Here is a 132,979-nt window from a genome sequence, read left to right as displayed (position 1 = left end):
TAAAATTAAAAAAAAAAAAAGAAATCTGACATGAATTGACGGTGTTAAATATTTTGTAGACATATATTTAATGAATTTTTTTGAAAAAATTGAGGAAAACCATGAATTTTAAAGAAAGACAAGTACATTTCCTACCATTTCTCTCAGTGTTCCTCTTGTTTGAGTATACTTCACAGTTAGGCCTCTAGGTGGCACCCATAGGCTGTAGGTAAATAAAGGGAAGCAAGCTCTTAGGGTTTTCAAGTAATGATGAAAGCTGTAGTTAGGCATTCTGTATCAGGGTCTTGTAAAACCAAAAGAATACAATTCATCTTTAAGAAATTGTTTAAAAATTAATCCATATAAATTGACAGCATGTTAGTATTTTCCACATTTCTGGAGGTAGTTTCCAAATTAAAGTACAATTTATAATGTGATAGGAATTTCTTTGGCAAACTTGAAGAGATTTAAATTAAGAAGAAATTTTAGAAGTCTAATTTCACAGTGGCATCATGTTTCTCAGAGAAATATTTCTCAAAAGATCTTAGAAATAGAGGTTTGGCCACAGTGAATATATAAGCAATAGTTCAAACTTAATGTGCACAGAGAAATAGATAAAAGAGTATCATATTTTTAAAAGACAATATTCTTTGAAAGTTAACTTTTACAGGATTTCAGATCTTCCCTGGTAGCTCAACTGGTAAAGGAACCGCCTGCAATGCAGGACACCAGAGTTCAATCCCTGGGTTGGGAAGATCTGCTGGAGAAGGAAACGGCAACCCACTCTAGTATTCCTGCCTGGAGAACCCCATGGACAGAGGAGCCTGGAGTACAGTCCATGGGGTGGCAAAGAGTCAGATATGACCAAGTGACTAACACAACAAAGGCTTTCAGCATTCTTGAACTTGTCTCTTTTAGCCATTTCATTGGAGAAAGTTAAGAAGTCACGACTGAAATAATAGTTATTAACTGTGCAAGAAGGCAGGCATTTCTCAGCTATATTTTCTCTCTTCGCACAGTACTTAGTAAAGTGCTCTGCATATAAGTCTTTCAACAAATGTTGTGGAACTGACCTTTTCTTTTTGTATTATACAGAACGTGTAGCTTTGTTACTATTTACACATCAATTTTAAGAAGTAATCCAGATTTTACACTGTGTGATATAAGCCAGTTATTTAAACACATTAAGCTTCAATATACTCATTTATAAAACAGGGATAATAATATTCAGAATGGGCTGGTTTCTTGTTTAATTTTAATTCTACAAAAGAACTTCTATTGAGATCATTCCAAAACATATTACCAAGTTGTTTGTTATTCTCGTTTTTTGTTTCAACTTTTAAAAATGATAAACCTTTTTAACTATAGAGCTACTGGACCATATGAAGATCTACAGTCTAGTTCATGAGGCCTTCCTCGACTCTCTCAAGTGGAGATATTCTTTTTTCTGAAATTTCTGACCACTTAAAATAATTTTTTATAATTAGATAATCATAGATTCACACAGAGCTGTAAAATATAATACATGCATGCTAAGTTGCTTCAGTCGTGTCTGACTCTGTGCGATCCCATGGATGGTATCCTGCCAGGCTCTTTTGTCCATGGGATACTCCAGGCAAGAATACTGGAGTGCGTTGCCATGCCCTTCTCCAGGGGATCTTCCTGACCCAGGGATGGAACCCACATCTTTTATATCTCCTACACTGGCAGTTGTTGGATCCTTTATCACTAGCACCACCTGGGAAGACCAGAAATATAATACAGAGAGATCCTATGTATTCTTTATCCAGTTCACCAAATGGTAACATCTTGATTAGCTGTAGTACAATATCATAACCAGGAAGTTGACCGTGAGACAATCTATCAACCTTATGAGATTTTATGTTTTTAAAACATGCAATTATTTGTATGTGTGTATTTAGTTCCATGTAATTTTATCTCACATGTGGATTTGTGTACCTGCCTCTTGAGAAACCTATATGCAGGTCAGGAAGCAACAGTTAGAACTGGACATGGAACAACAGACTGGTTCCAAATAGGAAAAGGAGTACGTCAAGGCTGTATATTGTCACCTTGCTTATTTAACTTACATGCAGAGTACATCATGAGAAATGCTGGACTGGAAGAAGCACAAGCTGGAATCAAGATGGCCAGGAGAAATATCAATAACCTCAGATATGCAGATGACACCACCCTTACGTCAGAAAGTGAAGAGGAACTAAAAAGCCTCTTGATGAGAGTGAAAGAGGAGAGTGAAAAAGTTGGCTTAAAGCTCAACATTCAGAAAACGAAGATCATGGCATCTGGTCCCATCACTTCATGGGAAATAGATGGGGAAATAGTGGAAACAGTGTCAAACTTTATCTTTTTGGGCTGGGAGGGTTTGGGGGCAGGAGGAGAAGGGGACGACAGAGGATGAGATGGCTGGATGGCATCACCGACTCAATGGATGTGAGTTTGAGTGAACTCTGGGAGATAGTGATGGACAGGGAGGCCTGGCGTGCTGAGATTCATGGGGTCGCAAAGAGTCGGACACAACTGAGCGACTGAACTGAACTGAACTGAACCAAGTCACAATGCAGAATAGTTTGGTCAAAGAATCCCTTATGCTATGCACAGCCATCCGGCATCATCCGCATCCCCATTCCCAGTCTGTAATCCCTGACAAACATTAATCTGTTCTCCATCTATATAATTTTGTCTAAGAATGGTATATATTAATAACTGGGGTCATACAATATGTCTACTTTGGGGGTTGGCCTCTTGACTTAGCATAATTGCTTTACAGTTCAATTCACAGTTCGGTCGCTCAGTCATGTCCGACTCTTCGCAACCCCATGAATTGCAGCACGCCAGGCCTCCCTGTCCATCACCATCTCCCAGAGTTCACTCAAACTCATGTCCATCGAGTCAGTGATGCCATCCAGCCATCTCATCCTCTGTCGTCCCCTTCTCCTCCTGCCCCCAATCCCTCCCAGTATCAGAGTCTTTTCCAATGAGTCAACTCTTCACATGAGGTGGCCAAAGTACTGGAGTTTCAGCTTTAGCATCATTCCCTCCAAAGAAATCCCAGGGCTCATCTCCTTCAGAATGGACTGGTTGGATCTCCTTGCAGTCCAAGGGACTCTCAAGAGTCTTCTCCAACACCACAGTTCAAAACCATCAATTCTTCGGTGCTCAGCTTTCTTCACAGTCCAACTCTCACATTCATACATGACCACCGGAAAAACCATAGCCTTGACTAGACGGACCTTTGTTGGCAAAGTAATGTCTCTGCTTTTCAATATGCTATCTAGGTTAAGATCAATCCAAATTGCAAGTGTCGTGCCCACACATGACAGTTCATTCTTACTTTATTGTTGTGTGTGTTTCACAGTATGAGTGCACTGCAATTTGTTTAACCATTCATACATTGAAGGGCATTTGAATTGTTTATAGTTTTTGGCTACTGTGAATAAAGATACTTCAATATTTGTATGTGGATGTATAGGTCTTTGCGTGAACGTAATTGTTCATTGTTTGTACCATTCCATTTTTTTCTCAATCTTAAAGTATTTTGCAGACGTGCATCCATTGTCAACCCTAACTTCCTTTGTGTACAAACTTTACATTTACCTCTGTTCCTGCTATACCATCCTACGCACTTACTGGCCACTTAGAGACTTTGCCTGGCCAATTGTATGTTCAAATACAATAAGGTTATATCTTAATAGGGTTATTATATTAATATCCTTTTATGTAAACATAGGGAATTTAATAATCAAATTTTGTAACATTCAATAAATTCACAAAGCATTTTCAAAGAAATAGATTTAGCAGAAAGCAAGTGCAGCAATGATGTTTACTAAGTCTAGAATATTTCTCTTATTAGTTCTAGCACTTCTGGTGGTGTAAATTGACAAATATTGGTGATGTTCAGATTTCTTTCTGCAAAAAGAAGCAGTCATACCATGGATTGGGTGACTTAAAAATAACAGAAATTTGTTTCTTGTGGTTTCTGGAGGCTGAAAAATCCAAGATCAAGATTGTCAGTTATAAAATAAATAAGTACTAGGTTTAATGTCAGAGAAGGCAACGGCACCCCACTCCAGTACTCTTGCCTGGAAAATCCCATGGACGGAGGAGCCTGGCAGGCTGCAGTTCATGGGGTCGCTAAGAGTCGGACATGACTGAGCGACTTCACTCTCACTTTTCACTTTCATGTATTGGAGAGGGAAATGGCAACCCACTCCAGTGTTCTTGCCTGGAGAATCCCAGGGACAGGGAAGCCTGGTGGGCTGCCGTCTATGGGGTCGCAAAGAGTCAGACATGACTGAAGCGACTTAACAGCAGCAGCAGCAGGTTTAATGTACAACATTATTAATACAATTAACACTAAAAAGTAATTCTACATTTGAAAATAAATGTGAAGATGTTATTAAATAAATTGCATACAATGTGCCATTACTAATGGACTTTTTGAACTGAAATAGACATTTCTTCAAAGAAGACATACAGAGAGCCAAGAGGCATGTGAAAAGATGCTCAACATAGCTAATTATTAGAGAAATGCAAATTAAAACTACAATGAGGCACCTTACACCAGTCAAAATGGCTATCATCAAAATGTCAACAAACAATAAATGCTGGAGAGTGTGTGGAGAAAAGGGAAACTCCTAAGTTATTGAAAGTACTGTTGGTGGAATGCAAATTGGTACAGCCACTATGGAGAATGTTATGAAGCTTTCTTAAAAAACTAAAAATAGAACCACAATACGATCCAGCATATAGTCAGAGAAAAACTATGGTTTGAAAGGATGTATGCATCACACTGTTCATTGCAGCACTGTTTACAATAGCCAAGACATGGAAGCAACTAAATGTCCACTGACAAATGAATGGTAAAGAAGATGTACATATATACAATGAAATAATACCCAGCCATTAAAAAGAATGAAATAATGACATTTGCAGCAACATGAATGGACCTGGAAGTTATTATACTAAGTGAAGTAAGTCAGATAGAAAAAGACAAATATCATATGATATTGCTTACATGGAGAATCTAAAAAAAAAAAAAAAAAGATACAAATGAACTTATTTACAAAACAGACTCACAGACTAAGAAAATAAACTTATGATTACCAAAGGGGAAAGGTGGGGAGGAGGGATAAACTGGGATTTCAGAATTGACATATATACTCTGCTGCTGCTGTTGCTAAGTCTCTTCAGTCGTGTCCGATTCTGTGCGACCCCATAGACGGCAGCCCACCAGGCTCCCCTGTCCCTGGGATTCTCCAGGCAAGAACACTGGAGTGGGTTGCCATTTCCTTCTCCAATGCATGAAGTGAAAAGTGAAAGTGAAGTCGCTTAGTCGTGTCCGACTCTTCGGGACCCCATGGACTGCAGCCTACCAGACTCCTCCATTCATGGGATTTTCTAGGCAAGAGTACTGGAATGGGTTGCCATTGCCTTCTCCGGACATATATACTCTACTATACTGAAAATAGATAACCAAAAAGGACCTACTATATAGCACAGGAAACTCTGTATTCTGTAATAATCTAAATGGGAAAGGAATAGAAATATGTGTATGTATAACTGAATCACTTTTCTGTACACCTGAAACTAACACAACATTGTAAATCAACTATAGTACAATATAAAATAGAAATATTTTTTTTAATGGAGTTTTCTTCCCACAGAAATGTATGTCGGTAGAACTCCAGATGGTGTTACTAATCTGCAAATCAGAATTTCAGTCAAGGGAGAAAATCTGCTGGTCCACGTGGAGGACTTCCGCAAGGACAATTAAGATATTTGTATTTTAGAAACATGATAAAAGAAGAGAATTCCATTCTATTTGTGATTGCACTTCCCCCAAAAAAATCTCATGTGAAGTGGTAAAAATATTAGTATCTTCAGGAAGCTGAAAATATTTTGCAAAGTATAATAAAATATGTAATATCTATGAGTTTAGTAGTTCTTGCCCCAGAATTTAGGAAGTATTTGCTAATGCTAAATTTGAAATGCTTAATTGCATGAACAAAATCTCATTTATCAAATAAATATATTTATATTTATGGCTATAAAGATTTGAGAGTAGAAGTTTGACAACCAGCTATGTATTTAAAATTTTACATGTTTATGCATGCATGTTCAGTTGTGTCCAGCTCTTTGCAACCCCATGGACTATGGCCCACCAGGCTCGCTCATATGTCCATGGAATTTTCCAGGCAAGAATACTGGAGCAGGTTGCCATTTGCTATCCCAAGGGATTACACATTTAGCTATATAAATAATGAATATTCTCTTTCTATGAAAATAGAATGCACTGAAATGTGTATCTCTTGGACACATCAGCTTTCTTGGAAAAAGTCATGTAGTTATTATAACAATATTCTGGTATTGGTTCACATATATTTAATTTATCTTATCATGTGTAATCCCTATAGATCACAGATGCATTCTTTTCTGTATCTTTTGTATCTACTTGCATAGCACCTTGCAGTAACTTTTCAGTACATGTTGGCAGGCTCTTTATTTTGCTTTCATACAGAAATAATTCCCTCTCTAATAGCTTATATATTAGTTTTTCAGAAGTTTTGTGGGGATGTATAATACAGAAAAGAACACAGAAGACAAATGTACAGATCAATAAATTGTCATGAGATAAACAGCTATGTAATTACCACCTAGACTAGAAATAGTACACTGCTAGCATCACAGAGAACAGTATCCTGGACTTATAACTCAACACCCTACATCTAACAGTGTTTGAATATTACAGAAATGAAATTGTATAGTATATATTGTGACTCTCATTTGTGAAAATCATTTATGTTGATGCATGCATCTGAAGTTCTTTTACTTAAAGTGCTGTAGAATGTTTTATTACATGAGAATATCACAAAGTATGGTTTCTGTGGTAATACCTTTTTATTGTGTGAAGATGTTGCTATCTTCACAATCATGAAGATTATTTCCTAAATTATTTTCTAAAAGATTTATTATTTTGCATTAAGATCTATGATCCTCCAATAATAGAATGCCATGTAGGGATCCAGTATCATTGGTTTTCTTTCACAGAGATATCCAATCCAGATATTGGGCATATAGTCACACTTAGCAAATTGCCTTTCAGGAGCCCAACTCAAAGTGTGGTGGGTTTAACAACCACCCTTACTCAGTGCGGACCCTGGATTCCAATTTTTGACGCTGTTGACGCTGTTGCCCTGATACTATTAGATGCCCTTCTCAGCTTTCGCATCCTTTTTTAGAAATAGCAGCTCCAAATGGCAGGCTAATTTACTTCTTTGAGTTTATCTTCACCAAGATCTTGGCCTTGGAATTTTTATTTTGTTAGCTTTATGTCATCAACAGAGTTCTTAACTATTTTACCCATTTTTCCTACTATAATTTTCAGGAATGTTGGTCTCATTTCCTTAGTCCATCATCTTAGGAAATACCAGTCCCATGCATTTAAAAAAAATTAATCTTGTTTTTTACTACTCACTATCTAGGTATATTTTGATAAGTTACAAACTCTTTGAAGTTCAATTTCCTCATTTGTAAAGTGGGAGTGACAATATTTACCTCATGTTTAATCACTAAATTGTGTCCGACTCTTGCAACACAATGGACTGCCCTCCAGGTTCCTCTGTCCTTGGGATTTCCCAAGCAAGAATACTGGAATGAGTTGCCATTTCCTCCAAGGGATCTTCTCAACCCAGGGATCAAACCTATGTCTCCTGCATTGGCAGGTGGATTCTTCACCACTGAGTCACCAAGGTACCCCATTTATTCTTGAAAAAATTAATATGAAATAGGTATATAGAGACATTGGAAAATAAAGAAGTAAGGCTACTAGTGTACCTTCAATGAATGATAGCTATTATTTTTGCTATATTAATAATGATAATAATTCTTAAGGTGATGATGAAGACAGTAAGAATTCTAAGTAACTCTGTCTACCACATTGCCCTAATCTCCTACTCAGAGGCCAAGAGGAGCTACCCCACGTCCGAGGTCAGGGGCAGTTCCAGAAAAACATCTATTTCTGCTTTATTGACTATGCCAAAGCCTTTGACTCTGTGGATCACAATAAACTCAGGAAAATTCTTCAAGAGATGGGAATACCAGACCACCTGACCTGCCTCTTGAGAAACCTATATGCAGGTCAGGAAGCAACAATTAGAACTGGACATGGAACAACAGACTGGTTCCAAATAGGAAAAGGAGTACGTCAAGACTGTATATTGTCACCCTGCTTATTTAACTTCTATGCAGAGTACATCATGAGAAACGCTGGGCTGGAAGAAGCACAAGTTGGAATCAAGATTGACGGGAGAAATATCAATAACCTCAGATATGCAGATGACACCACCCTTATAGCAGAAAGGGAAGAGGGACTAAAAAGCCTCCTGATGAAAGTGAAAGTGGAGAGTGAAAAAGTTGGCTTTAATCTCAACATTCAGAAAACTAAGATCATGGCAGCTGGTCCCATCACTTCATGGGAAATAGATGGGGAAACAGTGGAAACAGTGTCAGACTTTACCTTTTTGGGCTCCAAAATCACTGCAGATGGTGATTGCAGCCATGAAATTAAAAGATGCTTACTCCTTGAAAGGAAAGTTATGACCAACCTAGATAGCATATTGAAAAGCAGAGACATTACTTTGCCAACAAAGGTCCGTCTAGTCAAGGCTATGGTTTTTCCTGTGGTCATGTATGTATGTTAGAGTTGGACTGTGAAGAAGGCTGAGTGCTGAAGAATTGATGCTTTTGAACTGTGGTGTTGGAGAAGACTCTTGAGAGTCCCTTGGACTGCAAGGAGATCCAACCCATCCATTCTGAAGGAGATCAGTCCTGGGTGTTCTTGGAAGGAATGATGCTAAAGCTGAAAGTCCAGTACTTTGGCCACCTCATGTGAAGAGTTGACTCATTGGAAAAGACTCTGATTCTGGGAGGGATTGGGGGCAGGAGGAGAAGGGGAAGACAGAGGATGAGATGGCTGGATGGCATCACTGACTCGATGGACGTGAGTTTGAGTGAACTCCGGGAGTTGGTGATGGACAGGGAGGCCTGGCGTGCTGCAATTCATAGGGTCGCAAAGAGTCGGACATGACTGAGCGACTGAACTGAACCAAACTGAATCTCCTACTCTAAAAGTGGTATAAAGTTAATGACAATATTTATTTTAAGTGAATCAACATAGGCTTCAAATAATGACTGCTTCCAATTTTATATTTACCCAAGCCATACTTTTGGTAATTTATCCACTTTTTTTTAACCCAAAATTTTTTCTGATTTAGTGGCAAAGGATTTTCACTAATAACTTTTCTCAGTTAAAAAATAAACTATATTATCTCCACTCTTGGACTCCTCTCATTTTATGAGTCATCAAAATCTCATAAACATTAGCTATAACACTACACAGTTTCATTTGTAAGTACTGTTAGTACCTAGGAATGTAATTCATCTTACAAAAGACGAAAACTCATCAAACAGCAATTTGGTCTCTTATAATCTATCTTTTTATTGAGTATTAGACTTTGGTTCACTATGTTGCAAGGGTTGGCAAAGAATGTCAATCTTCCTTCAGCCTTTCTTTAGTAGGAATAAATTATATAATGAAGTTATATTTTTAGTAACAAATTACCATTGCACAAAAAATGGTGTTTTAATCTAGAGAATTTATAGGAAGTGGGCAGGCGGTCTAGTATCAGAATATTTGGATTTGATACACACACATCATTTGAGTAACAGACCTATAAACTAGGTTATCCAGATTCCTTGAGAATATGAAAGTAATATCCTAGTTATGGACGCATGCATTCTAGAGATAGAGAATCTTGCAGCTCCCATTCTAAGTTCACTACATGACATCTTGGTCAAAAACAATGTCATGAGTTTGATAAATATCAAATAATTCCCTAGAGCTTGATCATGATGAACTATTGGTAAAACTGAGCTTCTAGTTTTGCTATTTTGAGAACTAAGTCCTGTGAGAAGTATGCTTATTAAGAAACAGTGCCCTTTAAAAGGCTGCTAGTAGCTCTCCAGACAAGCTAAACCAAAATTTTGCAAATGCAAAATAAAAAAATAGTACAAATAAGAGCCAAATACCATGTAGGAATTCCCTGGTGGCTCAGCTGGTAAAGAATCCGCCTGCAATGCAGGAGACCCAGTTAAATTTCTAGGTTGGGAAGATCCCCTGGAGGAAGGCAAAGGAACCCTCTCCAGTATTCTTGCTTGTAGAATCCCCATGAACAGAGGAGCCTGGTGGGCTGCAGTCCATTGGTTCGCAAATAGAGATGACTGAGCAACTAAGCAGGACACAGCACTATGTAGGAATAAACAAGCAATAAAAAGAAAGGAGAAGAGATGCTTGCTTCCTGTTCCTGACAATGAGACTATAAGTGCCTATTGAGAAACTGGAGTGTATGAAAAATTAGTATAAGATGTAAACCCTGCACTTTAGGATCTTATTGTCTTCTTGGGGAAATAAATATGGCACAAATAGAACAATAAATAATAATTAATTGTTATGAAGTATGTGCAATATTATGACAGAAAATAATAAAATTAATGTGGGCCAGAGTAACTTCAGAAGATTCAGTAGAATAGAAAACCTTAAGGTGGGTTTGAAGGATTTTGAAAAATTTGAAATGAAATGTATTTGGATGCAAATATCATGATACCACTTGGAGAAAATATAAACCCAGGAAGAGAAAGTACTCTCATAAGATGGATAATTCCAGATGCTATGGAGCACTTGATTAATTTTTATCTGAGTTTGTTAAAACACTGAGACTTCATAATTGAATTGAAACTGGAACATGCAGTCTATGGGAATGTTTTGGAACACATGTACATTCTATAATGTACTCATTTTAGAGAATGGTGATTCAACAAAGCCATTAATATAATATGACATATTTTTCCTTTACATTGGAGAGGCCTTTTGTAGTTATGGGACCAAAGGGAGAAAAATAGCATAAGTACTGAAATTTTAGTCTTTGTTTAGGATGGAAGAAAGGTTCATACTGTTTCATAAGCAACGTTGTTTATCCAAGGAAAGTTGAAGGAACACATCTTCTGAAGTTGCTATTTTTGATATTAGAAGCAAATCAAAAGAAAAAAGAGATGCATATGAGATGATTGGGGCTTCCCAGGTGGCTCAATGGGTAAAGAATACTCCTGTAATTCAGGAGACCCAGGAGACATGGGTTTGAGCCCTGGCTTGAGAAGATCCCTTGGAGGAGAAAATGGCAAACCACTCAAGCATTCTTGCCTGGAGAATCCCATGAATAGAGGAGCCTGTCAGGTTATGGTCCACAGAGTTGCAGAAAGTCGAATACGACTGAAGTGACTGACATGCATGTCTGCACATGAGATGATTGATATCTAACATAAATATGTAATATACATTAGCTTCAAATCTTTGTCTTATTTTAAGAAGGTAACTGACAGTAAATGTCATATAACATACATATGAGTTGTGGATTATATTTCTAATAATTGCTTCAACAAATAATTTTCTGAATCTCAGTGAGTATGTAAAGAGAAAGTTTAAGTTTGTGCAAAGTCCAAAAAGTGGTTTTCCTGAAGGATAGGTAGCAATTCTTACAGTGGTGATTATGTCAGTTTTGGAGACTTGAATATTTTTTCTGGGAATTTTTCCACCTGATATAAATTTAAAATTTTATTTTCAATAAAATAATTGCTTTCCAACTTGTTTCATTAGAACAACATTACCTTGATTACAAAGCTTAACAATGACATTAAAAGACAATAAAATTATGTCATTCTCTTTCAGGAGCATGAATACAACACTCCTAAAGAAAATAAGATATCAAACCTAGTAAAATATAAAATGTATCACATTTTATTTGCAATACAGTTGGGGGTTATTGTAATAGAAATATAAGTTTGATTTTACATTTAAATATCAATTTAATTCATAATATTTATCAGACAAAAATAGAAAATGATTATCTCAATAAATGGAAAAAAGCATTTGGTCAAATTCAAAATTAATTTATTATAAAAATTAGCAAACTAAAACCAAAAAGAACTTCTTTAATCTGATAAAATGATAGTAACTATCTTATTCAATGGTGAAATACCAAAAAACATTCCCTAAAAGTAGGAACAAGAGAAGGATGCCAGCTATCATCCATTCTATTCAACAGTAACTAGAATTCTATGATGTATGGCAAAAGTAATCAAACAACCAATCAGCTAAAAGAAAATAAAAATATAAGCAATGAAAAGGAAGTAATAATATTGTACTTATTTGCTGATGTAGGTATATGCTAAAAATCCAAAATACTATACAAATAGAAAAATAAAATTAATAAATGAAGTTTCTCAATATGAAGTCAATATACTAGTCAATTGTACTTATATATGCCAACAATAAATATAACATAAAATTTAAAGAATAGTACCATTTACAAATAATATCACTTTCCTGAGGTCATGTACAGATATGAGAGCTGGACCATAAAGAGGGCTGAGTGCCAAAGAATTGATGCTTTTGAACTATTGTGCTGAAGAAGACTCTCAAGAGTCCCTTGAACAGCAAGGAAATCAAGCTAGACAATCCTAAAGGAAATCAGTCCGAATACTCATTGGAAGGATTGATGCTGGACTGAAGCCCCAATCCTTTGGCCACCTGATGTGAAGAATTGACTCGTTGGAAAAGAACCTGATGCTGGGAAAGATTGAGGGCAGAAGGAGAAGGGGATGACAGAGGATGAGATGGTTGGATGGCATCACCAAGTCAATGGATATGAGTTTGAGCAAACTCTGGGAGATAGTGAAAGACAGGGAAGTCCAGTGTGCAGCAGTCCATGGAGTCTCAAAGAGTAGGACATGACTTAGTGACTGAACAATACCACCATCAACAACGATTTACACTGGAATAGAAAAAAACAAATACATGAGACTGAACCTAGGAAAACATGTATAAACCTTCTATTCAGATACTTATAAAACACTATTGAGAGAAATTTTTAAAAAATCGAAATAAATAGAAGAAATCACCAAGTTCATGGATTGGAAGCTTCAGTTAATTCTTCCCCATTTGATCTATAGATTCAATACTATACCAACAAAAGTCTAGAGATTTCTTTTTGGAACTTGATCAATCAATGTAAAATTTATAAGGAAATATAATGGACTAAAAATATCCAAGACCATTTTGAGAAAAGAAAAATAATATGGGCTTACATACCATATATCAAGTGTGAACAGAGAAAAAGTTCTGTTCTAGAAGTATTAAATAGCAATCCATCACAGATGATAAAGAATGAGGCCCATTGTGCTTTGGACAAACAGGCCTCTTAGATACTTGGGTAAACATCTCCAGCAGAATTTGAATAACCCTGGACTCTTGAATTTTCCCATACATTGAAAAGCATTAATATCATTGACTTGAGATATTTGTTTTTTGTGACTAGCAGTAGTCTTTTACTAAGATGTATACTTGACTGTATGTATTTCCTAGCCAAAAATCATACAAACTGGTTTTCTCCACTATCTCTTTGGAGCAGTTTCCTCAGAGCTAACTCAGTGGCTGTCTCCAAGCTATAGTCCTCAGTAAGACCTTGAACACAACTTAAACCGACAACTCTTATGTTGTGTGTTTTTAAGTCGACACATGACATGATGCAACTTCAATAATTAAGGCAGTGTGATAGAGTACACTAAAAAATTAACTATAAAAAATTCAGAAAGAGACCCCCATTTGATTTATATCAATACTTGATTTATAACAGAGGTGGCAATGCAGGATAGTGGATAGAGAATTGCATGCACATGATTTCAGTAAGATGTGCAGGGTCAATTAATAGTCATATGGAAAAAAATGCATCTTTACTCCTTCTTCATAATATACACACAAAGGAATGCAATGTGAATTAATGATCTAAGTGCAGATGGTAACACCAAGGTTTTCAGAAGAAAACATGCAAGTATATCTTTATGAAAGGCAAAGAATTCTTCAACAAACTATGTACATATACTCATAAAATACTAACCTTAAAAGGAAATATTGGCAAATTTTAAACTAAAATTAAGAGATTCTGTTTTTTAAACACCACCAATGACTTGTTCCACTTCCAGCAATGGAGAAATATCTTCCATCAAGCTTTTCTAGAATTAATAATTATAAACCTTGGAAAAAATATAACAACCATATGAAGGTAATACAGAGTGACCAAACACTGGCAAAAACTGTCTCAGAGAAAAATAATGAAGAGAAGGGACTATACTGGGTGAAATTTAAAAGCTGTCTCAAAGAAAACTAATGAAGAGAAGGGGCTATACTGGGTGAGATTTACATACATATAGTTTCTTGCCAGAGACCATTGGCCAGTCCAGGTGAGGTAGAGGAGCTAAAAATTAAACAGAAAACCACGGTATAACAGGCTGTAGGAGTCAAAACACAAAGACTGGGGCTGTAGCATAGCTGAAAAGTGAAATATGTGAAAGAATGATCATAATGGCACCCCACTCCAGTACTCCTGCCTGGAAAATCCCATGGACGGAGGATCCTGGTAGGCTGCAGTCCATGGGGTCGCTGAGGGTCGGACTTGACTGAGCGACTTCACTTTCCCTTTTCACTTTCATGCATTGGAGAAGGAAATGGCAACCCACTCCAGTGTTCTTGCCTGGAGAATCCCAGGGACGGCAGAGCCTGTTGGGCTGCCATCTATGGGGTCACACAGAGTCAGACACTACTGAAGTGACTTAGCAGCAGTAGCAGCAATGATCATTTTCACTGGTAATTAGGGAAATGAAGATGTAAACAACAATGAAATAGAATTCATTATATCAAAATGGTGGTGATATTAGTTATGTTAATATCAATACCTTGTGAAAAGTCTCTTGTCAGCAACTTCTACCTAATTATAGCTGGTTCCAGTTGAGGAGGAAGAATCCAGAATGATGAAACTGGTCAAACACAGTTAGAATTATCTGGATATACCAAAAAGCTATTTCTTAGGTGTACCTTTTAAGTGACCAGACAAAGATTAGGCTATTAGTTTTTTCTAAATAGCCAAGTCAAGGAAGCTTGTCATTCCCTGGATGACTCTTATCTTGAAACCATAGAAATATGACAGTCGTTGACACTAGTCAGACAAGTTTCACTTTATTTGTTCTCTTTATTTCACCCAGCCCATAAAAATGAACCAACCAACACTGAATGTAACACATAAACCTGGGAAACTCTGATCATCTTAAAAGCTCCACCAGAAAGCCCTTATTTTTATTACCACTATTATCATCGTCATCATGGTCAACATCATCACTATCTTTGTTCCTGACTCCACCATAATAACCAGAATACTATGTACAGGTAAATGGAATTTTATTTGGGAGAGTAAGTCTATAAAAGCTAACAGGTTGCTACAGAGTAGCTTCTAGTTTTTTGTTCATTAGTTGCTTTTTATAATTTAGATTTTTATTTCTGGATCCATGTTACTGTTTCTGATATCTAAAGGCCCTGTAAAGTCTCTGGGAAATTTTCAGAAATTTGGAAAATATTAATCAAATTTTAGCAAAATTTTATTTGCTATTTTAAAAATAATCATTCATAAGAATACCACTGGGACTTCCCTGGTGGTTCAGTGGTTAAGATTCCACATTTCTAGTGCAGGGGCATAGGTTTGATTGCTGGTCAAGGAACTAGGATATCACATGTTGCAAGGTGCAGCCAAAAAAAAAAAAAGGAATACTACCATTTTTGTTCTCTAATAGTGTAACGAAAACCATGTATTCTAATATGAATTTTTAAAGAAATATTTTAAAAACCTGAATGCCATTATAGATTTTTGGAATAATATACTTTACAACACAGACTCTAAATTAGCACCTGGCAAACTGCAGGGGGCCCTCAAAACGTAATACATTTCCAAATAAGTTCCTGTCCAGACTCTAGGCTTTCCTAGAGTTCTGGAAGAAAGTTGGTGGTGGAGGCTCTTTGACTTATTTGATCATTAATTATTCATACTTTCTTCCTTATTAATAAGCCTCTCCCTATGTGGCTCAGATGGTATAGAATCCTCTTGCAATCTGGGAGACCTGGGTTTGATCGCTAAGTTGGGAAGATCCCCTTGAGATGGGAAAGGCTACCCACTCCAGTATTCTGGCCTAGAGAATTCCATGGACTGTATAGTCCATGGGGTCGCAAAGAGTTGGAAAAGACTGAACAACTTTAATGATGGGGAAAAAAAAGTATCTTTATAAGATTTGGGGAATTTTGCATTGGAATTATGTTTTACACTCTTCACTATATAACAGAACTCAGGTTCATCCAATTCAAGTGGTTGGAAATGAAGTTTTAGTAAATGAGAACTACAGTTTGTAAGGCTTTGTAATTTAACTGCTAATTCAGTGTCAGAATTTGTTATAACGAAGTCTGATTTAGGATATGATACTGGGTATGGGCTGTGGGAAATAAATTATTGTGAGATAAATGTTTTAAAATTGTGGATAGTGTAGTTACCGTAATTTTTAACATTATTATAATATGATAAAGGTAATAGTTGAATTATACCAGAATAGCAATGAGTTCTTCCTTGCAGTAGGTTCTGTCCAAAAGTGAGTCAGGTATAATTTAGTTTAGCATATGGAGTTGGTTAAATTTATTGAAGATTAATTTTTACCCTATTATCTTTGTTAAATGAGAGATTCATTCAGGAACTCAGATTTCTACCTTTAAAAAATTATGGCTAAAATATATACTTGATAGATGAGAGTAAATTATTTCATGAATGGACTTTTTTGGATATTTAGAACATGATTTTAATGATTTCAGCTGTTATTAAAAATAATAATCAATTTCAGAATGCAAACATCATACTAGAGGAGAGGTTGAATAAATCATAAACTGTGATATTTTATATATAAAAAATCTCAATTATTTATGATAGGAAGAAATTCACAATTAAAGGGAAAAAGCAATACCAGTTCTATAGTCAACACTGTGTATTCTTTAGAATTTTATGTAAAGTTTAAAAATAAAATTAAATAAAATTAAAAAATAAATAAATAAAAGGGATCTTCAAAGAAAAGCATTTTATACACTGTAGTATAGTGACTATTTTATATCGAAACCATGCCAGCTACTTTCTGTACTATGTACATAATTTAGGCTATATAGTGCTTGAGTCTCTCAAACTAATATTCATGTCTCAGAGAGACTAAGCTACCAGCTTAAGTTACAATGCCTATTCCAAAACAAATTTGAGACTATCATAGTAAATTTTTCTACTTATTAGCAGACATATATTTTCAGATATTAATAAGGTTATAAATATTATTGTTCACATTAATTAAATGCTCCTTTTAAAGTGTGATTTATCTAATATAAGAAATATTTTTCTATGAAAATTAGATTATACAAATGAACTCCAGTATAAAAGCACGTATGGAATGTAGGGAATTTCTTTGAAGTGCTTTCACAATGTTGGCATAGGGTAGTGTTAATAAACAAGTCATCAAAAGAGATATAAGGAAGAGGTAGGATTAAGAATTGAGAACAGAACAGAGAGGAATTAAGACTGGGTGGAGTTGCACAGGAATTTTCCAGGCAAGAGTACTGGAGTGAGCATTAGCGTCTATCCTCCTTACACATCTGAGGCTTCTTGTTTTAAGCTAACACAAAGATATGATGCATAAACTATAACTTGTTTGTATGAGTTGGAGGAGAGACAGGTAAATTTAGAATATTTATCATCTGATTCAGCACAACACACAGCACATCATCTGATTCAAGTCACCTTCCTTCTTTTGGTAGACACACCAGCGTATCTTCTCAGAGAAGATCTTGGCCGTTATGGAGAACCATCCTTATTTTTCTTGGAGTTGTGGCAATTTGGGGATTAACTATTGGCCTCCTTGTCCATTTTCTGGCAGTTGGTCAGTATTGACTCTCATTTTCTTAAAAATTGACAAGAAACAACAAGAATATTAAATTTCTTTATGGAAACTTTCTCATCAAATTACTATTTTATTTCAACATAATTTTATGCTATTTGACATCAAAGTTTGCAATTTTTTTGAATCAGATGCCTCTTTGATCCAGTCTATAAGTTATATCAACAGCTATGGGAGTGTGGGCAAGATTGAAATGCTCAATACTGTGATGCCAGTATTCATTGTCAATAAAGGTGCTTGTAGAGTAGGTTTGTAGCTAACTTGTATCTTTGGTAAAAAATATACCTCAAACTTCAGAGATTCCCTACTCTTTTTGGTTCCTTCTGATATTGGTTATTAAGATCTACACACACAATTGTGTCTGACTCTTTGTGAACCCATGGACTGTAGCCCTCCAGGCTCCTCTGCCTATGGGATGTTCCAGGCAAGAATATTGGAGTGGGTTCCCATTCCCTTCTCCATTGGATCTTCCCAACCAAGGGATCAAACCTGGGTTTCCTATATTATAGGCAGATGCTTTACTGTCTGAGCCAATCCTTGTGCTCTGATATTGGTTGTTAAGATCCATTTGAGGTACTTCCCTGGTGGTCCAGTGATGAAGAATCTGCCTTATAATGCAGGGAATGCATTTTGGTCCCTGGTTAAGATCCCACATGCTGTGGAACAGCTAAGTCCGGGACCAAAACTAATAAGCCCACATGCTCTGGAGCTCTTGTGCCACAACTAGAGAGTCTGCACCATGATGAAAGATCCCACATGAGGTAATGAAGATCTTATGTGCTGCAACTAAGACTTGATGCAGCAAATATATAAACAAACTTTTCTGAATGACATAATTGATAAGCAGCTGTGGATAATCCACTAATGGCTTTTCTAATAGTGGACAGTCAAGAGTGGTAAAATTGCTGAATGCTCATACTAACTTGATCTTATTATTAATAACATTCATTAAGTTTACATCCAGAAAGCTTGTTTTATTTTTATCTTTCAGGAAAAGTAAACCCTGAAATTTGTATATCCATTTAATGTTTTTATTTTTTATTTTATTTTTTAACTTTAAAATATTGTAATGGTTTTGCCATATATCAACATGAATCCGCCACAGGTATAGGCATCTTTTCATGTGTTTGTTAGCCATCTGTATGTCTTCTTTGGAGAAATGTCTATTTAGTTCTTTGGCCCATTTTTTGATTGGGTCATTTATTTTTCTGGAATTGAGCTGTAGGAGTTGTTTGTATATTTTTGAGATTAGTTGTTTTTTAAAGAAACTTGTATATTTTTGAGATTAGTTGTTTTTTAAAGAAACTTGGCATGTGTTGCTCCACTTGATCCTCACACTAATTCTCTGAGCCTGGGAGGGCAGGTTTTACTACTGTCCCTACTTTCACATGCAGGAAACTGAGGCTCAGGAAAGCCAAGTGACTTCCTAGATATCACAAGCTTTTTAGTATAGTTGAGCACAAATCCACATCTTAATACTTTAAGTGTATGATTCTAACAATACTTTTTCATGATTTTCCTGTTTTATTCCTCTGAAATATATCACCCTATGCAGTAATGCAATGTGGATATATTTTGCTTGATTCAGTGAAAATTTCAGTTCTTTTTCAACCTAGCCTCTTCTCCTTTGTTTTTACCCAGCCATCTTAATATCAAATTTCAAAACTTATCCTTTGGAAGCATAGTGGAAGCTCACAGTCTCTTGCCTACCTTGTCTATCCACCACGTCTCCATAGTCTGAATCTTTCTATCTACTTCTATCTCTACTCATTAAAAAATAACTTTATTCACATAGTTTCCTTATGGATAGCTCTCTGAGTTTTCCAAAGCAGGCTCCCATGAAGAAGCCTTGTCAGTATGTTAGTGGGGACCAGTAGCTTAATTAGCTAGTCTTCCAAAATATGGTTTGCATTTTAACAAGTCCCTTTTTTAAAAGAAACAATGACTTAGTGGAAAGAAGTGATACAAAATGGAACACTACAGTCATCCTGGCTTGAGCAGGAAGTGTGTGGGATGAGAATTTACTCTTGAGTTTCTTACATGGTCAGCTATCTACCATTTCAGATTCAATGCTAGACAAGCTTATATTACCTAAATCTAAATTAGTTGAACTGGACTTCTTGAAATAAAATTAGACACTCAAACTTGGTTGTAAAAGTTTTTTGAAGCAATTTTGGAAGATGGGCTTACTCTAGGATTCTGGTTTACGAATTAATACAGTCTTTGTTAATACTGAGAGTAATTAGAGTTGGCTGAGAGCTAGGGGGATCTCTCATTCAAGTGGTGATAAGTTAATTTCCCAGTATTGATTATTAATTTTGAGATAAAGATATGGAGGGACTTGAGGTCAAGTTTATTTTTAAGTTTTTAAAGTATTTCTTTATTTCACAGAAAAGACTTACTATTACCAAGGTGATTTTGATATTTCTGGAATCACATACAATGATAATTGTGAAAAAACGGTTTCACAGGCCAGCACAGATCTGAGCAAAGATACTGAGATTAAGGTAAGTCAGAAGTTTATTTATTTTATTATAAATTTGGTTAAAACATACATGGTAGCTTTTTTGTTTTTTCTCTTGACAGATGTCTGATGCACTTCAAAATTCTAGTGTATACAAAGAATATATAAACTCAAAAGTCATCAAACTTCTGTAAGTAAAAATTCATTCAAGATCTTATGGAATGAGAAGTAGATAATATATCACATACACCTCAGCTTTAAATAACAACAACAGCAAGAAACAGGGATAGAGGAAGAGAGAGAGAAAAGGAAGGAAGGGAGGAAGGAAGGGAGGAAAGAAGGGAAGAAAGAAGGTAAAAAGAAAGGGGCTAAAGAGTTCCTCAGCCTTTGACTGTGTGGATCACAATAAACTGTGGAAAATTCTGAAAGAGATGGGAATCCCAGACCACCTGATCTGCTTCTTGAGAAATTTGTATGCAGGTCAGGAAGCAACAGTTAGAACTGGACATGGAACAACAGACTGGTTCCAAATAGGAAAAGGAGTTCATCAAGGCTATATATTGTCACCCTGTTTATTTAACTTATATGCAGAGTACATCATGAGAAACATTGGACTGGAAGAAACACAAGCTGGAATCAAGATTTCCAGGAGAAATATCAATAACCTCAGATATGCAGATGACACCACCCTTATGGCAGAAAGTGAAGAGGAACTAAAAAGCCTCTTGATGAAAGTGAAAGTGGAGAGTGAAAAAGTTGGCTTACAGCTCAACATTCAGAAAACGAAGATCATGGCATCCAGTCCCATAACTTCATAGGAAATAGATGGGGAAACAGTGGAAACAGTGTCAGACTTTATTTTTCTGGGCTCCAAAATCACTGCAGATGGTGACTGCAGCCATGAAATTAAAAGACGCTTACTCCTTAGAAGGAAAGTTATGACCAACCTAGATAGCATATTCAAAAGCAGAGACATTACTTTGCTAACAAAGGTTCGTCTAGTCAAGGCTATGGTTTTTCCTGTGGTCATGTATGGATGTGAGAGTTGGACTGTGAAGAAGGCTGAGCGCTGAAGAATTGATGCTTTTGAACTGTGGTGTTAGAGAAGACTCTTGAGAGTCCCTTGGACTGCAAGGAGATCCAACCAGTCCATTCTAAAGGAGATCAGCCCTGGGATTTCTTTAGAAGGAATGATGCTAAAGCTGAAGCTCCAGTACTTTGGCCACCTCATGCGAAGAGTTGACTCTTTGGAAAAGACTCTGATGCTGGGAGGGATTGGGGGCAGGAGGAGAAGGGGACAAGAGAGGATGAGATGGCTGGATGGCATCACTGACTCGATGGACGTGAGTCTGAGTGAACTCCGGGAGTTGGTGATGGACAGGGAGGCCTGGCGTGCTTCGATTCATGGGGTCGCAAAGAGTCAGATACGACTGAGCGACTGATCTGATCTGAAAGAGTTCCCCATATATTATAGCATCACTGTATTGAACAAATTTCTATTCAGGTAGGAAGTGTTCTGCTCAAATCTTTAATCTCTGTACTTGAAGGGGAATTATAAGGTTTTTGGTGGCAGTCAGTCCTAACTGACTTCTATGATAAAAGATAATTGTAACTCTATGCAAAACCAGAAGTTCTAGCTGATTGTTTTGCTACCGATACACTAAAATCATCTCTTTTCCCATTCATACCCATCTGGCCATATTTTTTCTAAAATAATCCTCTTTTGTTCTCTCTCACAATTGCCATCACTTTAATGACCGGAGAAAGTGAATCTTTTTAAGGTAACTTTTGTCTAAATATGTATTGTAAGTACGCTTGGTGGTGGTGGGGATGAGGGATGTAGGGAGGCAGTGTCACAAAGCATAGGGAATGAGTGACACAGGGAATACTTGTGAGTCTGAACTCCCTAAACAAAACAAAATGAAACAAAAAATCCAGCTAGCCAACCAATCAACCAACTAACCAACCAACCAATCTACTTTCTTACAGACAAGCAAAAATCTTCAAAGGGTCTTCAATTAATCATAATTATTTGAAAATAGAGTTGAAGTTTTTTTTTAATAGTGCTTAATATGGATTTTTGTTTGAAAATCTTCCAAAATGAATTTATCTTATTTCCTGATTAATAAAAATGATGTACTGAATATGTAGATAATGGAGATTGTCTTCATGCTTTAGAGTTATCTTTCTGAACTTTCTCATTGCATAGATCTATTGGGGTGGGCATGTATAAGAATCTATAGGAAGAAGTTTAGTATTGACTCCCAAATACATGCTAGAAGTTGTCTTTTGAGTATTTCCAGACCCTACATTTAAGTTCTCATTTATCTTTTTCTCTAAAATTAAGCTATTAGAAAATATCTATATAAGAACATTATTTTTTTTTTCTACATTACAATAAAATCTCAAGCCAATTATTTGTTGGCCAGTAGTCAGTTTCTTACATATGTTTGAAATATTCTGATTTCTAGTTTGTGGTTCACATCCTTTTTCATGAGCAATACCTCTTAACCAGTTAAGTTCTTAGGGACCATTACACTTTATATATACTGAGACAATATCTGTATTATTTTTTAATATATGTAAAGGCAATATAATTAAAATGTGGGAAATCTAATGTGTTCATGAAACATCTAAAAAAATCAGAAAACAGCACACTAAAATATTTCTGTTATTTCTAGTCCTGATTCCAATGGTTCAAATGTACAGTTACAGTTGACATTCAAGTTTCCTCCAGCAAAAAAGAATAGCATGAGGACTAAAATCAAGATTATTTTACATCAGAAGTTGAAGGACACCATGGCATCCTGGAATGCAGTTCCCACTTCCATTAAAGTTACAGGTATTTTACTTTTTTACACTATTTTCTACTACTTAAATACCTAGACTATTAAAAACAAAAAAGGACTGGAAAAAAAAATGAACCAAAGTTTTTAGGAATTTTCTTAGGAAAAATTAGTTTTCCCAACTGTGGCACTCCTATAATTGAGGTGGTATTGGAAAGGGAAGTGTTATAGAATCTTTGTTTGAACAGTGATAGAAATGTGTTAAGCTACAGGCATGCTTGTGAGTTTGGAAAGGTTGGCTGTAATGGATGAAAAGGGGGTGAAAAATAATAACTGAAGCCATATTCCTCCTTGTGCTGTGCTTAGTTACTCAGTCGAGTCTGACTCTTTGTGATGTCATGGACTGTTGCCTGCTGGGCTTCTCTGTCCACAGGGATTCTCCAAGCAAAAATACTGGAGTGGGCTGCCAAGCTCTCCTCCATATGTTCCTCCTTACTTTCTACTTATGTCAGGCTCTCATTATAAGAAACAGACTTGGGGTTTTCTTGATCATTCAGTGTAAAGATTGCAGGAGTAAGGGTAAAGTTAAAGATTAGGGAATTCTCATTACTTCTTGTGGAAGAATGGAAGTAATATTATTAAAGATAAAGTTTGCCTGGAATAATTCCTTAGAAAACAAGGGAAGAAAATGATAGGATTTTGTCCTAGTACAGAAAGTAATTATTCATAAATTTTTGATGATTTTTCAAAGATCTTGAAACTCTAAACTCCAATTATTAAAAAGTCTGTTAGGTGATAAGCTTATGTTTCCAGAGCCCAGTTTTGTGATTCTTCCAGACTGACAATTGATCCTAGTATCCTTGAAGGCTATAATGGTCACCAACTGCCTGTTACAGCTCCTTTGCTTCAATACAGTCCCTGTTACCAATGGGCCACTCATAAGAAGTGAGTTTGAGTTAGAGCTTCTGCAAGGAGCAAGATAATTCCTTTGTGCTTAGTCATTAGGAAAGAAGGTTGTACCAGTTATGGCCCCTCTGTCTCCTAGAAATGCAGGGTCAACACTTTCCGATGTGCCTTTTTTTTATGTTCTCTTTTCTTTCTCTCTAAGGTATCTTTCCAGTAGAAAATAGACTTAAATTTAAGTCAAATTCTCAAAATTTCACAATTCAGTCTAAGTAATGAGATGACTTCTAAAGAGCAGGGTAAGCACAATAAAATGTAATTTTAATTGCTATTCTTCTTTAAAATATAGACAACTCTATTTCAAAGTAGTGAGAATTATCATAGGGAAAAAAATCCTAAGATTATGCTCAGTGCCTCTTTTAGTAAGAGTGTCAGCTTCTTATTTCTCTAAATGTTTTATACTTCAACTGTTATAAAACTGAGAGCTTTGCTTTTTTATCTCCTTTTCCTTTTGCCTATACCACCTGGTAGAGATGTGGAGAGATAGCCAAAATTGAGCAAGTAGGAGTCAGAGGGGTTGATAAATAACACATGAACTAATCTGAATAGTCAAATGTTGGGTGTACTTGGGTTGAGAAATTTAGTCCTTTGGTTGAAAAGAATTGCTTGGTGATATTTTATTAACCTTATGTTTTTGTTTCTTAATTTCAGAAATCATCAAGAATAATGTTGAAATGCTTACCAACAAATGCTTCTAAACTGTAAGTTTAGAAATTTTATTATAAATTTAACACTTTCATAAATAGTTCCCCATCGTCTTGCTACAAAGTTTCTAGAAGTACTTCATTTTGGAAACCTGTAATAGTCTTTCAAAATTATTGGCGATGCCACATATCTATCTAGCATTTCTTTTTGAAAAACACTGACTATTTGTAATGGGTTGTCCAAAAGTGTGAAGTGAGAATTATTTTCAAAAAATGGAATCATGAAGAATATATGGCTGAATTAGTTTTTTTTTCTAAGTGAATGAAAAATGGAGGGTAATAAGAAAATGCAAAACTAGGCTATATAAAATGTGTTTATTATAAGTTAAAAAAACAGTCTGTACTTTTTAAGCCAATTCTCTTTAGAGCATCATGTGTCCCACAGTTTGATACATCCATGCATTCATTCATTCAGTGGATATTTATGGAGTATATGTTGTCCACATAGGGCTTTACAGACAGTATTGTACATGCTATGCAAGACATTAATGAAGCAAAGTCTCCACCTTTAAAATTATGCAATTTACTTGGGGAGACTAGAATTATAATACAACAAAGGTCAACAGTTGAAAGATTCTTGAAACTGGAAAAGAGGAAAAGTAAAAGTCATTGAAACAAGGATAGAGTGCTACCATAAAAAAAGTACATTCTGGAAAAAAACAGCATTGGTTAGGAGATGCAGGACAATCATTGAAGGATTTCAAGAATTGTTTTAAAATGTATTTCTTATAAAGTATAATCAAAGTTACCTGCTCTTGTATAAATAAATCCTTTTTTCAGGTTGTGGGAGAAGACTGACCAACAGTATCACAGTAGGCAACCGAATTGTGAATGGGGAAAATGCCACTGTGGCCTCCACTGATCAGCAGCAGGTGGCTCCTATCTGCAGCGCATTGCTTTGCTAGGTAAGTTTGAAAGTCTGACTAAATTTAAGATTCTGGTTGCAGATCTATTTAGGAGGTCTGTGGAGGTTAACCTAAATGTGTGACATTCACCAAGACTACATGAAATTTACAAGTACTCTCATAATTTAAGGGCAGTGAAGACATTTAAGGGCTTCCTAGGTGACACTAAAGAACTTTCCTGTCAACACAGGATACTCCGGTTCGATCCTTGCATCAGGAAGATCCCCTGGAGGATGGCATGGCAACCCACTCCAGTACTCTTGCCTGGAGAACCCCCATGGACAGAGGATCCTGGCAGGCTACAGTCTGTAGGGTCGCAAAGAGTTGTACACAGCTGAAGCAACTGAGCTCACACACATGCCAACATAGGCATTTAAATGGGAGCAACTAAGGGAAAAGCGAATGGAAGCAAGTAACATTTTCCAAATAAGGGCTTTTGCCTGATGCTAAGTGCTTTATTTACATCATTTCATGTAATCATAACAATAATTCCATATGAAATGTATCAGATCAGATCAGTCGCTCAGTCGCATCCGACTCTTTGCGACCCCATGAATCGCAGCACGCCAGGCCTCCCTGTCCATCACCAACTCCCGGAGTTCACTCAGACTCACGTCCATCAAGTCAGTGATGCCATCCAGCCATCTCATCCTCTGTCGTCCCCTTCTCCTCCTGCCCCCAATCCCTCCCAGCATCAGAGTCTTCCAATGAGTCAACTCTTCGCATGAGGTGGCCAAAGTACTGGAGTTTCAGCTTTAGCATCATTCCTTCTAAAGAAATCCCAGGGCTGATCTCCTTCAGAATGGACTGGTTGGATCTCCTTGCAGTCCAAGGGACTCTCAAGAGTCTTCTCCAACACCACAGTTCAAAAGCATCAATTCTTAGTCACTCAGCCTTCTTCACAGTTCAACTCTCACATCCATACATGACCACAGGAAAAACCATAGCCTTGACTAGACGAACCTTTGTTGGCAAAGTAATGAAATGTATACTTGAAGCTATTTAAAGATGAGAAAATCGGGTTTAGAAATGGTGATACAACTTGACCAAGATCCTACCACTCTTAAACAACAGGAACCAAGTGTGAAGTCAGGTATGTCTAAATCCAGTTACAAGGTGCTTATTTGTCTTGTGCTCTAGGGATTTACAATCTAGTTGAAGAAATTTAAATGTGATGTATTAAAGGTATTATGCAGCATAGTGGTAAGTGTCACACGTACAACACAGATGTTAGTATGCTCTATGAAGACTTGATGAAGATAGAGAACATATTCTAACTGAGATATGCAGTTGCAAGTTTTGTTCCAGACTCTAAAGAGATGAAGTTTGTTTGATTGGAGTAGATATATCAGAAAGAATAATGCATATTTTGAGTTGATAAAATAGTCATCTTCAAATGTGTTGAGATGTAGAGATACAAGTCTTATTCTATGGACAGCAAACAAAAATAACTATTTGAAATAAAGAAGATTTTTAAATGGAAACGTTAGAAAATATAGTTTTATTCATCAGGGACACCTCTAAATAACAAGATGCTTACTTACTAAAGAAACACAGCTATTGAATATGTGGAGTCACTGAAGTCTTCAGAGTGGGAGAAGGATTCAAGAAGGTCACAGTTGAACAAAGATCTTGAAATCTTAAAAAAAAAATGCACCTGACATTTTGAGGAAAGTGACAGTAATTAAATAGAATGTTAGGGCCTAAATTAAGAAAGCATCGCAAAGGAACTGGAGAATTTGGTCCAAAAATCTAAATTAGAAGCCAAGATTCATTGACTTGGTACATATAGTGGAGTGACTGGTGAGAACGAGTTGCAATTTTTTATGTATGCAGACAGAGGTCAAGAGCCCTGCCACAGGCTCATGGAGTCCAGTGTACATGGCAGTACATGTGATTCTGGACCCCATGCACTGAGGCTTCTCATGTGATTGCTCCCTAACTCAAATGCATAGAAACCAGATGTGGCTGAAGTAGCAGGAGACATCAGCGACTGTTTAGGAGGATTTGTAGTGGGCTAGGAGTCGGACACGACTGAGCGACTTCACTTTCACTTTTCACTTTCATGCATTGGAGAAGGAAATGGCAACCCACTCCAGTGTTCTTGCCTGGAGAATCCCAGGGACAGGGGAGCCTGGTGGGCTGCCGTCTCTGGGGTCGCACAGAGTCGGACACGACTGAAGCAACTTCAGTCGCAGCAGCAACAGCTCCAATATGGGCTTCCCTGGTGGCTCAGAAGGTAAAGAATCTGCCTGCAATGCAGGAGACCAGGATTTGATCCCTGGGTTGGGAAGATCCCCTGGAGAAGGAAATGACAATCCACACCAGTACTCTTGCCTGGAGAATTCCATGGATTCAAGAGCCTGCTGGGTTACAGTCCATGGGGTTGCAAAGAGTCAGACATGACTGAGCAACTAACATACACACAACATCTCCAATACAGGCTTCCCTGGTGGTTCAGATGGTGAAGAACCTGTCTGCAATGAAGGAGATATGGGTTAAATCCCTGGGTCAGAAAGATCCCCTGGAGAAGGAAATGGCAACCCACTCCAGTATTCTTGCCTGGGAAATCCCATGGAGAGAGGAGTCTGGTTGGACACGACTTGACAACTAAACAACAAACAAATCTAATAGTCCTTAGTTAGTAGTAGTTAAGTTGCTCAGTCATGTCTGACTCTTTGCGACCCCATGGACTGTAGCCCACCAGGCTCCTCTGTCCATGGGATTCTCCAAGCAAGAATACTGGAGTGGGTTGCCATTTCCTTCTCCAGGGGATCTTCCCGACCCAGGGATTGAACCCAGGTCTCCCGCATTCGAGGCAGACGCTTTAACCTCTGAGCCACCAGGGAAGCTGTTTTTATATGTCTGCAGCATTTATGACATCCCCACACCAAAGACATTTTTAAGATAATAATTTAAGTGCTTTATAGTACTGTTTCGGAAACATAGCTTAAAGTGATAAGATAACCACTGAGAATACTATTTTGACCCACAAATTCAGTGTATTTTAATTAAATTGTGCCCTCCAAGAAAAATAATCAGAAGATTGGAGGGTTAACTTTGGAACTGTAGTAAATAAACCGTATATGACACGGAAAGTTCAAAACATTATTATTCATGAAAATTTTAGTGGCCCTGGCATTCATGATGATATTGCCCTTGTACAGCTCGCTGAAGAAGTCTCTTTTACGAGGTATGTTCATAAGATTTGAAGATTTGTCTTCCTGAAGCCAAAATGAAACTCTCAGCAAATGACAGTGTTGTAGTTACAGGATGGGGAACACTTTATATGAATGGTAAGTTTATGTGAATGGTAAGTCTTTCTATAAATATGTAATAGCTTCATAGGAATAATTATTTATTCAATCACTCACTCTTTCATGCAATTAACCAATTCATTAAAAAAAAAAAAAACTGAAAAGAAAATGAAGTGATGGGACCAAAAAAGCATGGCATTGTCTTCAGTTTCTGAAATATCTCCGGGAATACGAACTGGAAAATTTGGAATTTCTGTGTGAGGCAGCCAGCTATAATAAACATTAGAAAGAAATCAGTCTAGCCTGGGACTGGTCTGCCTCTTGGAGACCAAAAGAATCTGCTTTATTCTACAAATTGTTCTTTGTTTTAACAAACAAGGTTAAGATCTCCATAATATGCAGAATTTCTTGCCCTTAGGTCTTCTTCCAGTGATACTTCAGCAGACCTTTTTGAAGATTATTGATAACAGAGTTTGCAATGCTCCATATGCATTATCTGGCTTGGTGACTGATACAATACTATGTGCTGGATTTATGTCAGGAGAAGCAGATGCCTGTCAGGTACTTTTAGATACATTGTCAAATCATTTTTCCCAAGTACTAATTCATTGGAAGTTTTTACCACTTTTTTTTTTTTTTGTCTTAATGATTTTCACAGAGTAGCTTCTTATTTCAATCCACCTAACAAATATTTATTCATCTCATTAATGTACCAGACCCCAGCTAAGAAGCTGGAAATGCAGTGGTGAACACAACTCTGCTCTCAGGAAGTTTTCAGTCTAGGAATCCATAGTTACAAGGTAATAAAATAATTTGGCCCTATTTTCTGGGCAACCTGCAGACCTAAAGAGGCTGCCTCTTCCTTATCCAGAGATGCCACTTGCACATGTCATCCATTCCACAGAGGCTTCATCATGGAGTCACTTTTGCCATTGTTAAGGTCAACTTCTAGTCTTCCCAGCCCAATCCAATCCCATTGTAGGCACTGTGTTCTGGTTTGTAATTGCCCTGGGTTTTGAAGAAACTCAGTAGTTCCACAGTTCTAAGCCCAAAGAGCATGAATTGTCTGCACTGCCTAGAGCCTATTGAAAACTCCAGAGGAGAGACAGAAATGTTTCAGGACAAGAAACATTTTTTTTTTCTTGTTTTCTTCTAGAATGATTCTGGTGGATCACTAGCTTACTCCAACTCTAGGAACATCTGGCACCTTGTTCAAACAGTAAGAGCGGGAGAAGGGTGTGGTAAAAAGAATAAACCAGGTGTCTACACTCGAGTGACTGCTTATCATGACTGGATTACCTCCAAGACAGGACTCTGAAAGAGAAGTAAATTTGGAACATAACAGAAAGACAACTATAGGATATTCTTATCCATTTTCTCAAAGTATTTTTCTTTTTATTGTTGATACAACAATTATTTTCTTACATACAAATGAATGAAGGTCTTGATTAGTGTTTTATCTAAAACACTATCCATTCATTCATTTATTTATTTAACTAATATAGAAAGCAGAAAGAAAAGAAGGAAGATCAAAATATTTTTATTAATACCCTAGTTCTGATTTACCTTGCTATTAAATTAGAAATATACTTTATTTTTCAGAATTTAAAAAAATTCACATTTTGTTAGAATGAGAACAAATATGCTAGATATACCAAATAAATTATTTTTCATTCTATAAATTACAAATTCATTTTATTAAACTGGACTGTATAAGACAAATAATGGACATTCACATTTTATTTCTATTTGAGATAGTTTTTATAATCTTGTAAAATCTTATAATCTTGGTATGGAGAAGGGATATCAGAAGTTCAGCTAGACCAAGTCTCTTAATTCACAGAGTGAGGAACGCTAAGAGGAACAATTATTTGCTTAAAGTCATTCTGCTGCAGCCTTTGATAGGCTCTCAGTTCAGTTCAGTTCAGTTCAGTCATTCAGTCATGTCTGACTTTTTGCAACCCCATGAATTGCAGCACGCCAGGCCTCCCTGTCCATCACCAACTCCCAGAGTTCACTCAAACTCACGTCCATCAAGTCGGTGATGCCATCCAGCCATCTCATCCTCTGTAGTCCCCTTTTCCTCCTGCCCCCAATCCCTCCCAGCATCAGAGTTTTTTCCAATGAATCAATTCTTCGCTGGATCATCAAAAAAGCAAGAGAGTTCCAGAAAAACATCTACTTCTGCTTTATTGACTATGCCAAAGCCTTTGACTGTGTGGATCACAATAAATTGTGGAAAATTCTTCAAGAGATGGGAATACCAGACCACCTGACCTGCCTCTTGAGAAACCTATATGCAGGTCAGGAGGCAACAGTTAGAACTGGACATGGAACAACAGACTGGTTCCAAATAGGAAAAAGAGTACATCAAGGCTGTATACTGCTGGGCTGGAAGAAGCACAAGCTGGAATCAAGATTGCCGGGAGAAATATCAATAACCTCAGATATGCAGATGACACCACCCTTATGGCAGAAAGTGAAGAGGAACTAAAAAGCCTCTTGATGAAAGTGAAAGTGGAGAGTGAAAAAGTTGGCTTACAGCTCAACATTCAGAAAATGAAGATCATGGCATCTGGTCCCATCACTTCATGGCAAATAGATGGGGAAACAGTGTCAGACTTTATTTTTTGGGGCTCCAAAATCACTGCAGATGGTGACTGCAGCCATGAAATTAAAAAACACTTGCTCCTTGGAAGAAAAGTTATGACTAACCTAGACTGCATATTAAAAAGCAGAGACATTACTTTGCCAACAAAGGTCCATCTAGTCAGGGCTGTGGTTTTTCCAGTGGTCATGTATGGATGTGAGAGTTGGACTGTGAAGAAGGCTGAACACCGAAGAATTGATGCTTTTGAACTGTGATGTTGGAGAAGACTCCTGAGAGTCCCTTGGACTGCAAGGAGATCCAACCAGTCCATTCTGAAGGAGATCAGCCCTGGGATTTCTTTGGAAGGAATGATGCTAAAGCTGAAACTCCAGTACTTTGGCCACCTCATGCGAAGAGTTAATAGGCTCTAACCCTCACATTGGAGAAGGAAATGGCAACCCACTCTAGTGTTCTTGCCTGGAGAATCCCATGGACAGCGAAGCCTGGTAGGCTGCAGTCCATGGGGTCGCACAGAGTCGGACATGACTGAAGCGACTTGGCAGCAACCCTCACATAAATTTTCCCTCGATATAATTTAAATTCAAAATGAGTCGAGAATTTTAAAATGACTTAAAGTTGTAATTATTTATATATTTTCTTCATGTCCTTCTTTTGTCATTTGTTTTCATTCTCTTACAGCAAAAATAATGTGAGGTCCTCGAGGGAAGAGGATAGTACGGCATCTATTACAGTAGCTCTCTTGACAGTACATGTGCAGCACACAGAGGCTGACTTTGTAATCTCTGTGAATAATTTACCTTTTATAATTTCCAAAAAATAAAAATGTAGCTTAAAATTTCAAAAAACAGCTAAAATAAACTAAAAAATTCTCTTCCTTCAACTGTTTTTGACATTACTTTTGCTTTTTTCTTTATTGTAAATTGTGACTCAAATGGAAAGCACAGTGATGTAAAGTCAATCCATAACCAAGTATGACAAGATGGTGCTTTTTTCTTCCTCACTCTTTACTCAGGACGATCACACGTATTTATTGAACTCCAGTGTGTTTCAGGAAATATCAGGTATGGACACAGTATCATCTTTCAAGGATGCTGCATTTAGAGGATAAAGATAGGCAGTAAAGACATAAGTAAGATAATCTCAATAAGTGTTACAAAGGAAAAAAAGTGATATGATAGAAAATAATAGGGCTGATGAGATGTACTTGAGATTGGGCGGTCTGAGCAACTTTTTCAGAATAGTATCCTCAAGATTGCAGGGAGAAATATCAAAAACCTCAGATATGCAGATGATACCACTTTAACAGCAGAAAGTGAAGAGGAAATAAGGAATCTCCTGATGAAGGTGAAAGAGTAGAGTAAAAAGCTGGCTTAAAACTCAGTATTAAAAAACCAAGATCATGGCATCCAGTCCCATCACTTCATGGCAAATAGGGAAAATGTGGAGGCAGTAACAGATTTCCTCTTCTTGGACTCTGAGATCACTGTGGATGGTGACAGCAGCCATAAAATTAGAAGATGATGGCTTCTTGGCAGGAAAGCTAGGACAAGCCTAGACAGTGTATTAAGAAGCAAAGACATCACTTTGCTGACAAAGGTCCATATAGTTGAGGCTATGTCTTTCCAGGAGTTATGTACTGATGTGAGAGCTGGACTGTAAAGAAAGCAGAGCACCAGAGAATTGATGTTTTCCAAACTGTGGTGATGGAGAAAACTATTGAGAGACACTTGGACAGCAAGATCAAACCAGTCAATCTTAAAGGAAATCAACCCTGAATACACATTGGGAGGGCTGATGCTGAAGACCCAATACTTTGGCCACCTGATGCAAAGAGATGACTCATTGGAAAAGACCCTCCTTATGATGGGAAGGATTGAGGACAAGAGGAGAAGGGGGTGACATAGGATGAGATGGTTAGATGGCATCACCAATTCAATGGACATGACCTTGGACAAACCCCAGGAGATGGTGAGGGACAGGGAAGCCTGGCTCCCTGAGTTGTTAAGTTGTTAAGTATTTACCAGGACACCACTGAATGTTACTATGTATTACTCATTTGCACTTTTAAAAGAAATCTTCACCAAATGATGGGCTTCTCTGGTGGCTCAGATGGTAAAGAATCTGCCTGTAATGTGGGAGACCCAGGTTCAGTTTCTGGGTCAGGAAGATCCCCTGGAGAAGGTAATGATGCAACTTGAGCATGATTTCTATTCTAGGACATTACAAACTAGCTTTCTGCCCATTGTGTCAGATATTTTGTTAAATGCCTTAAGGAATGCCTGCTTAGCACTTGAGGTACATAAGTTGTTACTAATTTTCATTTTTCATGATTTCAATGTAAGGAAGTTTTAGAAATTATTTTTGAGACGTTTCATAAAGGTATGTCAAGCACATTTCAGATTTGCAGTTTACAGTGGTTAATTAAAGGATTACAAAAAAATCATATGTTTTTGTGTTTTACAAAAAGATCATATGATAACAAAAAATCAATATTTCATAAAAGATTGTTTTCTTTATAATTATTATAATTCTTTGTGAAAATAAAATAATTCTGTTGTACTTCTTACATTGTTTCCTCAATAAATTTAGTCACAATTCACACTCGTGGTTGAATAAACAAAACTTCATTTTAATTAAACATAGGCGTATACAAGAATTCCATTAAATAACTATCTTTGGTTTCATATGTTTATACCGTACATCAGATTTATATCATCTATCAAAAAAAAGATTCAACAAAGCAGAAATCACTAGTCAGAGTAATGCGAGTCTGTCTCCAAATTTTCCGTCCCAGTCATTTGATGAAAGAGAAGGGATTAAAGGGCATCAAACCAAGCCATGATCAGAGCAGGGATAAAGTCTGTTATGAGGAAGTCTAGGAGAATTTCTTTGTTCTGCTTAAAATCTACTCCACCCCTGGACTCATCACCCTTGCAGAATAAAACCTAAACTATTTATTATGATTTGCAAATCCATAAAAAGCTTGACACTCTTCCTACTAATTAGTCAGGACACATTTTGGGAGTTCCTCTTTTACCAGGAAGCCTTTTCTGGCATCCCTAGTCTGGTGTTCCAGATTGCCCCAGCCATACAACTGTTACTATGCTTTCTACAAAATGGAAACATCTAGTTTTGCATCTGAGTATCCTACTAGACAGTTTCTCAAGAGCTCTCTTCTGTCTCTGTGTTCTTGAACTGGTGTCTGGTTCAATGGAAATAATAATCCCATCCAATTGAATAACACTGAAATGTACTATTAAGATCTAGCTTCTGTATGCAGCTCTGTGCTTTCTCCCATTGTGCCCTTGTATTTAACCTGTGCTCTAATTTTGCTACTACTTCAGATTTCTGAAACATGCTAGTCTGGGCCTTTCAAATGCTGTGCTCCTTATTTAGAATATCCTCCTCTGACATTTTTCTCCTGGTAACTGTACTTTAAAAATTAGTTCACACCTTTGTGAGACTTATCAACTTTTTTTTAGTCCATGCTGCACAGCTTGGCATACGAGCTCTTTGGAGAAGGCAATGGCACCCCACCCCAGTACTCCCATGGATGGAGGAGCCTGGTAGGCTGCAGTCCATGGGGTCACTGAGGGTCGGACATGACTGGGCGACTTCACTTTCACTTTTCACGTTCACGCATTGGAGAAGGAAATGGCAACCCACTCCAGTGTTCTTGCCTAGAGAATCCCAGGGATGGGGGAGCCTGGTGGGCTGCTGTCTATGGGGTCACACAGAGTCAGACACGACTGTGTCTGAAGTGACTTAGCAGCAGCAGCACAGCTTGGCATACGAGCTCTTAGTTCCCTGACCAAGGATTTGAACCCAGCCTCTCATTAGTCAAAGTGTGGATTCCTAACCATTAGACCACCAGGGATTCCCAATCTACTATGTTCTTATGGATTTTGTGCTTATTGTCATCAAGCCATCATCTCATCCTGGAAAGTTCTACAAAGCCAACAAATATTAATACAATTTATTTTTAGCCAATATTAATTTGGCCCTAACTTCCTACATTTTATTTACCAATTCCTCTTTTTATCCTCTACTCAGATACATATTAAAGACAAACTTTTATTTCATTTCAACAAGTATACTTAAAAATTGTTTAATTATACAAGCAAGCGACATATTAACACATTATTCTTGTGAAAATAATAAATTCATTACAGATCAAGATAAAGTTTCTTTAGTTATCATTTTCAGTTATTGTCTTTTTCCTTCTCCTTGGAGGTAATCATTATTTTGGAATCCTTCTTGATATTTTTAATATATTTACCTTTTTATAAATAAGTATGTGAATTTAAGTATATACATTAACTTCCATTAAAATGTAAATATTCTTTTCTTTTAATTATTTCTGTTATTGTATGAAATTGTGATTCTGCATCTCATATTTTTACTCAATAATTTTTCTTAAATTTTTTTCTATACAGATTTACAACTCTATCAGTCAGAGTTCAGAGTAGAAAAATCATTTTATTTATTTATTTTAGAACAGACATTTTAAACAGAAAGCAATTTGAAATATGAAATCATGTATTTCAAAAGTTATTAGAAGGGCTGGTGTGAAGGCCCTAGGCTGAACTTCAAGGATGACCCATAGAACCGTAGAGAACTGATGCCCAGAAGAGATAGCCACTGGCCGTATTGAATTCAATAGCTAAGATTCAGGGATCAGAAAGACACTAGCAGCAATGATACTACTACTACAGCCTCCTGACACCCATAAGCTGGTCTGGTCTTTGCCTACTCTCAAATTGTTTCTTAGACCCTAGGAAGCTGGAGAATAGAAAGTAGAATGCTGCTGCAAGAAACAGAATATCCCCATGACCTTTTATTAACATAAATCCCAAGACAGTCTCATTTTTGCCTTAAAAGGCATCTGACTTGCTTCCCCCTTTCAAGTTTCATACAACTGCATCTAGCTGGCAGAATCTATTTTGCATCCAGAATTCTAAATGCAAGGCATTCTTGGAAATGTCTTTTTAAGCTTTCCAGTCTCTGCAGAATAGAAAGGGACCTTAGAAAGGATGATGAGTAAGGCACCACACCAATTATAACCTCATTCCTTTTAACTGCCAAACAATATTGCATTATATAGGTACACCATAATTTAACCACTGCTCTATCAATGAATATTTTGTTTCTATCTTTTCTGTTGAGAACACTGTAATAAATCACCTTATGTACTCCTGTTTCAGTATATGTGCCAGGATAGATATCTAGATGTATACCTAGAAGTGAAACTGCTTAGTTATAGGGAATGTGTGTGTGTGTGTTAATTGCTCAGTCACGTCCGACTCTAGCCCATAGGGAATACAGTGTTAAAATTAAATAGGTGATGTCAAGCTACTCTCTAAAGTTGGTGACTCAATTCTAATTCCTACCATCAATATATGAGAGTTCATTTTGAAATAGAATTCTTAATTTTTAGTTTTAGTAGCATTATTGAATTGTTCTAATATGCTAATATAATTATTCATGGATGGTATTAAGCATATTTTATGTCAATGTCCATCTCTATTTCTTTCGTGAATGCTCTGTTAAAATCTTATCTACAATCCATATTACATTTAAAAAATATTTTATTAATTTTTAGGAGGTCTACCTATTTTTGGATATTAATCATCTTATCTAAGCATATATGTTATTTGATGATCATCTACTGGATACTAAGAACTTTGATAAACATTATGAAAAACAAATATAAGCTATAGTTCTTGTCTTCAGGTTTAAGTAACTCATATTTTCATTGATATGATAGAACCCTCCACAGAACAGATTCAAATAGAAATCAATATGATAATTTCTATTAAATTGAAAATGAATATTGATGATAGTATATATTATGGGCCATAAAAAAGATTAAAGAGAATGGTTTAGATTAAAGATTAACAATTCCAGGGAAGGGTTTATGAAGGTCATAGTAGTTAAGTTGGACCATGAAGCATGGATAAACATTAGATGGTAGAATGGCAGTCCCGGGTGTGTTAATCTTAGAGGTAGGAAAGCACTTGCCATTCAAGGAATGTGTGAGTGTTGGTCACTCAGTCATGTCCAACTCTCTGCAACTCCATGGATTGTAACCCAACAGGCTCCTCTGTCCATGTCCATGGAATTCTCTAGGCAAGAACACTAGAGTGGGTTGTCATGCCCTTCTCCAGCAGATCTTCCTGACCCAGGGATCGAAACCAGGTTTCCCTGCGTGTGCAGGCAGATTCTTTACAATTTGAGCTACCCAGGAAGCCATTCAAGGAATAGAACTGTGAGAAATAGCTCAAGGAAAATCAAGTTTTAGGTAAAGTCATTGTGAAGATAATACAATGTCCTGTACATTGTGTCAAGCACTTGGCCTACATGGCCAATTGATAACAATTGGTTGATAACAATTACTTTACATGTACAATCTTGTTAGATTCCATTCTTTCTTAAGAGAAAAGGGAAGCTCAGAAAGATTTATGCCAAACAACTAGCTACTAGTGGTCCTGGCCTTGGGACAGAGGTCGTGCCCTTCCTGTTAGAGCATGCTGTAATGGAACAGTATTGGTAAAAAGAAATGGCATTCTAAGAACCTTGAATATTAACCAGTGAGGTTTCTATTTTATCCTGAAAGCAAGTGAGAGTTTTGATGATTTTTAAATGTAGAAATGTTGTGAATATGTTTTAGGAAGATGAGTCATACCTATTAATATCATTCAGGTCTGTGTTCAAAAATTTCCTCCTCAGAGACGTCTTTCCTGACCACCATAAAGATAGGCTCCCACCATCTTCTACCCAATTATTCTGCTTTATTTTCTTTACAGCATTCATAAAGATCTCATATTAAGTTAAGTATTTAGTATTTTATTGATTCATTTAGTAAAATAATGCTTGGCTAGATTAGTTAACTCCACTTCCCATAAAGAATTATCAAAATAGAACTGATAAATCCTATACCAAAACCCACTTTCATCAGTAGATCCATTCCTTCAAAAATGTGCAGAGAGTCCAGGGAGAATTTTTAGATTAAGTGTGTTTCAAATGAGCAATGCTGTGGCAAAATAATTTTTTTTAATTGAAGTATAATGGCTTTACAGTTTTGTGTTAGTTAATGCTATAAAATGAAGTAAATCAGATATATATATATATATATATATATATATATATATATACACACATACATACATATATCTCCTCTCTCTTGGGAGAAGGCAATGGCACCCCACTCCAGTACTCTTGCCTAGAAAATCCCATGGACGGAGGAGCCTGGTGCGCTGCAGTCCACGGGTCGCTAGGAGTCTGACACGACTGAGCAACTTCATTTTCATTTTTCACTTTCATGCATTGGAGAAGGAAATGGCAACCCACTCCAGTGTTCTTGCCTGGAGAATCCCAGGGATGGGGGAGCCTGGTGGGCTGCCATCTCTGGGGTCGCACAGAGTCGGACACAACTGACGCAGCTTAGCAGCAGCAGCAGCAGCCTCTCTCTTGAGCCTCCCTCCCATCCCCATCCCACCCTTCTAGGTCATCACAGAGCTCCCTGTGTTATATAGAAACTTCCTACTTAGCTATCTGTTTTACACATGGTAGTGTATATACTGTAACAGAATTATTGTATCAAAAAAAAAAAAAAAACCCACAATGTACATTTAAGTCCTTTGCAGAGACTGCTCTGGTAGGTACAGTTGGTTTCACTGAGGAGGAGCCACAGTATCAGGAAAGGGGTGGATGGAATCTGAGTCAGAACACTGATTCACCAATTTGTGGTGATATGTCTTGGGTGGACCTGTCAGATGACCAATCCACATTATGTCTGTGTCTTAGTATCCAACTCAAAGAGAATTTTCATTTCTTGCTTTAAATCACAGATCCAAGTTGTCATCAACACTTGTTAAACAAGTTTCCCTTTAATTGCTTTCTGCTATTGCACCCAGCCCTTAAGATCCCAAGTATCACTGTGGTTAGTATATTTACCTGAGAACCACTGATCAGGACAAAAGAAGTGCAGAAGTTTCCTTTATCATTATTAACATCAACAGCCATTGTATCAGTACATTATGTACAGGTAAGTGGAGACTTGCTTGACTAAAATTCTGACATAAAAAGAATTAACACTTTTCCCACTATGACTCCCACCCAAGGGGTGCAGTAAAACAATTGAGTTTGAGGGGAATTCATAATTTTTCCACAGCAGTTTGGATTTCCTGCCTGGGAGCAACCCTCTTATTTACATGTTGTACCTGGGATCTATAGTTTTTTTTTTTTTTTAGCAATTTGGGGAATGCTTCAAAAAGCTAACATGCTGCTTAACATTCTGTGAATGAAAAACAATATTAATGTGTAACTGGTTTTTAATTAAAACTTTTTAAAATTTTATATTGGAGTATTTAGTTGATTAATAATGTGTTAGTTTCAGGTGTACAGCAAAGTGACTCAGTTATACATATATATGTATCTATTCTTTTTTTTTTTTATGTATCTATTCTTTTTCAAATTCTTTTCCCATTTAGGTTATTACAAAGTATTGAGCAGAGTTCGTTGTGCTACACAGCAGGTCTCTTGTTGGTTATCTATTTTATATTTTTATTTATTAAAAACTGCTTGGAGTATGATTGCTTGACAATGTTGTGTTATTTACTACAGTACAGCAAAGCGAATCAGCTATACATGTACATATACCCCTCTTTTTTGGATTTCCTTGCCATTTAGGTCAATGTGTGACTATTTTAAAGTGGAGAGAAGGAAGCAGAGAGATAAGTTTCTTCTCTCATAAAGCTAATGTTAAATTGTTATTGGTGGTAATGATTATGAATCCTTCATTTTTGTTTAATATCTGTGCTTTCTGACGTGCTTTCATGGATATAACCTTGAATCTCACAGTACCATTGCTTCATAAGGGTTCTTTATAGAATAATATATAAAATTATGTATTTTTATCTGTAAAATGTTCATAAGCTAGAATAGTGTAACTATGTATAGATATGTGTTCCCTCAAGTATCTAATTAGATTATTACTTCCTCATGTGAACAATGATTATTCATGCCAACCTTTTAAAAACATGCATGGAGTTTTCATTGCAATGTATACAATATACCAAAATTAACTGATCCTAATTTATAATATCTATAACATTATAAATTAGGATAACTGAAATACAAACTCATACTTTACACAAATATTTCTCTAAAAAATGTGCATCCTAACATAATACTCTTAATTAACTATGCTCCAATATAAAATAAAAATTAATTCATGTAAAAATATAATTAGAAAGAGCATGCTCAGTCAGGGGAGTACTGGAGAGGATTGGGAGTTTGGGATTAGCATATGCAAGCTATTATACATAGAATGGATAAACAACAAGGTCCTACTGTGTGGCTCAGGACACTATATTCAATATCTTCTGATAAACATATTGGAAGAATATGAAAAGAATGTATATATATGTGTAACTGAATCACTTTCCTGTATAGTAGAAATTGACACAACATTGTAAATCAACTATATTTCAATGAAATAAATTTGTAATTTTTAAAAAAGAAAGAGCATGCTCACTGCGATAGCGCAAACCAAGGATATTTTTATTGAACTAAAGTAAATACTGTTATGTGATTTCTTTGTTTATTAAAAATATTATGATATTTGTAACCCTGATGTTTTCTTATTAGTCACATCTTTGGTCTATCAGTAAGGAAAGAGCGTTCACGCACACTTAAAAGTGGAGAAGAAACAAAAAGATTGTTTTGTTCTGTTTCATTTTGCCTGTAAGCTAGTCATCACCTTTATGCTGGGCGGGTAATATTATTTTTATTTATAGAGCACCTCCTCCTTCTCCGTCATTCTGACACTTGTGTGAAGTCCTAAACTGAGAGTCCAAAGGATTAAGCCATTGTTTCTAAGCACTGCTAGTTAGCCAGCAAAGGTTCAGGCCCTAGTTCAGTGAGTAACTTCTCAGGGTGAGGCAATAATCTGATTGCCTGGGGGATCTTGGGGGAATCTTAAAGCATGGTTGCCTCTGAAGGTGCATTTGATGAGACCTTAGGTAGTCTGTGGCTGCACAAGAGTTCTGAGTGATGAAAGACCAAGAGGAAGAGAGGAAACACTACAAGTGAAAGTAAAGACTTCAAAACCATATTTTATTAGTTTCAAATTATTTTGTAGGGCTAGTCCAGTGAAATAGGAAAACTCTTAAAAGAAAGCTATGTTTTAGATCCTTGCCACAGAAGCTTTGAGAATTCATGGCAGTGAGATGGGCACTGCTCTGATCCAATATGGCACTTCATATTTGCATGTGTTCTTTTTATATAATAAGGGAATAGTAAATAACATAGGATCATAATCATAGGATAAAAATTATAAATTCTCTTCTCCTCCTGCCCTCCCCACCCCCCACCTGGCAAGGTTTTCACTTACTTTTTCCACTACCCATTGATCAGGGGAGGAAACTAGAGTCTAAGTAAAGGTAACTTGGCACCAAGCATCATAACTCCTGAAAAATAATTTCATAGCACAGATCCAGAGAGGTTCAGTCATAAGCTTTAAGATAAGCTCATAGGCTTCACCTCCTTTTTCTCCTTTCTTCCTTCTTTCCTTCCTCTCTCCTTCCATCCTTTCTTCTTTCCTTCCTTCCTGTCTTCAAATGTCTTTTGCTACTAATGTGTTTAGAGTGTGGATATTCTAGGGGTGAGCAAGAGAAAATAAATAAATATTTGGAATGGCTGACTTTTCTAATATGCCTTTCTTATTCATATTCTTTACTTGCAGACCAGTGACAGTTTCTCGGACATCTTTGCCACCGTGGGTGATTGTCCTCATCGTGTTTGGAGTGGTGGCAATCCTAGGAACCACTATTGGTCTCCTAGTTCATTTTCTGGCAGTAGGTTGGTAAAGAAAACATTTCTATTTCTTTAAGTTTGTTGCAATCTTCATTTCTACAAGACAAAGAAACAATTGCAAACAACAAATAATCTCCTTTTAGAAAGGCCATTAATGAATGACCCAAGATCCCAGAAATAAGCATTGTCAACATTTGTCAGTGTATTACAGACATCTTTTTGAATATACACAGGTAACATAATGTATGCTTTATAAAGACATGAGTGCATAGATAATTGGTAAAAAGTGAAAGTCGCTCAGTTGTGTGTGACTCTTTGCCACCCCATGGACAACACAGTCCATGTAATTCTCCAGGCCAGAATACTAGTGGGTAGCCCTTCCCTTCTCCAGGGGATCTTCCCAACCCAGGTCTCTGACATTGCAGGTGGATTCTTTACCAGCATAATGTATGCTATATAAGGACATGAGTGCATGGAAAATTGGTAGATAGTCAGAAAAAGTAATCTACCAAGATGGTATCAAGGGTGTTATTTTATATTGATAATTAAAATATTATACTCATTGTATGTGATGAAGAGAGAAGGAAATGGCAACCCACTCCAGTACCCTTGCCTGGAAAATCCCATGGACAGAGGAGCGTGGTAGGCTACAGTCCATGTGATGAAGAGAAATCAAAGAATATTGAATTTTGACTATTTGTTTCTTGATAACAAAGATATTAACAATAAAAAGTCTTCTCTACATACATTTTAAAAAAGACTTTGGAAAACAAGAGAGAAGTTGGAGTCATTTTTAAAAATCATGTGTTTTAACTTTAGACATTGTTATTCATATCCTGCTATGAAAGTTTAAAAATAGGTACACAGACTTCTCATTTGTCTGTCACACTTCCCAGTAGTTTGTTACCAATATTATTATTTTTCACTGTCAACATTTATAGCACTTTATTTTGGTTTACAATTATAATTACTACAGTTTTGGAATTTTGAATGAATATATTTTCATATTCAAATATTCATATGCTCACCATTACTCCTTTATCCATGACTTTGCTATGCTTGGATTTTTTTTTTCCTCCTAAGCTTCATATCAGAGAAGGCGATGGCACCCCACTCCAGTACTCTTGCCTGGAAAATCCCATGGACGGAGGAGCCTGGTAGGCTGCAGTCCATGGGGTCGCTAAGAGTCGGACACGACTGAGCGACTTCCCTTTCACTTTTCACTTTGATGCATTGGAGAAGGAAATGGCAACCCACTCCAGTACTCTTGCCCGGAGAATCCCAGGGATGGGGGAGCCTGGTGGGCTGCCGTCTATGGGGTCGCACAGAGTCGGACACGACTGAAGCGACTTAGCAGCAGCAGCAGCAAGCTTCATATACTTTAGTTTTAAGAGTCAAACTGTTACAGCTTTTTATAAAAAAGCAAGCCCTCCTCCGCTACCCTTATTTCCCATTTCTCAGAGCAGCCGTTTTCAACTGTTTGGTTCTTAACATTGCTGCTGCTGCTAAATCACTTCAGTCGTGTCTGACTCTGTGTGACCCCATAGACAGCACTCCACCAGGCTCCCCGTCCCTGGGATTCTCCAGGCAAGAACACTGGAGTGGGTTGCCATTTCCTTCTCCAATGCATGAAAGTGAAAAGTGAAGATGAAGTCGCTCAGTCGTGTCCAACCCTCAGGGACCCCATGGACTGCAGCCTTCCAGGCTCCTCTGTCCATGGGATTTTCCAGGCAAGAGTACTGGAGTGGGGTGCCACTGCCTTCTCCGCTTAACATTGCTATTACCTGGACTTTTCAGCTATCGATATCTATTTACTTTCTACTATTCATGTCAGACTTCTACACTCCCTGGCTACATGGTTGTTGATTTGGAATTTCCCTTTAGCGACTTTCTAAGAGTTATTTTCAACTGTCGACTGTGTTTAACCCCCTAATACCTGGATTTCCTTTTTATTATTTTATTCACTTAACTGTGGGCTTCTCTGATAGCTCAGTTGGTAAAGAATCTGCCTGCAGTGCAGGAGACCTCGGTTCAATTCCTGGGTCAGGAAGATCCTCTGGAGAAGGGATAGGCTATCTGCTGACATGTTCTTGGGCTTCCCTTTTGGCTCAGCTGGTAAAGAATCCACTTGCCATGCAGGAGATCTCTCTTTGATCTCTGGGTTGGGAAGATCCCCTGGTGAAGGAAAAGGCTACCCATTCTAGAATTCTGGCCTAGAGAATTCCATGGACTATATAGTCCTCAGGGTCTCAAAGAGTCAGAAAGCAAATTTCACTTTCACTTAGTTGTGGAATGTATGTTCCAGAAACTTTCAGGGAAGTTTACATTTTGACATGTCTGAAAATATCACAATCTACTCTTGACCTTAATTAACAGTATAGAATTCTAGGTTGAAAAATGTTTTCCTTCTGAATTTTGAAGTTAGAGCTCTATAATCTTCATGTTTTATAGTTTCTGCCAAGAATTCTGATGACATTTTGATTCCAAATTTTTGAATGAAAACTCTTCTCCTACCCTCCCATCTTCTGAAACCTTATTGGATTTTTTTTCTTTGTCTCCAGTATTTTGAAATTTTATGGTAATTTGATATAATCTAGATCTTATTTTTATTCATTGTGCTGGCATTTAATGGGTCCTTTCAATCTAGAAAGTGAAGTGAAGTGGGATTCTTAGGATTCCCTGGTGGCTCAGATGGTAAAAGCGTCTGCCTGCAATGCGGGAGACCCGGGTTTGTTCCCCAAGTTGGGGAGATCCCCTGGAGAAGGAAATGGCAACCCACTCCAGTACTCTTCTCTAGAAAATTCCATGGATGGAGGAGCCTGGTGGACTACAGTCCATGGGGTCGCAAAGAGTCGGACATGACTGAGCGACTTCACTTTCTTTTCTTTCTTTCAATCTAGAAACTCATGTGCTTCAGTTCCTGAAATTTTTCTTAGATTTTTTTCCTTTGATAATTTTCTAGCCTTTTTTCCCTTTTTCTGGGGCTACTGTAATTTGGATATTAGGCTTCCTAAATGTAGTCTCTAATTTTCTTATGTTTCTTTCTATTTTTCCATCCCTTAGTATTTTTAAAAATGACTTTCTTGGTCATTTTCTCAAGTTTATCTTCCAAACTTCTACTGAATTCTTTAATTCTGCAGTTATATGTATAACTGCTTTTTAATTATCTGGTTGTTCCTTTATATAACATTTTGGTTTTATTTCTTACAAAATTTTCTCTGAATATAATAATCTGTTTTAGTTTTTAGTCTCTTTCCTCAAATGTTTTCTCTGTTTATTTTGGCAATATTTCATATTAGATACTTGTCTCAAATATATGTTAATCTTTCAGCTCAGTGTCTGCTAATATTTAAGATTAGAGATTAAAGAGCTGACTGAAACTCACTATGAAAGAGATATCTGTTGACAATGGTTTTAACTGTAGACTGCTATTTAGGTGGTTTTGTTGAGAGAATTCAAGTTACCAGTACGTTTAGATATTTTTTCTTGAACTGGTCAGAATTCCTCGGTGTAGAGAAACTTCATTTGTTTTACATGAGCATATTCTGGGCTGGGGGAAAAATGAAGTGGGGTAGGGGAAGAATTCAGCATATACATTTTTAGAATGTGCACGTGCTTTCAACAGTGTCTCAGTTTTCACTAATCCAGAAAATTTAGCAATTGGGGGAGTTGACAATTGTGTCAATCATTTAGAGCTCTTTAAATTAAGCCTTCCCTTGTCTTTTGGTCTTTTTCTGAGCTTAGAGAAAGGAGAATGTTGTAGTTCTTTTACTCCCACAGCCTTAAATAGAAATGTTCTCTTAAACTCTATGGCACCTAGAGCACTCAGTACAAAAAATACAAACAAAAAACCAAAACCCAATCCTTCAAAACCATGTGTGTGTAAATTGCAGGGTTTCTATACAGAAATAAGTTGTAAGTAATCAAGTCATGGCAAGGTTGTAAAATAAATCTTTCTGCACCTTATCTTTCTCAATTCATATTTGCATTTGGACTACTTTAGAGATGAGAATGTTAATCATAAGGTGCAAATATGTGTTTTAGATTTTTCATCTCTAAGGGGTTATTTTCATCTCATCAGGTACCAACAGAGTACAAAGGCTATATTCACAGTGATCTTAGCATACTGAACAAACTCAGTGATATATTAGGCTTCTTGCATAGAATTAAAGTAAGAATAGAATACTCAAGAAATTATTTCCGTGGACTTCCCAGGTGGTCCAGTGGTTAAGAATCTGCCTACTAATACAGGGGGCACAGATTCGAACCCTGGTCTGGGAGATTCCACATGCCGTGGGGCAGCTAAACCCATGGGCCACAACTACTGAGCCTGTGCTCTAAGAGTCCACACACTACAAGACAAGCCACTACAATAAGAAGCCCTTGGACAGAGGAATCTGGTGGACTATGGTCCATAGTGTCTCAGAGAGTCTGACACGACTGAAGCAACTTAGCTCGCATACAAGCACAGCAACTGGAGAGTAGCCCCCACTTGCCACAGTTAGAGAAAGTCCACCTGAAGCAATGAAGACCCAGAGCAGCCAAATATAGATAAAGAAAATTTGAAAAAGAATTGATTTCCTTGTTCTAGGGTATAGTTTCTCAGCCTTAAATATCTTAGATATTAAATGTTCCAGTTTATCCACTGGCTCTGGGAAGGTGCTCCTTGCAATTGTAATAAAATCAGTTTGGATCTGGCCAACTTATTGATTTACACTGAAGAATAGTCATGACTGACTATTATAATAAGTAGAGATATTTCAGTTCAGTCAGTTCAGTTGCTCAGTCATGTCCGACTCTTTGTGACCCCATGAATCGCAGCACGCCAGACCTCCCTGTCCATCACCAACTCCCGGAGTTCACTCAGACTCACGTCCATCGAGTCAGTGATGCCATCCAGCCATCTCATCCTCTGTCGTCCCCTTCTCCTCCTGCCCCCAATCCCTCCCAGCACCAGGGTCTTTTCCAATGAGGCAACTCTTCTCATGAGGTGGTCAAAGTACTGGAGTTTCAGCTTTAACATCATTCCTTCCAAAGAAATCCCAGGGCTGATCTCCTTCAGAATGGACTGGTTGGATCTCCTTGCAGTCCAAGGGACTCTCAAGAGTCTGCTCCAACACCACAGTTCAAAAGCATCAATTCTTTGGCACTCAGTTTTCTTCACAGTGCAACTCTCACATCCATACATGACCACTGGAAAAACCATAGCCTTGACTAGACGGACCTTTGTTGGCAAAGTAATGTCTCTGCTTTTCAATATGCTATCTAGGTTGGTCATAACTTTCCTTCCAAGGAGTAAGTGTCTTTTAATTTCATGGCTGCAGTCACCATCTGCAGTGATTTTGGAGCCCAAAAAGATAAAGTCTGACACTGTTGCCACTGTTTCCCAATCTATTTCCCATGAAGTGATGGGACCGGATGCCATGACCTTTGTTTTCTGAATGTTGAGCTTTAAGCCAACTTTTTCACTCTTCACTTTCACTTTCATCAAGAGGCTTTTTTTTTGTTTTTAATTTTTTTTAATTTAATTTTATTTTTAAACTTTACATAATTGTATTAGTTTTGCCAAATATCAAAATGAATCCGCCACAGGTATACATGTGTTCCCCATCCTGAACCGTCCTCCCTCCTCCCTCCCCATTCCATCCCTCTGGGTCGTCCCAGTGCACCAGCCCCAAGCATCCAGTATCGTGCATCGAACCTGGACTGGCAACTCATTTCATACATGATTTTTTACATGTTTCAATGCCATTCTCCCAAATCGTCCCACCCTCTCCCTCTCTCACAGAGTCCATAAGACTGTTCTATACATCAGTGTCTCTTTTGCTGTCTCGTACACAGGGTTATTGTTACCATCTTTCTAAATTCCATATATATGTGTTAGTATACTGTACTGGTGTTTTTCTTTCTGGCTTACTTCACTCTGTATAATAGGCTCCAGTTTCATCCACCTCATTAGAACTGATTCAAATGAATTTTTTTTAATGGCTGAGTAATACTCCATTGTGTATATGTACCACTGCTTTCTTATCCATTCATCTGCTGATGGACATCTAAGTTGCTTCCATGTCCTGGCTATTATAAACAGTGCTGCGATGAACATTGGGGTACACGTGTCTCTTTCCCTTCTGGTTTCCTCAGTGTGTATGCCCAGCAGTGGGATTGCTGGATCATAAGGCAGGTCTATTTCCAGTTTTTTAAGGAATCTCCACACTGTTCTCCATAGTGGCTGTACTAGTTTGCATTCCCACCAACAGTGTAAGAGGGTTCCCTTTTCTCCACACCCTCTCCAGCATTTATTACTTGTAGACTTTTGGATCGCAGCCATTCTGACTGGTGTGAAATGGTACCTCATAGTGGTTTTGATTTGCATTTCTCTGATAATGAGTGATGTTGAGCATCTTTTCATGTGTTGGTTAGCCATCTGTATGTCTTCTTCGGAGAAATGTCTATTTAGTTCTTTGGCCCATTTTTTGATTGGGTCATTTATTTTTCTGGAGTTGAGCTGTAGGAGTTGCTTGTATATTCTCGAGATTAGTTGCTTGTCAGTTGCTTCATTTGCTATTATCTTCTCCCATTCTGAAGGCTGTCTTTTCACCTTGCTAATAGTTTCCTTTGATGTGCAGAAGCTTTTAAGGTTAATTAGGTCCCATTTGTTTATTTTTGCTTTTATTTCCAATATTCTGGGAGGTGGGTCGTAGAGGATCCTGCTGTGATGTATGTCAGAGAGTGTTTTGCCTATGTTCTCCTCTAGGAGTTTTAGAGTTTCTGGTCTTACGTTTAGATCTTTAATCCATTTTGAGTTTATTTTTGTGTATGGTGTTAGAAAGTGTTCTAGTTTCATTCTTTTACAAGTGGTTGACCAGATTTCCCAGCACCACTTGTTAAAGAGATTGTCTTTAATCCATTGTATATTCTTGCCTCCTTTGTCAAAGATAAGGTGTCCATAAGTGCGTGGATTTATCTCTGGGCTTTCTATTTTGTTCCATTGATCTATATTTCTGTCTTTGTGCCAGTACCATACTGTCTTGATAACTGTGGCTTTGTAGTAGAGCCTGAAGTCAGGTAGGTTGATTCCTCCAGTTCCATTCTTCTTTCTCAAGATCGCTTTGGCTATTTGAGGTTTTTTGTATTTCCATACAAATTGTGAAATTATTTGTTCTAGCTCTGTGAAGAATGCTGTTGGTAGCTTGATAGGGATTGCATTGAATCTATAGATTGCTTTGGGTAGTATACTCATTTTCACTATATTGATTCTTCCAATTCATGAACATGGTATATTTCTCCATCTGTTAGTGTCCTCTTTGATTTCTTTCACCAGTGTTTTATAGTTTTCTATATATAGGTCTTTAGATCCTTTAGGTAGATATATTCCTAAGTATTTTATTCTTTTTGTTGCAATGGTGAATGGAATTGTTTCCTTAATTTCTCTTTCTGTTTTCTCATTATTAGTGTATAGGAATGCAAGAGATTTCTGTGTGTTGATTTTATATCCTGCAACTTTACTATAGTCATTGATTAGTTCTAGTAATTTTCTGGTGGAGTCTTTAGGGTTTTCTATGTAGAGGATCATGTCATCTGCAAACAGTGAGAGTTTTACTTCTTCTTTTCCAATTTGGATTCCTTTTATTTCTTTTTCTGCTCTGATTGCTGTGGCCAAAACTTCCAAAACTATGTTGAATAGTAATGGTGAAAGTGGGCACCCTTGTCTTGTTCCTGATTTTAGAGGAAATGCTTTCAGTTTTTCACCATTGAGGATAATGTTTGCTGTGGGTTTGTCATATATAGCTTTTATTATGTTGAGGTATGTTCCTTCTATTCCTGCTTTCTGGAGAGTTTTGATCATAAATGGATGTTGAATTTTGTCAAAGGCTTTCTCTGCATCTATTGAGATAATCATATGGTTTTTATTTTTCAATTTGTTAATGTGGTGTAGTACATTGATTGATTTGCGGATATTGAAGAATCCTTGCATCCCTGGGATAAAGCCCACTTGGTCATGGTGTATGATCTTTTTAATGTGTTGTTGGATTCTGATTGCTAGAATTTTGTTAAGGATTTTTGCATCTATGTTCATCAGTGATATTGGCCTGTAGTTTTCTTTTTTTGTGGCATCTTTGTCAGGTTTTGGTATTAGGGTGATGGTGGCCTCATAGAATGAGTTTGGAAGTTTACCATCCTCTGCAATTTTCTGGAAGAGTTTGAGCAGGATAGGTGTTAGCTCTTCTCTAAATTTTTGGTAGAATTCAGCTGTGAAACCGTCTGGACCTGGGCTTTTGTTTGCTGGAAGATTTTTGATTACAGTTTCAATTTCCGTGCTTGTGATGGGTCTGTTAAGATTTTCTATTTCTTCCTGGTCGAGTTTTGGAAAGTTGTACTTTTCTAAGAATTTGTCCATTTCTTCCATGTTGTCCATGTTATTGGCATATAATTGTTGATAGTAGTCTCTTATGATCCTTTGTATTTCTGTGTTGTCTGTTGTGATCTCTCCATTTTCATTTCTAATTTTATTGATTTGATTTTTCTCCCTTTGTTTCTTGATGAGTCTGGCTAATGGTTTGTCAATTTTATTTATCCTTTCAAAGAACCAGCTTTTGGTTTTGTTGATTTTTGCTATGATCTCTTTTGTTTCTTTTGCATTTATTTCTGCTCTAAGTTTTAAGATTTCTTTCCTTCTACTAACCCTGGGGTTCTTCATTTCTTCCTTTTCTAGTTGCTTTAGGTGTAGAGTTAGGTTATTTATTTGACTTTTTTCTTGTTTCTTGAGGTGTGCCTGTATTGCTATGAACTTTCCCCTTAAGACTGCTTTTACCGTGTCCCACAGGTTTTCGGTTGTTGTGTTTTCATTTTCATTCGTTTCTATGCAAATTTTGATTTCTTTTTTGATTTCTTCTGTGATTTGTTGGTTATTCAGCAGTGTGTTGTTCAGCCTCCATATGTTGGAATTTTTAATAGTTTTTCTCTTGTAATTGAGATCTAATCTTACTGCATTGTGGTTAGAAAAGATGCTTGGAATGATATCTATTTTTTTGAATTTACCAAGGCTAGCTTTATGGCCCAGGATGTGATCTATCCTGGAGAAGGTTCCATGTGCGCTTGAGAAAAAGGTGAAATTCATTGTTTTGGGATGAAATGTCCTATAGATATCAATTAGGTCTAACTGGTCTATTGTATCGTTTAAAGTTTGTGTTTCTTTGTTAATTTTCTGTTTAGTTGATCTATCCATAGGTGTGACTGGGGTATTAAAGTCTCCCACTACTATTGTGTTATTGTTAATTTCTCCTTTCATACTTGTTAGCATTTGTCTTACATACTGCGGTGCTCCCGTGTTGGGTGCATATATATTTATAATTGTTATATCTTCTTCTTGGATTGATCCTTTGATCATTATGTAGCGACCATCTTTGTCTCTTTTCACAGTCTTTGTTTTAAAGTCTATTTTATCTGATATGAGTATTGCTACTCCTGCTTTCTTTTGGGCCCTATTTGCATGGAAAATCTTTTTCCAGCCCTTCACTTTCAGTCTGTATGTGTCCCCTGTTTTGAGGTGGGTCTCTTGTAGACAACATATTTAGGGGTCTTGTTTTTGTATCCATTCAGCCAGTCTTTGTATTTTGGTTGGGGCATTCAACCCATTTACGTTTAAGGTGATTACTGATAAGTATGATCCCATTGCCATTTACTTTATTGTTTTGGGTTCGAATTTATACACCGTTTTTGTGTTTCCTGTCTAGAGAATATCCTTTAGTATTTGTTAGAGAGCTGGTTTGGTGGTGCAGAATTCTCTCAGCTTTTGCTTGTCTGAAAAGCTTTTGATTTCTCCTTCATACTTGAATGAGATCCTTGCTGGGTACAATAATCTGGGCTGTAGGCTATTTTCTTTCATCATTTTAAGTATGTCTTGCCATTCCCTCCTGGCTTGAAGAGTTTCTATTGAAAGATCAGCTGTTATCCTTATGGGTATTCCCTTGTGTGTTATTTGTTGTTTTCCCCTTGCTGCTTTTAATATTTGTTCTTTGTGTTTGATCTTTGTTAACTTGATTAATATGTGTCTTGGGGTGTTTCACCTTGGGTTTATCCTGTTTGGCACTCTCTGGGTTTCTTGGACTTGGGTGATTATTTCCTTCCCCATTTTAGGGAAGTTTTCAACTACTATCTCCGCAAGTATTTTCTCATGGTCTTTCTTTTTGTCTTTTTCTTCTGGGACCCCTATGATTCGAATGTTGTAGCGTTTAATATTGTCCTGGAGGTCTCTGAGATTGTCCTCATTTCTTTTAATTCGTTTTTCTTTTATCCTCTCTGATTCATTTATTTCTACCATTCTATCTTCTAATTCACTAATCCTATCTTCTTCCTCTGTTATTCTACTATTTGTTGCCTCCAGAGTGTTTTTAATTTCACTTATTGCATTATTCATTATATATTGACTCTTTTTTATTTCTTCTAGGTCCTTGTTAAACCTTTCTTGCATCTTCTCAATCCTTGCCTCCAGGCTATTTATCTGTGATTCCATTTTAATTTCAAGATTTTGGATCAATTTCACTATCATTATTTGGAATTCTTTATCAGGTAGATTCCCTATCTCTTCCTCTTTTGTTTGGTTTGGTGGGCATTTATCCTGTTCCTTTATCTGCTGGCTATTCCTCTGTCTCTTCATCTTGTTTAAATTGCTGAGTTTGGGGTGTCCTTTCTGTATTCTGGCAGTTTGTGGAGTTCTGTTTATTGTGGCGTTTCCTCACTGTGTGTGGGTTTGTACAGGTGGCTTGTCAAGGTTTCCTGGTTAGGGAAGCTTGTGTCGATGTTCTGGTGGATGGAGCTGTATTTCTTCTCTCTGGAGTGTAATGAAATGTCCAGTAATGAGTTATGAGATGTCTATGGTTTTGGGGTGACTTTGGGCAGCCTGTATCTTGAAGCTCAGGGCTGTGTTCCTTTGTTGCTGGAGAATTTGCTTGATATGTCTTTCCCTGGAACTTGTTGGCCCTTGTGTGGTGCTTGGTTTCAGTGTCGGTATGGAGGCATTTGATGAGCTCCTGTCAATTAATGTTCCTTGGAGTCAGGAGTTCCCTGGAGTCAGGGTTTGGACTTAAGCCTCCTACTTCCAGTTATCGGTCTTATTTTTACAGTAGTTTCAAAACTTCTCCTTCTATACAGCACCATTGATAAAACATCTACGTTAAAGATGAAAAGTTTCTCTACTGTGAGGTCACTCAGAGAGGTTCACAGCATTACATGGAGAAGAGAAGTGGGAGGAGGGAGTTAGAGGTGACCCGAATGAGATGAGGTGGAATCAATAGTGGAGAGAGTGGGCTAGCCAGTAGTCACTTCCTTATGTGCACTCCACAACTGGACCACTCAGAGATGTTCACGGAGTTATACAGAGAAGAGAAGAAGGAGGCAGGAGACAGAGGTGGCCAGAAGGATAAAAGGGGGAAATGAAAAGGAGGGAGACAGATCCAGCCAGTAATCAGTTCCCTGAGTGTTCTCCACCGTCTGGAACACACAGAAATTCACAGAGTTGGGTAGAGTAGAGAGGGGTTAGGGAGGAGATACAGGCGACCTGGTGGAGAAAACGGAGAGTCCAAAGGGAGAGAGAGCAGTCAAGCCAGTAATCTCATTCCCTAGTGAAAAATGGGTCCTGAAGATTGGGTTCTTAAAGGTAGAAAATTGGTAACAAATACATAAAAGCAAAAATTAAAAATCTAGAGTAGAGTTTGGAATTTCAAAAATGCGATGTTAAGGAAAAGAAAGAGAAAAAATGAACAAAGAAAAACAAACAAGGTTGCGAAAATTATAAAGAAACTACAGGTACAAAATTGATAACTAATACCAAAAAGCAAAAATTAAAAATCTAGAGTAGAGTTTGGAATTTCAAAAATAAAATGTTAAAAAAAAGAAGAAGAAAAATAGAGAAAACAAACAAACCAACAAAAACAATGTCGCAAAAATTATAAAGAAAATACATGTACAAAATTGATATCAAATACCAAAAAGCATACATTAAAAATCTTGAGTAGAGTTTGGAATTGCAGGTATATGATGTTATACAAAAGAAGAAGAGAAAGAAACAGAGGGGAAAAAAAAGTCACAGAAATTATGAAAAAAACTATAGGTACAAAATTGATAACATATACCAAAAGGCTAAAATTAAAAATCTAGAGTAGAGTTTGGAATTTCAAAAATACAATGTTAAAGAAAAGAAGAAAAACAAAACAAAACAAAACAAAACATGGTCAAAAAATTATAAAATATATATATGAAGTTTGCTGAAGAAGAAAAAAAAAATAGCATCTTTTTTTTTTTTGCAAAGTAATAGTTATAAAAGTGAAAATTAAAGGACAATAGAGGACTTAAAATTTTTTTTAAAAAAAAGAAAGAAAGATTGATCATAAAAATAGTAAAAATATATCTAGGTCTTTCACTGGTTTTGTTGTGAGTATTGTGGGTTCAGTTCATTTTTGGCTAGTTCCTTGGTCTGACTTATATTTCTCGAGATCTATAGGCCCCTTCCTATGTAGTCCGTAGTAACCACAGGGTTTTAATCTATAGTCTGTAGCTTCCAAGGCGTTTCCCTCTGTTATAGCTTCTTCTGTTTGCTGGTCTCTTCAGTGTCTGGTTCCCGCCCTGACACAAAGGGGACGGTGGAGGACACTATTCTTTTATTTTATTTAGGCTCACTTGTTCAGCCGCGCTGTGGGGAGGGAGGGAGGGAGGGATGCTGCAAACAGATAACACTGGCGTGCGCTCCCAGTGCCTCAGCCACACTGGGTCTGCCCCAGCTCGCGGCACGTGTAGCCTCCCTGCCCACACTGCTCGGGCTCTAAGTTGTTCCGCCAGGAACAATCAGAGGCCGGCCCTGGGCTGAGCTCCCAGGTCCAAGCCGCTCAGGTTCAGGCACTTGGGTAGTCCTCAGAGGCACAGACTCGGTTGGGCCTGCGTTTTGTGCTCTTCCCAGATCCGAGCAGCTCAGGTGATGTGTTTGGCGGGCGCCAATGCTGCAACCTATCGCCTCCCCGCCACTCGGTTATCTGGGTGTAAAACCGGCGCACCTTCTCAAGCAGATGTTGACCGTCCAGACCCCCAAGAAGTTTTAGTTAGCAAAGAAGCCTGCTTACAGTTTTATAGATAGTGTCTCTCTTGGGCTGCAATTGCCCCCTTCCGGCTCTGGCTGCCTGTCACCGGAGGGGGAAGGTCTGCAGCTGGCTATCTCTGTTCAGTCCTTTGTTCTGTGCGCGGGCCTGGCGGTGTCTTAGGTTAGGGCTGGCTTTTCGCGTGGTAGATATCCCACAGTCTGGTTTGCTAGCCCAAATTATTTCGCTCAGATAGCGCTCAGGATATTCGGGCGGATTCTTACTCTAAGGGACACAGCCCGCGCCCGCTTCCCTGCCCAGCCCCCGCTTGCTAATGCCGTGTGCAGGCGTCTGCGCTGCTTCTCCGCTGGGGGAGTTACCGTAGGGCTCACAATCTGCGATTTTTAATTGTTTATTTATTTTTTTTCTCCCTTTTATGTTGCCCTCTGTGCTTCCCAAGCTCGGCACAGATTCGGCAGTGAGAAGGTTTCCTGGTGTTTGGAAACTTCTCTCTTTTTAAGACTCCCTTCCCGGGATGGAACTCCGTCCCTCCCTCTTTTGTCTCTTTTTTTGTCTTTTATATTTTTTCCTACCTCCTTTCGAAGAGTTGGGTTGCTTTTCTGGGTGCCTGATGTCCTCTGCCGGCATTCAGAAATTGTTTTGTGGAATTTACTCGACGTTTAAATGCTCTTTTGATGAATTTGTGGGGGAGAAAGTGTTCTCCCCGTCCTACTCCTCCGCCATCTTGGCTCCTCCCATCCAAGAGGCTTTTTAGTTCCTCTTCACTTTCTGCCATAAGGGTGGTGTCATCTGCATATCTGAGGTTATTGATATTTCTCCCGTCAATCTTGATTCCAGCCTGTGCTTCTTCCAGTCCAGCGTTTCTCATGATGTACTCTGAATATAAGTTAAATAAGCTGGATGACAATATACAGCCTTGACGTACTCCTTTTCCTATTTGGAACCAGTCTGTTGTTCCATGTCTAGTTCTAACTGTTGCTTCCTGACCTGCATACAGATTTCTCAAGAGGCAGGTCAGGTGGTCTGGTATTTCCATCTCTTGAAGAATTTTCCACAGTTTATTGTGATCCACACAGTCAAAGGCTTTGGCATAGTCAATAAAGCAGAAATAGATGTTTTTCTGGAACTCTCTTGCTTTTTCCATGATCCAGCGGATGTTGGCAATTTGATCTCTGGTTCCTCTGCCTTTTCTAAAACCAGCTTGAACATCAGAAAGTTCACGCTTCACGTATTACAGAGATATTTAGAAATCTAAATAAAGAACTAAAGGATGCATTGTGAACAATGAATTATGAAAAATAAAATTGAATGGCTTCAAGGTCTATTTTTTGCTACTTATAGTAAAACCCAGTACACTACCACTGCAGAGCCCTATCTCTATGATAAATGATCCATGACCACAAACCAGCTAACAACAATTAACAATGTTCACTCACAAATGATTATTTATAACTACACATTTTCAGCATTTTAAGAAGTTTTCAACATCTTTTTCCTTCACTTTTCTAACTGTAAAATATTTCCACCATATTTATAATGACAATGTATCAGTTCAGTTCAGTTCATTTCAGTCACTCAGTCCTGTCGGACTCTTTGCAACACCATGGCCTGCAGCATGGCAGGCCTCCCTGTCCATCATCAACTCCCAGAGTTTACTCAAGCTCATGTCCAATGAGTCGGTGATGCCATCCAACCGTCTCATCCTCTGTTGTCCCCTTCTCATCCTGCCTTCAATCTTTCCCAGCATCAGGGTCTTCTCTAATGAGTCTGTTCTTTGCATCAGGTGGCCAAAATATTGGAGTTTCAGCTTCAGCATCAGTCCTTCAAATGAACATTTAGGACTGATTTCCTTTAGGATGGACTGGTTGGATCTCCTTGCAGTCCAAGGGACTCTCAAGAATCTTCTCCAACACCACAGTTCAAAAGCATCAATTCTTTGGCGCTCAGCTTTCTTTATAGTGCAACTCTCATATCCATCCATGACTACTGGAAAAACCATAGCTTTGACTAGATGAACCTTTGTTGACAAAATAAGGTTTTTAATATGGTGTCTAGGTTGGTCATAACTTTCCTTCCAAGGAGTAAATGTCTTTTAATTTCATGGCTGCAGTCACCATCTGCAGTGATTTTGGAGCCCCCCAAAATAAAGTCTGATACTGTTTCCACTGTTTCCCCATCTATTTGCAATGAAGTGATGGGACCAGATGCCATGATCTTGGTTTTCTGAATGTTGAGCTTTAAGCCAACTTTCTCACTCTCCTCTTTCACTTTCACCAAGAGGCTCTTTAGTTCTTCTTCACTTTCTGCCATTAGGGTGGTGTCATCTGCATATCTGAGGTTACTGATATTTCTCCCAGCAATCTTGATTCCAGCTGTACTTTGTCTAGCCTAGTATTTCTCATGATGTACTCTACATATAATTTAAATAAGTAGGGTAACAATATATAGCCTTGATGTACTCCTTTTCCTATTGGAACCAGTCTGTTGCTCCATGTCCTGTTCTAACTGTTGTTTCCTGACCCGCATATAGATTTTTCAAGAGGCAGGTCAAGTCGTCTGGTAGTCCCATCTCTTTCAGAATTTTCCACAGTTTATTGTGATCCACACAGTCAATGGCTTTGGCATAGTTAATAGAGCAGAAATAGATATTTTTCTGGAACTCTCTTGCTTTTTTTATGATCCAGCAGATGTTGGCAATTTGAAGTTGGCAGATCCTGTGCCTTTTATAAATCCAGCTTGAACATCTGAAAGTTCACAATTCACATACTGTTGAAGCCTGGCTTGGAGAATTTTGAGCATTACTTTACTAGTATGTGAGATGAGTGCAATTGTGTGGTAGTTTGAACATTCTTTGGCATTGCCTTTCTTTGGGATTGGAATGAAAACTGACTTTTTCCAGTCCTGTGCCCACTGCTGAGTTTTCCAAATTTGCTGGTATATTGAATGCAGCATTTTCACAGCATCATCGTTCAGGATTTGAAATAGCTCAATGGGAATTCCATCACCTCCACTAGCTTTGTTCGTAGTGATGCTTCCTACAGCCCACTTGACTTCACATTCCAGGATGTCTGGCTGTAGGTGAGTGATCACACCATCATGATTATCTGGGTCATGAAGATCTTTTTTGTATAGTTCTTCTGTGTGTTCTTGCCACCTCTTCTTAATATCTTCTGCTTCTGTTAGGTCCCTACCATTTCTCTCCTTTATTGAGCCCATCTTTGCATGAAATATTCCCTTGGTATCTCTAATTTTCTTGAAGAGATCTCTAGTCTTTCCCATTCTATTGTTTTCCTCTTTCATATTTTATTTTAATTATTGTGTCTGCCTTTCTATATTCATACAGAACTTGTAGTTTAACAGTTAAATTTATCATTTAATTATGTCGTTATTCGTATCTCATGTATGCTTTTTTCCATTTTGAGCCTGTCTCTCCCACAAGATTATCTTCAAAGGCAACGATCATACTACAAAATAATGTTAACATTTTTTTAGTGTTTACTATATGCTAAGCACTACTATCCGTTATCTAGCATATTCCTAGATGCTTCTATCTATCACATATTGAGAGTAAGATGCATTATATATCAAACAGTATAATATCTATAAAAATTTAGGAAGGAAATGTAATGGATTAGATGTGGGCTTCAGGGTCAGACAGGTCAAGAGGTCAGGTATTGATACTTGGCTCTTTTTAGTAGCTAAATGATGCTAGGTAAATCACTGAATATCTCTGAGACCACATTTCTCTTGGAAAATGGGTATTCTTCACATGGTTTTTATAAAGTATCTTCACATACTACTACTACTACTACTAAGTCACTTCAGTCATGTCCGACTCTGTGCAACCCCATAGATGGCAACCCTCCAGGCTCCACCATCCCTGGGATTCTCCAGGCAAGAACACTGGAGTGGGTGGCCATTTCCTTCTGCAATGCATGAAAGTGAAAAGTGAAAGTGAAGTCGCTCAGTCGAGTCCAACTCTTCACGACCCCATGGACTGCAGCCCACCAGGCTCCTCCGTCCATGGGATTTTCCAGGCAAGAGTACTGGAGGGGGGTGCTAATGCTAATAATTTTTAAAGTATTTACTTTTTATTTTATTTATTTGGCTGTAGCAGGTCTTAGTTGTAGCACATGGGGATCTTTGATCTTTGTTGCAGCATGCAACATCTTTAGTTGTAGCATGTGCGATCTAGTTCCCTTATCAGGGATCAAACCCAGAGCCTCTGAATTGGGAACACAGAGTTTTAGCCTCTGGACTACCAGGGAAGTCCCAACAATTTTTATTTATACTTCAAAAATTGATTATTCTAGACAGATATCATTTATAGCAAGTCCTAGCTTCCCTCATAGCTCAGATGGTAAAGAATCCACCTGCAATGTAGGAGACCCCGGTTCAATTCCTGGGTCAGGAAGATCTGCTGGAGAAGGGATAGGCTACCCACTCCAGTATTCTTGGGCTTCCCTTGTGGCTTAGCTGGTAAAGAATCTGCCTGCAATGTGGGAGATGTGGGTTTGATCCCTGGGTTGGGAAAATTCCCCTGGAGAAGGTTACGGGCTACGCACTCTGGAGAATTCTGGAGAATTCCATGGACTATACATACAGTCCATGGGGTAGCAAAGGGTCGGACTCGGCTGAGCGACTTTCACTTTCATCTGTCTCAATCAAGATGTAACTCTTCTTTCTGACCTTTGTCTGAAATAGATCTGCTCCATTATTGGTCTTATAAATACTTTCCGCAAAGCCCAGTTTATCTAATCAACTGCCCCAGAAAGGTTCACAAGGCTTGTAAATATCTAATATGAACATATTATTTGCTATTCATAGCTGGTATTACCATGTAATTTATATTTGGATTTGAAGTCCATTTCACTTAAATAATCTGTGGATCATTTCCTTATCTCACAGAAAACAAGACCTACTATTACCAAGGTAGCTTTAAAGTGCTGAATATCCCATATAATAGAAATTATGAAAAGGAGACATCACCAGAAAATAACTATCTTAGCAAAATTCTTGAGACGAAGGTAAAGTAATATTTTCTTATATTTAGTTCATTGTTAATTCTGTGAAACATAAATTTATTACTGGAATTTAATGTTTGACTCTATGTTCTCTTTAACAGATGTCTGATGCATTTCAGAGTTCTAGCATTTACAGACAATACATCAATTCTCAAGTCATCACACTGGTGTAAGTAACTAATAACTGTAAGAAAAGCTATCAACCTATCACATATATCATTATATTTCAAATACCACTATAAAAAGAGTCTGTTGACATATTACAATCATTAGCCAGTAAGTTACTAATGAATGACATCATCCTAAGCTAAATATCAGGCTAATTGCTTAGTGTACAATTAAAGCAAAGTTTGAGCTATTTAGTTAAGTTCATTTTTAGCAGCACTGAGAATACATTATTTCTTAAATCACATATGAATCATTTCTCTAGTATTTAAAGTTTTTATGTTCAGCAAATACTAACTGGTCTCTTAGACCAATGTTTGATGGTATAACATTTTTATTTAGCTGTAACATAAATACATATGTTTTTTCATGTTTTTCTATTCTTGCAAGTTAGCTAAACACCTTGGAGAACTGCCCTAGAGTTCTTTTACAGTAGAAAAAAGCATTTCTACACCAGACTTTGATGCCAAGGAAATCCTTTTAGTGGCCAGAACAAGAAGCAAAATAGCTGTGCTGTGTTTTCTGCAAGAGTTTGCAGAAATATGGACTAGCTAATGGAGCTCTGTGTGCTGTACTTCGTCACTGTTGTGTCTGATTCTTTGCGACCCCATGGACTGTAGCCTACCAGGTTCCTCTGTCCATGGGGATTCTCCAGGCAAGAACACTGGAGTGGGTTGCCATGGCCTCCTCCAGGGACTCTTCCCAACCCAGGGATCAAACCCAGGTCTCCCGCATTGCATGTGGATTCTTTACTGTCTGAGCCACGGGAAGCCCAAGAATACTGGAGTGGGTAACCTATACCTTTTCCAGGGGATCTTCCCGATCCAGGAATTGAACTGGGATTCCTATATTGCCGGCAGATTCTTTACCAGCTGAGCTACCAGGGAAGTCCAATGGAGCTCTAGAATACGAGTTAAACAACCTGATCCAGCTTTGCTACTTAATAACCCTAGAGTCTTGAGTGAATCGCTACACCATTCTGACTCTGCTTTCCTGTCTGTAAATAGTGATAATAACACATACACGGCATTCCTCATAAAACTATACTCAAGATCAAAGAAGATAATGTGTATGGAAATATTTGCAAGTAAACACTTTTCCAATGAAGGCTATTATTGCTTTTACCTTAATCAAGGCCACCAGACTATGTCTGCCCTTCTTCCACTGCTCCTGAAACTCAAGGGGACTCCTAGAATTGCAGAATGGTTCAAAAGCTCAACTAGAATTAATCTTGGGAATTGATTTTTAGTATTGGAAACAGTGGGAGGCTAACACTAAAGGATATCTTTCAAACAGGACTGCAACCACCCCAAGGCTTCTGCTTGGTTTTCCCACACACATAACTTCAGGTATCTATTGGAAGTGTGAGCCCATGGAAAGTGATGGAGAGGCTATAGGTCTGAGGTTTTCATTTGGGCACACCTTGCTGATGGCTCAGACAGTAAAGAATTTGCCTGCAATGTGGGAGACCTAGGTTCAATCCCTGAGTCTGGAAGAGCCCCTGGAAAAGGGAATAGCAACCCACTCCAATATTCTTGCCTGGGAAATTCCATGGACAAAGGAGCCTGGTTCGCTACAGTCAATGGAGTCATAAAGAGACACGATTGAGCATCTAATACTTTTGACTTTCAACTGCTACTATAATCAAACTTGTATTAGCTGAGTGCTACCTAGGAATGACTATTTATTTACATAACAAAAGATAATCATTCATTAGAAAGATCTAAAGCATAATAATACCACTTCAGACACTAACCTTGGAGATGCTCAACAATTCTTACAAGTCCATTAGCCAGCCTCTTGGACTACCCCCACCTGCATTCCAATACCAACCAAATCTGTCCTGAACATGACAGTCAGGTTAATCTTCCACAAGCACAGTTTTATTCAACAACTTCTCTTTACTGCTACCCCTTGGCTAGTATTCAAATCCTCTTCCATCTGAACTCAGTCTCCTAGACACTGTTGTCACTGGCCAACTGGGCATGGAGAAAGAGTGCATAATGTAATGAGCCTGGGTTAGACAGTCAATTGTACTGTATCTGGATCTTAGTTTAATTACTGTGTGATCTTTAGCACATTAAATGTTTGCATGCTCATTCATGTCTGACTCTTTGAGACCCCATGGACTGTAGCCCATCAGGCTCCTCTCTTCATGGAATTCTCCAGGCAAGAATACTGGAATGGGTTGCCATTCCCTTCTCCAGGGGATATTCCCAACCCAGAGATTGAACCCAAGAAAGAGATTGAACCTGCATTAGCAGGAAGATTCTTTGCCACTGCACCGCCAGGGAAGCCTCTGAGCACATTGGGTAGACTTTCAAAGTCTCAAGTTTTCCTTGTCTGCAAAAGGAAGGTAATGACACCTAAGGTGCAGGGTTGTTGTAGAGACTAAGTGTGATAACAAATGTGGTAACGTAGTACCTGGAACACAGCAGATACCCAGTAAATGCTAATTAATATTATTGCTACTCAGTTATTCTGCAGTACTATTCCTCCTTTGCTCTGCCTGATAGCAATTTTTGCTTGATGATGAAATAGTGATAAAAATATTTTAAGGTCTAGTGTGTATGTTACCTCTTAGATAAAAATTTCTCTGATACTTTAAGGAAACCATGACTTGTCTTATTTGCAGATAAGATAAACATCTTATTGCTTTGCCTCACTTATTATAGTCTTTGTATAGATGTCGTCTGTCTTAGAAATCTGGAAACTTCTTGAGAGTAGGAACTCTGTTATAGTCACCCTTGTGTCACCCCATAACAACTAGTCACTTTTCATAGCAGCTCAATAAATGACTGATGAATGTAGGAATAAATGATCCCGGTTCTTATATGATACTTCTACTCTGTGTCTCAAGCCTTTCCTACATTTTTAGATGTGTAGAACCACTTGACTTCTAAACTGAATAGCTGTATGCATACAAGCAAAGATAGGCAGCTGGATGATGCTGTGATTAACTTAAAGTGAAGGTACTACAAACACCTACAAAAGAACCGAAGTGAAGATATAAGAGGTCAGGGAATAAAGACAAAATGTTCATTTTTAGCAACATATGAAACCTTTACTGTGTTTTTAGTCCTGCTGACAACAGTGTGACAGCACATATATGGCTGGTATTCAAGGCGCCCAAATCAATGAAGGAAAACACAAGAAGAGGCATTGAAAGCATCTTACGCCAAATGCTGAGGAACCACTCAGGATCCTTGACCACAGATCCTGATTCGCTTACACTTGAGGGTAAGCTTATGTACTAGATGGAAGTCGTGTTACTCTCACCTTTTTATCCTGGACATGTATCACAAGCACCAAACACAAAGCTGATTCCCATTTTTTTAATGAATAAGTCACAGTTTTATATCAGAGCAACAATTTGTATTCTTCATTATTAAAACACACTTAGATCATAATAATGCCACACCTTAAAATTAGTTCTCTGAGGGAAAAGCTGCTCTTTATTCTAAAGTAAATAGCAAAACTTTGAATAATCCTTACAGTAGTGATGTATTCTTGTATTCTTTTCATGATCTCCTATAACTTTCAGAAATAGGATTCGATCAGCCATTATAAGACAAGTCAATTTTTAAAAGTTATTTTTGTTTACTGACAGGAATCAGGTTCACCTGGAGGTCTTCCTGTTCTTCAAAGGAAGTATACTAGTAATTTTCCACTTTGGATGATATAGAATACAATTCCAATTAAATGAAGTCTCTCATGTGGAACTATGAAGATAGTATTTCCATATTTCACATTCATATATAGTAAAAGAACAATTCAAATAAGCCAATATTTTCTCCCTTCTGTTGACACTTTATCCTGGGATTCAAAATTATTTCTCTCTGGACCTACCATCTCCAGCCCCAGGGTCAGTGACTAATGCTAGTAATTAAATTTACAATGAACCTCTTCTTCTATTTCAGAAATCAGTAAGGCCAAAGCTGAAAAGATAATCAACAACCGTAAGTTCAGATACTTTTTAATTAAACGTATGTGATGATGTAAAACATATCGATCAAGATTTGTTATTCTCAATCAGACACAGTTCTAATTGCTTTACATGTAACTCATTCAATCCTCACAACAATCCTAGATAACTATTATTATTATTTCTTTTGGAAGGACTGATGCTGAAAAGTTGAAGCTCTAGTATTTTGTCATCTGATGTGAAGAGTAAACTCATAGGAAAAGATCCTGATACCAGGAAAATTTAATGGCAAAAGGAGAAGTGAATGGCCAAGGATAAGATGGTTAGATAGCATCACTGACTCAATGGACATGAATCTAAGCAAACTCTGGGAGACAGTGGAGGACAGGGGAGCCTGGCCAACTGTAATCCATGGGGTCACAAATAGATACAATTTGGCAACTGAACAACAAAAATTATTATTCCACTTTAGAGATGGGGAACTGAAGCATAAAGAAGTGAAGCAATTTCCTCAAATTCATCCAGCTTGTAAATGATGGGGCCGGAATTCAGACCAGGGAGTCTGGTTGCAGAGTCCATGTACTTAATGGTGTCTCTATCCACCTTGCACAGTTTCCATATCCTCCAAGTGTTGAAGAGTCTTGGAGATAGTATGATGGGTAGGAAGGTGATCCAGGGGTTACTAGTAATTCCTGTGTAGATTACATTCTGTTCCTTTCAGTGAGAGACACTGTCAGATAAAATAACACAAGAATAACTGAGCTCAATCTCAGTTTTGTAATCAAACAGGATCTTTCTATTCTCAACAGTATAACACTGACTCTTTCTGACAGGCTGTGGGAGACGACCAAGGATGTCAGCTACATATGATAGAATCAGGGGTGGATCCACTGCTCAGGAAGGAGAGTGGCCCTGGCAAGCAAGTCTCAAAAAGAATGGCCGGCACTACTGTGGGGCATCTTTGATCAGTGACAGATACCTGGTGACTGCAGCTCACTGCTTTAAAAAGTAAGTTCATCATATTGCCTGAGGCTAGGGCTTCCCTGGTGACTCAGACAGTTAGACTGCCTGCAATGCAGGAGACCTGGGTTCGATCCCTGGGTCGGGAAGATCCCCTAGAAAAGGGAACAGCTACCCACTCCAGTACTTTTGCCTGGAGAATTCCATGGACAGAGGAAGCTGGTGGGCTACAGTCCGTGGGGTTGCAAAGAATCGGACACAACTGAGCAACTAACACTTTCTTTCAGGGAGGCTAAAGTTCCAGTTTACACCTGTTATCCCAGTGTAATCATCAATAGGATTCCTTCTCGTTCTCAAGTGTTCTGGTTTGAAACACAAATCATATGATAAGCCAATCTAAGGCTTTCCTATCTTATTAGTAAGATTGGAAAAAGTCATTCATTCTTGACATTTTATTTCTCACATGTTTCTTATCTCTCATCACGTCATACTCCAGATATCCCAAATGACTTGCAATTGTTATCACACAAAATCCTGTTTCATACCTCCTTCCCACTCTGCACCTGCCTATCTTCTTCTCTCCTTGTCTTTTAGGCAAGTATGACTCAGCTCTATAGTCTCATCAAAATGCTACTTTTCCTAAGAAATCTTCCAGTCCCAAGAGCATGCAGATTTAAGTCCTCCTATTTTGTGGTCACACAACCATTTACGGAATTATAACTTTTTGTGTTCATGCCCATCTTTCATTAAATTTAAATTTCTTGAAGGCATGAACTATTTAATTTCTACATCTTAATCATCTTACATAGTGTAGGTATAAGGACTCAAAGAAGATTTTTCAAGTGAATTTTAAAAAATCAGATTGTACCACTGCTAATGGATTGCAAAGCAAGAAATTGTCATTAATGTCATGAAAAGACTATAACAGATGTAGCCTGTACCTCTATTTCTCTGAAATAAATGCAAAATACATGATTTTTGTTTCTTTTAGTTCACAAGATCCAAGGAACTATACTGTCACCTTTGGCACCAGAGTAAATCTCCCTTATATGCAACACTATGTTCAGCAAATTTTTATTCATGAAAACTACATCAGGGGTGAACTTCATGATGATATTGCAGTTATATTGCTTACTGAAAAAGTTTTATTTAAGAACGATGTCCATTCAGTTTGTCTTCCTGAAGCCGCACAGATTTTTCCACCAGGTGAAGGAGTTGTTGTCACAGGATGGGGAGCACTTTCATATGATGGTAAGTTAAGTTTTGAGTAGGAACTTAATATTCAAGGTACAAAAGAAACAATAAAAAAAAATGATCCAGGGATAGAATGAAAGGATCAGTTAGCCCTGGAGGCCCAGTACTTCCAGGAAATTGTTCGAGGAAGGTGCATATGAAGTTATGACTTTGCAAATCCTTGATTTGGAACATTCCAAGGAGGCCAATTTGGTAGAGGAAACCCCTTGACCTGGAGAACCTAACTAAAAAGGTGCTGCTGCAAAGATGTAAGAAGGGAAATAAGGTCAAAGGAAGACAGCATTAGAAAGATGTTTCAAATTATTCTTAAAAATATATTCTTTGGTTTGAGTGAGGGAAAGGAGCTTTTTCATTCTTAGAATGTGAAAGTGAAGTCGCTCAGTTGTGCCTGACTCTTCAAAACCCCTTGGACTGTAGCCTATCAGGCTCCTCCATCCATGGGATTTTCCAGGCGAGAGTACTAGAGTGGGTTGCCATTCCCTTCTCCAGGGGATCTCCCCAACCTAGGGATTGAACCCGGGTCTCCTACCTCACTGGCAGACACTTTACCATCTGAGCCACCGTGGAAGCCCAATTCTTTACAAATTTCTTTTTCTTTGGTTTGAGTGATGGAAAGGGGCTTTTTCACTCTTAGAATAAGCAGAGTCAAATATAAGTCTTATATAGAGAGGACAAAGCTAGTTTTCCATCCTGCTCTGCTACAGAGCAGCTCTTTTGCTGATAGTGTTTGTGTCCATTAGGTGAATACCCAGTATTACTTCAAAAAGCACCTGTGAAGATTATTGATACAAACACTTGTAATGCTTGGGAAGCATATAATGGGATGATACAAGACACAATGCTATGTGCTGGCTACATAGAAGGAAATATTGATGCATGCCAGGTAAGTCCGAATATTATTCACACTGACCATATAGTATATAAGCAACTACTATTTTATGTAAATTATCACTATGAAAGTAATTCTGTGCTTCAGTTAATTTACTCTTTACAATCCAGTCAAACTCCCTCTCGGCTCTGGGACTAAAGTAATTCTCCCCTATATGCCACATGTGTTTATAAGTGTTTAATAAATACATGTTGGACTTGCTCTGAGTTAAGCACTGACTGAAGTCCTTTACAAATACGAATCCATTTAATCCTCATCACAACTTTGTGATGTCGATGCTATCATTACTATCATTTTATAGATGAGGAAATTGAGGCAGAGGAAGGTAATTTGCAAAAGGGCACAAAGCTAGCATGTGGGAGAACAGGTATATAAACCAAAATAGCCTAGCATCACAGTCCATACTCTAAGCAATATTTCACTAAATTCTCGGTCTCAGAAATGTTTAAATTACTTCTAGACTATTTCTTTTACTTTGTAGCCTCATGGGCTACAGTTTTGTTACATTTTTCAGATATGAAGCCTGCTACTCCAAGTATATCCATAATATATGTCTCCCAAAGCGTTCTCATGGAATGCTTATCAGTTCATGCTTCAAGACTCAAGTTTACCCCAAAGAGCCCCAGTGAATATATAGGCTAGTCCATCACAGTTGAGGTTAGACTTACATCATACACCTTCCGACAGTCTCTATGAAGCGTGAACCGCAAACTCATCTGGGCTTACTACTTTATGTAAGTAAATTCTTTATGGAGGTAAAGTCTCATAATGACAAATATTTTTTATTTAGGGTGACTCTGGAGGACCACTAGTTCATCCCAACTCTCGAAATATTTGGTACCTTGTTGGAATAGTGAGCTGGGGAGCAGAATGTGGTACAGCCAATAAACCAGGAGTCTATACACGAGTGACTGCCTACCGCAACTGGATTGCCTCGAAGACTGGTATCTAAGAGGAAAGCATCTTATAGACCCTGTTTTAGGTCATTTTGGCCTCTTACTCCTAAGCCTTATTTAACTTGTATTTTAAATTCGTGTGTATAATAATTATTTTGAAAAAACTGTGGTCTTGAGGGAATATTTATGAACTTTGAGCAGACTCGACTAGACAAAACAAAAAAATCTCATGTTTAGTTGAGAAAAGCCTAACTAAAGAAAATGTTCCTATCAAAATGTACCATTACTATTTGTTTTCTATTTCTCACGCTCACAACATGGTTATCTCTCCACACCATAACACTCTTGGTTTTAGTCATTCAGACTTTCTGGAATTGAGAAAATATGTCCTTGTCCACTGCAGGTTAGCAAGCAGCACTCTAGGAGACTAGAACCAATACCTTCTGAGAGTTGGTTGGAACACACTGGATATGCCTTCCTTTCCATCTTTTGTGGAAGGGATGTAGCTGTGAATTAAATCTGGTCTGAATTTAGGCATGGCTTAGAGAGTCTCCTATTTGTCATGGGGTCTTGATCAACTCTTGAAATCATTGTTTAAGAATTTCACCATAAGCAACGTTAGGCAAAACAACACCTTTTTGACTCACAGAAACCAGGTACACTAATTTTGCTTTGTTCATACAGGCTTATGTGGAGATTCTTCATTTGTAACATGTATAAAAAGAGTAGCTATGAACCATGAAAGTATATTTTAATTAAAACAAATTTAAAAACAAACTCTCTTTGTTCAATATAATTTTTTTTCTTTTCTTTTTCTTCTTTTTTGGTTTGTTTTTTGTTTGTTTTCTAGAGTCTTACTGTTGACCGTCTCTCTCTTTTTTTTTCCCTGTTATTCTTGCCACTTGGTTCATAACTTGGGAGAGGGCTCCAGGGTGGTAAAAAAGCTACCTTGTTCATTCTATTAATTTCTGAAAGCTTAATATTGAAACTCCAACTAAAAAAATCTTAATTTATCTACTTAAACATTTGTAATATATAGTGGAACTACTTGTAATTTTGTTTTGTGTTTTCCAAGTCTCTAGTAAATTTGTTATCATATTTTACTAATTTAAAAAATAAAAAAGAAAGATAAAAAGCAGAAAAGAAATCTACCTCAAGGCTGGAGAGAGAGGCTTGGGCAAGTGGGTGGGGGAGTAAGGGGTAGGGAGGTGGGGGGGTGGGGAAACAATGAGTGGGACCCTCAAAGGGCCCTGTAAGCTGGAGGCTCCTGGACACACTTGAGGATGATGCTGGCCCAGCCTCATCAGAATTGAGGCCCCAGACAGCCTGTGGAGTTTGGTCAGGTCATCATGCACAATCTGAATGAATTTCAGCTTGGAGTCTAGGAAGTGGCTCTCTAGGAAGCCACAGAGGTGACAGGCAGAACCCAGGCATGCCTCCTCTCCCAGGCCAAGGCGATTTGCATAGTGGGCAGGCTGCCTCCCCACACATCAGGATTTCCTGGGGATCAGTAGCCATGCAGGTCTTGCATCTTCAAGAGGTGCTGGGTGCCTGTGCACTGCTGGATCAACTCACGGAAAAAGCCATCTGGGGGTCATTGTCTAGTGGGAATGCAGGCCCAGAAGGAGGGAGGTGAGCCAGACCCACAGGAGCAGGTTGACCAGGCACTGATGGTGGCCTCTGTTTGGGAGGAATATGTCTACCTGATCTGGGGGCTCATGGTTCATGGGTGGCTAGGAGCCAACCTCACACCCCAAATGGTGATGGAATAACCAAGAAGACAGCTCCAGAGTCAGAAATGTAGGAAATAAGTTTATGGTTACCAGAGAAAAGAGAGGAGGGGGGAGGGATAAATTGGGAGATGAGGATTGACATATGCCTACTACTATGTATAAAATAGATAAGGACCCACTGTATAGCACAGGGAACTCTACTCAATACTCTGTAATGAATATGGCAAAAGAATCTAAAAAAGAGTGGAGTTGATTCACTTTGATTCACTTTGCTGAATAGCCAAAATCAACACAGCATTGTAAACCAACTAGACTCCATTAAATTTTTTAAAAAAGAAGCTGAGGCTGAGAGCTGAGGAGGAAGTTGAGGATGTTTAGAGGCTGGAGGGACAGATACCTTCCAACCAGAGACAGATCCGTACCCTGTGCCTGTAGCTCCTGTTTTGAATATACTCATGGCATCTGGTCCCATCACTTCATGGCAAATAGATAGGGAAACAGTGGAAACAGTGTCAGACTTTATTTTTTTGGGCTCCAAAATCACTGCAGATAGTGACTGCAACCATGAAATTAAAAGACACTTACTCCTTGGAAGGAAAGTTATGACCAACTTAGATAGCATATTCAAAAGCAGAGACATTACTTTGCCAAAGGTCCATCTAGTCAAAGCTACGGTTTTTCCAGTGGTCATGTATGGATGTGAGACTTGGACTGTGAAGAAGGCTGAGCGCCAGAGAATTGATGTTTTTGAACTGTGGTGTTGGAGAAGACTCTTGAGAGTCCCTTGGACTGCAAGGAGATCCAACCAGTCCATTCTGAAGGAGATCAGCCCTGGGATTTCTTTGGAAGGAATGATGCTAAAGCTGAAACTCCAGTACTTTGGCCACCTCATGCGAAGAGTTGACTCATTGGAAAAGACTCTGGTGCTGGGAGGGATTTGGGGCAGGAGGAAAAGGGGAAGACAGAGGATGAGATGGCTGGATGGCATCACTGACTTGATGGACATGAGTCTCAGTGAACTCCGGGAGTTGGTGATGGACAGGGAGGCCTGGCGTGCTGCAATTCATGGGGTCGCAAAGAGTTGGACACGACTGAGTGACTGAACTGAACTGAACTGAAAGTATATTCTGCTTAATTATGTAAACTATCAATTTAAAAAAAAGAACTATTACTAATTCAGTTCCTTTATCCATGAAATGATAATTTAAAAATTATTTCCTGATAGCCTTGATATTATCATTATGTTAAGGACACTGGAAACTTTGGCACAGGTGCTTTTGATTAGAAACATATTTATCTTAAATACTTCATTATACATTAGTTAAATGTGCATAACACACATGCAATTAATACATAAAAAAGGTTTCAAATTGTTTTGAATATTTATGGCAATGTATATTATATAGTATACATATTAAAATTTTATACTTTAAAAATCTGAGATTAAGAAAGGAAAACAATGATGACTTGAAAGAGTTATTCCAGGTATTCATTCAGCTTGTATCAGAAGAAACATCAAAATCTCAGTGTCCACAAAGTCTGGAAACTTGATGTCCAGTCAACAACCCTAACACACTTTTTCTAAATTCTGGGAAAGAAGCTTCTTCTACAGCACTGTGAAGTGTTGTTGGATTATTGTTGGTGATTTGTTCTTTTGTAGCCATCTTAACCATTTATCTCCTTGGCCTTATATATATTCATTAGGCTTTTGACATTGTCCTTGGTGGTGGCAAATTCTGTAATTGATTTTTCTATAAAACTAGTATCTAGATCCAGTTACTTTTATACTGGACCTTTTTCAGAGTCTTGTCTTTTCAGTTTTAAGCTGCATATTTTTTTTTGAATCATTCATCCTCAGCCACAAGACTATCCACATACCTCTTCAGATCTGCTAATATGTGTGCTGGATTTATTAGTTCATTCTTTTATGATGTCCTTTGAGGCTTTGCTTCCAATAGTACATGGACTTTTTGGTTCACTCATTTTCTTGGAGTGTTGGAGCCTTTCAAAAACAAAAAGCAACAACAACGACAACAACAAAAACACTTGAATTTGTGTCATATGCTTCTCTTAGGGAAGGCCACTCTTCTGGGAAAGAAGGGATCTTCACCCCTCAGAGACTCTGAAGACTGGGTTTGTGAAGGCTGAAGATAAGTCCCTCCATTCTTGTCCATGTTCTGTTGGGCTTCGATGTTTTTTCCTCTTTGCTTTTCTTTTTCAAAGTCTCCTATACAAGTAGTAGCTATTGCTTGAGGCTATGCAATATCTGTCATAAATGAACTTGCTTGGCCTGTTTAGCTCACAGCTTTGAAAAGTTAGTTGACATTTTATAGCTTCTTAGTATTTCCTGTCAACTGAAAAATCTATATGCATTTCTATTATTGATGAATGGTTGAGAGGTCCTTCCATTACTCTCTATTGTCTCTCAGGTGAATATCAAGATAGCAGCAATGGCCAAAATGACCTGGCACAGGGTCCATTCTATCAGGGGAGATCCATCAGGCTATTGTAAGGAATTCCCTACTGTACCTGGGAATCTTAAATAGTGAGAAGTTTGCTAATTTCTTTGAAGACAGTATCTATTCTGAACTTATAAATGAGTTGCATGAGCCCTGTGAGCTTGAGGGTACTTATCTCTGTTCTAATCTCTTTTCTCTGCACTCTTGTAGTCAGCCTACTATGCTAGCTTTGCCAGATGCATATCCTTGATCTTAAATTATCTGCAGCAGTGGTTTTCAAACTTTGAGCTCTCAGGATACTTCTGTTCTTCAAAATTATTGAGGATCCCAAAGAGATTTTGCTTATATAGGTTATATCTACTGATATTTATCATATTCAAAGTTAAAATAGAAAAATATTTAATCCACTTAAAATAATAATAAACTCATTACATGATAACATAACAGAATTTTATTTGAAAATAGCTATATTTTCTAAGGGTTTTCCTGGTGGCTCAGGCAGTAAAGAATCTGCCTGCAATGCAGGAGACCCAGGTTTGATCCCTAGGTATTTTCTAAGACAAAAATATGAGAAAAATGGCATTGCTTTATAGTTTTGCAAATGTCTTTCATATATAGCTTAACAGAAGACAGCTGCATTTTCATCTCTGCTTTGTATTAAATTTGCTGTTTTGGTTAAAGTATATGAAGAAAATCTGCCATTGACACAGGTATACAGTTGAAAAAGGGAAGACTAAGGCAACATTATTTCTAGATAGTCTCCTTTGAAAATACTATTTAACAAGTGTAGTTTCTTCCAAGGTAGATAGAATTCAATGAAATTTTTGTGCTGTTATATTAAAATCCATTAGAAGACCTTGCATTTTGAGTGAATGTTTTATCCATAAGTGATTCTGTTGCAGTATTTATTGGTCATTTTGAGTTATTCCTATGTTTCAAGTATTGACATCTTCTATTATATAATACCAAAATAATCATATTAATCAATATCAGAACTAATATCATCATAAAAATCTTTCATTATCTGGGGGCTGTCAAGTTCACGTGCCTACATACTAAGTAACTTCAGTCATATCTGACTCTTTGTGATCTCATGGACTGTAGCCTGCCAGGCTTTTTTGTCCATGGAATTTTCCAACAAGAATACTGGAGTCGGTTGCCATTTTCTCCTCCAGGGGATCTTCCCAGACCAGGGATTGAACCTACGCCTCTTACATCTGCTGTGTTGGCAGACAGGTTCTTTACCACTAGCGCTACTGCAGTCCATGGGGTCCCTAGAGTCGGACACGACTGAGCGACGTCACTTTCACTTTTCACTTTCATGCATTGGAGAAGGAAATGGCAACCCACTCCAGTGTTCTTGCCTGGAGAATCCCAGGGATGGGGAAGCCTGGTGGGCTGCCGTCTCTGGGGCCGCACAGAGTCGGACACGACTGAAGCGACTTAGCAGCAGCAGCAGCAGTGCTACCTAGGACACCCAAGTTCACAAGGACATGTATACATTTACCAAAATTCTAATTTTTCACAATAAATCTCAAATTTTATCATTAGCAACATATATCTTCAGTTTTTTCCCTTATCATGGACTTACTTCCTTCATTTTCAAGATAATGTCTACCAAATACTGATTCTAAATAGCCGCAGTTTTCAGTCACTCTTTTCACATAAAGTGTTGTTCCATGATAAAACTGGTGAGTTCAGCTTACAAGTTGTACAATCACTCAACGTACAGCAGAAGTGCTCATGTGTACTTCCCATTTTGTCATTCAGAACATTATAAAGACAGGTACTCAGTGTCAAAATTTCATACAATTTGTAATTTTTAATGTTTCATTCAAGGCATTTTTGATGAAATGATATCTTCCTCTGTAAATATTTGACTTTGAAAAATACAAGGATATGATGATTCCTACTATAGTTTGATTCCACTACCTCCATTAGCTAAGGTACTAGCCTTTATAGCCACCAATGCTTTGGTACAACTGGTGTGATTTTACAGACCTCTTGAAAGGTGTTAGAGTTCACCAGTGGTTCATGTTCAGTTCAGTTCAGTTGCTCAGTCATGTCCTATTCTTTGCAACCCCATTGATTGCAGCATGCCAGGATTTCCTGTCCATTACCAACTCCCGGAACTTACTTAAACTCATGTGCAACAAGTAGGTGATGCCATCCAACCATCTCATCCTCTGACTCCCATTCTCTAGCCTTCAATCTTTCCCAGCATCAGGGTCTTCTCAAATGAGTCAGTTCTTTGCATGAGGTGGCCAAAGTATTGGAGTTTCACCTTCAACATCGGTCCTTCCAATGAACATTCAGGATTGATTTCCTTTAGGATGGACTGGTTGGATCTCCTTACAGTCTAAGGGACTCTCAAGAGTCTTCTCCAATACCATAATTCAAAAGCATCAATTCTTCGGTGCTCAGCTTTATTTATATTCCAACTCTCACATCCATACATGACTACTGGAAAAACCATAGCTTTGACTAGACAGACATTACTTTATTGGCAACAAAGTAATGTCTCTGCTTTTTAATATGTTGTTTGCTGCTGCTGCTGCTGCTGCTAAGTTGCTTCAGTCGTGTCCAACTCTGTGTGACCCCATAGACTGCAGCCCACCAGGCTCCCCTGTCCCTGGGATTCTCCAGGCAAGAACACTGGAGTGGGTTGCCATTTCCTTCTCCAATAAATGAAAATGAAAAGTGAAAGTGAAGTCACTCAGTCATGTCCGACTCTTCGCAACCCCATGGACTACAGACTACCAGGCTCCTCTGCCCATGGGATTTTTCAGGCAAGAGTACTGGAGTGGGTTACCATTGTCTTCTCTGAATAAGCTGTCTTATTGTTGTTCATATGCTGTCTAGGTTGGTCATAACTTTCCATCCAAGGAGTTGTTCATATGCTGTCTAGGTTGGTCATAACTTTCCATCCAAGGAGTAAGCATCTTTTAATTTCATGGCTGCAGTCACCACCTGCAGTGATTTTGTAGCCCCCAAAAAATAAAGTCGGTCATTGTTTCCACTGTTTCCCCATCTATTTGCCATGAAGTGATGGGACCAGATGCCATGATCTTAGTTTTCTGCATGTTGAGCTTTAAGCCAACTTTTTCACTCTCCACTTTCACTTTCATCAGGAGGCTTTTTAGTCCCTCTTCCCTTTCTGCCATAAGGGTGGTGTCATCTGCATATCTGAGGTTATTGATATTTCTCCCGGCAATCTTGATTCCAGCTTGTGCTACATCCAGCCCAGCATTTCTCATGATGTACTCCGCATAGAAGTTAAATAAGCAGGGTGACAATATACAGCCTTGATGTACTCCTTTCCCAATTTGGAACCAGTCTGTTGTTCCATGTGCAGTTCTAACTATTGCTTACTGACCTGTATACAGAGTTTTCAAGCAGCAGGTCAGGTGGTATGGTATTCCCATCTCTTGAAGAATTTTCCACAGTTTGTTGTGATCCACACAATCAAAGGCTTTGGCATGGTCAGTAAAGCAGAAGTAGATGTTTTTCTAGTACTCTCTTGCTTTTTTGATGATCCAGCAGATGCTGGCAATTTGATCTCCTCTGCCTTTTCTAAATCCAGCTAAATTCCTGGTTCATGTACTATTTAAGCCTGGCTTGGAGAATTTTGAGCATTACTTTACTAGCATGTGAGATGAGTACAATTGTGCAGTAGTTTGAACATTCTTTGGTGTTGCCTTTCTTTGGGATTGGAATGAAAACTGACCTTTTCCAGTCCTGTGCCCACTGCTGAGTTTTCCAAATTTGCTGGCATATCAAGGGCAGCACTTTCACAGCATCATCTTCTAGGATTTGAAATAGCTCAACTGGAATTCCATCACCTCCACTAGCTTTGTTCGTAATGATGCTTCCTAAGGCCCACTTGACTTTACATTTCAGGATGTCTGGCTCTAGGCAAGTGATCACACCATCGTGGTTAATCTGGGTCCTGAAGATCTTTTTTGTATAGTTCTTCTGTGTATTCTTGCCACCTCTTCTTCATATCTTCTTCGTTAGGTCCATACCATTTCTGTCCTTTATTGTGCCCATCTTTGCATGAAATGCTCCCTTGGTATCTCTAATTTTCTTGAAGAGATCTCTAGTCTTTCCCATTCTGTTGTTTTCCTCTATTTGTTTGCATTGATCACTGAGGAAGGCTTTCTTATCTCTTCTTGCTATTCTTTGGAACTCTGCATTCAAATGGATATATCTTTTCTTTTCTCCTTTGCCTTTAGGGTCTTTTCTTTTCTCAGCTATTTGTAAGGCCTCCTAGGACAACCATTTTGCCTTTTTGCATTTCTTTTTCTTGGGGATGGTCTTGATCACTGTCTCCTGTACAATGTCACTAACCTCTGGCCATAGTTCTTCAGGCACTCTATCAGATCTAATCCCTTGAATCTATTTGTCACTTCCAGTGTATGATCATAAAGTATTTGATTTAGGTCATACCTGAATGGTCTAGTGCTTTCCCTACTTTCTTCCATTTAAGTCTGAATAAGGAGTTCACAATCTGGGCCACAGTCAGCTCCCGGTCTTATTTTTACTGACTGTATAAAGCTTTTCCATATTTGGCTGCAAAGAATATAATCAATCTGATTTCAGTATTGACCATCTGGTGACGTCCATGTATAGAGTCTTCTCTTGTGTTGTTGGAAGAGGGTGTTTGCTATGACCAATTGTGGTCTCTTGGCAAAACACTGTTAACCTTTGACCTGCTTCATTTTGTACTCCAAGGTCAAACTTACCTGTTATTCCAGGTATCTCTTGATTTCCTACTTTTGCATTCCAGTCCCCTATAATGAAAAGGACATCTTTTTGAGGTGTTAGTTCTAGAAGGTCTTGTAGGTCTTCGTAGAACCATTCAAATTCAGCATCTTCGGCATTACTGATTTGGGCATAAACTTGAATTACTGTGATACTGAATGGTTTGCCTTGGAAACGAACAGAGATCATTCTGTCATTTTTTGAGATTGCATCCAAGTACTTCATTTTTGGACTCTCTTGTTGACCATGATGGCTACTCGATTTCTTCTAAGGTATTCTTGCCCACAGTAGTAGATATAATAATTATCTGAGTTAAATTCACCTATTCTAGTCCATTTTAGTTCACTGATTCCTAAAATGTCAATGTTCATTCTTGCCATCTCCTTTGACCACTCCCAATTTGCCTTGATTCATGGACCTAACATTTCATGTTCCTATACCATATTGCTCTTTACAGTATTGGACTTTATTTCCAACACCAGTCATATCCACAACTGGGTGTTGTTTTTGCTTTGGCTCTGTCTCCATCTTCTCCTGCGAGAACTCCAAAGTTATAACTCACTGCTGAACAACCATTGACAGGAGAATGTTGGATCCAACCAAAAAAAGATACCTCATGTCCAAGGGCAAAGGAGAAGCCCCAGCAACATGGTAGGAGGGGCAAAATCACATTTATAATCAAACCCCATACCTGCCAGAGATGCTCAGAGGGCTCAAACAAATGTTGTGCACACCAGAACTCAGAGATCCCACAGAAACTGAGCCAGAACTGTGTTTGAGTGTCTCCAGCAGATGGATGGGTCAGCAGTGGGCTTCTGCAGGGGCAGGGCCTCTGGGTGCAGTAGACCTGGGTATGGCATAAGCCCTCTTGGAGGAGGTCGCCATTAACCCCACCATAGACCTACCAGAACTTACACAGGACTCTTGAGGACACAAACAAAGATTTATGCGCACCAAGACCCAGGAGAAAGGAGCAGTGACCTCCACCAGAGACTGACCCAGACTTGCCAGTTAGTATCCAGGAGTCTCCAGTGGAGGTGTGGGTCAGCGGTGGCCTGCTGCAGGGCTGGTGGCACTGAGTGCAGCAGTGTGTGCATGGGAGCTTTTGAAGGAGGTGGCCATTATCTTCATTACCTCCACCATAGTTTGGCCCCAGGCCAAACAACAGGGAGGGAACACAGCCCCGCCCATTAACAGAAAATTGGATTAAAGATTTACTGAGCATGGCCCCACCCATCAGAACAAGACCCAGTTTCTCCCTGAGTCAGTCTTTCCCATCAGGAAGCTTCCATAAGTCTCTTATCCTCCTCCATCAGAGGGAAGACAGAATGAAAACCACAATCACAGAAAACTAACCAATCTGATCACATGGACCACAGCCTTGTCTAACTCAGTGAAACTATGAGCCATGCCACGTAGGGCCACCTAAGATAAATGAGTCATGGTGGAGAGTTCTGACAAAACGTGGTCCACTGGAGAAGGGAATAGGAAACCACTTCAGTATTCTTCCCTTGAGAACCCCATGAACAGTATGAAAAGGCAAAAAGATAGGACACTGAAAGATGAACTCCCCAGGTCAATAGGTGCCCAGTATGCTACTGGAGATCAGTGGAGAAACAACTCCAGAAAGAATGAAGAGACGGATCTGAAGCAAAAACAACACCCAGTTGTGGATGTGACTGGTGATGGAAAAAAAGTCCAATGCTGTAAAGAAGGAACTCATAGCATATAGTTAAAATATGGCTCATTGTGGTGACCTGACAAACAAGGGATGAAATCACAGTGGCCACATTGCCTTGGTAAGCATCCTGTATCTTCCTTAAGGTGATATCCTGTTTTTCCCTGCTGGTGCCAGTTTCTTAAGACTACATGACCACCTGACCATGAGACCCCTTCAACTACATGACCATAAGACCCCAGCTACTGGCTAAAGATAAACTGAGGCTCCCACCCTCCAGAGCACAATTTCCCACCGATAGGATATAAGAAGGATTGAATGTAAAAAGAAAGTACTGGTTTCTCTCTAAAGCCAGTCACTTTCTTTCTTTCTTCCTTTCCTATAATAAATCTTTCTCTGCCTGAATGCCTGGCTCACTCTCTTTTTCTCCATGCTCACCTTACAAAAGGATCTTAGAGATCCTCAGGGTCAACAGCCACACTTTCAAAACTACTAATTGTTCTCAAGGGTAGGTTATATAACCAATATCCAAAATAATCTTAGCAATCCAGGTGGCTCAATGGTAAAGAATCCACCTGCCAATGTAGGAGACACAAGAGACTTGGGTTCAGTCTCTGGCTCAGTAAGATCTCCTGGAGTAGGAAATGGCAACCTACTTCAGTATTCTCACCTGGAGAATTTCACGCACAGAAAGCCTAGTGGTTTAAAGTCCATGAGGTCACAGAGTCTTGACATGACTGAGCAGCTGAGCGCATACATGATGACTCCTAGTATTGGTTTGATTCCACTACTTTGATTTGCTAAGGTGCTAGCAGTTTTAGCCACCACTGCTTTAGCACATTGGTGTGATTTCGCAGACCTCTTGAAAGGATCTTAAGGATTGTCCAGGATCAATGGCCACGGTTTTAAAACCACTGTTTGTTCTCAAGGGCAATGTTCATAACCAATATCCAAAATAATCCAATTAACTATATATAACCAAAAATCATTAATCTATATACTCATAAATGACAGAAGCATGTGGAAGAGGCAAAAAAAAAAAACAGAAAGATGAATGAGGTCAATCAAAGATTTATCAGAGGAAGTGCCTATGAAATAAAGCACTTATAACATGCACAAGAAGAATTCAGGAAAAGACTTCCTGGTAAAGGGGTGGGGTTACTTGGCAATGGCATCCAAAATAGAGAAAACACATTGTCAAACACTGTGACTGAACATAGCATCATACTCAGGGTAGGCTAGGGTATACTGTGCTAACACACACCGAAATCTTCATAGTTTACCACATCCAAATTTATTTCTCCCTCAAAGACTATTATTGATACTGGCTAGGGTTCTTGGCCTTCCCCAATCAATAGACATTAACTAGAGGCCAGACAAGAGATTCAGGCAATTCAGAAGTTGCTTTATTGGGGTCCCTGCTGCAGCAGAGGGGAGGGAGAACAAGTAACAGTTGCTCCTTGAGGAGGGGTGAGGGGTGGGTGAGATTAGGGCTGTGTCCTGCAGGTCAGGCCTGAGGGGTGGCTTCTGTGCTCTGCCCATCTCTCTGGTCCTGTTGAGTTCAGAGCCTGTTTGCAGTACTCTGGTTTTGCTCCAGGCTTTTCAAATGGACAAATGAGCCATTAAAGGACACGAAAGGTGTCAACTAAAAAGTACAGTCACAACCTGAAAGTAGTTATTTTATTTGGTGGGAATGTTTAGGACTCTGAGCCTGGGAGAGACCATCTCAGTAGCTCTGAGAAAACAGCTCTAAGGAGACAGGAGGGAAAATCAGGCTATATATAAGCTTGCAACAAAAGGGAGCAGACAGTCTGAACATCACAAATCACGGATCAAGTTAAGGAATTTAGCCTTCTTTGTGTGGGAAGATGCAAGCCTCTGGGCTCACTGAATTCATTCCTTTCATATGCACCTCAGCTATCTGGGCCGGGCTGCTTCCTTGTTCACCTTGCTTCTTGCATTCTCCCAGCTCCTCAGCCATCACCATAGGGACTGAATCTCAGTTTGGGGAGCCTTCATTCACATTTGGAGGCCAGAAATTGCTGGTGGTTGAGTCATTTCTTGTTTGTTAATATGTCAGGAGATATTTTCATCTCACAAAGCCTACAGTCCATGGGGGGTCACAAAAGAGTCGGACACAATTAAGCACAGCACAGTGCTTCAGAAGTGGCTGTTGGTTTTTGGGGTTTTTTGTTTGTTTGTTTGTTTGTCTTTTTGTATCCTTTGGTCCAGAATTTGTCCCAGCTGCATATGCATGCAGTTATTTTTATTCCCATATAGTTTCTTTGTACTTTGTTGCTCAAGGAGAGGCTTGTCCAAATGCAAGCATGGCAGCACTGCTGCAAAGGGTCCCAGGTCCTAGTCTGTCTCACTGCCAGTAGTGTTAGGGGAAGCACACTGATTGAAACCGCCCAACCTGGCCAGGCACCATAGTAACCATTTGCATGAGTTGTTTTATGAGAGGAGATCTTGCTAAGGAATACGGAACTAATAACCCACCACCAACTGGAAGAGTTCGGGAAAGGTCTAAAGGAGACTCCGCATGTCCGTCCATTTCCCAGAATCCCTCTCGCTAGCATCCATCTTGGCTGAGCAATGGGTGTGCCACCAGGAAAGACTGAATTAGAATGATTGGCCAAAGACCACCCAGAAACTAATCCCATCACCATAAAACCCGAGACTTCGAGCCACGGGTGGCAGAGCAGTTCTCTGGGTTCCCTTACCCTACTGCTCTCCACCCGGGTGCCCTTTCCCAATAAAATCTCTTGCTTTGTCAGCACATGTGTCTCTTCGGACAATTCATTTCTGAGCGTTAGACAAGAGCCCAGTTTCGGGCCCTGGAAGGGGTCCTCCTTCCTGCAACAATAGGACAGCTTTCCAAGGCACCTGGAGCAGCAACTAAGGCTTCTTTTGTCTTGTGGCATTGTCACATGGACATGTGGGTTCCACAATCCATGACAGGAGGAGAAAGCTGCTGATAGCTCCACTAACAGAACCTAACATGCATCCACTAATGCTCCTAGACCATCAGCTGTAACTCCTCAAATGGCCCCTTCTAACTTTAAGGCGGCTGAGAAATATGAGGGAGTGCTTGGATATTTGGAGAGCCTTACACTTCTCTGGCTGAAACTAGTTCTTTAAAACAGACCCTTGGCACAGAGATAATTTCTAAGAGTAAAGAATTAAGGGAGATTCACACTGCACTTTCAGACCAAAAGGGAATAGAAGTCAAGGAGGAAAGATCAGATAATAAGCAAGAGATTCTTTGTGGTATAAAGAGCAAAATCCCAGTCTAGTATTGGAGAGCTAACTTTTTTTAAGTGGATAAAAGAGGGAAAGAGAAACTGTTGGGGCCAGTGTGAGGAAAGCAGGAGAAACTCCATCTTGAGGCCTGTCATCCATCTTAAAGACAGGATGTGAAGTGGGCCTGAACCCTGCCTAAGAATGAGGAAACCATTGCTAGTGAAAACCAGGTCTCCTGGAGACTTCCCTCCCTACAGATGGCAAACGGAGACTATAGTTGAGGTCAGGCTGCCCCTGTTAGATTAACCATGGAGACACCCTTCCTTGATACATAATCATTGTTGTTCCCCTCCTTTAACCTCAATTGTTTGTTCTCCTAGCACCTACTTGTTGTAAAACTCAATCATATACAACTAAAAGGTTGCTAACATGTAACCAGCCACTTAGTGGGGGTATAAAACCGGGCCTGTCAGAAACATCAGGGTCCTTGGGAACTGATTCCCTTGGACCATCTGGTGTAATAAACCATACTCCACTGTTTTGAGTGCCCTCCAAGGTGTTTTTTTGTGACTCAAGATTCCACAGTAAAACAGGTACTATGTAGGGAGAAGTCTAGAATTACACAAATTTCTATCATAATGGGGGCTTTCCTGGGGACTCAGATGGTAAAGAATCTGTCTCCAATGCAGGAGACCCAGGTCCAATCCTTGGGTCTGGAAGATCCCCTGGAGGAGGAAATTGCAACCCATGACAGTATTCTCACCTGGAGAATTCCATGGACAGAGGAGACTGTCAGGCTACAGTCCATGGAGTCACTAAGAGTTGGACACAACTGAGCAATTTTTTTTCTTTTTTAATATATAATAATGCTTAGGGAAAAAAAAGTTATATTAACTACTATGTGGTTTGCCTCTACTGTGTAAAACTGGCATAAAAAGTCTAAAAGGAAATATAGGATGATTTTAACAACTAATTCTGGTGATATTTATATTTTCCATAATGAGCATGGATACTTTGTAACCAAAGGAAAAACTTAAGCTTCATTTTAAAATGCCAATCTAAATGATACTTAATCTACAAATAATAAGTCTGATATTGAAATGTGACATTCATTAATGTGGTGAACATGCTTTCCCCCAGCTTAAACTGGGAAGTGTGGCTTGATATAAAATTTGACAAGACTGAAAATTTTGCATCAAGTAGTCCTGGAAAATCATATGGCTGCATAGCCACAAAGAACTGAAAAGTTGTAATCACATTTCTTTAAGCTCAAATGTGACATGTTTATATATGATATACATATTTATTACAACATACATTCTTGCTTTCCACAAACATGTTACTGAAATTTACATTAATCCAATTTCTATACACTGAATTACATTTTTAATTACTAAAATAGCTTGTATTTAAATAATGTATTACTCTGAATTATTTTTCTGTATAAGATGTGCGTATATATATATATATATATATATATATATATATATATATACTGCTGCTGCTAAGTCGCTTCAGTCGTGTCTGACTCTGTGTGACCCCATAGACGGCAGCCACCAGGCTTCCCCGTCCCTGGGATTCTCCAGGCAAGAACACTGAAGTAGGTTGCCATTTCCTTCAATGCATGAAAGTGAAAAGTGAAAGTGAAATAGTTCAGTCGTGTCCGACTCTTCACGACCCCATGGACTGCAGCCTACCAGGCTCCTCCACCCATGGGATATTCCAGGCAAGAGTACTGGAGTGGGTTGCCATTTCCTTCTCCATATATATATGTGTGTGTGTGTGTGTGTGTGTGTACACGTGTGTATGTGTGTGTGTGACATATATATTTGCTTATAAGATACTAAACATTTAATTTTTACCTGGGCTTTTTGTTTTTTGCAAGCAGGAGAGAACACCTATGTTTTATCATTTCTCCCAGCAGAGGGCAATGCAATCCAAGCATCATGCTTCACAATTTTTCATGAAAGTCAAACACATAGTTATCACTCGGCAATTCTTATGCATGGGCAAAGTATAGTCCCACTAGGAGATAGAATAGACAAAGGAAAAAATTCCCTTTCAATCCTTATTTCAAGAATATAAATAAGGAATACAAGGAATATAAACTGAGATAATTTGTGCATATTCTTATCAACCTATGCCAAGCATCAAGTGTATGGAGATCGCTAACAGCTCAGAGGGCAAACAGCTTTTAATGTGGGTGGCTTCACATCTAGGGAAGGTTAAAAATGGTTCTGGGAAGAAGCACAGACTAAGTTCTATTTTTCAAATTTACTCCTGCAGAGGACAGTATACAGTTTCAGGATAAATAAAAATATATCTATTAAATAATGGATTCTGCTTTAAAAGAAACCACATTATCTAGTGAGGAGAAAGTATAAATACACAGCAAACTCAGATGCAAGATGGCATTTAATATAATAACTGCCTGTTTTACAACCTCTAAACTCCATTTCTTATTTCTGAGCACCCCAGAGGCCCGAGGGAGAAGTCAGAGTACAGCGGTATGGGTTTACTCTTGAGCTTCACGCCCTTAGGACAGCAACTTTGAGGAGGTTGCTCCAGACCTCTGCCTTGAGGAGCTTGTAGATGTGACTATAGCGACAGTAATGATTACCGCAAATTTCCAGAGGCAGGGGCTTTGCTCTCCTCTGTTGCATCTGCCCAAGAGAATGTAGAAAGTACAACACTCCTTCAGCCATTTCTACCTGGCACCAGACAATGCCCAGTTGTGCTGGTTGGCCTGGCTGGCCAGGGAACAGCTGCTGGTAGGGTCCAACACCATGCCTGTGCACAGGAGGTGGACTGCCAAATATTTTCTGAATTTACGTTTGTTCAGAACCATAAACATAGTTACTGAATCTGGTCAAGAAATACAAAATATGTTTGTTGCCTACAAACCTGGAGAGTATAAACTAAATATATGAAATACTATGGACAAAGCGAGGCAGGACCAAGTTAGGAAAAGTACGTATTTTTTTTCTAGCGATATGACCTATTGCTAGAGAAGCTTTAGGGTAGTTTAGGCCTTGATGGAAAGGGAGGATTTAGACAGGAAGAAACTGTGGAGAAAGGCTGGCATTTTGAGTGAGGAGAATAATGAACTTGAACAAAATAATGAAGATAGCACACATTTGAGCACACTAGAAAAGAAATGCACATTATGGACTATGAGGATGGGACCTGGCATGTGGGGGTAATCTAGAGAAGCGCTTCTCAGCTTTGGAGCCCTAAAGGAAGGACTGGGGTGTGTAGTTATCATAAAGAATCCTAAATCTATTAGTGCTCCAAACAATACCTTGTGAATATATATTACTTCCCACTTCCAAATATGTATAGATGCTATTGAAATTTATAAAATGTAAATTTATTTGAAGGAGCTGTTGAATTAAAGCTGTTTTAATATTTCTCAAAGAATGCCATTCTTCAGGTCTCAACTTAAATCTCATATCCTCAAAGATTTTTTTCCTCATTCCACCATGAAATAGTGCCCAAGACCTCTCCATTCTCTAGCTCTCATTCTGCTTTAATTTGTTTCTTTAGCACCAAAAACCAATCTGGAAGTATATTATGTGTGTCTATTTGCTTACTCCCGGTCTCCTCTCTTTGATTGTAAGCTACCTCAAAGCAAGGATTTTATTGCATTCACTACCAAAACACCAACACCTATAATAGTGCCTCTACATGATAGGCCACCAGTAAATGTTTGCTGAATAAAGTCTGTAAAATACTAGGTTCAAATGCATGCTACAAGGTAAGTGAATTGAGGTTATAGGCTGTCATCTTTGTCCTCTCAGTGAGTAATTTAAATTAAAATAGCAGCAGAAAACTCTTCACTTCCTCTTTACAATCATCATCATCTCTTTGCATAAAATGAGAATTTCTTATTAATATAAGAGATGCCACAGAAGAACTAGCCCAATCACGACACACATAAGAGGGAAATGAGTCTTTGTTTTGTTTTGTTTTGTTTTCTTTGTTTTAAAAGGCTGCAGCTTAATCATGTGAAAGAACATTGCTTTTGAGATATAAATAAATGACATAACCATTCATTTCAGTGCTTAAATGATAAAGACATTAATCAGAGCTTCCCCTAAACTCAGACAGATTAAATCTCTACCATATTATTTAAAATTAGGTAATATATGTTGTCACTTGGATGCCTAGTCATTCATTCCCAAAACATTTTGAACTCCTGCAACCCCAGTTACCACAGGAAAATGATCACGTCATGATATTGCTTAAAGGCATGTTAGAAACAAGATCTGTGATTATACATTAAGCAAGCAAGTCATCAAAGGAAGAACTAAACATTTAACAAGAAATTTGGTGTGATGCAAAGTACTCAGTAAATATCATGTCAAGAGACATCTGAATTTTTAATATCAATGCCACATTATTGTTACCTAGACATGTTTACTCATTTCCCTGACCTTTATTCTGACATATCAATTAGATTACCACTAATTATAGGGCAAAAGTTGGTAACTCTATTATTTTATGTTATTGAGCTTCCTCTCCCAAGAATTTGACTGGGTTGTTGTCTTCACTTCATTGTCTTCCTGTGAAAGGAGTGTGAAAATAGTGGTTATCCTGTGTTCTTCTCTACAGTCTGGTTGTTATTACTTAAACACATTACAGTAGCAAATTTACTCTAGTTGTTTGGCCATGAATGAATAGAATGCATTAATATAAATCACAATGTGTTGTGCTGTACTCAGCCACTCAGCCACATCCAACACTTTGCGACCCCATGCCCTGTAGCCCATCAGACTCCTGTCCATTGGATTCTCCAGGCAAGAATACTGGAGTTGGTTGCCATTTCCTCCTCCAAGGGCTCTTCCCAACCCAGGGATCAAATCTGCATCTCCTGCATCTCCTGTATTGCAGGTGAATTCTTAACTGATGATCCATTGGAGAAGCCCTATAAATCAAAGCAGTAAGCAAATAAACAATTGCACATGGAATAACCTGTTTATCTATATACTCACCTCTTACTCCCTCAGAGTTATTTATGATATGCCCATCCCCTAAAAAGCCTAAACTCTACCTCTTGCAAATCAAGAATTTTTACAGTGCTAATGACTGGAATAGTTGTAGGAATAACTCTTTCCCCCACCAAATCAGCTATTAACCTATGAATTTATCATGGTTTTCCTAGAAGGACAGCCTCCTCTACATACTTGGAGCCCAATAGATATGATCCTTCCATTTATCTTTTATCTCTCAATCAATTAGTTTTAGGCAAGAACACAAAGATTCTGTATCTACAATGTAAAGCTATTGCTGATTTTTTTTTTTTTTAAGAAGGGGAATAGGACTTGACCTTTAGGCAGAAAACCTAACACAGGGGATCTTAGAATCACCAACAATCTTAGTCTTGATTTCCTTGAAAACAGAGCCTGAAGCAAAAAAAATCCCCTTACTTTTACTTTTGGACATGCAATTCTAGGAAAGAAACAGTGAAGGAAAAGTGCCAATGAGGAAGGCATGGAAAGCAAATGTAGGTTACCAGACTGGCTAGAACTTTATATCAAGTAAATATAGTATCTTCAGAAAGTCTACATGAGCTACTGTGTTGCTGCATAGTCTGACCAGGGAGCAAGAAGAAGAAGAGTTGATCTACCTTCTATCTGCCTTTGAACAAAGTTCACCATATAGTGAATTAATAGTGGCACACTTTCAGGTTGTACCACTTGGTCCTTCCAGGAGCCATGGGGAATCTAAATAGCAGGACCAGAGTGATGGCATTCATAGCACCCACCACAATACATGAAGGGAGCTAGAGTGGAAGCAAGTCAGTGATACTGCCTACCTGTCCATATTCAGTCTCAAAGACCAAGCTGGGCAAGCCACTGCACCTCCTGTGTGGCTCATAGGTAAAAGAAGGGCCCAGGTGGAAAGCACAATGTATAAAGAATGAGACAACATGTCAGTCTTGCTTGAGAATCCCATGAGGGTCTGGGAGCAGTTACTTCCATGGGACTGCCTGACCAAACATTGGATAAAAATTGAGTCTAGTCATAACCCAACAGAGATGGAAAGGAGTGAATTCATTACAGAGTATTATAGCCACTATAAGGAGAAAGGTATTTATGGAAATTATGAGTCAAAACTATTTATGGAAATTAAGCTTGTAAAAGAAGTAGGGGAATAAGCCACTCTTAATTCTTACCTGTTCAAACTAAGTCCATTAAAGATATCCAGCCATTTTCATTCACTAAAATTAGAAAATGTTAACCAGAGCCAGTAGTACTCCAAAGACACACAGATGGCCAACAGGCATGTGAAAAGATGCTCAGCATCACTAATCAACAGAGAAATGCAAATCAAACCCACAATGAGATATCACCTCACACCTGTCAGAACAGCTATCATCAAAAAGAGAATACAAATAATGAATGTTGGTAAGGATGTGAACAAAGGAGAACCCTTGTACACTGTTGAGAATGCAAATTGATGCAGCTAATGTGGTAAACGGTATGGAACTTCCTCAGAAAACTAAAAATAGAACTACCATATGACCCAGCAATTATATATCCAGGGAAAAAAAAAAAACCAACATTATTAATTCAGAAGGATGTGGCACCCCACTCCAGTACTCTTGCCTGGAAAATCCCATGGATAGAGGAGCCTGGTAGGCTGTAGTCTATGGGGTCGCTAAGAGTTGGACACGACTGAGCGACTTCCCTTTCACTTTCATGCATTGGAGAAGGAAATGACAACCCACTCCAGTGTTCTTTCCTGGAGAATCCCAGGGACGGGGGAGCCTGGTGGGCTTCCGTCTATGGGGTCGCACAGAGTTGGACACGGCTGAAGTGACTTAGCAGCAACAGCAGAAAGATGTATGCATCTCAGTGCTTATAGCAACGTTATTTATGATAGCCAAGATATGGAAGCAACTTAAGTGACTGTCAACAGCTGAATAGACAAAGTAGATGTGGTATATGTGTGTGTGTGTTCTCACTCACACACAAAGGAATACTACTCAGCCATAAAAATGGATGAAATTTTGCCATTTGTAACAACATGGATGGACCTGAAGGGTATTATGCTTAATGAAATAAGTCAGAGAAAGACAAATACTATAGTATATCACTTATATGTGAAACCTAAAAAATAAAACAAACTAGGGAATATATCAAGAAAGAAACAGACTCACAGATGTAGAGAACAAACTAGTTGGTTACCAGTGAAGAGAAGGGAGAGGGGAGGGGCAGAATAGGAGTTTGAGAGGTACATATCACTATGTAAAAAATAAATGAACTACAAAGACATATTGTAAAGCACAGGGAATCTAGTTAACATTTTATAATAACTATAAATCGAGCATAACCTTTAAAAGTTGTGAACCACTATGTTGTACACCTGAAACTTAAAGAACATTGTAAATCAACTATATCTCAGGGAAGAAAAGGGAGAAAATAGAAAACTGCACCATGAGAAATGTGAGGCATTGTGAGGTAATGATAAGAAAACTACATGGAAATAAGAAAAACCTGATTCCAATCCCAATTCTATTACTCATATTGTGAACTGAGCATCTTACTTGGCTTCCCAGACCTCAGTTTGGTTTCCTGCTTTGTGCTTACACTTCACAGCATTGTTGACAATTAAAGAAAACAAAGTATTTAAACTCTCATTACAGCAACAGGAAATCAGCATATCTTGTTTAAATCAGAAACTGTTCCTGAACTTTCTTTCATCACATTTTTTTCTTCTCCAATATTCAATTTTACATGCAAATATATTTACCAGTATCTCTCACCATCTGTGTAACACCAGTTTGTTGAATCTAAAAGTGATTTTGCTTTGAATTAGTTAAAAATCCAACTGAGGTATTGCAAACATTCTCTGAAGAATATTGTTCTCCTGTATTAATATCTGGGCACTGACAATAACTCCTCAATAACAATACTTAACTCTTTATCAAGCAGTTCTTATGTAGCAGGTGGTACCTAAGTGCTTAACATAGATAATCTCATTTAACTTCCTAGCAGTCCTATGATATAGAAATTATGCAAATCAGCTATATAATTTGTAGGGCCTAGTGAAATGTGAAAATTTGAGGCCCTTTAAGCTTTTCCCTCTAAAAAGATTTTATTATTTATTGATGGTGCATGAGTAACATTAAAAACTAATAAATTATAAAAATATAATTATTGCTGTCACAATAAACAGCAACACTATATATCACGTCTTAGTTTATCATAAGACTTTGGGACTTTTATGGAAATTTATTTGTTAACTTATGAAAATTTATACTTTTATCAACCTTGCTTTCAATTGGTATTTTAAAAATTTATATCAATAACTCTTGGCAAGACCACACTTTTTTTTTCTTTTTGAAATGTAAACATTTTAGTCAAAAGTTTATTTAAAATAAGCATAATTTAGACAGTTTTAGGTTTACAGAAAAGTGCAATGTTCTTATGTCCCTACAAAGTTCTCTTTATTGTTAATATCTAACATTAATATGGTACATTTGTTATTATTGAACCAATATTAATACATTATTATTAAAATAAAACCCATTCTTTACTCATATTTCTCCAGTTTTTTTTCCTAATGTCCTTTTCTGTTCTTGGATCCCATCCCAGCTACCATATTATATCAATATTTAGTTGTTATATCTCCTTAGGATCATTTTGTCTGTGACAGTTTCTCAAACTTATTTTGATGACCTTGATGATTTTAAAGAGTACTGGTCAGGTATTTTGTAGACTATCCCTTAAATAGGGATATTTCTCATGATTTTTCTCATGAGAAATATGATAAAAACATGGTATTTCTCATGTTTCTCATGATTAGATTACAGTCACAGGTTTGAGGGAGGAAGACCACAGAGGTAAAGTTTCATTGTCATTACATCATTATGTTCTATTAACATGATTTATTACTGTTAATGACTCGTTCACCTTACTGAGGTAATGTTTCTGTGGTTTCTCCACCGCAAAGTTACTCTTCCTGCTCCCCTTCCTGCATGGTACTCTCTGGAAGGAAGTCACTATTTGCAGCACATCCTTAAGTAGTGGAGAGTTATATTCCACTTCCTTGAGAATGTAGTAACTACATAAATTGTTTGGAATTCTTTAGTGTAAGAGATTTGTCTCTTCTCCCTCACTTTTTTTTTTTTTTTCAAGCATTTACTTACATCAGTATATACTCCAGGATATCTATTTTGCACTTGAGTTACAATCAAATACTTTGTTGCTTGAATTGGTCCAAAGTTAACCTTCAGAGCTCTTTCACTTGCCTCCTGTGTCCAACTAGTTGACATATCACTGTCATTTTGTTTGTTTGTTTTTTACCACTTCCTTTCTGGAAGTAAAAGGTACTAGGGGCTCATCTTATGTATTTCCTGTCCCAGACCTAAAATCAGTCACTTCTTCATGGAGTCCTGATGTCTTTTATTTAAGAATAATATTAGAATTCAAGATCTGGGAGCAAAGTTTGTTTCTAGCCACTGGGTTTCCTTGCTTCTAAATCCTCTCAGCTGAAAGAGGGAGGAAATATGCCTACATATATACACACATAGTTAATATATGTATGTATTTATAGATTTGTTATACACTACATGTACATATGTACAAGCATAGCATACACACAGTAAATATATTATATACATATATATATATATATATGTCCAGTGTATATGTTCAGTTCAGTTCAGTTCAGTTGCTCAGTCGTGTCTGACTCTTTGCAACCCCATGAACTGCAGCATGCCAGGCCTCCCTGTCCATCATCAACTCCCGGAGTTCACTCAGACTCACATCCATCAAGTCAGTGATGCCATCCAGCCATCTCATTCTCTGTCGTCCCCTTCTCCTCCTGTCCCCATTGCCTCCCAGCATCAGAGTCTTCTCCAATGAGTCAACTCTTCGCACGAGGTGGCCAAAGTACTGGAGTTTCAGCTTCAGCATCAGTCCTTCCAAAGAACACCCAGGACTGATCTCCTTTAGAATGGACTGGTTGGATCTCTTTGCAGTCCAAGGGACTCTCAAGAGTCTTCTCCAACACCACAGTTCAAAAGCATCAATTCTTCGGTGCTCAGCCTTCTTCACAGTCCAACTCTCACATCCATACATAACTACTGGAAAAACCATAGCCTTGTCTAGACAGAAGTTTGTTGGCAAAGTAATGTCTCTGCTTTTGAATATGCTATCTAGGTTGGTCATAACTTTCCTTCCAAGGAGTGAGTGTCTTTTAATTTCATGGCTGCAGTCACCATCTGCAGTGATTTTGGAGCCCAAAAAAATAAAGTCTGACCCTGTTTCCCCATCTATTTCCCATGAAGTGATGGGACCAGATGCCATGATCTTCGTTTTCTGAATGTTGAGCTTCAAGCCAACTTTTTCACTCTCCTCTTTCACTTTCATCAAGAGGCTTTTTAGTTCCTCTTCACTTTCTGCCATAAGGCTGGTGTCATCTGCATATCTGAGGTTATTGATATTTCTCCCGGCAATCTTGATTCCAGCTTGTGCTACATCCAGCCCAGCATTTCTCATGATGTACTCTGCATATAAGTTAAATAAGCAGGGTGACAATATGTACATATCTATAAATATTTACCTGTGTAACAATTTGTATGTATTTTCAACTAAATATCTCTAAATCTAATTCATTACCTCATGGATCATTTGAGTCTTAAAATTTTTGAGAATTTTTAATTTTGAGAAAGTTCTTTTCACTGATGCAACTGCAACTGGACCTCTTAAAAGTATTTTATTTTGTTTTATTTATTGTTTTTGGCCACACCATGTGGCCTGTGGGATCCTAGTTTCCTGACCAGGGATTGAAACCAGCCTCTCAGCAGTAGAAGCACAGAGTCCTAATCACTGAACTACCAGGGAATTTCCTTAAGAGTGTTCTATAGGAACTGACATTTGGATAAATTTCTAATAAATTATTTAAAAATATATTTCAGTACTTCTAGAGCTGATGATTCTTACATAACTCTTTTTCTCAAAATATTTAACTATTCATAGAAATTAGTTCTGAATAAGCCTGAAATTAATTTTAAATTCAAATTTACCTAATGGAATTTTAATGTTTCGTCAGACATTTCCTGTAATTTGCAGAGGTCATACAAAAAATTGAAAGTGGCATCATAATTTGTACATAATTCAAAGTGCCTATACAAAGAAAACTTAATTTTTAAATTATCTTTTGCATTAATAATCACTTCATTCAAAGTATCATTTGAAAATCGTCTTCTTTTCCATTGACTGCCATGATCTTTACATGAAATTTTAATTTCTAAGCCCATAGGTATTTGTTGTGCAATGGTGGAGCAGTTTTCAAAGCTGGAGATTTTAAATATTTTTAAGAATTCTAATAACTCAAAGTGAAGTTGCTCAGTCATGTCCAACTCTTTGCAATCCCATGGACTGTAGCCTATCAGGCTTCTCTGTCCATGGGATTTTCCAGGCAAGAGTACCAGAGTGGGTTGCCATTTCCTTCTCTAGGGGATCTTCCTGACCCAGGTATCAAACCCAGGTCTCCTGCATTGCAGACAGATGCTTTACCCTCTGAGCCACCAGGGAAGACACCTATATAACTCCTAACCAAGGGATTGAACACACATCTCCTATGTTTCTTGCATTGGCAGGTGTGTTCTTTACCACTGGTGCCACCTGGCAAGCCAGGGAATTATTATTTTGTGATAATTTATTGAGAAAGTTTACCGATTGATGCTTGCACTCCTTTTAACAAAGCTCAGGATAGAGAGCTAATATTTGTGCAGACTTGGCAGGGAAAGCCTTAGAATAGAAGGATGAGCTAGAAGGGTCTTCTACCATCTGTCTCATCCCTGTGTCCATGTGGGGAACTTTCCTGGACCACGGTCACTGCCACTGCTGACAGCTATCTCTGCTGCCACAATTTCCACTACCAATCTGAGCCAAGGTTCTATTCTGGCAGCCTGCTCAGGTATGCACATGTGTTCCAGACAACATGACCCACTTCTTGTCACCTATACTGCCCTTCCTGCCCTGGGACTTGAATCTTCAGTTCTGGGCACTATGTTTGCTCATAATCATATGTGCTCATTGTTACCCAGTGTGTTGCCTCTCTCACGGATATGTTCACAGATAAAATTACTAAGAATTCTAAGATGGCTCAATAGAACATTAAACCAAGTGGGAGCCCTTCTGGTGGGAGATATCCTTTAAGACTATAAAAATTGTGCTTTCATGAAGCAATTAGTAGGATAGGGATTCTTAGTAGCTTTACTAAAAAATTAGAAAATCAAGGTTTGAAAAGTCACCTGCCCAAGTTTATATAGCTAGAAAACTACAGAACTAGAGATTAAACCAAAATATATCTCATCCAAAAGTTAAATTCTTAGTTATAATGTTGTGTCATATAGAAAAACTCACTCCTTCTTAAACTTCTAGTTGATCACAGAAACTGCTGTTGGCTTATTCTATTAAAGCAGTAGCACTCTTTTTCTATATGGTAATGTCTTATTACACGACAATACACCCCTAGAGAAGTATATTCACAGATCAGTCACCCTCTGTTCAATTTGAATTTCAATAAACAAAAAATATTTAGTATAAATATATTTATATATAAATATATTCAAATATTGCTTATCCTTGCAAATAAATGGCTTAGCTGAGTTTCAGACCTGGGCAGTTGTGAAATGTAGGAAGATGTTAAATATTTCATAAAATATACTTACACTAAAAAGTTATTTATTGTTTATGTGAATTTCAAATTTTACCAGGCACCCTGTATTTTATCTGGCAACTTAACTTCTTAGACCCCATTGATAGATTAATGCTGATTCCCCTCCACCATTTTCTAACCAGATCTAAATATGGAGTGATTTTTTTTTCAAATCTTTTGATCAGAGTTGGTAGCTTTTTCTTACTCTCAAAAATAAAACAAATACTGAGAGTTTTACTTCTTTTCCAATTATATGGAATTTAGAAAGATGGTAACAATAACCCTGTGTACGAGACAGCAAAAGAGACACTGATGTATAGATCAGTCTTATGGACTCTGTGGGAGAGGGAGAGGGTGGGAAGATTTGGGAGAATGGCATTGAAACACGTATAATATCATGTATGAAATGAGTCACCAGGATGCTTGGGGCTGGTGCACTGGGACGACCCAGAGGGATGGTATGGGGAGGGAGGAGGGAGGAGGGTTCAGGATGGGGAACACATGTATACCAGTGGCGGATTCATTTTGATATTTGGCAAAACTAATACAATATTGTAAAGTTTAAAAATAAAGTAAAATTAAAAAACAAACAAACAAACAAAAAAAAATAAAACAAAATGCTTCAGGATTCAAACATATAATTTTTCTTCCTCTTCCAGCCCTGAGTTTTTGTTCTATCATACACACAAACACACACAAAACCACACACTCATGAACATTTCCCTCCTTCTCTACCACCTCACCATCTCCTCCTCTCTTCATCATAATGACCTGCCATCTCCATTCTTGTAGTCTATATTATTTTTTTAAGGGAGTGAAGGAAACAGCATGAAAACATCACATTAAGGAAGTAAAGTAGTTTGAGTCAGAGTAACAGAGCCTGTTTTTCTTGTCCCCTTGTATCTGTGAGGTGTTTTTTCATTATGTTGTGAGTCATGGTCTTTCCCATGCTTTGTTGAATCACAGAAAAGTCTTTGGGCATATATGCTCTGGTATCAGTTGTTTTACACTGACCAAAAAAAAAAAAAGAAAGAAAGAAAACTTTTCTTTCAGAGCTTAATGAGCTCTGAGCTGAATTCTCCATTCCTTTGCTGCTTTCTTCTTCACTTATCATTTTCATCTTTTTTTTTTCAGCTTTCAGCTGAAGGCTCAGCCAATTGGTTAATTAAGATCGTGATTTGTGACTTACCCCAGCTCTCTGAACTGTTTATCTTGATTGTATTTCCTTTTAAACTGGTCAATGGATCTTTGCCATTTGGATTTCTGCATTTTCTTCTTCTCAATCCCATCTTTCTGTGCTATTCCCTCTTCTTAGACAAAAGAGTCATTTGGATTTTCAAGAACTGTCCTTCAGAAAATATCTGGCATGAGTCAACTGTTTCCATTAGGAAGTCACCAGATAGAACTTGTAACTCACCCTAATTACTATCTGGGATTTGACAGTTCTTATATCTGTGGAAGTAGAGTCAGGGGTGGGAGAGATTAGTAGTTTTTGAAAACCATCTCTTCGCAGCCCTTGCTTAAATTTTGGAAAGGGAGCCCGTAAAACACTTGAGTACAGATGAGACCAACATCTATCAAGATGTCTCTTCAAATTAATAGCTGACATAGCACAATGGAAAAAGCAAACATGTATATGTTAAAATCTTGATTCTGCCACTTATTATCTGTGTGACTTTGAGTTTATTAGCCTCTCTGAGCATTGATTTCTTCACCTTTTACTAATAAGATAGTAATACAACTCAAAGTGCTCTTGTATAGATTAAAAATGATATAACAAAGCCCATGACACATGATAGAAATTTAATAAATAGATTTTCTCTTTATTGTTATAGTTTCCTAATCAGAGATTTATTGGAGAAGGAAATGGCAACCCACTCTAGTGTTCTTGCCTGGAGAATCCCAGGGACGGGGAAGCCTGGTGGGCTGCCGTCTATGGGGTCACACAGAGTCAGACACGACTGAAGTGACTTAGCAATAGCAATCAGAAATTTAAGGTTAAATGCTATTAAGATAATATCTTTTTATGTAAGTGGAGCTACCATTGCATCTATGAATTTTAACTGTTCTCGTGATTTGAATTTGTTCAGTATAATTGGTCTATGAGAAAATGAGAGAAACAATGATGTGTCCTTTAACTATTCCAAAGGGCTATAGGTCATATATAGTTTCATTGCAGAAGAAGAATCTTCTAGTGTTATGTACAATATAATTAGGGAAAAAAAAAAAAAAAACCCAAAGGTATTATAAGTGTCAGTCTTGTTTTCTCATCAGATATTTGTTGTAGCCTAAGGTATAAATTAAATAGATTCATATTGTGACAGCTGTCTCATACCATAATTGTTTAATGACATTCTATGTGTACAATTTTTGAGTGTAGACTTATAATTTTATGAATCTAATAATGTACATTAGTGCCTTTAGACATAAAAGCAAATGAAAATTTATGATTCAAGAAAAAATCCTGAGTGTTTCAGAAGCAAGCGCTTTACACAAGAACACTCTATTTCCAGTAAATTTCTTGATTGTAATTCCCTATGACTACAATGATGTGTCAAAGGGTAAATAATTACACTTAAACACGGAAGCCTAGACTCAAGGAGGTAAAAAAAAAATGTCCAGTTGAGGGTCTAGATGGGGTGTGGGCAGCAAAAACAATGAAAACAAAACAAGTAGCTAGAAAATCTAGTGGTTTCCATACTTTATGAAGAGTAAAAGATAGTATTATTCTCTAGAAGATTCAATTCAGCTACTATAAGAAACACAGTATTGTGGGATGTGAAGGATAATAAAACACATATAATAAGTCAATATTTAATAAATTATGTTACAGTACTTTTTTCTTTGGCACATTTTTTGTGCATGACCAGCTATCTTCAGGGTTGGAATTTTTACAATGAAAATTTTGTAAGAAAAAGATGCACTTTTTAAAATCCAAAGTAGGGTTTGCTTTTAGTTGAGAGAAAACAATAATTTTGAAAGCCAAGTCTTATCAAGGAATAAAAATATTTTTCAAATTTTTTAGCTCCAATTATTTTTAGATCCAGTCCTGGATAAAATCATTAAATTCCTTTCATAGCATATGCAAAATATTTTTTTCTTCTTTAAACCAAACTTTGAGGATTACTTCCTCAGGAAAGGAAGTTATGAAGCAAGGTGAGTCTACAGTGGTAAAAAGGAGGAAGTGACACTCCATTCTTTCTACCTGGGTAAATTGTGTGTGGGGGTGGGGGGTGGGGGAGAATATGTGTGGAGAAACAGAGCTGGGAAGACTGGTTAGATACACATGTTCTCCTGTTTTCTCTTGAGGTAGAACTCTAAGATGAGTGGAGTAGCAAATACAAATAGAAGTGGGGAAGTCCAGAAATGCTGAAACTGTGATAGCTAGGGAAAGCTATGAAGTTCTAGGAGAAGCCCTGTATGTGGTCTTACTGAGCTTGATAAAGGAGAGATGTTGCACGTAGAAATGTAAGTATATAGATAAACCTGAGGCTTATTCTTCAAGGCCTACTCTGCATACAAGGAAAAAGGCTGTTTCCATGTACTTCAGTGATGAAGTGTGGAGGTGCTGAGACCTGGACCCAAACTGGTCACAGAAAGAAGGGAGTTGGAGACTAGGAGCAAACGACCAGGATCAGACTACATTGCTGGGTGCCATCATGCTATCCCAAAGAAGCTGGGCAAGAAAACCTCAGTGTTAACTATGGACTGGGTCAGAAAAGAGCAAGGATCAAGAGAATACCCCATGAATCCGAGGTCTCCACTGCACAGCTGCCTTAGTCACAAGCACTATTTATTCATACATCAATATACTTGGAGAGGACCAAGGGAGGAGTAAGAAACCAAGAGAAAAATACAGTAAAAATGGACATTTACCTGAAGAACAATCTTTAAACCAACCTAACAGAAAGTGTAATTTTGAATTCAAGAAACTAATCTATTCCAGTTAGGGAGTTAAAAGTTGAAAGAATTTAAATGCAAAACATAGGTATCTCAGTCCTGTTGCACACTGCCCAGGGTAAAGAAGTGCCAGGGGATAAGATGGCATCTGTGACAGAAAAAGAAAATTAACCATATTTCTTTGCATATCTGACTGTAGTGAGTAAATGTTGATCTCAATACATCTCCTAAAATAGATAAATGAAGAATGGAGAAATTACCTAGAGCTGATTCTCTCCTCACACCTGCCATCTCTGTTCAATCATATTTATAACATATCTCCCAGCTATGGAGACCACGCACCATATTAAAAGAAATCAAGGGCAATGATGAACAGATCCACATAAACTTAACATTTCACAAGCATCATCTCTCAAAGAGAGGACTTCCTTGGTATCTCAGCTAGTAAAGAATCCATCTGCAATTCAGGAGATCCCAGTCCGATTCCTGGGTCAGGAAGATCTGCTAGAGAAGGGATAGGCTACCCACTTCAGTATTCTTGGGTTTCCCTGGTGGCTTAGCTGGTGAAAAATCCGCCTGCAATGCAGGAGACCTGAGTTTGATCCCTTGACTGGGAATATACCCTGGAGAAGGAAAAAGCTACCCACTCCAGTATTCTGGCCTGGAGAATTCCATGGACTTTATAGTCCATGGGGTTGCAAAGAGTCAGACAAGACTGAGAGACTTTCACTTTTTCTCAATGAGAAATTCATCCAAATCATTTAATCATGAATGCAGAAAAAACATACAGCAGAAAAGATCAGATCTAACAAAGCAAGCACTGAAAATATGAATTAATAAAGAAGAAACAGTAAACATTTAACCAATTCCTAACTTCTAATTTATTTTGATTTTACATGAATATAAAATAATGATAATAATGATATCACTTGATTGTCAATTGTTTTCTTCATAAACTCAAAAGTCTTGAGACAGCCATTTTTACAAAAAAACTATTTTTTAAACAAGATATTTATATATTTAGAAAAGCTAAAATTAATCTGATTTAGACAAATTATCAAACATTTAGAATCTATTATATATGCTATAGAATCTAAATTACTAAAATATGGAAAATTCAAGATTTAAGAATTTAAGCAAAAATGAAACAAGATTTTCAAATTTGCAGGTACAAGTTCTAGGAATTTAATATAGTTATATAACTCAAATATGGAATAGATATTTATCTGTTGGTATGGGAATAACAAGAATTACCCAAGAATATTTATTGCATTTAATAGACACAAAATTGTACCAACTGTTGTTTAAAGTTAACTCAAAAAGATACAATTTTAACAAACTCAGCCAGGTGGATTTCTTTCCCTGAACTTTAAATAATTATCTTTCCTTCTTTTCTGTTACAGAAAATAATGTGAAGGCTGTGGTTTTATTTCAGATGTAATCTTCATGAGCATTTTCTTTTTCTTTTCTATTTTTAAAAAATAATTTCAAAATTAGAGAAAGTGGCAAAAATACTACAAGAAATTTATTTTCTCTGTGCCGTTTGTAACATGCAATCATCATGTCTAATCACTCCAACATAGGTGCTACAGTGTGTATTTCCTATAAACAAGGGTGTTGTTCTAGTACAGTAAAATATTCCCAGGTGGCATTAGTGGTAAAGAACTCACCTACCAAGGCAAGAGACGCAGGAGACATGGGTTCAATTCCTGGGTGAGGAAGATCCTTTGGAGTAACCCACTCTAGTACTCATGCCTGGAGAAGCTCATGGACAGAGGAGCCAGGCAGGCTATGGATCATACTGTCTCAAAGAGTTGGACATGACCAAAGTGACTTAGCAAAATCATCAAAATCAGGAAGCTAACATAAATACATTACTACATCCCAATCCAGATACTCTATTCAAGTGTCATTAATTATCCCAACCATATTCATTACAGCCAAGGGACCCAGAATCACACACTACATTTTGTTGTTTAGATCCATTCAATCTAGAAGAGTTCTTCAGTCTTTCTTTGATTTTCATTATTCTGATATTTTTGAAGACTATCAGCTCAGTTCAGTTGCTGAGTTGTGTCTGCCTCTTTGTGACCCCATGAACTGCAGCAATCCAGGCCTCCGTGTCCATCACCAACTCCCAGAGCTTACCCAAACTCATGCCCATCAAGTCAGTGATGCCATCCAATCATTTCATCCTCTGTCATCACCTTCTCCTCCTGCCTTCAATCTTTCTCAGCATCAGGGTCTTTTCCAATGAGTCAGTTCTTCGCATCAGGTGGCCAAAGTTTTGAAGCTTCAGCATCAGTCCTTCCAGTGAATATTCAGGAATGATTTCTTTAGGATTAACTGGTTTGATCTCCTTGCAGTTCAAGGGACCCTCAAGAGTATTTTCCAACACCACAGTTCAAAAGCATCAATTCTTCGGCACTCAGCTTTCAAACTCTCACATCCACACATCAGTTCAGTTCAGTTGCTCAGTCGTGTCCAACTCTTTGCAACCCCATGGACTGCAGCATGCCAGGCCTCCCTGTCTATCACCAACTCCTGAAATTTACTCAAACTCATGTCCATTGAGTCAGTGAGCCATTCAACCATCTCATTCTCTGTTGTCCGCTTCTCTTCCCACCTTCAATCATTCCCAGCATCAAAGTCTTTTCCAGTGAGTCAGTTCTTTGCATCAGGTGACCAAAGTATTGAATTTTCAGCTTCAGTATCAGTCCTTCCAATGAATATTCAGGACTGATCTCCTTTAGGGTGGACTGGTTGGATCTCCTTATAGTCCAAGGGACTCTCAAGAGTCTTCTCTAACACCACAGTTCAAAAGCATCAATTCTTCAGTGCTCAGCTTTCTTTATAGTCCAACTCTCACATCCCTACATGACTACTGGAAAAACCATATCTTTGACTAGATGGACCTTTGTTGGCAAAGTAATGTCTCTGCTTTTCAATTTTCTGTCTATGTTAGTCATAGCTTTCTTCCAAGAAACAAGTGTCTTTTAATTTCATGGCTGCAATCACCATCTGTAGTGATTTTGGAGCCCAAGAAAATAAAATCTGTCACTGTTTCCATTGTTTCCCCATCTATTTGCCATGAAGTGATGGGACCAGATCCCATGATCTTAGTTTTTTGTTTTTTATTTTTTTTTAATTTTATTTTATTTTTAAACTTTACATAATTGTATTAGTTTTGCCAAATATCAAAATGAATCCACCACAGGTATACATGTGTTCCCCACCCTGAACCCTCCTCCCTCCTCCCTCCCCATACCATCCCTCTGGGTGGTCCCAGTGCACTAGCCCCAAGCATCCAGTATCGTGCATCGAACGTGGACTGGCAACTCGTTTCATACATGACATTTTACATGTTTCAATGCCATTCTCCCGAATCTTCCTACCCTCTCCCTCTCCCACAGAGTCATAAGACTGTTCTATACATCAGTGTGTCTTTTGCTGTCTCGTACACAGGGTTATTGTTACCATCTTTCTAAATTCCATATATATGTGTTAGTATACTGTATTGGTGTTTTTCTTTCTGGCTTACTTCACTCTGTATAATAGGCTCCAGTTTCATCCACCTCATTAGAACTGATTCAAATGTATTCTTTTTAATGGCTGAGTAATACTCCATTGTGTATATGTACCACTGCTTTCTTATCCATTCATCTGCTGATGGGCATCTAGGCTGCTTCCATGTCCTGGCTATTATAAACAGTGCTGTGATGAACATTGGGGTACACGTGTCTCTTTCCCTTCTGGTTTCCTCAGTGTGTATGCCCAGCAGTGGGATTGCTGGATCATAAGGTGGTTCTATTTCCAGTTTTTTAAGGAATCTCCACGCTGTTCTCCATAGTGGCTGTACTAGTTTGCATTCCCACCAACAGGGTAAGAGGGTTCCCTTTTCTCCACACCCTCTCCAGCATTTACTACTTGTAGACTTTTGGATCGCAGCCATTCTGACTGGTGTGAAATGGTACCTCATAGTGGTTTTGATTTGCATTTCTCTGATAATGAGTGATGTTGAGCATCTTTTCATGTGTTGGTTAGCCATCTGTATGTCTTCTTTGGAGAAATGTCTATTTAGTTCTTTGGCCCATTTTTTGATTGGGTCATTTATTTTTCTGGAGTTGAGCTGTAGGAGTTGCTTGTATATTTTTGAGATTAGTTGTTTGTCAGTTGCTTCATTTGCTATTATTTTCTCCCATTCTGAAGGCTGTCTTTTCACCTTGCTTATAGTTTCCTTTGATGTGCAGAAGCTTTTAAGGTTAATTAGGTCCCATTTGTTTATTTTTGCTTTTATTTCCATTATTCTGGGAGGTGGGTCATATAGGATCCTGTTGTGATGTATGTCAGAGAGTGTTTTGCGTATGTTCTCCTCTAGGAGTTTTATAGTTTCTGGTCTTATGTTTAGATCTTTAATCCATTTTGAGTTTATATTTGTGTATGGTGTTAGAAAGTGTTCTAGTTTCATTCTTTTACAAGTGGTTGACCAGATTTCCCAGCACCACTTGTTAAAGAGATTGTCTTTAATCCATTGTATATTCTTGCCTCCTTTGTCAAAGATAAGGTGTCCATATGTGTGTGGATTTATCTCTGGGCTTTCTATTTTGTTCCATTGATCTATATTTCTGTCTTTGTGCCAGTACCATACTGTCTTGATAACTGTGGCTTTGTAGTAGAGCCTGAAGTCAGGTAGGTTGATTCCTCCAGTTGCATTCTTCTTTCTCAAGATTGTTTTGGCTATTCGAGGTTTTTTGTATTTCCATACAAATTGTGAAATTATTTGTTCTAGCTCTGTGAAGAATACTGTTGGTAGCTTGATAGGGATTGCATTGAATCTATAAATTGCTTTGGGTAGTATACTCATTTTCACTATATTGATTCTTCCAATCCATGAACATGGTATATTTCTCCATCTGTTAGTGTCCTCTTTGATTTCTTTCACCAGTGTTTTATAGTTTTCTATATATAGGTCTTTAGATTCTTTAGGTAGATATATTCCTAAGTATTTTATTCTTCCCGTTGCAATGGTGAATGGAATTGTTTCCTTAATTTCTCTTTCTGTTTTCTCATTATTAGTGTATAGGAATGCGAAAGTTGAGTTTTAAGCCAGCTTTTTCACTCTCCTCTTTCACCATCATCAGGATGCTCTTTAGTTCCTCTTTGCTTTCTGCCAGAAGGGTTGTGTCATCTGCCTGTCTGAGGTTATTCATATTTCTCCCAGCAATCTTAATTCCAGCTTGTGCTTCATCCAGCCCAGAATTTTGCATGATGTACTCTGCATACAAGTTAAATAAGCAGGGTGACAATCTACAGACTTGCTGCACTCCTTTCCCAATTTGGAACCAATTTGTTGTTCTATGTCCGGTTCTAACTATCGCTTCTTGACCTACCAGATTTCTCAGCAGGCAGGACAGGTGGTCTGGTATTCCCATCTCTTGAAGAATTTTCCACAGTTTGCTGTGATCCACTTAGTCAAAGGCTTTAGCATAGTCAGTGAAGCAGATGTTTTTTTCTGGAACTCTCTTGCTTTTTTTATGATCCAAAGGATGTTGGCAATTTGATTTCTGGTTCCTCTTCCTTTTCCAAATCCACCTTGAACATCTGGAAGTTCTTGGTTCATGTACTGTTGGAAGCCTCACTTGGAGCATTTTGAACATTACTTTGTTAGCATTGAGATGAGTGCAATTGTGCAATAGTTTGAGCATTCTTTTTCATTGTGTTTCTTTGGGATTGGAATGAAAACTGACTTTATCCAGTCCTGTGGCCACTGCTGAGTTTTCCATATTTGCTGACATACTGAGTGCAGCATTTTCACAGTGTCATCTTTCAGGATTTGAAAGAGCTCAACTGAAATTCCATCACCTCCACTAGCTGTGTTCATAGTGATGCTTCCTAAGGCCCACTTGACTTCACATTCCAGGATGTCTGGCTCTAGGTGACTGATCACACCTTTGTGATTAACTTGGTGGTGAAGATCTTTTTTGTACAGTTCTTCTGTGTACTCTTGTCATCTCTTCTTAATATCTTCTGCTTCTGTTAGGTCCCTACCTTTTCCGTCCTTTATTGAGCCCATCTTTACATGAAATGTTCCCTTGGTATCTCTAATTTTCTTGAAGAGATCTCTAGGCTTTCCCATTCTATTGTTTTCCTTTATTTCTTTGCATTGATTGCTAAGAAAGGCTTTCTTATCTCTCCTTGCTATTCTTTGGAACTCTGCACTTAAATGGGAAAATCTTTCCTTTTCTCCTTTACTTTTCAATTCCTGTCTTTTCACAGCTATTTGTAAGGCCTCCCCAGACAGCCATTTTGCTTTTTTGCTTTTCTTTTTCTTGGGGTCTTGATTCCTATCTCTTGTACAGTGTCAGGAACCTCTATCCATAGTTCATCAGACACTCTGTCTATCAGATCTAGTCCCTTAAATCTGTTTCTCACTTCCACTGCATAGTCATAAGGGATTTGAAGAGCAGCCATGAAGACAGACCCTGAGTCCAAGGTAAGAGAAACCCAGGTAAGACAGTAGGCACTGAGAGAGGGGATCAGGGGGCAGACAGACCAAAACTACAGTCACAGACAACAAGCCAATCTGATCACATGGACCACAGCCTTGTCTAACTCAATAAAACTAAGTCATGATGTATGGGGCCACCCAAGACGGATTGGTCATGGTGGAGAGGTCTAACAGAATATGGTCCACTGGAGAAGAGAATGGCAAACCACTTCAGTATTCTTGCCTTGAGAACCCCATGAATAGTATGAAAAGGGAAAAAGATAGGACACTAAAAGATGAACTCCCCAGGTCGGTAGGTGCCCAATGTGCTACTGGAGATCAGTGGAGAAATAACTCCAGAAAGAATGAAGGGATGGAGCTAAAGCAAAAACAACACCCAGTTGTGAATGGGACTGGTGATAGAAGCAAGATTCGATGTTGTAAACAGCAATATTGCATCAGTTCAGTTCAGTTCAGTCGCTCAGTTGTGTCTGACTCTTTGCAACCCCATGAATCACAGCACGCCAGGCCTCCCTGTCCACCACCAACTCCTGGAGTTCACCCAGACTCACGTCCATCTAGTCAGTGATGCCATCCAGCCATCTCATCCTCTGTCGTCCCCTTCTCCTCCTGCCCCCAATCCCTCCCAGCATCAGAGTCTTTTCCAATGAGTCAACTCTTCACATGAGGCAGCCAAAGTACTGGAGTTTCAGCTTTAGCATCATTCCTTCCAAAGAAATCCCAGGGCTGATCTCCTTCAGAATGGACTGGTTGGATCTCCTTGCAGTCCAAGGGACTCTCAAGAGTCTTCTCCAACACCATAGTTCAAAAGCATCAATTCTTCAGTGCTCAGCCTTCTTCACAGTCCAACTCTCACATCCATACATGACCACAGGAAAAACCATAGCCTTGACTAGACGAACCTTTGTTGGCAAAGTAATGTCTCTGCTTTTGAATATGCTATCTAGGTTGGTCATAACTTTCCTTCCAAGGATTAAGCGTCTTTTAATTTCATGGCTGCAGTCACCATCTGCAGTGATTTTGGAGCCCAGAAAAATAAAGTCTGACACTGTTTCTACTGTTTCCCCATCTATTTCCCGTGAAGTGATGAGACCGGATGCCATGATCTTGGTTTTCTGAATGTTGAGCTTTAAGCCAACTTTTTCACTCTCCTCTTTCACTTTCATCAAGAGGCTTCTGAGTTCTTCTTCACTTTCTGCCATAAGGGTGGTGTCATCTGCATATCTGAGGTTATTGATATTTCTCCCGGCAATCTTGATTCCAGCTTGTGCTTCTTCCAGCCCAGCGTTTCTCATGATGTACTCTGCATATAAGTTACATAAGCAGGGTGACAATATACAGCCTTGACGTACTCCTTTTCCTATTTGGAACCAGTCTGTTGTTCCATGTCCAGTTCTAACTGTTGCTTCCTGACCTGCATACAGATTTCTCAAGAGGCAGGTCAGGTGGTCTGGTATTCCCATCTCTTTCAGAATATTCCACAGTCTATTGTGATCCACACAGTCAAAGGTTTTGGCATAGTCAATAAAGCAGAAATAGATGTTTTTCTGGAACTCTCTTGCTTTTTCCATGATCCAGCAGATGTTGGCAATTTGATCTCTGGTTCCTCTGCCTTTTCTAAAACCAGCTTGAACATCAGGAAGTTCATGGTTCACATATTGCTGAAGCCTGCCTTGGAGAATTTTGAGCATTACTTTACTAGCGTGTGAGATGAGTGCAATTGTGCGGTAGTTTGAGCATTTTTTGGCATTGCCTTTCTTTGGGATTGGAATGAAAACTGACTTTTTCCAGTCCTGTGGCCACTGCTGAGTTTTCCAAATTTGCTGGCATATTGAGTGCAGCACTTTCACAGCATCATCTCAGGATTTGAAATAGCTCAACTGGAATTCCATCACCTCTACTAGCTTTGTTTGTAGTGATGCTTTCTAAGGCCCACTTGACTTCACATTCCAGGATGTCTGGCTCTAGGTCAGTGATCACACCATCGTGATTATCTAGGTCATGAAGCTCTTTTTTGTTCAGTTCTTCTGTGTATTCTTGCCACCTCTTCTTAATGTCTTCTACTTCTGTTAGGTCCATACCATTTCTGTCCTTTATCAAGCCCATCTTTGCATGAAATGTTCCCTCGGTATCTCTAATTTTCTTGAAGAGATCTCTAGTCTTTCCCATTCTGTTGTTTTCCTCTATTTCTTTGCATTGATCACTGAGGAAGGCTTTCTTATCTCTTCTTGCTATTCTTTGGATCTCTGCATTCAGATGTTTATATCTTTCCTTTTCTCCTTTGCTTTTTGCTTCTCTTCTTTTCACAGCTATTTGTAAGGCCTCCCCAGACAGCCATTTTGCTTTTGTGCATTTCTTTTCCATGGGGATGGTCTTGATCCCTGTCTCCTCTACAATGTCACGAACCTCATTCCATAGTTCATCAGGCACTCTATCTATCAGATCTAGGCCCTTAAATCTATTTCTCACTTGCACTGTATAACCATAAGGGATTTGATTTAGGTCATCACTGAATGGTCTAGTGGTTTTCCCTACTTTCTTCAATTTCAGTCTGAATTTGGCAATAAGAAGTTCATGATCTGAGCCACAGTCAGCTCCTCGTCTTGTTTTTGTTGACTGTATAGAGCTTCTCCATCTTTGGCTGCAAAGAATATAATCAATCTGATTTCGGTGTTGACCATCTGGTGATGTCCATGTATAGAGTCTTCTCTTGTGTTGTTGGAAGAGGATGTTTGTTATGACCAGTGCATTTTCTTGGCAAAACTCTATTAGTCTTTGCCTAGGAACCTGGAAAGTTAGGTCCGTGAATCAAGGCAAATTGGAAGTGGTCAAACAGGAGATGACAAGAGCGAACTTCAACATTCTAGGAATCAGTGAACTAAGATGGACTGGAATGGGTGAATTTAACTCAGATGACCATTATATCTACTACTGTGTGCTTCTATCTACTTTTATCTCTTAGAAGAAATGGAGTAGCCAATATAGTCAACAAAAAGAGTCTGAAATGCAGTACTTGGATGCAATCTCAAAAACGACAGAATGATCTCAGTTCATTTCCAAGGCAAACCATTCAATAACACGGTAATTCAAGTCTATGCCCTGACCACTAACACCAAAGAAGCTGAAGTTGAACAGTTCTATCAAGACCTACAATACCTTTTAGAACTAACACCTTAAAAAGGTGTCCTTTTCATTATAGGGGACTGGAATGCAAAAGTAAGAAGTCAAGAAACACCTGGAGGAACAGGCAAATTTGGCCTTGGTATACAGAATGAAGCAGGGCAAAGACTAATAGAGTTTTGCCAAGAAAATGCACTGGTCATAGCAAACACCCTCTTCCAACAACACAAGAGGAGACTCAACACATGGACATAACCAGATGGTTGACACTGAAATCAGATTGATTATATTCTTTTCAGCCAAAGATGGAGAAGCTCTATACAGTCAGCAAAAACAAGACCGGGAGCTGATTGTGGCTCAGATCATGAACTCCTTATAGCCAAATTCAGACTGTATTTGTTATATCCTGTCAAATGGACCACAATTTTGTATTCCCCCATTGCTGGTCCCATTAATTTTCATCATTTAACTAAGAAGGTGTCTTTAAGGCCTTTTCATGGTGATAGTTTTTTTAAATCGTATGTAATTTGTGGGAAATATGCCAAGTCTATGCAAATATTCTATTCTTCATCAACTTTCACTTAATGGATTTCTCATCCAATTTTTTTCTGCCTGAATCAGTCATTACTAACTTGATTGCCAAGAGATGATTTTTATATATAATCCCGTCATTCATTTCACATTCATTGTGGATATCCCACTGTAAGTCAAAACTATTTCTAATAAAGAAACATGAATGTAACATTTAGTTATTTGTAAGTGTTGTTTTGTAGCTTCCTATTTTACTTAATGAATTATAATCTGTTACTATATCATTTATTTGGATGCAACAATTATCATAGATTTGAATAGTGGTGTCCCCTTTACTCTGGCTTTAGTGTTTTTTTGACAAGTTCCCATAATTGAGTACTTCCATAATTTCTGTCAGGACAAAATGTTCCAAGCTCATCTTGTGCTTTTTGTTATCCAGTTGTTTCTCTAAAATCTTTGGTTACCATAGTGGAGAATGGTATTTAGAAACTAAGATCTGAATGCTAGATGTGACCATTGTTATTGGGTTATTGTTTATACCAAGCTCTCTTAGTGGACAGAGCTAATGAAGATATGTGTATCAGTAACTACCTATGTATATGTATATACATATTTACATCTATATATCTTTATCATTGTAGTGAAAATTAATTCATCACAATATCTCCAATTTCAATCCAAAGTTACAAGATTCACTCAAGCTTTCTTTCTTTTAATATTGTAACTTCTCTCTCATATTGTGAGAAACCTAGCTCCCCCTTTTGTTCTTGGTATATTTACTTGTTTCAGTTCAGGTCAGTCACTCAGTCGTGTCCGACTCTTTGTGACCCCATGAACCGCACAACGCCAGGCCTCCCTGTCTATCACCAACTCCTAGAGTTCACCCAAACCTATGTCCATTGAGTCGGTGATGCCATTCAACCATCTCATCCTCTCTCGCCCCCTTCTCCTTCTGTCTTCAATCTTTCCTTTCAATCAGGGTCTTTTCAAATGATTCAGCTCTTCGCATGAGGTGGCCAAAGTATTGGAGTTTCAACTTCAGCATCATTCCTTCCAATGAATATTCAGGACTGATTTCCTTTAGGATAGACTGGTTGGATCTCCTTGCAGTCCAAGGGACTCTCAAGAGTCTTCTCCAACACCGCAGTTCAAAAGCACCAATTTTGAAACAATTTTTGTGCTCAGCTTTCTTTATAGTCCAACTCTCACATCCATACATGACCACTGGAAAAACCATGGCCTTGACCAGATGGACCTTTGTTGACAAAGTAATGTCTCTGCTTTTGAATATGCTGTCTAGGTTGGTCATAACTTTCCTTCCAAGGAGTAAGTGTCTTTTAATTTCATGGCTGCAATCACCATCTGCAGTGATTTTGGAACCCAGATAAAGTCAGTCAAGCTATTACTGAGTAATTACCTGACTCCTGCTCATTCTACTACTTCTATCTACTATTTCCCGCTCCTGAGCTCCTGTGTGAACATACTCTCACGACTCCAGACTTAAGCCAGCCTGCTGCCACTGGCATTTCCCTGTATGGATGCCCTCATCCCAGTTGAGCTTTTTTTAACCTCCACATATAGACACCTACAGGCTTCCCTGGTGACTCAGCAGTAAAGAATCCATCTGCAATATGGGAGACTGCCTGCAATGCAGGAGAGGCAGATTTGATCCCTGGGTTGGGAAGATCCCCTGGAGAAGGGAATGACTACCCACTCCGTTATTCTTGCCTGGGAAAGCCTATGGATAGAGGAGCCTGGTGGGCTACTGTCCAAGGGGTCTCGAGAGTCTGATACTACTTAGCAACTAAACCACCACCACCACAGACACCTACGTCCCCCAGACCCATTTAATTGATTTGGGAGTGAATTATTAAAATAAGAATGGAGAAAACACCCAAGGAAAGAAAGAGGAAAACAAAGAAGTAAGGAAGGAAGGGAGAAGCACTTGCTTGATAGATTTTTAAATAAACATAATGTTAACATTTAGAAAGACTTGAGAAAAGAATTTATACTTCCCCCAGCAGCATATGAGAGGACCTTCTCTCCATATCTATGTTGAGATCTGATATTAAAGAGATTTTTAAATGCTCATTTAATGGATGCCCATGATATGTCTCTAAATCTAGAGTTCCCTGATTTCTACTGAGATTACAAATTTTCCAATGTTTATCAGTCACTTTTGTTCCTTTTTGGGGGGTATTTTTAATTTACTAGAAAGTAACAATTCTTTATAGAAATTTGCTCAAAAGCAAAGTAAAAAAAATGAGGCAGTGTCTTAATCGGGGTAGGGGGGCTTTCAAGGATTTTCTTTCTTTCTTAAAAGTAGGTTTATCCAACATGGTTGCATGCTAAAAACAACAATCCAGTACAAAGTAGAAAAATTGCTTGCAGGAGAGCAAGACCATTAGTTTCTATAGTGACATTTTTTGATATATTAGTGGAGATCAGTGTTAGGACCCAAGAACAAGAGCCTCAGATAGGAACAATTGATGCAAGATCAACAGGAAGGGGAAGAGGGCAGATTGGGTGGATTCAGATGGAGAGTCTGTTACTTGTAGATATTTATCAATAGCAATACCTGGAGGTACCTCCAGGTATTCCCTTTTTGAGTACAAAAAAATACTAAATGAGATAATGTTAAAATATTATTATTATAAAATACTTTAGAGTGTATAATAAATTATATTTAGCTTATTAAAAGTCACCTAGGTAGAGGTTCAAAATACAAACAGGCAATGTCCAGATCATATAAAAAGATGCACCCTTATCATTTGCTTTGGCAACCAGCCCACAAAGCCAAACCACTATCTGCAACAACCAGTCCAGAAGGCCAAACAACATGCAATCAGCTGCAAATGATTTGGTCTTAATTAATAACTGATAACTTTCCTAATATTTTCCCCCGCTTCCAACTTAGGACCAACCAGAGAAAGCTAAATAGGCATGCTTTATCCAATCGAATACAATGCTTCATGTCTAACTAACCTTCTTAGAGTTTTCCTATGCTAGTGGCCCCCAATCAGGGCATATTTGAAATCTTTTTTAATACTATAAAGCTTCCCCCACTGTGCCTACCTTTGAGTCTCTGCCAAACACAAATGATGGTGGCTGACTCCCTGGCTGTATATAGCATGCTCTGAATAAATAGTCATTACTTGTTTTCACTTAGTTGGTTTTTATTTTTATACTAGAGCTATGGTCATGTATGGATGTGACAGCTGGACTGTGAAGAAGGCTGAGTGATGAAGAATTGATGCCTTTGAACTATGGTGTTGGAGAAGACTCTTGAGAGCCCCTTGGACTGCAAGGAGATCCAACCAGTCCATTCTGAAGGAGATCAGCCCTGGGATTTCTTTGGAAGGAATGATGCTAAAGCTGAAACTCCAGTACTTTGGCCACCTCATGCGAAGAGTTGACTCATTGGAAAAGACTCTGATACTGGGAGGGATTGGGGTCAAGAGGAGAAGGGGACGAGAGAGGATGAGATGTCTGGATGGCATCACTGACTTGATGGACATGAGTCTCAGTGAACTCCAGGAGTTGGTGATGGACAGGGAGGCCTGGCGTGCTGCGATTCATGGGGTCGCAAAGAGTCGGACACGACTGAGTGACTGATCTGATCTGATATATATACATGTAGTTGTTTCAACTTACAAAATATTATATAGTATATATAGTTCCAGCAGTAAGTTCCAGTGCTTTATTATCAAAGAATTGTTTAAGCATTGGCTACTAGGTAAAGCTGAGCAAATGACTCAAAAATTATTTATTATAAATAGTGTTTATGTATAAGTCCATATGAATGAATAATTGATTAATCTATTTATTACTCAAGTGATAACCCATATTTTCATTCTATTAATAAATTGATAAATTAATATATATGTACATGAATATAATATACATATGTATAGTGTACACAAAAAGAAAGTAGAGGTAACAAGCTATAAATGCTAAGAAAAAGAAGTAAGCAAAGGTTGTGAATAGAAAGTGATGAGGTAACTATTTTAGACAACAGGGTCAGAGAAGTTCCTTTGATAAGGTAACATCAGAGTGTAGATGTAAAAGAAGTGAAAGAGCAAGACTTGGAAGTATTTGCAGCAAGAGCTTCAAAGAGAGAGAATAGAAATTACAAAGACTAAATGCAACATGTCTGGAACTGAGTGAAGATGATGTTGGAAATGCGGGAGAACAAGAAGAACAAGACTATACATGATCTTGCCTGCTAAGATAAGACTTAATTTTGTTCTGACTGTGCCAAAAAGACATTTGAGGGTTTTATTCAAGACAGCAACATAACCTTACCAACATTTCAGTAATGTTACTCTAATCATTGTATACAGAATAGACTGAGTAGGGCTAATTATGGAAGCAGTGATGCCAGTTAGGAGACAATGCAGTAATTCAGATGACTAGTCATTAGATCATGGATTATGGTGGTATTAGTGAAGATGATGACTAGTGGTCAGATTCGAATATACATTTTGAAGGTAGAGATGCTAGGATTTTCTAATGGATTGGATGTGGGGAAGAGTCTAGCATGACTTTAAGGTTTTTGTCATGACCAAATGGGTTAAGAACGGTGCAGTTTGTTGTGATTTGAAAGTGCTGAAAGAAGCAGTTATAGAACTAGGGAGAATTAATTGTTAAATTTGGTACATATTAAGCATAAGATGCTTATGTAAAATACAAGTGAGTATGCTGAGTGGAGATTTTGATATGCAAATATGGAGTTCAGAGAGGAGATAACGACTGGAAATGTAAGTTTAGGACTCCTGGACATAGAGAGTGCATTTGAAACAAAGGAATTAGATGAGTTAGGCAACTGTGATAGAGAAAAAATAGGAATTATCTGAAGAAATTATCTGAATAGAAAACATGTGAAGGCTGAGCCCAGAGAATTTGCAAAATTTAGTAGCTGAGAAGGGGTAGAGGATTCAGCAAAAATTTTGAAGAATGAGCATTTGTTAAGGAGTCCTTTTAGGCTTCCCTGGTGGTTCAGTGATGAAGAATCCACTTGCAGTGTAGGAGCCTGCCTGCGATGTAGGAGACACAGGTTCAATCCCTGGGTTGGGAGGATCCCCTGGAAAAGGAAGTGGCAACCCACTCCAGTATTCTTGCCTGGGAAATCCCATGGACAGAGGAGCCTGGAGGGCTAGTGTCCATGGGGTGGCAAAAGTTGGACTCCACCACCACCCTCATATAACTCTTTGTTGACTCGTGTTTCAAGTATTAGATACAATCTACTGCAAAGGGTGCACCAATAACATAGTATGGGGTAGTTTGAACATATCTCCTTTGTTAATTAGCAATAATTTAAAGCCAAAATGTAGCTGCAAAACTATTTCCTCGGGGTATTTACTCAATAACCTTTTGAATTAGATGTTTTTATCAGACACTAAAAGCACTGTGAATAATTTATGCCATGATAATATCTGCTGAATCCTTCAATTGTTTAGTGATTAAAAGTGTATCTTGCAAGTATGGACTGAATAAATATTAGTTTCATGCTGCAATGTTTCATCAGCAGAAATTTAATGTACTAGCAAAGAATACTCTAAAGTTATTACTGTAAGTTATATTTTCCATTCATTTTCTTCAAAAGCATAAAGTAATATGAGTAAAATAGGTATTTCTTGAAATAAGGATTCTATACCCAAGTTCTTTCATCAACATTTTCACTCCTAAATTTTCTATGAGACTTTGGGCAAGCTGCATCATCCTTGTAGAGAAGAAATTAAGCATGATGTTTTCTTGCTACATGTTGGGAGCTGTAGGACCAGATGGGATCTGTGCTATCATCAGAGATCTCTGGAAGAGAGCCAGGAATAATGATAGTGGTGGTTATAGGTGTGTTAGAAAATGCCTCAGTTGACCTATTGTTATTTTTAGCATCACCCTATGATTGGCTAAAGAAAGATGGCATGTGACTGACTTCAGATTGTCAAGAATCATTTTGAAATCAAGGTGCATGCCTTACTCAGGTTTAAAGACCCAAGTCCTAGTCAAGAAGGAGATGGTATTGTCTTTCATATATTTTGGATTTCAGAGGAAAGTTTCAAGAGTTTCATTCTAGGGCCATTTACAACAGCTGCCAGGCAAAGGAGAAGATGCAATCTAATGTCAGAACCACTTCAAGATCATAAATTTCAAGGTATGGAAAACAGTATTTATGAGATTAATGTGTACTTTAAAATCTATTTTTCTTCTTATACCATGTTATACTTTTCTATGGCATGATCTTTCCTAAATGTACTTCCATGTTTACATTTTCTATCTGCCTTGTTCAAATTTTATTTTCTCTACTTGAACCTTAAATGAATGATAAGGCATTTTCAATGTGTTGCTTAGAAGTAGATTTTTAGTCAATTAAAAGATATTTTGGGAGGTTTAAAATGGTATTTGTTTGGTTTGAAAAGTCTAATTCAGTGTTTCTTAAAGTGGGTACCATCTACTCTCAGATATCCCTGAGTCTCTCATGGGCTGGCAACATCAAAACTAAAGTATCATTTGTGGTTGCTCTGTGCTGACACTGGTACTGATAAAATCAAAGCAGTGATGTTTAAAATTGTTAGCACCTTAGTGCTCATCTTTTTCTTTTTAAGGGCTCTAAAAAAAAGTTCTTGTTTCATTTAAGAATGTTCTTGATGAAGCAATAAATATTAATTTTATTAAATCTTGCCCACTGAGTACAGATTTTCTTTAATATGCTAGGTTACAAAATGAAAACATGCATAAACACCTCTGCTGCATACTGAAGGATGGTGGTTGTCTTGAGGAAAGTTCTTGGACATTTGAGTCAAAAGCTGAAGTAGCTGCTGTTTATCACATAGCGCCACTTTTACTTGAAAGAACAACTAACAGACAATACCATGGTAATTTAAACTTAGTTCTTTTACAGACAGTTTACTGAAAACTAATAAAGTGAGTCAATCACTTCAGGAAAAATAATTAGTAATGTGTTGCTTGTGATAAAATTTAAACTCTGAAGTGAAAATGAGAATTTTATAAAATGTAACTAATCCTTATAAATGGAGAGTTTTATAATGAGGTTGGTGGTGATATTGCATGATGAAATATGTCAGCATTTGGGAGATCTTTATGACTGTGTGAACTAAGTAAACCTATACTTCATAAATAGCCAATGCATAATATTTTACAAAATCAGGCACATCAAAAGATTTCCTCACAAAGTGACATGGATTGAGGGATTTTAGCATAATTAAATACAACAGTTTCATTGATATGGCTTCCTATTGCAACAACTGGCCTCTAAGAAACTACTGCTTTTCAAGATTTTGTGTAGAATCAAAGAATATCCATAATAATTTGAAAAGGCTATCAAGATACTCTTTCTTTTCAACTACATCTCTGTGGAGACAGAATTTGCCTAAAATACTTCAATCAAAACAACCCATTGCAATGAAATGAGTTCAAAAGCAGATAGATATAAAATGATATTAAATATATATATATATTAAATATATAAATATATAGATATTAAATATATCTATAAATATACAGATATAAATGATATTAAATAGTTTTAAAAATAATGATGTTATTTTTAAATGGCTGATTATCTTCAATTTTAAATTAATAAATGTTTGGAATTTATTTGTTTTAATTCTAATACAGTAAATATTGATAGTCTATATAAACCATAGTTTTTAGTGTTCTCAATAATTTTTAAGGATATGTCAGTTTCATGAGAATAAAATATCTAAGTACCTTTCTTTTAATTCTTTGCAAGGGAGAAGTCAATCAGAATATAACTTTGTTATGAAAGGGTGTTAATTTAATAGCCTTGAAGCTAGATTTTAAAAATATATAATCTCATAAAATGTCATCTGCTATTTTCTTATTTAGTGACTTAGTCCATCACATATTTAACACAGTGATTATACATTTAATGATTGCATATCAGAAGCTTTAAAATGTTTAGCACTACTGTTTCAGGTGGTATTTTTTGTTTGTTTTAATGTTTATCTCCTGGTCCCAGCAATTTAACACAATCACATCCATAATCACACTGCTGCTGCTGCTAAGCTGCTTCAGTTGTGTCCGACTCTGTGCGACCCCATAGATGGCAGCCCACCAGGTTGCACTGTCCCTGGGATTCTCCAGGCAAGAACACTGGAGTGGGTTGCCATTTCCTTCTCCAATGCATGAAAGCGAAAAGTGAAAGTGAAATCACTCAGTCATATCTGACTCTTCATGACCCCATGGACTGCAGCCTACCAGGTTCCTCCATCCATGGGATTTTCCAGGCAAGAGTACTGGAGTGGGTTGCCATAACCACACTGAGGATCTCTAAATACACATATATTTTGATGATCCGAACTTTGTGAGACCCTACTACAAGTCAATTAGGTTTGTCATAGATTACATGATTAAAATCATGGAAGTATAATTATTCTGGAATAGAAAAAGACATCAGAGATTATGTAGTACAAGCTTTCCTTTGGCAGAGATGGAAGTAGAGGCATAGAGAGGGATAGATAACAAACAAGGTGGTGTGTGTGTTCAGTCACTCAATCCTGTCCAACTCTTTGAGACCCCATATACTGTAGCCCACCAGGCTCCTCTGTCCATGGGATTCTTCAGGCAAGAATACTGGAGGGGGTTGCCATGCCCTCCTCCAGGGGAACTTCCCAAACCAGGGATCAAACCTAGGTATCTCTCATTGCAAGTGGATTTTTACCATCTGAGCCACCAGGGAAGCACGAGTTATTAAGTGACTAATTCTAAAACTGGAATCTGGCTTCCTAGTCAAATATTCTTTTAACTATATTGCTAATTATTTTCTCCAGTTCTCCACCTTCTGATGTGTGAAATCTTTGATCTTGAGTGAAAAATATTCAATTATAATGATACAGCAGTTCCACAGACCTAAATTGGTGCTTTTTGAAGCTTTCACCCACTACTTCAGTCCACTAGGAGGGCCTATAGTTATTTACTTATTTTTTAATTGAAGGATAATTGCTTTATAGAATTTTATTGTTTTCTGTCAAACCTCAAAGTGAATCAGCCTTCAGTTCAGTTCAGTCGCTCAGTCGTGTCCGACACTTTGCAACCCCATGAATCGCAGGACGCCAGGCCTCCCTGTCCACCACCAACTCCCGGAGTTCACCCAAACTCATGTGCATCGAGTTGGTGATGCCTCTCCTCCTGCCCCCAATCCCTTCCAGCATCAGAGCCTTTTCCAATGAGTCAAATCTTCGTATGAGGTGGCCAAAGTATTGGAGTTTCAGCTTTAACATAGTCCTTCCAATGAACACCCAGGACTGGTTCCCTTTAGGATGGACCAGTTGGATCTCCTTGAAGTCCAAGGGACTCTCAAGAGTCTTCTCTAACACCACAGTTCAAAAGCATCAATTCTTCGGCGCTCAGCTTTCTTCACAGTCCAACTCTCACATCCATACATGATTACTGGAGAAACCATAGACTTGACTAGAAGGACCTTTGTTGGCAAAGTAATGTCTCTGTTTTTTAATATGCTGTCTAGGTTGGTCATAACTTTCCTTTCAAGGAGTAAGCATCTTTTAATTTCATGGGTGTAGTCACCATCTGCAGTGATTTTGGAGCTCCCCAAAATAGTCTGACACTATTTCCACTGTTTCCCCATCTATTTCCCATGAAGTGTTGGGACCAGATGCCATGATCTTAGTTTTCTGAATGTTGAACTTTAAGTCAACTTTTTCACTCTCCTCTTTCACTTTCATCAAGAGGCTTTTTAGTTCCTCTTTACTTTCTGCCATAAGGGTGGTGTCATCTGCATATCTAAGGTTATTGATATTTCTCCCGGCAACTTGATTCCAGCTTGTGCTTCTTCCAGCCCAGCATTTCTCATGATGTACTCTGCATATAAGTTAAATAAGCAGGGTGACAATATACAGCCTTGACGTACTCCTTTTCCTATTTGGACCCAGTCTGTTGTTCCATGTCCAGTTCTAACTGTTGCTTCCTGACCTGCATATAGGTTTCTTACTTAGATATACATATATCCCCACCCTTTTGATCCTCCCTCCCTCTCCATTCCACCCCTGTAGGTTTTTACAGAACCCCTGTTTGAGTTTACTGAGCCATACAGTAAATATCCTTTGGCTATCTATTTTACATATGGTAATGTAAGTTTCCATGTTACTCTTTCCATGCATCTCACCCTCTCCTCTCCTCTCCTCTCCTCTCCCCATGTCCATAAGTCTGTTCTCTATGTCTGTTTCTCCATTCAGTTCAGTTCAGTTCAGTCCCTCAGTTGTGTTTGACTCTTTGTGACCCCAAGAATCGCAGCATTCCAGGCCTCCCTGTCCATCACCAACTCCTGGAATTCACTGAGACTCACATCCATCGAGTCAGTGATGCCATCCAGCCATCTCATCCTCTGTCGTCCCCTTCTCCTCCTGCCCCCAATCCCTCCTAGCATCAGAGTCTTTTCCAATGAGTCAACACTTTGTATGAGGTGGCCAAAGTACTGGAGTTTCAGCTTTAGCATCATTTGTTCCAAAGAAATCCTGGGCCTGATCTTCAGAATGGACTGGTTGGATCTCCTTGCAGTCCAAGGGACTCTCAAGAGTCTTCTCCAACACCACAGTTCAAAATCATCAATTCTTCAGCACTCAGCTTTCTTCACAGTCCAACTCTCACATCCATACATGACCACAGGAAAAACCATAGCCTTGACTAATGTTGCTGCCCTGCAAATAAATTCTTCAGTAACATTTTTCTAGATTCTGTATATATGCATTGGAATATAATATTTATCTTTCTCTTTCTTACTCACTTCTCTCTGTATAATAGGTTCTAGGTTCATTCACCTCATTAGAACTAACTCAAATGCACTCCTTTTTATGGTTAAGTAATACTCTATTGTGTATATGAGCACAACTTCTTTATCCATTCATCTATGGATAGACCTCTAGGTTGCTCTCATGTTCTAGCTATTGCAAATAATGCTGCAATAAACAATGGGATACATGTGTCTTTTTCAATTTTGGTTTCCTCAGGGTATACACCTAGGAGTGGGCTTGCTGAGTCATATGGTGGTTTTATTCCTAGTTTTTAAAGGAATTTCCATATTGTCTTCCATAGTGGTTCTATCAATTTTCTATGTTCTTTCTCTCATTTTCTTTCATCTTTTAATTGTTTTCTGCCCATTTTTTCTCTTCTCTACAGCTTCCCTTTCCCATCCTCAAACCTAAAATGAATTAACATTTTAAAATGTTACATTTATCCAATAATTGTATGTTTCCAGTTTTCACATATAAAAATCATCTTATCGTTATATAAATCTCTATCTTTTGTAACATTTTTGCACATATCTTTGCAGTATTTTTTATCCTTTTTAAAATGTGTATATAGCTTTCTCTACATGAGTCTTGTAATTTCTTAAGGATATTACTAGTTATATTGTATAATTTCTTTGCTTTCTGAAAGAAATGATTTTATTATAATTTATAATTGGCTAATATTGTAAGTTACTAAGCTTGGTATATTTATGTCTTGAATCAGGCAACTTTGAAATCTTTTATTAGTTTATAGTTTTTCTTTTCTTGACCTGCATTTTTTATATAGAAATATTATTTTTACCTAACAAATTTTCAATAGTTACATGTCCTTTTACAGTTTCATGCCATATCATATCATGAACATACAGAAAACTGTTAATATTTATAGCCTTCATTTTAACAGTGAGAAAAATCACAACTCAGAGGAAATAATAACCTATGTGAATACTACTTTGTAAAAAAAAATGTATGCATATTAATCTGTAATCAATCCCTACAGTCTCTATTGAAATAGACTTATGGTCATATTCTCAGTTGAAATAAAACAGCTGAAGGTTTACTCATGTAGAACTAAGAATAAATCATCCTTTTTTAAACTTTTATCAATATATTTGACAAAATTTTAGTTATTTTTAATGAACTTCTAAAAATTGTAAAATGATAATTACAACCAGTCTCTATCTTAAAAAGAATGGACAAGGGAGAATAATTTGTAATATTTAAGATGTGTCATTAAGCATAAATTTCTAATCTTGCAGTTAATGGGCCATCTAACTATAGGTTTCATGAGGACATCCTGACCAGTCAACATTACATAATGATGCATTCATGTATTGCAGGCATAAAGAAATTCCTCCAGTAAGAAGTACTTGAATTATGCATAGATAGAGAGATGACTAAGATGACTAAGAGATTGGTACACTCATTAGAGAGGAATGAACAAATGCTTTAGAAAGAGATGGATGTTAATGAACTTCAGTATTATGTGAATTCGGAATGGAATAAGAAACTGACCAGAGTTGAATGAGAATAATTAACACATTATTAGATGAGGAGTAAGTGGTGGCACAGATGGTAAAGAATTCTTCTGTAATACAGGAGACCAGGGTTTGATCCCTGGGTAAGAAAGATCCTCTGCAGAAGGGAATGGCTGTTCACTCCAATATTCTTGCCTGGAGAATTTCATGTACAGAGGAGCCTGGTAGGCTATAGTCCATGGGGTCACAAAGAGTCTGACACGAATGAATGACTAGCTCACACATTTTTTTTTTCAAAGTTGGGGGAGAAATTGAGAGATGGTACTCTGATCAGGGCAGGATTTGAGACTTCAAAGAGGAAGGGCAAGGAGCCTTTGGGTGATAACCATCCCTCAGCCTGGATACTAGCTTTGACATACTATTATTTCTGTTGAGTTCAGTTCAGTCACTCAGTCGTGTCTGATTCTTTGCAACCCCATGGACTGCAGCATGCCAAGCCTCTTTGTCCATCACCAGCTCCCAGAGCTTGCTCAAATTCATGTCCATTGAGTCGGTGATGCCATCCAACCATCTCATCCTCTCTCGTCCCCTTCTCCTGCCCCCAATCCCTCCCAGCACCAGGGTCTTTTCCAATGAGTCAGTTCTTTGCATCAGGTGACCAAAGTATTGGAGTTTTAGCTTTAGCATCAGTCCTTCCAATAAATATTCAGGACTGATTTCCTTTAGGATGGATTGATTGGATCTCCTTGCAGTCTAAGGTACTCTCAAGAGTCTTCTCCAACACCACAGTTCAAAAGCATCAGTTCTTTGGTGCTCAGCTTCCTTTATAGTCCAACTCTCACATCCATACATAATTACTGGAAAAACCATATCTTTGACTAGATGGACCTTTTTTAGCAAAGTAATGTCCCTGCTTTTTAATATGCTGTCTATGTTGGTCATAGCTTTTCTTCCAAGGAGCAAGTGTCTTTTAATTTCATGGCTGCAGTCACCATCTGCAGTGATTTTGGAGCCCCCCAAAATAAAGTCTGACATTGTTTCCATTGTTTACCCATCTATTTGCCTTGAAGTGATGGGACCAGATGTCATGATCTTAGTCTTTGAAAGTTGAGTTTTAAGCCAGCTTTTTCACTCTCCTCTTTCACTTTCATCAGGAGACTCTTTAGTTTCTCTTTGCTTTCTGCCATAAGGGTGGTGTCATCTGCATATCTGAGGTTATTCTTATTTCTCCTGACAACCTTGATTCCAGCTGGTGCTTCATCAAACCTGGCATTTTACATGATGTACTCTGCATATAAGTTAAATAGGCAAGGTGACAATATACAGCCTTGACATACTCTCTTCCCAATTTAGAACAATTTGTTATCCTGTGTCCAGTTCTAACTGTTGCTTCTTGACTTGCATGCAGATTTCACAGCAGGCAGGTAAGGTGGTCTGGTATTTCCATCTCTTTAAGAATTCTCCACGGTTTATTGTGATTCTCACAGTCAAAGGCTTTGGCATAGTCAATAAAGCAGAAGTAGATCTTTTTCTGGAGTTCTCTTGTTTTTTCTATGATCCAAAGGATGTTGGCAATTTGATCTCTGGTTCCTCTTCCTTCTCCAAATCCAGCCTGAACATCTGGAAGTTCTTGGTTTATGTACTGTTGAAGGCTCACTTGGAGCATTTTGAGCATTAGTTTGCTAGTGTGAGATGAGTGCAATTGTGCAGTAGTTTGAACATTCTTTAGCATTGCCTTTCTTTGGGATTGGAATGAAAACTGACGTTTTTCAGTCCTGTGGTCACTGCTGAGTTTTCCAAATTTGCTGATGTATCAAGGGCAGCACTTTCACAGCCTCATATTTCAGGATTTGAAATAGTTCAATTGGAATTCCATCACCTCCACTAGCTTTGTTCTTAGTGATGTTTCCTAAGGTACACTTGACTTTGCATTCCAGGATGTCTGGCTCTAGGTGAGTGATCACACCATCATAGTTATCTGGGTCATTAAGATCTTTTTTGTATAATTATTCTGTGTATTCTTGCCACCTCTTCTTAATATCTTCTGCTTCTGTTAGGTCCATACCATTTCTGTCCTTTACTGTGCCCATCTTTTCATGAAATGTTCCCTTGATATCTCTAATTTTCTTGAAGAGATCTCTAGTCTTTCCCATTCTATTCTTTTCTTCTACTTCTTTGCATTGACCACTGAGGAAGGCTTTCTTATCTCTCCTTGCTCTTCTTTGGAACTCTGCATTCAGATAGGTATATCTCTGCTTTTCTCTTTTGCCTTTAGCTTCTCTTCTTTTCTCAGCTATTTGTAAGGCTTCCTCAGACAACCATTTTGCCTCTTTATTTCTTTAATACTTGTTTTGATATACTATTTTTTCTGTCGTGTAACCCTACTAGTGTAGATGCTAAAGAAAGTAAATCAGTTTCTTAAATTCTATTTTTACCCCTAAATATCAGCAGTCAAGTTTATTTCCAATTTTGTGCTATATCTAGTTCACAGAACCTCTGGAGACTACTTAATTCATTGTAGAACAGTTTCTTGGAAGTTCTAATTTGGATAGCTACAGATCAAATTAAAGAGATAGTTTTCAAAATCGGTGCCATTCTCTGTTACTAATAAAGATGTCCACTAATGAAACATATATGTGTATCTGTGTGGGAACTTTGCTGTGATATGAAATGTATTGTTACTGTGACACATAGTAAAATATGGGTGAGAAGTCTGCACTAAGACCTATCAGGATCCTCATTACTGACCAGGAGAAATTTAATGCCCACAGGATAACTTTGGAACATGGTGCAAAAGATAAGTTAGACTAGGGGCATTAGTTGGAGTTTTCAACCCTTCATCAGGAAGGAACATTTTATTAATTATGTTTAGAAATTCTGGTGCATGGTGACAATAGTAACAACACTGACTTTAATCAGTTTTCTTTTATTAATAGAATTATTTACAGAAAACACATCCCCTTTATTTTTTATATGCAGAATAGACAGCTTCCACAAGCCCTGACTCCAACCTTGGTGTAACACTGTTTTAGAGCAGCAAAGAATTTTTCCACGTTATTCCATACCAGAGTCATATTTTTATCAAATTATCAGTGAAGATTATAAGCTACTTATGAATAAAATATAAGCCACTGCAAAACCTAAATTCCAACTTTCCAGAAGCAACATTGTTGTTTAGTCAACCAGCCATGTCTGGCTCTTCTGTGACCCCATGGACAATAGCCAACCAGGCTCCTTTGTCCATGAGATTTCTCAGGCAAGAATACTGCAGTGGGTTGCCATTTCCTTTTCCAGGGAATCTTCCTGATCCAGGGTTGCAACCCACATGTACTGATTCTCCTGCTTGGCAAGCAGATTGTTTACCACTGACCCACCAGGGAAGCCCAGAAACAACATAGAAGGTAAAAATGAATTGTGATTTGGAAAGTAATGTGACAAATCCCCCAGTAAGTGTTAATTGGTCACCTACTATTGACCTACTATTGACTACTATTGTCTACCTGAGACACTAGAAGACATCACAGAAGCAAACGATCCGGTTGTTGGTCTTTAGAGGTTAATATTCAAAACATATGAACAGCTCATAAAACTCCATATAAAAAACAAACAGCCCAATTCAAAACTGGGCAGATCTCTCTCAAAGAAGACATATGGATGGCCAAAAGGCACATGAAAAAATGTTCAACATCACTGTCATCAGAGAAATGTAAATCAAAAGCACAATGAGCTATCATCTCATACCTGTCACAATGGCTATCATCAAAAAGAACACAAATAAAAAATGTTGATGAGGGAAAGAGGGAGGGACAAAATAGAGGTAGGGGATTGAGAGGTACAAGCTACTTTGTATAAAATAAATAAGCTACAAAGAGATACTGTATAGTATAGGGAAAATAGTCACTATTTTATAACTTTAGAAAGAATATAACCTATAAAAATATTGAATCACTCTATTGTATACCTGAAACTAATATAAATTTTGTAACAACTATACTAGAATAAAAATAAAATAATATAAAAGTTATATGTTATTTTTATTTTATATGGCAAAGAAATTGAGGCACAGAGAGATAACCAAGGTCACAAAACAAGAGTTTGAATCAAAGTATGGATGCCCAGAAGCTGCATGTTAAACTGTCTCAAACAGTTAGAGATTTGATTGAGGTAGTAATTGCGTTGGGCTTTTACTAAATGTTATCTGAAGTGAGTGAAAGAATAAGGAGAACACCCCAATGGGAAGGAGGTTGTGAAAACAAGAGAAATCACAAAGTCATGATGTGATGTATTATGGGGGAAAACGTTGGATAAATTTGATTCTTAGAGGATTTTGAACTTAATGAACAAATTCTTGATGAGGTGAGAGATAGAGAGCTATGGCTTCCCTTGTGGCTCAGCAGTAAAGAATCTGCCTGCAGTCAGGAGATGAATGTTCAATCCCTGGGTTGGGAAGATCCCCTGGAAAAGGAAATGGCAACCCACTTCAGTATTCCTGCCTGGGAAATCCCATGGACAGAGGAACCTGGTGGGCTACAGTCCATGGGGTCGCAAAAGAGTCATACATGACTTAGTGACTAAACCATCACTACAACCACCAAAAGGTTTTTAGGCAAGGTGTGATCCTCCACTAAACCTCCTTTACATTCTTTCAACGGCAAAGTAGTACACTGATTGCCTTAATAAGTGCAAGGTGACTTAAGGTCAACACTCAAACCTTAGGCTACTAGAAAGTATGAGGTTAAATTATTTCTTTGTGATGACAGTACTTACTATGTTCATAAGTTTAATTAATTTACCATAAAAATCTGAAATTACAGAGAAATGTACCTTTAGAATCTACTCTAAAAGGTGTATTTTTCTGTTCCTTTCTTTAATTTTGGACACTGATGAAACATGATCAATTCGGGAGTATCTCAACTTTGCCTTGATGCCCTGTCATCAGAATGTAAGATGAAACATCATCTTATTGTAAACTTTTTCCCATTGAGGCTTTGCATCATACACTCATTGTCTTTGATAATAAATCAATCAGCAGCACAGCAGGAGAACCAGCATGATGCCTGCCCATATGTGGTTGCATGTGATGATATCAATGAAGTCAAATTCAAAAATTCACTACTATAGTTACTATTTATAGTATTTATTATACTATATATTATTATTTATAATATATATATTTTATATATATATATTATATATATATAAAATATATATAATATATATAATATATATAATTATATATATTATTATATATATATAGTATATAATTATACTATATAGTATTATTATACTATAAATAGTAACTATTTATAGTTACTAAAGTTACTGCTAACTTTTAGAATTAACTGATTGAGTTGTCAATTCTAAGGAACATTCACTTAAAAACCTTCATATGATACATTAATTAGATCCTAATACGTCAATGCCTTTATTTATTACAATTAAAGCAAAGAACCAGGGCATACAGCAGAGAAAGCGCTGAGTTTTAATCACAGGACTACCAGGGAATTCCCTATATAATGTATTCTGTATGAGCAACGAAGATGCACGTTTAAAGCTTTTTTCCTTTAATATCTCCTACCTCTGAGCCTTTAAAAGCAGCACTTAAAATTATAATATTCATACTGCAACTTCACTGTTCTTAAGAAGTTCGTGTAGTCAGACTAAAATTTCTGTGGATGAATGCAATCATCTAAAGTGACCCTAAATACTGAGAAATTCACACACACTAAAATGGACTAAAGTATTCTTAATAAGAAAGGAGAAAAATAGTTCAGTTTTTGAAATTTTCTCTTCTTTTTTTGACTTTTGGGGATTAATAAATTATTTAAATAAATTTGTTATCTTTAGAGTTACAATGGACAGTATTATCAAAAGCTATTATACTCCTAATATTTATTTATGAAAAAAATAAATCCCAACAAGATAGATACTATCATACCAGCAAGATAGATAGCAAAGACAAGCATCCTGGTCCATAACCCAGGTCTTCTCCACGTCACAACACTTCATGGTTCCCTGAAAATGGAGAAGAAATAATGATTCTAGTGAAAAAGTATGAAGCAGCATCAATGTTTTTTGTGTTAATTTTTTTGAAAACAAATTAAGGCCACACTTCATGCTGATCATATTTCTCCAACCAGAAAAGTGTGGCTCTCTGAATCATCAGCAGCTGATGTTGTGCTTCTCTACTGCATGGGGCTTCTCTACAAAGGTATTGACAATTACTTTACTGTGTGGAACCAGCTGGTGCAAATTGATCATGTTCTTATCAGACTATTTTCAGGCTGCAGAACTCAGTCACTAAACTAGTCAGACTTGTTTCCTTTCTTGTTGTCAATTATTCTCATTATTTTCCAGCCTCCCAACCCTGACCTGGCTGATAAAGATCAGATAGTGACTGAATAGAAGCTGTTGCAGCCCCGATTCCATGATGTACCAGTAAGTACTCAGCTTTTCTCAGTCCGGGTTATCAATGGGTATGACTTACTCCTGAGATGGTCAGGACAGATGTTGACTGGTGGCGAGTGCTTTAAAAATAAGAGTTTTTCATGTGTGTTATTGTATTTTGTGTTAAAGTTTTATTTTCTTTTTTAAAATTTTTATTGGCGTATAGCTGCTTTACAATGTTGTGTTAGTTTCTGCTGTATACAAATCAGCTATATGTATACATTTATCCCCTCCTTATCTATCTTTCCTTCCCATTTAGGTCACTACAGAGCACTGAGTAGAGACAGTTTCCTGTGCTCAAAATGAGACAATGTGGTCCTTTCTAAATGGTAGAAGTAGAAATGATCCACAGTGGTAAATTATATTGTACCTAAACATTTAGAAAAATCTATGCTTTAAAAAGTAAAGTATTTAATATAGTTCATTTAATTTCTTCAGTATGATTAATAGCTTGGTATAAATTTTTGTCTATGTTGCTAATTGAAGTATATACTGGGAAAATTTGAAATATGAAAGTAAGAGCATAGCTTCTCTAAATAATAGAAAGTATGTAGCAATAAGATTGTTTCTACCATATGAATGAAATGAATTAAAATATTCTTATCTAAAGACTTATTGCATTAACAAAGTCTAGACTCTATGTGACATTTGTTGTAATTGAACTCCAAAGTGATTGATTAATTGATGAATTTAAGGTAAATAAATTTATATTTACATTTAGGTAACTTCAGGCTATTGTTTTACAGACTCGGAAATGAATAACTGATATTTGATGAGTAATTTTGTTCAAACACCTTCTTAGTTTAACCTTGCTTCTCAAAGATTCTTAATCTCTGTACAGACACCAATTTCCCACATGTTCAGCACTGACTCTTTCAAACTTGCAATCATGATTTTGTGATCATTGTAATTGTACAATCATTTGATTTTGTCTTCAATTAAATATAATGCTTTAAGCCATTAGGCTATGACACTTAAATAATGAGTGTTCCTGCCCTCCTTACTTTACTCTCAAACAACAGCACATACTGAGGAAAAATGTCCATTTCATGAATGAAGCTTCCCCCATAGACCCTTTCATGATAGCATTGTATAGCAGTATTATCTGTACTTTTTATTAAAATGTATTTTAAGAAATTGTATTTTTTGTTTACCAAGATAAGGTTAGAGGAAGACAAAATGTGCACTAGAAAAAAAACTTACTCTTATATTTAACAAACTTCAGATAAACATATGTCAACAATCTCAATTTTTAAAAAGTAGCAAAGGATTTGAAGTACTCTCATTCTCTTTTTTTTTTTTTTTTCAGCATTTTGTGGTATGACTTATCTATCAGCCTGGTTCTCCTCTTCCCAATTTATGGCATTATCTATTCATTCACTTTTCCACTTTGAAGGAACTGTTAGAGATATATGAAATTTCTGAATATAAGCTTCATCAGCATTGATTCACAGCTTATAGTTCTGAGGATTTTAAAGTATCTTTCTAATCGGATTCCAGATCAGTACTATTTTTAATACAGGTATTTTGTCTAAAAATACAGATTATGCCATAGAAATAAGATGATTAGACAGTGGTTCACTTAATTCATTTGTAAAGATACCTGGGCCAAAGGATCCAGTCCCTCAAAGTGAATGAGTTAGATATGTGATGGCTTCTTAGCAGAAGTTCTTTCTTACTGATGTAGTGGAAAGAATACTAGCCTGAGCTTTAGATGTGTTCTAGATCCAGTCTTCAACAAGACACTTACCTCTCAAGACTTCACTTTTATTGGTGCTATAGGGAGAATTTGCAGTAAAATAAATGGGGGCTTGGGGATGTTATAAGCATTAAGGGGACTTGAAATATTTTTTGTGGATAAGCTATTATTAGTTTATTGGATTATAATTTGCATATTTTTACATTATTCATTTTGTTTTTTCTTTGCTGTATTAATAATATCTGATATTAATATTGTTGTAGTTTTACTGTATTGTAAGTAGTAAGTGTATTATGTTGTGGAACTGTTGTTTTAAATATATGATTGTGTGTGTACACCACACTGTGATGTGGAACATCTCTTATGGTGGGTCATGGTCAAAAATATTTTTAAAAATTTTCCATTAGATAGCCTTAAAGTCCTTTTAAATACTTAAATGATATGATTTCTAAAGTGCTAATAGGTAGTTAATATGGAGAACATTATCTTGTTTAAGGCCTTAGAGAACCTCTTAAATTACTCTATATTATAGATTGATTTTTCTTAGTCCCTATATCTGATGCTCTCTACCAGTGAGACATATATAACAGATATAGTTATCAGCAAATAGTGATCTTAGAAGCAAGAGGCAAGTCAAAAATCCACATGCTGATTGTATGAACTGATCAATGTTTATAGAAAGTATAAACAAAGTGCTCTAGAGGTGCCTACTCAATATCATAAAAACTTCTCTGAAAGAATAATGATTGAATTTAGTTTTAAAAGGCAGGTAGAGATTAGCTGGAAGAGAAAGATGGTGTTCTTGAGCTAAAAGAACATAGCCCTTGCATAAGTCAAGACTTGAGATACACTCACCAATAGATGTTGGAAATTATCAAATGAAACTGAAATGATCAGTAAGACTAAAAAGGACCTTTTGTACCCAGTTTAAATCTTTGAACTCTGAGAGTTGAGTGAAAAATTAAACAAGAGGAAGAAGTGATGAAATTTGCAATTTTAGAAATGCTATGGTAGACTACCAGAGCAGTATCATGGTTCTACTTATCTTTTGTGTACAGTTGCAGAACTAAATGAAGGGAGTAGGAAGGAGACCATCCTTGAACACGTTGTTTCTTCTGCCTATAATGAATTTCCTTCTCACATTAGGTGAAAACGGAGGAGCCTGGTAGGCTGCAGTCCATGGGGTCACTAAGAGTCAGACATGACTGAGCGACTTCACTTTCACTTTTCACGTTCATGCATTGGAGAAGGAAATGGCAACCCACTCCAGTGTTCCTGCCTGGAGAATCCCAGGGACGGGGGAGCCTGGTGGGCTGCTGTCTATGAGGTTGCACAGAGTTGGACATGACTAGAAGTGACTTAGCAGTAGCAGTATTGTCTTCCTACCCTCATATCTTTAATCTAATTATTCCCGAGGCTTAGTCATCCTAATCAAACTTGCATAACAGATGGTATATGCTTCTGCTGGCACTTCTCTGTATGATTAATTATTTGCTTACAATTGTGTCTCTCTAGTTAAACAGAGAGCTGTCTGTATTTCCAGTGCTAAACACATTGCTTGGCCCATTGTAAGTATTCAAGATTTGTATGCTGACTTAGGGTAACATATGCCAAAAGCCAAAGAACAGATAATAAGAAAAGACAACAGATCAGGAATAAATGTAAATTTCAAGTTTGTTTTTCATTACATAATTGTTTAAGAAGACCTATGGAATGTTTGAGATATAGTGATTCAGAAGGTGAAGAACTGAACAGTGGAAATAATTCATTCCAAGTAAACTTGTGGTCTTCTCTTGTTGGAGTTGGTGATGGACAGGGAGGCCTGGCGTGCTGCAATTCATGGGGTTATTAACAGTCGGACACGATTGAGCGATCGAACTGAATTGAAACTTGTGGTACTGATAAGGATTTATTGTGGATGATGTGAAAATATCAGATGCTTATACACTAGATTTTATAGTTTTCTTTATTTGTTAATTCAACAAATGTTTATTATTTTTGCTTGTAGTGTAGTAGCACACTACACACATACCGTATGTGCATATCTTTGTGCATTATATATATATACACATGCTATATGTTGTGCATATATGTGTGTAGGAAGACAGCATAGAAACCAGTATTTTGACCAAGAAGATAAGTCTATGTTGGTTCGAGCAGTTATTTGCAGTAGTCTTTGAAAAAGATATTGTGTTTTTGGAATACTGTGGGGCTGGATGTGTTAGGATAATGAATATGTAGAGACAAGAAAGTTTTCATACTCTTGAATCATATAACCATTATAGGGTTTCATATAATGATTATGAAGCACTTGAAACCTTAGCATTTCAGGAAGCCTAATACTCAAAATCCAAGTTCAAAAGCCCAAAGACACTCAGAGATGTTTGCATTTGTTGTTTTCAATTCTGTACAATATATTTTCTTTTAATAGTGTATATGACTAAACCGTGAATTTTAACTGATTCCCTATAGTTGCCAGTATTTAAAATGTATAGACTTGCTTTTAAATTATTTTGCACAGTTCTTAAGATTTTATAATTAATTTCTTATTATGGCTCACAATTTGAAATCAGGCTACTTTGAGGCATCAACAATTTATATAACATTATCATTGGGTGAAGAGAGCAGACCCTATTTTAAGTCTTTTACATAAAATAAAAATGAATTACTCTAAAATATAACTATAGAAAATATACAGTAGTATAATCTACAAGTGGGAACCATATGAAATTGACCTTTGTGTAGGGTAAAAAAATATGAATACCAGAAATTTCACAGGGTTCAAACTTATCAAGTCTCTTCCACGTCTTGTTTTATTTATTCTGGAATATTATATATGGAATGAGCAATACAACTTAAAACTTACATGATTTTAAAACCTATCAAAGCATCCTTTGAAACACCCTTTATACTACCTAAAAAATACAGGCTTAGATACTAGAATGTCAAAAAATCTTGAACACACATCTCAATCTAGTGAGATAAAATAGAGCAAATTGGCAAGAATTAAGTCCTAAAAACAGAAAAAATAAAATCCAGTGCAAAACAAAGTGTAAAATGTGTCTATTGCAAGTCAAAAGGAAAATAGTCTAGATAATCATTTGATTTACAAGTGCCAGACAGCTGCTTCAAGTTTTGTATTTCCCCTCTCTCACCTAGTGACAGATTCTTGTATATGCTCTGCACTGCTTCTTTTTCATAATCAGCCAAATAAACTTGAATAGGTAGAAAGACCTAATATGAATAAAGCCTTTGGACAATATTTCAGTGTCAAATCATAAGTGAAGCTATACACAGTAAGAATTTATAGTTTCATCTTTATAAAAGTTTTAAAA

General features: G+C 37.8%; 2 protein-coding genes across 2 annotated transcripts; both read left to right on the top strand.

Annotated features, from left to right (window-relative positions):
* Window positions 1-15,264: 15,264 nt before the first annotated feature.
* On the top strand, window positions 15,265-30,307 carry LOC129657095 (transmembrane protease serine 11B-like). The gene is given in 13 exon segments (XM_055587411.1): window positions 15,265-15,328; window positions 16,367-16,412; window positions 17,771-17,892; window positions 20,302-20,417; window positions 20,497-20,564; window positions 23,056-23,216; window positions 24,775-24,813; window positions 25,608-25,699; window positions 26,741-26,825; window positions 28,775-28,941; window positions 28,944-29,028; window positions 29,408-29,550; window positions 30,146-30,307. Coding segments are annotated over 13 exon segments (1,350 nt in total).
* Window positions 30,308-39,639: 9,332 nt separating this feature from the next.
* Window positions 39,640-68,675, top strand: LOC129657094 (transmembrane protease serine 11B-like protein). Its single transcript, XM_055587410.1, has 10 exons — window positions 39,640-39,647; window positions 42,348-42,463; window positions 60,415-60,533; window positions 60,632-60,699; window positions 63,775-63,935; window positions 64,616-64,654; window positions 65,454-65,628; window positions 66,572-66,831; window positions 67,575-67,717; window positions 68,514-68,675. The coding sequence occupies exons 1-10, from the start codon at window positions 39,640-39,642 to the stop codon at window positions 68,673-68,675; spliced, it is 1,251 nt and encodes a 416-aa protein (XP_055443385.1).
* Window positions 68,676-132,979: the final 64,304 nt, after the last annotated feature.

Source organism: Bubalus kerabau, chromosome 7, assembly GCF_029407905.1.
Source record: "Bubalus kerabau isolate K-KA32 ecotype Philippines breed swamp buffalo chromosome 7, PCC_UOA_SB_1v2, whole genome shotgun sequence".
Lineage (NCBI taxonomy): Eukaryota > Metazoa > Chordata > Mammalia > Artiodactyla > Bovidae > Bubalus > Bubalus kerabau.
Note: the sequence above shows the minus strand (reverse complement) of the source record. Positions and strands in the feature narration are given on the sequence as shown.

What these genes read in the sequence shown, in the direction of transcription:
- LOC129657094 (XM_055587410.1), top strand. An exon ending in GCAGCTCACTGCTTTAAAAA is followed by an intron (nt 65,629 to 66,571) that starts GTAAGTTCATCA and finishes TGTTTCTTTTAG; the next exon opens with TTCACAAGATCCAAGGAACT. An exon ending in GGGAGCACTTTCATATGATG is followed by an intron (nt 66,832 to 67,574) that starts GTAAGTTAAGTT and finishes TGTGTCCATTAG; the next exon opens with GTGAATACCCAGTATTACTT.